This window comes from Ictidomys tridecemlineatus, chromosome 16 (genome assembly GCF_052094955.1).
Source record: "Ictidomys tridecemlineatus isolate mIctTri1 chromosome 16, mIctTri1.hap1, whole genome shotgun sequence".
Lineage (NCBI taxonomy): Eukaryota > Metazoa > Chordata > Mammalia > Rodentia > Sciuridae > Ictidomys > Ictidomys tridecemlineatus.
The window spans coordinates 24,968,879-25,113,057 of record NC_135492.1 but is presented as its reverse complement, the minus strand read 5'-3'; the positions used below and the strand labels follow the sequence as shown (position 1 = coordinate 25,113,057).

Below are 144,179 nucleotides of genomic sequence, written 5' to 3'. Positions count from 1 at the left end.
TAATGAATTTTCTTACTTTTCCCCTAAGACATGTACTCCATGATTCATTACCCCAAAATATGACAAAAAAACCACATGATGCATGGCATTATTAACTTAAGAAGCATCTTTTACTCTGAAGTTGGAATTGGGATCTTGGCCAACACCATCCTCTTTCTGTTCCATGTCATCAAGTTCCTGTGTGAAAAGAGGCTCAAGGACACAGACTGGATCATCAGTCTCTTGGCCCTAGCCCCATGCTGCTCACCATGGGGTTCATAGCTGCAGACACTTTTACATCTCAAATGGGGCTTTGGGGTGATGTCACATGTAAATCAGTTGCCTACTTGTACAGGTTGATGAGGGGCCTGTCCATTTTTTCCACCTGCCTGCTGAGTGTCCTGCAGGCCATTACCCACATGCCCAGAAGCTTCTGCTTGGCAAAGTTCAAGCCTAAGTCTCCACAGGACAGCATGAGGTCCCTTCTCTTCCTGTGGGTCTTATATATGTCCTTCAGTGCCCACTTCTCAATCTCTGCTGTTGAGAACTCCACTGTGACCTCACAGGGCCTTATATTCCTCACTGACTCCTGCACTATGTTACCCATGAGCTACTTCCTCAGCATTTGTTTACCGTCCTGGGTGCATTAAAGGAGGTCTTCCTTATAGGGCTCATGGCCCTCTCCAGTAGGTACATAGTGACCCTCTTGCATAGGCATAAGAGGCATTGTCAGCACCTTTATGTCACCAGCCTCCCCAAAAGCCTCCCCAGAATGGAGGGCCACCAGAACCATTTTGGTGCTCATCCAAATTTTTGTGCTCATGTACTGTTTGGGCTGCATTGACTCCTCCTCAAGAACCATGTGGAACAATGACCCTGTGTGCCATTCTGTCCAGATCATGGTGTCCAATGGCTATGCCACCATCAGTCCTTTGGTTTTTGTCTGCACAGTGAAACAATATGTAGCTTTTTTGAAATGTTTGTGGGAGAAGGACAGTCAACATTGAATCATTGCATGATTGGTTAGTTCTTGACCTGAGCCACCACCCCACCATGTATCGATGCATCATGGCATAGTGAGTTTGCTCTTTATGTTGGATGAATGCATAAAGTGGTTTTTTAAAAATAATTACATTGAAGCCTGAAAATGAGAAAAACAGGACAGATTATTGTCCATGTGGCTCCAACAAAGCTAGTAGCTTTATATTTCTGATTGATGTGTGAAAGGAACCCTAGGTATAAATATAATATTTCTTTTTCTGAATCAGTCCATATATTTGTAGGTATATGAGTGATTGCAGCAGTTTTAAAAAATCAAGAGTCTCAGAAATCTCCTTTATGCCTAATAGATTATAAACATCTCTTATTATAAACTGCTATCTCATCTATCATACTTTTATGAATATAACAAAATACTGAATATAGGGACAAAAACTATTATTTAAACACCATTGCTAGAGAGACTATTTTATAATAGTCAGTGATAGAGGGAGCCTGATATTCCAAAGCATGAATGTATGAAGATATGGTCTGGATATATCATGGAGTACTACTCAACATTAATAGGAAAATGATTCTGATGCATAGGAATTCAAAGATGATTCTTGAATTTATTATGTCAAGAGGGTACATGGCAATCCTCTTGCATAGGCATCAGAATCAAAACGGTATACATTTACACACAGCAGGTGGAATCTTCAGTAGTATAATATGCAAAGACCGAATATTGCATTAAATCCTAAACATAGCATAAAAAAACAGATGAATCTTGAAATCATTCAGTCAAGTTACCTTCACTCAAAAAAGAATCAACGTGGTGTAAATCTACCTGTAAAAGATGGAAATTTGGGTCCTATAATTTATAAAGACAGAATGTAATATGGCGTTTTCCAGCAGTTGAGGAAAATGTGCCCTGGGGAATTTTTATTTAATGAATCCAGATGTAAGGAGAATGACACACACAAATCATACAGGCAGGAATTCCTGTGCAGGTTATCTTTTCAGGATTGTTTTAAGTTTTAAAATGCAGATCCTCATTTATGTAAGTTAGTAGAATTCTTAGGATTGTTTGAATATCTGTTCACCTTTTGTCACTAACTCAGAGAGCTAAAAAAAATTACCAGAATAGTACAGTACACTGGAAATCTCTGTTTGGAGAAAATTGATGGAGCTCATGACTATTTGAATCTTTCTATATAGTTACATATTTTATATATTTTGATTACCATGTCAGAATCCGGCCTATTCACACAACTGCTATTATAAAATATTCGAAAGAACACATTTTTTGCATTGTTTTCTATTTATATTTTTGGAATTATTATGATAAACCAAATCATAAACTAAAATAGATCCAGGTACACTCCATTATAAGGATTTTATTAAAGAATAAGTATCCAGACTAATCTTGAAATATGAGTCTTCTTTGAGTACAGGTTTTCTTCCATCTTTCAGGAAAGCAGTGGCATTTCTCCAAACTCAAAGAGGTTTAGATATAAAATTGATACTCAAATTTTTTATTGCATTTCTGGGTCTCAAGCCCAGGACTCCATACATAATTCTCTACTACTGAACTACATCCAAAACCCGTGTTTGAGAAAAATTCGTAATAACTTACTGTCAGAATATTTTTCTGGAAAACACGTATTGAATTTCATGCAAGCCTCTCATATATGTAATAATTATGATTTAATTTGTGTTTCTACATACTGAATTAGAATATCATCTAAAAAGTAAAGTCTTAAAGCTAAATTAGTTCATGGTCATATAGATGTGAAAGATAACATGCTAAGAAATTCTAAGTCCTCCCAGGGACTTGGGAGGCTGAATCAAGAAGAGCACAATTTTGAGGCCAGCCTCATCAACTAAAGTTGCCCTAAGTAACTTAGAGAGACCCTGTCTCAAAATTTTAATGAAAGAGCTGTGGACATAGCTCAGTCACATAGTGCCCCTGGGCTCAATCCCAAGTACCAAAAAGAAAAAAAAATTGCTAAGGAATTCTGACATGTGAAAGATTTGAGAATATAAGGTAACTTTTAAGAATTCAGAATTCAAGTAGATATTTGCTTAAAAGCTTAAATGCAGATTTTTTAAAATTTTAACCTTTAATTGATGTAACATCTTGACTTATATTTGGAGTACACTATTATAAATCTATAGATGTTTAAATTGTTTTGTGATCATATTACAGTAATTAACCATAATTTATTTTTTCAAATTGTATCATTTCTAAGTATAAGGAGGCTCAGAATGCTTCCCCTCTACTGAGTTGTTTGTACATAAAAATGTCATAGTCCTTTCACATATACTTGTTTTAATTACTAATTCAAATGATGCTTTAAAGAATAATTTTGTATCTGTGTATTTATAGTGAACATACAAATATTTATTTATAACATTTTTACGTGAAAATGTACAATGATTATTGTGAAATTGCTTTCCCTTATGCCATATTTGGAAAGTGGAGTTTGCTTTCATCAAATTTAAATCATTTTAGAAGTTGAGGTACCCAAATACAGCTTTGTAAAACTCATAGAGCACTTGCTGTAGTAACCTGTAAATATATGCTTCAGTTGGAATTATATTCATGTGACTTCAAATAATACAGTCATGGAATAAAATTTTTGGATAAAGCAGGGATGAGAAGAAAACATGAATTCTCAACACTATTCAGAAATTAAGACCTCAGTTCATTGTTGCTTTAAAATGATTAGTAAGTCCTGAAAGAATGAACAAGGCTCATTGTTGGAGAAAATGCCTGTTTATTGAGGAACAACTCTGCATATTTATAGAGCCGGTGGTGGTTTGACTGTTATGACAGTTTAATGGTTGAAGGCTTTGACAGTTGGCAGGGGTGCTTTCTGATTAGTGGGTAAAAATCATGTAAGGATTATGTAAGCCAGCAGGGCTAGTCTGATTGGTGGGTAAGGATCATGTGAGCCAGCAGGGCTCACCATTGGACCACTCTTCTCTGGGGATGGGGAAGTTAGTCTTTGGAGCAAGGGCCACTCCCAACAAGTCCTATTTTTCTGAAGGTAGAATTCCACAATAGCAGCAAGAAAAATGAGTCACATTTCTCCAGAGCATAAACAAGAGTGAGAGGTCATTTCTAACTACAAAACCTAACTGTGTAGAATGGGCGAGGTCACATACATCTGGAGGTATCCAGCTGGTTCTAACAATTTTTGGAAGAGGATGAGTACCCAGGGGTGTGTAACCACTGAACCACATTCTAAGTCACCGTCACCTCTTTTTTTAAATTAAGAGACAGGATTATGCTAAGTTGCTTAGGGCCCTGCTGCATTACTGAGGCTGGCTTTAAAATCACGATCCTCCTGCCTCAGCCTTCCATGCTGCTGGGATTTCAGGCATGAACCACCATATCCATTTTCTCTCCAAAATTCCTATCACACACTAATGTATCCATACAACAAACCCATGAAATACATGCAACTTACTCACTGAACTATTACATATAAGTATTTTAAAGATGGGTATGTAGCAATGTCTGGGTTAATATCTCATTTTTATTAGAAAGCATTCTGGTGAATAGGAGCCTTGCATAAAACCAAGCTAAAAGAAATTATCAGACATGTCGCCTCCCAGCCATGGACTCTGCCACTCACATTTGTGTACTAAACAGGAGTCTAGAGACTCAGGAACAATATTAAATCTCCCTCCCATCACTGCAGAGTGATAAAGGGGGCTCCTTAATTATGGCTCTTAGCCCTGCAATGGTACATGGAAAACATGCAGTTTGAAAAGCAAAAACTATCACATATTATAAAATGGAGAAAGCAAAAATTCTCAAAAATACTGGACCTTCCACAGAGAATGACATAAATCATAGGAAAACTAACCTGTGCTGGGCATGGGGTTGCATGCTTGTGATTTCAGCATTTGGGAGGCTGAGGCTAGAGTACCATAACTGCAAAGCCAGCCTCAGCAACTTAGCGAGGTCCTAAAAATCTTAGCAAAACCTTCTGTCTAAATAAGATTTAAAAAGGGCTGAGGATGTGGTTCAGGGGTTAAGCACCCAGGGTTCAAACCCTGGTACCAAGAAAATAATACTTTGCTGGGTCATTTTCATGTAGTTAAAACTCACCAGGGCTCCCATCACCTTCTGTATCCTAAGGTAAAACTGGAAAAAAGAGATCCTGAAGGTCGGCTGGCCCAAAGCTGTCAGGACTGGGAAATGCAAACATATCTGCAGGAGAATCTGTGTCCCTGATGAACTCAATGAAGACACGAGTCAAGTCCAATTTGCTTAAAGGTGAAGAACATAACATGGTGCACATTTTTTCTCTGTCGATTCATTTCCATGAAAAGATGTCATAAAAAAAATAAGCATGAGCTTACAGACCTGAATGGGATGAGGCTCAACTTTTCTAAATACTTGTCCTAATAAAATGCCTCTCAAACCCTTTCATTATTAGGAAAATGGGAAGGAGAATTTATAAATGACTAATAAAAAGAGACCAGATGAATGGGCACATATGTTCCTCCAGCCCAGCTACTGGAACTCATATTCCCAGGTCTTTGGCAGCAAACCACCAGGATCACTTGTCCTTTGATGTGAAGGTGACCCAGGACCATTGCCCTCTCCTTTGGAATTTGCTGGCAGGCAGATTACGGGTGGCACTGTGCATTTTGAACATGTGAGATTAAATGTGGGGCAAGAAATATTTCATAAAAAGTACAACAGACACTTGGGGTGTGGGAAGTGACCCCTTTATCCATTGGTGTGTTGGTGGGCACCTGGGCTTAGGGACTCTTAGCTGGTTTCAAAGGTGATAAGAAAAACGCAGTCATGCAGAATCACTCTGGTGACAATTTTATTTCCTCTGGATGTGGGATATCTGGATCATTTGGTGGATCTATTTACGTTTATTGAAAAGCCTCCACACTGATCTGTATTATTATTGCACTAATTTACCTTCCCAAATAAATGAGCTTTTCCCCTCCACATCCTCACCAGCGTTTAATTTTGCCTTTTTGTAACTAAGTATTCAACTAGGGACCAGGGAACAGGTCACTGTCACAATGATTTGCCTTTTCCGGATGAATAATAACATTGAACATTTATAAACTACCTGCTGACTCTCCTGATCCTTCACCTCAGGTCCATTGATTGGAAGAATTGCTAAGAATCCAACTCCATGCAAAGTCAACAACCATACCCATCAGAATCCCACTGATTTTTTTTTCACAAAAGCAGAAAAAATCCATCCTAATAATCATAAAAATTTCTTTTTTTCTTAGTTATTTAACAAAAAGGAAAAAGAAGATTTATTGCTTTGCTACCAATGGAGACTGGGGTCTCCCATTCCAAAGGCTGTGATTCTGGTCATACATATTTCTAAATTATGCCAGAGGCATCATTTCTGGAAGTCAACATTTCTGGAAGATATCATTCTACAGAGTGTGGTAGTAGCTTCAAAATCGACAAATGGAATAGAGAATCCAGAGGCATACCCTGACAGAAATGGTCAAATGCTTTTTTTATAACGAATACCAGACCATTCCAATGAGAGAGGGCACTTCTTCCACCAAGCAGAGCTGAGAAACCTGAATATCCACACGCAGATAATAAAGTTAGGACATCACTTCTAAAATTCACAAAAAGCAACTCCCAGTTAACCAAGCACCTAAGTGACCACACTAACCCTATAAGGCCCTTGCAAAAACATAGGAGGGAACTTAATAATGTTGGATTTAACCAATATTTATACATTTATACATATTTATAGATGTAGGGACTCAGACAAATAAGTTGATAGAAGTCTCTTGGGGATCCCTTGTCCACATCAAGCAGAAATATGAAGTTCTTAGTTTATCTTGGAGCATCATTCACAGGTTTCAAAGTAAACATTTAAAAGAGCCCACTTGGGCTGGGGCTGGGGCTCAAGTTGGAGTGCACTCGCCCAGCATGCCATGCGTGAGGTACTGGGTTCGATTCTCAGCACCACATAAAAATAAAATCAAGTCCACTTAAAACTAAAAAATAAATATTTAAATAAATTTTAAAATAAAATTAAATAAAAAACCCCACTTCCTGTATTCCTTCAACACAGAGAGTACATGCACCAACCACTCCATGGTTCATTGTGACAAAGCTGGGCTGTGGCTCATGCAGGGGACTGATCCGTCATGAAAAAATTAAGTATTGACGATTCTTCTGCCACAAGCCTTTCCAAAAGCAACACTTTGTTTTTCAGTGCAAATGAAAACCAAAGGACTGACTGTGGCATAGCCGTTGGCCACAATCATCTGGATACAATGACAATCAGGGTCGTTTTTCCACATGGTTCTTAAGGAGGAGATGATGCTGACCAAAGAGTACATGAGACTGAAGAAACCCAGGAGCAGCAGGATGGTCCTGGTGGCCTTTGGTTCTGGGGAGGCTTTTGGAGACAGGCTGGTGCTGTGGAGGTGCTGGCACTGCCTCTTATGCCTGCACAGGAGGGTCACCATGTACCCACTGCAGAGGGCCATGAGCCCTATAAGGACAACGTCCCAAAATGCACCAAGGATGGTAAATAAATTTTTGAGAAAGTAGCTTTTGTGAATCATAGTGCAGGTGTCACTGAGAAACATTAGATTGTGTGACATCCCATTAGAGTCATTGACCACAGAGATGAAGATGTGGGCACTGAAGGACATGTAGAAGACCCACAGGAATAAAAAGGACCTCATACTTTCCTGTGCAGACTTAGGCTTGAACTTTGCCAAACAGGAGCATCTGGGGCTGAGGGTAGTAGCCTGCAGGACACTAAGCAGACAGGTGGCAGAAATAGACAGGCCCCTCATCAACCTGTACCAGTTGGTGACTGATTTACATCTCATGTCAACTCAAAGTCCCTGTTGTGGTGGCAAAGTGTCTGAAGCTAGAAACCCCATGGTGAGCAGCATCAGTACGTGGGTTAGGGCCAAGATACCAACGATTCAGTCCATGCTCTTGAGCCTCTTGTCACAGAGGAACTTGATGACACGGAACAGAAAGAGGAGGGTGTTGGCCATGATCCCAATTCCCACTTCAGAGTAAAAGGTGCTTCTTAGGTTAGCAACACCGTTCATCTCAGGGTGTTTTTCTATCTTTGGGGGCAAGGCTCATAGAGTACATACCTTAGGAGAAAAGGAATAAGTTCATTATCATATGTATTAAAATTCATCCATCTCAGTCAATACTGTTGCTACGAGGAAAATTTCTGGAGTCCCAATGTCCCTTTCTTTCTTCAACATGCAAATTTCCATAGCAGCCTCTGGAAGCCATTCCTCCTCTCTATTCTCTTCATTACCCAACCATGCCTGGATTCTATTTTGTGCAAATTACCAAACTTTACTATCGACATTAAAAAAATGATCATACATCCTAGAAATTGTTCCTTGGGATTACCTTGAGTTTTTCATAAGAATATCTTACTGCAAGGAAAATTTCTTGTTCTCTTTCTATCCATTCTCATCCAGGAACATGACACGTACAATAAACTGTACAATATTTGGTAAATTAAAGTCATATATGTTTCATTGGTAAGAATACCCTCCAAAGCAAAGAGAGTCAGTCTCTTGTATGACCCAGATTCATATTAGATTTCTGTTGCCTTCATTCTGGTTGGTTTAAAAACACAGGTGATTTTCTTAGCACATTCTCCCAGAAAATATGAAGAATTGCACACTCTGAAGTCAGATGGCTTGAAAGGATCAATAAGATCTGCCATTTAAGGGGTGAGTATCTGACCTTGAGAAGCCAAGGAGCCTGAGCTCCTGTCACCTGTAAATGGCATCCAGACTCATCATGTGAGTCCTGGAGATTGAGTGGCTGCAACAGAGTGAAGCACACATGCAAATTCGGGAGGGCTTCCTGCCACCAGTGGTCCCTGTGGAATGGCTCTGTTTTTCACAATTGACCATTATCCGTGTCACTTGGTAGACTTCACAGAGTTCTCCTAATATCGGATCCCATGTATCACCCACTCAGAGAGGCTAAAAAATTACCAGAATATTTGAGTCTGTTGGCAATCTCAGCCCAGAGACAGGTGATAGAATTTTAGGTCTATTTGAATCCCCCTATACAGCTGTGTAATTTTAATATTTTTCTTATCAAAAGTTGGCCTATGTCAGCCAAGTCCAGTTATTAAATATTAAGTAAGAACACACTTGGATATTTTTTTCTAGTTTAATATGTGAAATTTTTGTTGTACACATAACCATAATTCAAAGAGTTTCAGGTTCACTGCATTTTACATTACCAATTAAGAATAAGGATGCAACCTAACCTGGAAGTCTGGGTCCTCTCAGAGTCCAGATTTTCCTCCTTACTTTCAGGGAGCATGGGCATTTAACTGGGCTCAAGAGGTCCATGTATAAAATTGATACTGGATTTTTTTCTTGCAATGCTGAGGATCAAGCCGAGGACCCCACACATGGTAGTAAGTTATGTTCCACTGAGCCCCACCACACCCTGTATTCTAGAACATTTGTATTGACTTACTGGCAGAGAATTTTCCTGGACATGTATTTTCTTTCATCCAAGCTTCTTCCATATGTAATGACTAAGATTTAATGTGTGTTTTCTCATTTGGAACCACAATACCACCTGAAATGCAAAGCCTTAAGGTTAAAGCAGCTCATGAGCTTATACCTCTGAATTGCAGATACTAATGAATTCCCACCAGCTCATGAGGCTTGGAAAGAAGGGTCCTAAGTTCAAGGCCAGCCTCACCAACTGAGTGAGTACCTATGCAACTGAGCAAGAACCTGTCTCTCAATAAAATATAAAAAAGGGCTGAGAATGTAGATCAGAGTTTAAGCATCTCTAGACTCAATCACTGACATAATAATAATAATAATAATAATAATAATAATAATAATAATAGTTTCAAAGGAGCATACCTTGGTTTCTCATTGTCCTATAGTTAACCCTTCCCACATGGTCTTCTGCATGCTAAGGTAAAGAGGGACAAATGAGATCAGGGATGGGTACTGGTTCTGCTTTATTTGGGTTTGGGACTGAGGGGAAATTGGGCAGCAAACTCTAATTTGTGGCACACTTCTATCTTGGAAACTATGGAGAGCACTAGAGAGATACAGCTTGCACATCAGGGAGGGCATGGACATCACTCATCTGGTGACCTGCTGTGGACAGAGCACCTGAGAAATACCCAAGCTTCATGGATGTGGAGCAGAAAAACCCGGAGAAGACTTGTGTATGTGAATGAGAACTACTGAAAAACCTGCCTGAAAAAAATCCATTCTTTCTGTAAATTGGAAGGATTTGAGGACAGATCAGAGTTTCCAATGGCAAGAAGACACTAACCATATATGTCAAGTCTGTCTTGAGCAACATAAGAAAAAAAATTACTTTTCTAAAATCCACCAGAAACTCCAAAGGAGCATCATCATGACACTGAACCATCATTACTGAGAGACCCACATGTATCTGCAGGAGAAGGTCTTCATGATTAACCAATTTATGACATGAGTCAAGTCCAAGATGTTTAATGGAGAAGAAAAGGAGATTAGCTCACATTTTCTCTGTAAATACATTTGCATGAAAAGATGTACTTTAAATAAAATCGAATCCTGAGCATTCAGACCTGAATAGGATGAGCTCTAACGTTTCCAGAATACGAATGGCCATAAATATTCTTTCAACAAAAGTATTGCAAATTACAAAAGACCCTGTCTTTTGGAGCAGGAAAACGTGTTCACCATCAGGTTCACCTATCTTTTTCGTATTTCATGTGAATGTAACCTCAAGGTCACGGCCTCCCCCCTTGAAATTTGATGATGCACAGAACATATGCTTTGAATGGGGCACCATTAATTTTCAATTTAATTAAATGTAGGACCAGAAAGATTTTATGGAAATCTAAAAATAAATGCTTGTAGCCATGTGAGGCACTAATTTTCCCTCTCAAATGTAACAGAGGGCATAACTTCAGAAGGCTTTTTTCAGTGCATATTGTCTGATGGAGTATAGTGGTCAGAGCTTAATGTCTTTTCTCAAGCAACTAGAAACTGCACTAAGAGACCCAGTTTGCCCCATTCTCTTCTCATTCCAGAATCCCGTGCACTCACTCCCTATATCTGTGCAGAGAGAGACAACTACCTGCATGGATGGATGCAGGGCACTTGGTGCATCTGAGAAACAACCTGCCTAATTTTAAGGAAAGGGTGCTGTGAGCTCATCTCTCTGCAGCCTGTCATTTTAGTATCTTCAGTAAGGTGACGGGATCCCTTTGGGGAGCACAGGTCTATGGAGTCCCCAGGGGAACATTTCCCTTGTTCTGGATAATAGCCATTTAGGATGATGGGTGTTCAAATTTTCTCTTAAGTTCCCTTGCCAAAAAAAAAAAGAAAGATAATTTGTGCTGACACAACTGTTCTCCACTGTATCCAAAGTTAAAATAATCCCACAGCCATTCCACAGGTTGGAATGCCTGGATTCTGGGAAGAAAGACTGACTCCTGGTGTCCCTTGTGGCTCTGAAGATCCCCTAACTGCAGTTTCTGATGGGGCCCCTCTTTCCCAATCCATTCTCATGTGGATCACCTGGTTTCTTCCTGTCACTGCTCATGCAGGTACTTCGTAATTTCCATTCTGAAAATTTCAGCATTCAAGCTGTGCATCCCATGAAAGTGCACATGAAATAAAACAGAGAAAGAGAGGCAGATTTGGAGGCTGAGGTTGAGGTCCAATGGCAGGGAGGCCAAATGGACGTGACGCTCAGGCAGAGTCTGAGCCTGGCTCCTCCCTGCTGGGAACCTGAGTGATCAACCCTCATCCTCATTATTGGAAAAATTTAAGGCATGCTTTTTTTCCAGAAAGGAACAATAAAAATCTGTTTCCTTCATAAGCAATTTATACAGAATTACATAAGTATTTATGAGATATAGTATAAAATGGAAATTCATGACTTACAAGCCTTTGAAATGTAATGTTAGGTTATTCACTGGGTGATTTACATTCTTTGGATAAAGGAGCAATACATTTTCTTCTTAGAACTGCCTTTATAGTGTCACAGAGAGGTTGATATGTTGTGTCAATATTCTCATGTACCCCTAAGGATTTTTTAATTCATTTCTGATTTATTCTGATATCCATTGGTCATGTTGTAGTATGTTATTTAGTCTCTATGTGTGAGAGTAATTTCAGTTTTAATTTTATTGTTGATTTCTTTTTAAAAAAATATTTATTTATTTTTAGGTGTAGATGGACAAAACACAATGCCTTTATTTTTATGTGGTGTTGAGGATCAAACCCAGGTCCCACCCATGCTAGGCAATTGCTCTACCACTGAGCCACAATCCCAGTCCCTATTGTTGATTTCCTTTTTTGAAATTAGTTTTTAGTAGTAGCTGGACACAATACATTTATTTATTTAAATGTGTTGCTAAGATTTGAACCCAGGGCCTCACACGTGCTAGGCGAGCACTCTACAGCTAAGCCCAAACACCAGCCCTTTATTGTTGATTTCTAAATTTATTCCACTAGGATCTGATAGAAAGCAAGGTATTATTCGTATGGTTTGGTGTTCACTAGAAGTTGGTTTGTGGCCTAAGATATGGTCCCTTTTAGAGAAGTATCTGTGTGCTGCTGAGAAGAAAGTGCATTGCATCATTAATGCAGGAAATGTTCTGTATGTCTGTGAAGTCCAAGTGACTGATTGGATCATGTATTTCTATACGTTCTTTGTTGAGTTGATGTTTGGCGGATCTGTGCATCAGGAGAGCGGTGTGTGAAAGTGACCCCGTATTATTCTGTTGTGATGGATATCATTGTTGAAATGGAGAAGGGTTCGTTTGATGTATGCCGATGCTCCATTTTTTAGGGCATAAAAGTTCAATATTTATGTTTTGTTGTTGTCTAATTTTTCTCAGCCATCTGAAAGGTCCTTCTTTGTCCCTTCTGATGAACTTTGGCTTGAAGGACATTTTATCTGATTTGAGGATGGACCCCCCTGCTTACTTACCTATGAGACCCATGTGAGTGATATTTCTTCCCATCCTCTCACCTTTAGTTGTGGATGTCTTTGCCTTTGAGTTGAGTTTCTTGGAGGCAGCATATTGTTGGGTTTACTGCTTAATCCAATGTGCCAATCTGTGTCTTTGGATTGAAAGTTTAGCTCATTTACCTTTCATTATCTTTGAGATATGATTTGCATTTCCAGTCATTTTGGTTTATCACTGGTTTTTGAGTTAGTTTGTCCTTTGAATTTTCTCTTTATTTAGTATAGCTCTTCCCTTTACTGGTCTTAACTTATATTTTTCATTTCTTCTTCATGAAATATTTTATCAAGTATATTTTGTTCAACAAGCTTTCTTGTTGTGAATTCTTTCAACTTTGTTCATCATTAAAGGCTTTTATTTTCTCATCAATTCTGAAGTTTTATTTTTTGGGGTACAGTATTCTTGGCTGGTATTTATTTTCTTTCAGAGTTCAGAATGTATTATTCCAAGAAATCCTAGTTTTCAGATTCTTGGTTGAAAAAAAATCAGCTGAGATTCAGATTGATTTCCTTCTAAGTGTGTCACATTATACTCTCTGAAAGGCTTTTAAAATTCTATCCTTATTTTTATATTAGGCATTTTCATAATAACGCAACTTCGTGTGGGTCTGTTATAATTTTGCATATTTGGGGTTCTTTACATCTCTTGTATTTGATTTTCTTTTTTATTTATTTTGTTTATTAATTTTTATGTGGTGCTGAGGATAAATCCCAGTGCCTCACAGGTGCAATCCAAGCTCTCTACCACTGAGCCACAACCTCAGACTCTCTTTTATTTGATTCTTCATTTTATTCTTTCGGTTTGGGAAATTTTCTGACTTTATTTCACTGAACAACTGAGGATTGTTTTGGTTTGTATCTCTAGGGCTTCATCTATCCCAATCCATCTTGATTTGGGTCTTTTTATGTTATCCCATATTTCTTGGAAGTTCTGTTCATGTTTCTTAACATCTTTCCTCCTTAATTTTCTTTATGTTTTTAAAATATTTATTCTTAAGTTTTAGGTGGACACAATATCTTTATTTTACTTTATGTGGTGCTGAGGATTGAACCCAGTGCCTTGTGCATGCTAGGTGAGAGCTCTACCACTGAGCACTAGCCACAGCCCCTCTCCTTCAGTTTCAAGGTTGTATATATTTTTTTTCTTTTCTTGAAACTCTGTCTTCCAAGAGATCCATTCTGCTGCTGCTGCTTTCCCATGAATTTTCAAGTTGGCTCATTGATCCCTTTATCTTGAGGATTTTGGACTGATTCTTCTTCAGGATGTCTACCTCCTAATTAAAGTGAGCATTCACTTTTTTGTATTTTCTCTGATTTTATTTCTTACATCACATTTTATTTTGCAGACCAACTTTACCATGAACTTTTCTGAGTTCCATCTCTGACACTTTGTCCTCGTGGTATCCATGGAGTTAGTTTCTGAGGTATTCTGTGCTGTTGGGGATGGATTGTTCCCTTGCATGTTCATACTGTTTGTGGTCTCCTCACCTTTATGGATATATCAGAAGCCATAGGATTCCTACCTAATGAGCTCAAAGTATCTCTGTGCTCCAATACCTCACAGACTTGGAGAGGGGAGCCCCATGGTGGCACCAATGTATATGGACAATACACGGCAGAGGTCTAGGTACACAGTCCCTAGGTGATATCTACAGTGTCAGTTGTTTCAATGTCCAGGAAGCTGGTTGAGCCATCTCCATCAGTTAAAATAAAGTAAAATAATCATGAATTAGGTGTGGCCTAGATAAAGACTAGAAATTAGGAGAAATAGAAACAAGGGTGTATATGTATAGGACTTCTTGAGTCACTTAGTACACAAATAATATATAAAAAAGAAAAGCAAAATAAAAAATCAAAACAAAATAACAACAGCAAAAAAAGTGAGAAATCTTGGTGAAATGTTAATGAATTAAGGAGTCCTTTCCACCGTGGTAGATAAGATAATCAGTGAGCATGGGATTGTCCCTTCTTGGGTGATGGGCATGGGTGGGCTGGGGGCTGTGGCTGGGTGGTGACACAGCTAAATACATCCACTGGGCCTGGCTGGCCTGGGCTTGTGGATCGGAACTGGATGATGGGCCTTGATGGCCATTGATGAAGCAGGGAACTAAACAGGGCTGGGCAGGCCAGGTAGCCTGGGTGATGGGCTGGTGGCGAATCTCCAGGCCTAGTAGGAAGATCAGTGGTTTAGGTAGGGGACCTAGGTGGTAGGGGACTTGGATATGGGTGGCCAAGGGGCTTGGTTGTGTGCTGAACTAATGCTAGATCTGGTGTTTACCATAGACCTGGGGAACTTGTAGGTGATGGACCAGGTGGGACAGGTAAGTGGTAGTGGCCTGTTGAGTATCAGAAACCAGGCAGCTGCTGGACCTGGTTGGTTTTAGGGACCAAGGGAGCTTGAAGGGCTCTAGGGACTGGGCTGGTGCTGGGACCCAAAAGAGAATGGCCTGAGTGGGCCCTAAGAACTCAGATGGCACTAGACTGGCAGTCTCTGGGGCCCACTGGTTGTACTGCTTGCCTGGTTATTCTTTGTGAGTCACAGGACTCACAGGGTTGGGGAGAGTTGGGGTCTCTCAAGCATCTCCAACTTGTGTTCTTCTGGACAAAATGCTCTCAGTTTCTGATTTTCATGGTTTTTCAGGCTAGTTAAGCCTTTTCTGAGCTCACAAAGTTTCATGTGGACCTTGCTCTGGACTCACAGGACTGGGTTTCCAATTCCCATTGGTACCTTGGAACCAATGGGGATTGGAAACCCAGTTCCCATCTGTTTGTATAGTGAGTTTAATTTATGGCTCTTCCAGTCCTCAGAGTATGTATTATTGAGTTGTCTTGTTATTTTCTGCTCTGTCCTCCTATTAATCTTCACCAAGGAAGAGATAAGTTCTATCCCAAGAATTTTATTTCACATCTTTATTTTTTTTCTCTTATCTCCATAAATCAATTTAAAATAATTTTTCAGCATTTACTTCTCTGACCTGAGATAGTGAGAAAGAACCATATACACTGAAATGCTTTTCTATTCAGAAGGCGCTGTTGTTTCTTCACACTGTATAATTATGAAGAGTGTTCGAACTCACATTTCTAGCAAAAGTCTAATAATGTTTTATTTTTTTTACAGACGTATTTTGTCTCAGTTTTGATCTTCCAAAAGTAACCCAGTGGTGCTCTGGCTATGGGGGGAGGCGTCTCAAGCTGGATCAGAGACCAGGGGCTTTGATTGCTTAATTTTACAACCAACTGGTAAGAGTAGTGACTGCCCCTTCCTGGCTTCCAAAGGTCCCATGGTGTCTTCTCTCCAAAGAGAAAGGGGATGTTAGTAGAGAGGTGACAGTGAACTTGATCTGGGTAATGACAAGAATTAACATCTGCCCTTTCATGTACCCAATATCCACCACGAAGTAAGGTTGCAAATCATAGTATTTACAGGACAGTGTCCATGGTGCACCTGAGAAAGCAGCTATGTCCCCTTCCTCCCTCCAGCCGGTGTCTCTCCACAAACAGGCTCCAGAATCCCAAGGTGCTGTGGGTCTGCTTTCCTCACCGCTGACCAGGGTGCACCAACTTTGGGATTGTTCAATAGTCTCTGGCCCCTGGTCGATGGCATGTATCTCTGTGTTGTCCATGACTCGGACAGTGGCAGAATGTGAAATATTTAAGTGATGGCTCTTTGGTCAGGGCAGAAAAAGAGGTCTCTACTGGGTTACAGTTCCCTGGAAAGGACCTCACGCCCTTAGCTCAAAGGACCCTGGGGATAAGTTTTTAAGAGATAGATTTCCATTCTCATTTGTTCTCTACTTAGGTTTCTCCTGTAATCTGCCCACTTAGACTGGGACCTCCCTCACTGGGAACTGTCCCCGAACTTCTTTTGCACACTATTCTCTTTGGATTTGTGTCATCATATTCATAACCTCCAGTCTGAGAAGAGCTTTTTTCCACTAGGGTTTAAGTAATGACCTGGGGCTTGGCCCATCAGGGCAGCCAGGAGCTGCTGCATCCCCTCTCTCCCCAGAGCTGAGGAGGGGTTCTGGGATTATCCTGGTGATGGACAGGCCTTCTGTCTGCACCCTGATCTTGTGGTTGGACTAGTCATGACAGGTTTGAGTGGGGTGAGGCCCAGCTGGGAGGGGAAAGGCTCATAGAATTCCTTTTAACTTGCTTTTATGAAATGTTCACATTTGCAGGATGTTTTCTAACAAACCTGATATATTAGCACAAAAGTAGCAACATTGCATTCTTTATAAAATATCTACCTGTGAACCATGGAGGGCACTGTGGCTCTCACTGATACACACATGTGTGACCTGCACAGTGTGCACACAGCCAGCTACTTCTCTGCCTGCTGTGTCCTGATGCTGCAAGGAACCAATGCCTGTGACAGGGGACACATGGCAGCATCCAACTCTGCCACTTCCCATGATCAGAACTTTAGTAAAATTATAAGGTTTTCCAGCTGTAACCAGGAAATTTCTTCTATAGAAAAAAAAGAGTAATCTTTCAGTTGTTTTCAGGCAATGCTCCCCAGAAAACCCAATACTCTACCTGTGTTTGCAAGTCCATGGTTCCTTCTGGTTCCATCCCTCCCTCCCATGATGATGCAGGCAGGGTAGCCATCTCCCTGGCAGGGCTAAAACCAGAGATTCCTGTGCCCTCTGTCCACAGATAACTCAGACGGACTCCTCCTCCTGTTTTCCAGTCCTGTGCATTTTATTTTCTTAATTTTATTCAAAGAGAAACCTGCATTACATAACCCAACAGAAGACACTCAGAGTTATTTTATTTCCTATCATTTGTAAAGGGCAACTTTACATGGTATATATTGAATTTGTGCTGTTATAAAGGACTTTTGGGATCAAAGTCCCCATGTCTGTCTCATAACTTACTGTCAGGGTGCACAGAGGAATAGACAGAATCTACTCACAGCCACCCAAAAGACAGAGAAGCCTCACTAAACTGTGCCTATTAATAACAATCTGTGACTCTTGAAATGTGGAGACTCCTAGACCCTATATTAGCATTTTTCTTCTGTTTTTTTGAGCACATTAAGGGAGGAAATCTTTATTGCTGAAAGTGTGAATGGAGGAAAAAAGTTCTTACTCACTTAATCATATAGAAGAGGTTAATTTTTTCTAATGGGACTAATGAATTTCCATTTTATACAACTATACTTCTTCAAAGACTTCAAAGCAATTATTGAACTAGGCTTGAGACACTTAAATTGCTTGGGCTCCTTGTTATTTCTGTGCACTCTTTAGTAACTGATGTGATAACACTGTGATTTTCTAAATAGAGGTGAATATAATTTATTCTCTTACCCGCTTGTTTTTCTCATGACAAAATGTAGGGCCAGGTGGCTAATCTTGTTGTCAATGTGACTTATTTCACAGCTCTACAACAGAATTAAAACTGAAATAAAGAAACTTCCTTCAGTTTATAGGGAGATTTTCCACGAGGATGTCATCAGCCAATTCTCTACTCCAGTTTTTCTTCTCTCTTCTGGGGAGAAATATCATTGCTTACTTAAAGAAGACAGAAAAGCTGGCTCACTATGTCAACTCCTTTATCAGAGTGAGGTGAATTCCTGTCTCTTAATGAAGTCCCCTATAGTACTTAAATTTTACTGGTGTGGTGGTGCCAGCCTGTAATCCCAGGGATTTGGGGAGCTGATGCAGAAGGGTTGCAGGTTCAAGACCAACTTCATCAATTTAGTGAGGTCCTATGCATCTTAGAGACACTCTGTGTCAAAGTAAAAATAAAAAGCGTTGGGGGTGTGGTTCACGCTGGGTTTCACACGAAAATTTTTCCATGTGCCAAAGAATGGACAGAAAATAAATTTTGCAATATGATCCTGCTAATAACTGATGGTTCTGCTCACTTAGATGTGGTTTTTCTGGCATAATAAAATATCCTAAGTGGTTAAGCAAACCTGGTTCAATATCCAGTACCAAAAATTACATATTAATCAACAAATGCAAGAAGCCTGTTTTCAGAGGCAACATTTTAATATTTTGATATTTTGTATGTAACCGGTTGATGAACAACCCAGAATATAGGACACTGAAAGTACAGAGCTTTATGAGATGGTCCCCTTGACACCCTTACCTTGAGAGGTCTATGTGGGTGTTCCTGCAGTCTGTCGTACTGGAGTCCCCTTCAAATGCCACATACTCAGCTTTTGGTCAGGTGGCTGCACGTGCCCAGGCACATCCATTGTGGCCCTGGCCATGAAAGCACAGAGACCCATGAGAGATGCTGTGCCTGAGCACTGAGAGGTCTGGAGATGGGGTGTCGAGGGGACCCACATATTTTGAAGCAGGAAGTATTGGGGATTGGATGTTGAAGCTGGTAGTGGCGGTGAGGAGGAGTTGACCTTCCTTTCATTCTAAGGCATTAACCATCTGTTTCTTCTTCCCAGAAATAAAATGACCTAAAGCAGCACACTTTACATTTTTCTTGCTGTAAGAAATGCCTTTTGTTTCCAAATTGTCATTGGGATCACAGCCAACGTCCTCACATTTCTTCTCCAGTGCAGGACCAGGCCCACGGATGTGGCCATTGCTCACCTGGCCCTGATTCACGTGCTAATGTGCATAATCAGGGCGCACCTGGATCTAGGCATTGGGGGTTTCAGGACTTCTGGAACAACATCACATGTAAAGCCTTCATCTACCTGTACAGGCTGATGAGGAGCTTGTTGGTCAGCACCACTTGCCTGCTGAGTGTCCTGCAGGCCACCACCCTCAGCCCCAGAAGTTCCTTTCTGGCCAAGTCCAAGCACACGTCCCCACAGTGCAGTGTGTGGACCTTGCTCACTCTCTGGGTGTTCAACGTGTTCTTCAATGTCCACATCTTAGTCTCCATGGGAGGCCCCTACAATGACACAGCAGCTTACCAGTTTGTCTCTGAGTCCTGCAATGTTGCCCCCACAGGTTAGCACTTCAGGATCTTTTTCTCCCTGATGGGAATACTCTGGTACATCTTCCTCATGGGGCTCATGGCCCTCTCCAGTGGGTACATGGTGGCTCTCCTGTGCAGGCATAAGAGGCAGTGCCAGCACGTTCAGAGCACCATCCTGTCCCCAAGAGCCTCCCCAGAACTGAGGGCCATCAGGACCATCCTGTTGCTCATGGGACTCTTTGTGCTCAAGTACTTTGTGGACTGTGTGTTCTCCTCCTCTTCAGGACAGATGCACAAGGACAATCCCACTCGCCTGGGGGTCCAGATGCTGGTGGGTAATGGCTATGCTACCCTCAGTGCCTTGATACTCATCTGTGCTGATCAACAGACACTCGGGTTCTTCTAGTGCACATTAGAAAAGGAGAGGAAATATTTATGCCAGGCTGGGCGACCTGTCATTTAGTCGTCCCTCATCATTTATTTCTAAATGTCCACAAACGTTTTTATGTTAGAAAAAAAAAACACCCAGAATGACGTTGATGGAGGTTTAACCTAAACATTTGCTCTTTGTGAAGATGCTAAATCAACCTGGGCACAATTGTCATCCAAGCAACATGGGAGGCTAAGGTGGGAGGATCACAAATGCAAGGCCAGCCTCAGCACCTAATCCAGACGGTAAGCAAAGTAGCAAGACCATGTCTGAAAATAAAATATGGAAATGGCTGGGTTGTGGCTCAGTATTTAAGTGCCTCTGGGTTAAATTCCTAGTACCAAAAAGAAATGCTGGATCTCAAGTGGGCTGTTTAGGTATTGTGCCTGCCCAAGGCAGATACCTTGCATGGTGTAATTAACACTGCAGATTCGGTCATCAAAATCATACCTGTATTCTCCATGTGTTTTTTTCAAGTTCATTTTGTATTTTAATTTTGGTCTATATTATTGTATTTTCATCTGAATGATAAACCCACTGTGAGGGTAGAAATGAAAACAGTAGCCAATCTTAGCCTAACCCCTGCACAAGGATTCAAATTTATAAAGCATGCCACAATAATTTAAAAAAGAGTAACAGGTACTATTTGTGCACACACATTTTACATATATATTCACATTTAATTACCATAGTAATGTTGAGAGGGCAGAATCTCACTAATTTGATTTATGCCTTGCTAAAAGGCTGAGGCTGGCTTTGAATCCATGATCCTCCATCTTCAGCCTCCCATGCCGCTGGGATTACAGGTGTTTGCCACCACACTCACCAATGACCTTTAAATTAAGTGGCACACAAGAGTCACAGCAAGTGCTACATAGAACCCGGAGCTAAAATGCCAACCCCAGTCCCTTCCATCACTAAAGCACAGTGGGATGGCAGATTTTAACCTGTTGTGACATAGTCTTAGCTCAAGAAGTTTGGCTGCTGGATTGAACTCAAGGTCAATGTGAAAGCGGTTCAGCATTTGTCAACCTAAGGACAGCCCAAGACATCACCTTCCTCCACCTAGTATGTGAAGATTCTAGCTGCATTTCTGGGGGTAGTGTGGGGGCCTTCCATGGTCACTGGTCCCCAAGAATCAAGTAGACTGCCATTCCTCCTGACTCTCAAAATGTCCACTCTAACCAGAGGAAGAATGTCCGACATGAGGGCCTCCATCTTACAAGTTACCAACCCTGTCCCAGAAGATACTCAGATATTGTTTTCTGCTTCTCAGGAGAAAATCTTGCTCTGTTGCAGAGACTGGTCTTGAACCCCTGAGCTCCAGGGATCCTCTTCCCTCAGCCTCCTGAGTAGCAGGACCCACAGCTGGACCTGCTGGGCCCAGCTCAAACATTATAGCAGATTCAAAGTCGTACTTAGCCTATGGTATTGCCTGCCCCTCCAGCAATGTCTTCTGAACTCACGCCACGGGCTGTGACCCTGCACTCCTGGGGCACTGGTGCATTCTTTCCTGGGCTGGGGATCTAGCTCAGTTGGTAGGGTGCTTGCTTTGCATGCACAAGGCCCTGGGTTCAGTCCCCAGTAACATACACACACAGCTCTTTCTTATTTAGCATTTGGGATAGCCATTCTGGTTATTAGGGGCACTTTGTAAGGTCCTTCCATCTCAGTAGAAGCTGTTCTTTGTTACAGGTCTTGATTAAATCCACGATGACACACTGTATAGGATGGATCATGAACTCGAGAGGAGGTGTCTAAGCCCGAGTTCATAATGACCCTTTTAGTTTTCCTAAATCTATATCTATATTCTGACAGCTGAGGGACTTAACATTTTTGGAGCCAGTGATCAGAGCTGCATTCCTAAAGCAGTAGATCCAGCTATTCTAAAACCAGCCAGAAGGAGAACTCCAATGGGGGCAGCCTATTTAGGTTAATAAATCAGTGGGCCCTGGCCTTCTTATAAGTCCAGATGTTCCTTTCTTTTTACTCCATCAAAATAGTAGGTTTCACAGTTCAGTTATTGACAGTTTGGAGATTTAGGCAAGGAGTATGAAGTGGGACCCAGAAAGCACAATTTTTGGTGAACAGGGAGTTGTCCCACTTATAAGTTGGGTTGTGAAAACAAGTGTTTCTTTCTGGGAGATCACCCAGGGTGATCTTGGGAGTAGTTTTCCATGTACATCTTCCTGAGCCAGACATATTGGTGAACATCTATATTGACCATAATTTTTCTCTAATGTTAGGAACTCCTACTGCTGTACGGGAAAAGGGCAATGACCCTTCTTGCTTTGACCTGAGAGGGGTTGATGTACAGTGGGCAAGCAGTTTGGAATCCCCCTTTTAGAAACTGAGTGGGTCAAGAAGTCCATGTAAAAATCTGGTTCAGGAAGACCAGGATGTACATTCACCTGGTGTGGGCACCTCTATGAGAGAGACAAAAAGGCATGAGTAGTGAAAAAAGATTAATACAAAATAGCAATTGTAGCATCTGGAACCTGTCCATGGATATCATAAAAATGACAGAAATTAATAATTCTTTACCAGGAGGCGGAAGACCTGAGAAATTGTCCCCATACCAAGGCCTATCAAAGCCTAATGAGGCCCTTTTTTAGGGAACATAAATTTTTAACATTGTCAGAATTATCAGGAATGTAGACAAAACATTTAGTTACGTTAGTTAATGTTATCTGGTTTTTGTAAAAATACCTTTTGGCATGACCTCTGTGTTCAGTAAAGATCTCTTTGTTACTTGGGGCCAGATAATCATATTACTAAACGTTGATTACATATACCTGTGAAGGAGGTTAGAAAGATCTGTATGCCTTAAACTGACTAAAAATTCCTGGCAGTGTTTATTGATAGTTACCAGGTATTTTTGCCTAAAAATCGCTCTTCTGTTGTCTTTAGTCTTATTTTTTTTTTTGTGGGAGGTGGTGCTAACACTAGTGTATATCTTAAGTTCCAATAAATAACTGTTGTTGTTTTTTAAATGCCCAGGAATGGCTGTGCTTTTGTTTTTAAGTGGTTTTGCTAGGTGTTGAATACCAAGCTTGTTCAACTGACTTTGTTCCTGTCTATTGGTAAGAGTCAGCTGAGTTTGTTTGGAGGACACTTTTGGAGAACTTGTGAGCAGCATTTTAGCTTTGCTCATGTCATCTGCTTTAGGATGGGTCAAGGTCTTGCTGACCATGTGGCTTCCCTCGGAAGCATCAGGCATGTCTCTCTTTTTAATGACCCTCCTCTTCTGCAGCATGCACACTGATTGGCTTTCTGTACTCCAGGGGTCTCATTAATCTCACTTATTGAAAGGTTAGGTGGTCCAGAGTTGTAAAGCTCTTCCCCCTGTCCTGGGTTTAGGCTGACTCAGAGGGCAAGAGCCAAACATTGGTTTTCTTGGCCCTTTTATTTTAACCTAAATTTTTAAGCCTTGGCTTAAACATCCATCAAGTCAGTCTTATCAGTCTTAAACTAAGAATACTGGGCTTTAATGTTAATGTTTATAAATATACAGTTAATATTTTTGTTTTTTAATTTGTACCTAACACAATACCTTTATCTTATCCATTGACTTATGTGATGTTGAGGACAGAACCCAGTGCCTCCCACATGCAGGGCAACCATCCTACTGCTGAGCCATGACACCAGCCCCTTTTACAGTTAACTTAATCCATTTTAATTCTTATCTGTCTACAGATGATGGCTCAATATCTAAAATTAATTTACGTTTTGTGTTCATGAAATATTACCTTTCTAAAACCTTAACAGTCAACAGTTATTGTTAGTTGGGAAGCAGGTTGAACAAATGTGAGTTTTGCTTGTTTGTCTGAAGCTGAACACTGGACCCCCACCCAACTGGTGCAATTGAAATGCACATCTGTCTCCTGTTCTGTCTGCCTGAAGGCGGAAGATGAAACCTTAGCAACTACTGTGTGACACAGTCACTGCATGCCAACAAGGCAGCTTGCAGACCCAGAGAACCCATTAGATTTTGGCTATAAAATCTCTCTTGCCAGCTCTCTCTCTCTCTCTCTCTCTCTCTCTCTCTCTCTCTCTCTCTCTCTCTCTCTCCCTCCCTCCCCCTCTCTCCCCCTCCCTCTCTCCCTCTCTCTGTTAATCTGGCACTACCACAATAAAGGTCTCTTTGTTGCTTGGAGTGTCCTGGTCAGTTTCCTTTCAGTTATAATGAAAATACACAGTGAAATTAACAATAGTATAAATATAGTTAGCTTGTATATAATTTTAAAACTTAGCTGACTTATAGCTTATATTTTCTATTTGAGATCACAGTCATCTTTATTATTAAAAATCAATTTTTGAATATAAGTTTAAACCAACCAAAGTCTAGCCTACCTTGAAGTCATTGTGACGAGCTGTAGGTGGGAGGCAGAGACTTATGTCAGGTAAGGCAGGGCTCTTCACAGATCCTAGGCAAATGTTGTGGTTCTGAAGCTCATCTTCGTCTCTTTTTAAATATAATTTTACAAAGTTTACATATGTTGTTTCCTGACTCTGTATGAATGTCAGTTAGCACAAAATGACATACATCTGAGACATTAATTAAGGAAAGGCTGAGCGCTCTTTGCTTTTATGTGGAAAAGTGTCAAAAATGTTTTGTAATATTAACCTTTAATATCTTTTAATATCTATTAATATATATTAACCTTCAATAAATTGTATTTTCTTTTAAGATACCTTTAAATTTTATATCTTAGTGTAAAAGTAACATAAAATTTGGTTACAAAACATCAAATAATAGATTTTATTGGGGATTTATTTATATTATCTTTATAAGTTTAAATTACCATTACAGACAATTTTAGTTTGGATAACACCAGCTTGATAAAATGTTCTTTTAAACCTTTTACCTTAAAGACTTTTATACCTGAAAGATAAGAACACAATTAATCTGTAAAAAAGTAATGTACCACACTTTTATTGATGTTTTTATATTAACCAAGGTTAACTTTTAAACAAATCTAGACTCTGTAAAGTAGGACAATAGTTTAAAATAACAGTTGCTGTTTAACCACAAATGTAGAAACTTTAATTTTTCCAAGATTACTTGCTCTAGGGGATAAAACTTAACACACAATGTAACTTACATTTTTAGAAGTTTCTGTCATTTGAACATATAAATATATCAGAACATTAATATTTGACTTTAGGGAAAAACCTTGAATAGTTTTAACTATTTGTTTACATATATAACCAGCTTAGATACATATATACCTTTTAATATTTATCTCTTATTTTTAGATATTTATATTATTTAATTAGACCCTTTTGTTTACTTAGATGTATTATAATTATACTTTACCACATAAAGATTTTTTACCTGGAGACTTTTTTCCTAAATATATTTTTACATTTAGAACCCTTTAATCATTTTTAATCTATTGATTCTTCTTTTTATTTGTACCTTGAAATAACCCTTATAAATTTTTGAATTTAGATAAATTAATCCATTTTAATAAGATGAGATAGTTTTGTTATGTATAGTACTTTAATTGAAATGCAGTTGAAACCTCTTGACTCTTTGTAAGTAGAATTATACCAGTTGATCTTTTAATTTATTGTAGCATTGTTTTATGATAAAACAAAATAATTTAATTTTTTTTAATTTACCAACTTATGAAAACATCAACATTATTTAAGTATTTTTCTTATGGAATTTAAGTAGTTAAGAGTACTTATTATTACATATAACAGTTTGCATTTTAACTTTGTAAACCAATTAGATGTCTCTAAGAAACACATCCATGATTAATATGCATTTAGATTTTATTTATGTATCTTTTTAAAAAAACAATTATCTGACAAGTGCAATGAATAGTATTAGTAATCTTTTTTCCTGTTAAAGGAATATCCTAGAGACAATGGATGTCAGACACTTTGTAGACATTAACATTTTAACAGCTGTTTAACCACCTAGAAACAAAACTGTGCATTAGTAACCTTAAAGACATTTGTACTTTTATTTTTCCAATTTAAATTCAACCTTTTAAACCATATTAACCAAAGGTATTTGGATCCATTTTTTTAAATGTTAATTTATGAGCTCATATGTCAATTTTTTTTGTACCAAATATATTTATTGGTTCACCCACACAAAGCAAACAAAAGCCTTGTAGCTTATTTTGTAAAACTTATTAGATTGAGAGTTAACCCTTATAAGTTGGCCTTAGAATAAAGCAGAGTGTAATCAGAAAATCATGTCAAACAAGGCATATTAGATCAAAATCATGAATTTAATAAATATAGCATTTTAAAAGTTTTTCTAACCTTTTCTAATAGGGATTGAACCTAGGGCATTTAACCACTGAGCCACAGTCCCAGATCTTTTTATTTATTTATTTTTTATTTAGAGACAGGTTCTCACTGAGTTGATTAGGGCCTTGCTAACTTGTTGAGGCTGGCCTTTAACATGCGATCTTCCCAACGTAGCCTCCTGAACCACTGGGATTCTAGGTGTGTGCTGCTGTGCCTGGCCCCTTTAGGAGTTTTTACCTGGGTTTTCTTAGAGTTACAGGGATGACCTCTGTATTGAGACACTGTGCTCTTAGGTGATGTTCAAGTATCTTCTCTCATTGTCAGCTGGATCCTTTTCTCTGTTCTTGCTTTCCTTGCTGTGTAAAAGCTCTTGGTTTGATGAAGTTTCATTTGCCCGTTTATGCTTCTGTCCTGTATCATAGTGTAATAGCTAAGGGACCATTTTCTAAAGCAATGTCGTCAAATTTTTCTCTTGAGTTATCTTTTTATATTTCACTCACCAAGTTATTTTTTATTTTTTCATTTTAGATAGAAACATCATAACTTGACCTGCTAATTAGTACAGCATGATATTAGGATCCATGCCTCACTCTGTAGGGATCCAACTAGAATCAAGATGATATGCATCACTTTAGAAGGATGGGGAGGGAGAGGTGGGTACACGGGCCCTGACAATTTTCCTCTAGGAATTTTACAGATTCAAGTGTCACCATTCAATTTTTTTCCTCTTAGAGTTTATCTTTGGTATGGTATTGTGTGAGATAGGCTTTGATTTATGTCTTCTGCATGTGGATATCAAATGTCCTCAGCTCCATTTGTTAAAGAGACTGTTCTTTCTCTATTATGGATACACTGGTAAAAGCTGATCATGCCGCAAGCCCTTGGGGCTCACCCTGGCATTGGTCTGTACATTACCTACTGTTTTAGCACCAAAGTGTTTTAATTCCTATAGGTTTGTAATTTTTGGATTCTTCGGTTTGTTTTTTGCATTTGTTATAGTTAGTTACAGTTGACAGTAAAACGCATTGACACATTATATATAAGTGGAATATAATTTACCATCCTTCTTGCTATATAGGATGTGGAATGTGGGGTATGTGCATGTGGGGTAATAATGTCTGACTCCTTCCACTCTCCTTCCCCCTCTCAACCCCTCCCACCACTCCCCTCTTTGTAATCCAAAGAATCTCCATCCTCCCCAGTGCCTCCCTTGTGAATTATCATCTGCATATCAAGAGGAGTTTTTCTCATATATTTGTTGATGGGTTATGTTTCTTCCTTTGTGAAGTGTCTGCTTAGTTCATTTGCCCATTTATTGATTGGCTTTTTTTGGTGTTAAAAGATTTTTGAGTTGTTTATAGATTCTTAAAATCAATGCTCTGAGGGGCATGTAGTAAACAATTTCTCCCATTCTGTAGGCTCTCTCCATGTGACTGATTGCTTCATTTGCTGAGAGGAAGCTTTTTACTTTGAATTCACCTCATTTATTGATTCTTGACTTGTGTGTGTGTGTGTGTGTGTGTGTGTGTGTGTGTGTGTGTGTGTGCTTTAGGGGTCTCGTTAAGGAAATCAGCTCCACAGTGGAGGTTTGGGGCTAATTTCTTCTTCCATTAGGTTCAGGGTCTCTGCTTTACTGCTAAAGTCCTTGATTCACTTTGAGTTTTGTGTAGGGTAAGAGGGAGAGGTTCAATTTCACTTTGCTGCAGATGGATTCCTGGTTTCCCAGCACCATTTATTGAAGAGGCTCTTTGCTCCCATGTATTTCTGGTACCTTTGTCTAGTGTGAGAGAACTGTGTCTATGTGGGTTTCTCTGTGTCTTCTATCCTGTTTTGTTGGTCTGTCTGTCTGTCTTCATGCCACAACCATGCCATTTTTGTTACTGTAGCACTGTGGTGTGATTCAGGGATGGGTATTATGATGCCTACTTTGACCCCATTATTGGTGAGGATTGCTTTTGCTGTTCAGGGCCTCTTATTTTGCCAAATGAATTTCATGACATCTTGTTCTAGTTCTATGCAGAACAGCATTGGGGTTTCAATAGGAATTTCATTCAATCTGTACAGTGCTTTTGGCAGTAGGGCCATTGTCACAATAACCCAAGATTAATTCTGCCCACCCAAGAACGTGGGAGATGCCTTGATCTTCAATGGCCTTCCTCAGTTTCTCTTCTTACTGTTCTGTTGTTTGACTGTGGAGGTATCTCACCTCTTTGGTTGAATTAATTTGCAAATATTTTATTTTTCTTTCTGAGGCTATTGTGATTGGGGTAGTTTCCCCAACTTCTATTTCAGAGGATTCATCAGAGATCTGTGGGAACACATTTGATTTATGGGTCTTCAGTTTATATCATGCCATTTTATTGAATTCTCTTATGAGTTCTAGAAGATTTCCAGTGAAAATTTTTGATCTTCCAGATATAGAATCATATTATCAGAAAATAGTGATCGTTTGAGTTCTTCTTTTCCCATTTGTATCCCTTTAATTTCCTTCTCTCTAACTGCTCTGGCTAGCAGTTAGATGTGGAATTGAAATGGTGAAAAAGGGCATTCCTGTGGGGCTCTAGGTTTTAGAGGGAATGCTTTGAATTTTTCTCCATCTGAAATGATGCTGGCCATGGGTTTGGCATAGATGGCTCTAACAGAGTCGAGGTATGTACTTACCATCCCTAGTTTTCCTAATGTTTTGAGCATGGATTGTGTTAAATGCTTTTTCTGCATCTATCAAGATAATCATATGACTCTTATCTTCAAGTTCATTTGTATGATAAATTATGTTTATTGATTTCCATGTGTTAAACCAACCTTGCATCCCTGGGAGAAACCCCACTTGATCATGGTGCACTATCTTTTAAACATATTTTTGTATGCTATATGCCAGAATTTTTTTTAAAAAAATATTTTTCTTTGGTTGTACGTAGCCACAATGACTTTATTTTTATTCATTTTTTTCTGTGGTGCTGAGGATCAAACTCAGTGCCTCACACATGGCAGGGGACTGAGTGCTCTACCACTGAACCACAGCCCCATCCCCTATTTGCCAGAATTTTATTGAGAATTTTTTCATCTGTGTTCATCAGGAATACTGGTGGGAATTTTTTTTCCTTGTATCTTTTGTCTGGTTTTGGAATCAGGGTGATACTAGCTTCATAGAATGAGTTTGGAAGTGTTCCTCTTTTTCTATTTCATATAATAATTTGAGAAAATCAGTGTTAGTTCTGCTTTGAAGGTCTCATAGACCTTGGTTGACAGTCTCTCTAGTCCTGGGCTTTTCTAGGTTGTAGGCTTTTCATGGCATCTTGCATTTCATTACTTTAACCTGATGGGTTTAAACCATGTATGTCCTCCAGGTTCAGTTTGGGGAGGTCACATGTCTCTAGTAATTGGTCAATGTCTTCACAATTTTGCATATTATTGGAGTATAAACTTTCAAAACAGTTTCTCATTATTTTCTGTATTTCACTAGTGTCCACCATGATATTTCCTTTTGCATCATGAATTTTAGTAATTTTCTCCCCCCATTCTCTTTGTGGGTAATGGTTTCTCAACTTCATTTATTTTTTCAAAGAATCAAATTTTTATTTTGTCAATTTTATTTGTTTTCAAATTGATTGATTTTTTAAAATTCCACAATGATGTGTGGTGTCTGCCATATTTCCTTAGGCATAGTTGTCATCTACCTGTTGTTGAATTGTCTTTTAATATATTTTATTCATTTAAAAATAATTTATCAAGATGAAACTGATAAGAATAAAGCAACATATTTAATGATCAGTTTGTTAGGTCTGCCACATACATACACCCATGGAACCATGACCACAATAAGGACTGTGAAGACTAATTCTATCTCGAAGGTTCCTGAAGCCTCTTGATGATTCCTCCATTTCCACCCTTCTCTGTCCAGAAATGACCCTGGACTGGAGTTTATTTGCAAAGACTGATCAGTCTATCAGAGCCCTGGTCTGCATGATAGGTGTGACCCTGGGACAATCAGTTTGGTTTCCAGCCCTTGTTTGTTCTCTATAAAGTCAGGATTTATCCTATAGGACCCAAGACCACTGGGAAAATTAGGATCAAGGTTTAGGAAAAAGCTAAAGCCACATGTGACTCGGCAGAGTAGCTTCTCAGTTCCTGAAAGCCGGTATTTCTAACAACTCTGAGTTGGTGGTACAGAGTACGGTTGGGGTCTGCAGCGCCACAGTGCCTTCCTGTCACCAGAGATTTTACCTGCCGTCATTGAGCAGAATCCCAGCATTTTCAGGTTTTTTTGGGGGGTTTGTTTTTAAATGAAATTCATTTCTCCTAATAGTGTCCATTTGAAAATCAGATCTAGTGATATTTGAAATGGTGCAGTGTTATTACAAACTTTCCTGGTTCCCTAGCTTTTAATAACCACCAAAGGAAACCAGGTGTCCCTCAGGCAGACAGTCAATCTCCTGCCCTCCCAGGACCTGGTCACCAACTTCTGCTCTGTGACTCTAGGTTTTCCATATTCTGCATACTTCCTAAGAGTGGAGTATACATATATCTGTGATTTAAAAAAATATTGATTTTTTTAAATACATGACAATGGAATGCATTACAATTCTCATTACACATATATAGCACAATTTTTTAAATACAGAAAAAGTGTGTTGACACTAATTTGTGTCTTCATACGTGGACTTTGGATGATGATATCCATCACATTACCCCATCCTTGATAATCCCCTGTCCCATCCTCTCCCTCCCCTCTGACCTATCTAGAGTCCATCTATTCCTCCCATGCTCCCCCTCCCTACAACACTATGAGTCAGCCTCCTTATATGAGAGAAAAAGTTCATCATTTCATTTTTTTTTGCAATTGGCTAACTTCCCTTAGCATTATTTTCTATATACACAATGGAATTTTACTCAGCAATCTGTGATGTTTTTGTCTGATTTTTTAGCTGAATACTTTTGTAATTTATCCATATTGTTGCATGTATCATTTCTCTTTATGGCAGAGTGATATTCTATATCTATAAATTATAATATATATATATATATATATATATATATATATATATATATATATTGTGTGAATATGGATATATAGTGTGCCTGTTCATACACACATCTCTAGCCCCACTGCATTTGTTTATCCATTTTTTTTCTTTTTCTTGTAGATGCTGTGGATTGAACCCATGGCCTTGACCATGCTACACAATATCTATTCTTTTCTTGATGGACATTTAGGGTTATGGCACTGCCTGATTGATAGCCATATGGTAGTCTTCTTTTTTAAAATAGTATATATTCAGACAGAATAAGAAAAAAATGTGGCTCTAATAGAACTTCTTTAAAAGAAGTTTTCATAAAGCAAGAAAAAAGAAAATAAGATGAGACTGTAAAATTCCGTGGATGTACCTAAAGACACTGATGTAGATATCAAGTAAAACCATACATAAGGTCATTTGTAGTCACATAGATAACCTTACCAGACAGTAAATCTGATGTACTTGCTGAAATCATTTCAGAAAGAAGTTTCTGTGGATAGAGGGATTTGTAAGCGAGAGTGGAGGAGCTGCGTCTTGTCAGAATCAGAGCTTTGTTCCTTCACTGGGCTCCTTTGATGTTCAGGATTTTCGTGTCTGCCCTGAGCAGTACCAGGGGACTGAGCATGCCATAACCACTGGTCACCGTATTGTGGATGCTCCAGAGCATGGGAACATTTCTCCTCATCCCACTGATGAGCAGGGAGAGTGCAGAGTCTGCACAGTACAGGGTGGCGAAGCAGTCGAGCAGTTGCAGGTCACTGGGAGTGGCCCTGTGCTCAGGGGAGGTCTGGGGGGCAGCCTAAAGTTGTGGAGGGACAGGAAGCGCTGCTGATGTCTGTGCAGAAGGGTGGCCATATACCCACTGGACAGGCCATGAGGCCCACGAAGAAGATGTCTCTGAGCATTACCAGGAGGAGAAAAACACCCCTGTACCTCAGCAGGAAAGAGCAGTGGCTGTTGACAAAGAGAAGACCTGGCTGCCTGGCACAGGGGGTGGCCACCCTGCAGAGCAGCTGGTCGCTGATAATGGCCATGGTGAGGACCCACAGGAACAGACATGCCCCCAGGATGGGGTTTGCAGATTTGACTTTGAAGTCTGCCAGCAAGGAGCCACTGGCGCTGATGGTGAGGGCCTGGAGCACACTCAGGACACAGGTGGTGCCGAGGGACAGTTCCCTCATGACTTTGTGCAGGAATACCAGCATTTTGCATTTGACGTCACTCGGAATGTCCTGCACTACCCAGATGTCTGTAGATACCAAAAGGGCCACAATGACGAGTAGGACAATGTGTGCCAGAGCCAGGTGGGTGATGGGGAGGTCCCTGAGCCTGGGTTTTTGGCCCCTGAGAATGGCGGCCAGGCGGAGAGAGAGCAGACAGGTGTTGGCTGAGATCCCGGCCCCACCCTGCAGGTAAAAGGCCCTTCTTGTGACCCTGAGTCTGGAATCTCGGTCCAACTTTATGGGGATGTTGAAGCAAATGCCATGTTTCTGCAGAGAGAACCAGAAGTGTTTGACAGCAGCAGAATTTTGTCATTATATCACATTTTACAGTTACTAGAATCATCATTTACTCAAAAAACATTCTTTGGAAGTAGAATAGCCTCTTATTTCCACTATCATTGTAAATTCAAGGGATGGTGTGTGGCTCGGGGGCAGAATGATGGTCCAGCCTGCAAGAAAGCTGGTCCACCCTAACACAGACCAAGGAGAAAATTAATTAAAAATAATTAACTAACTTTAGCTTGTGCACCACTCCTTGAGATCAATGATTTTGTAGAAGCCCATAACGTCAGGGAGGCGGTGATGCCTTCCCCTCTATCTGGCGGACCTACTGCATTTTTCTTTAGATTATAAATTCCATCACCCCCTTTTAATTTCTTCCTTCCCAGTTTCTAAGATGTGGTCCTGTTTGTCCTGGGAACAGCATCTTTGAAACACTGCTACTACGGAGACATTGCCCAGGGAAAGTTGTAGACCCCCCCAGATTGGAGTTGGAAACATATCCTCTAGGAGGACAACTTCTTCTGCTCTCTCTTTATGGAGTGTACAATTGGGAAGAATTGTGTACTTATATGTACTGCCCCTTAATAGCATCCTCTAATCCAGTCACCGTCACTTACCCTCAGGGTCAGCCATGTAGCCCCATGTGAATAATTTCAACTCTGTTTGCATCCTGAGTCAAAGAGGGGGAAGGTTTTGTGCCCTGGCCCTTTTGGTGTGAGCCAAATTGGTGATAGTCCTGTGACAGGAGAAGCTAATATCCTTGTGTTGGCATTGGGCTGATTCCTACCCAAGGTGTGTGTGTGTGTTTTGAAAGTAGGATCAGGAGATGTGGAAACAGAAGTAGTGCTGTCACTCACCCCTTGTTGACATTAGCTGGAGATCCAGCCCAGGGTCATTTATAGAAATTAACAAAGGGGATATATTTTCAGGAAGAGAACTGGTGCCTGGACGCAGGGGTGCCTTACCTCTAAGCAACATCCGAAACCCCTAGCCCTTTTTATTTGTTTTTTAATATGGGGACAGTTTCTCACTGAGGATCTTAGGACCTCACTAAGTTGTTGAGGCTGGACTTAAACTTGGCATCCTCCTGTCTGAGACTCCCAAGTTCCTGGATCTGTGGTCACATGTATGCCTGGCACAAGGAGAGTTTAGCCAACAGTTTACTTGTTTGCTTGCCTCTCCTCGAATAAAAGAAGAGGTCTCATACACACTCTTTGTAAATTCAATAAAACTTTCAATTTCAAGGGAAATTATTTATTTCAAAACTAAGCTCCAGGCACTGGTAACAGGATCAATAAAATTCACCCATTACATTCTAGTTGGCCTTTTCCTCCAAGGAGGAATAGTGAGTTTCTGCAATGAGCAAGGTGAAGTCGAGCTGCATGTTTTCCATTTGAATTGTTCCTGTTTGGAAGATGCTGGAACATTCCTTAGCTCAAAAATCTCTAGATGCATATTCATTCAGACCCCAAAGGACACCTGAGTGCTGGGAGCAGACCCCTGAGCCATTGAGTGTCCTTCAGGGACTCTGCCCTTTTTTCCCAAGCTTCTGCCATCCTGCTTCCAATGCCTGAATCCAGATTTTGGAAACAAGATGGGAAAGATCTCTATTATTGTCTAATTGCCATTTATTGTCCTTTAAAATTACATGGATTCATGGAGGTTATTATCCATAATTTACCTTGATGAATGTGCAAATGTAAATTCTGTGATCATTCAGTGACTGGATAGAAACTGTTCTTGGACTATATTTTTATGAAGATCATTTTCATTTCCAAACATCATTAATCAAGATTAGCATGGCAAGAACACACACACACACACACACACACACACACACACAAAAAAAAGCTTTAGAAAATGAAATGTATCTCATGGAAGATAAAATAAGCTTCCTGTAGATTACTGTAAACTGCTCTTTTTTGCCACAGAAACTTCAGTGAAATTATAGTAAAGATTTGGTTTATTTCTAGAGGCACCAGTAAATCTTACAGAAGCAGAATATGTCTTACTCTTTTAAAAATCACACGTTTGTAAAAATTCTTGTCTATAATTCTCTGTGCTGTCTCAGGGATTTAGTAAAGAATAAAGCTAACAGATCCGCCGGGAGAGGGCAAGGACTCTAGCAATTTTCAGGAATTGTGGAACAATGTATTTATTCTAGTATTTTTAATGTATTTTTTTAGTTATAGATGGACACAAAACATTTATTTTTATTTTTATGTGGTGCTGAGGATGGAGCCCAGTGCCTCACATGTGCCAGGTGAGTGAGTGCCCTGCCCCTGGGCCCTGGCCCCTGCCCCTGAGCCCCAGCCCCATCTTATTGCGTTTTTAAATCTACTTTTATCCCTGGGATGGACATATATATATATATTTACATGAAAGAATTGCCTTTTCTAGAAAATTCTGGGGTTAAATTCTTTCTTCTCTCCATGGTTTGCATTAGTAAAGACTCTAAATCTAAACATAAGCTCAGTGAACCTCAGAGTTTCAGAAACACAATAGGTGTCAAGGAACAGTGTTTCCAACATGAGGAGGTCCTAAATGTCATCAGATGAATGTCCCTGGGCTCTGCGTTCTAATACCAATAGAGAGAGATCAGCTGTGAAAGCATTGTGTATTTTATTTGGTAATGAAATTCATTCTATTTGTCTATCTCTATGCATCCTTAGGCTTTCCATTTTTAATTTTGTAAAGTATTTTAATTGGTAGCAAACTCTTGAATCACATCTCTTTTTACTTTTTTGGGTATTGTTTTTTACTGATTATTTTTAGTTATTTATAACATTAGGATTAAGTTTGACAGAATCACCAAAGCATGAAATACAGTTTGTTCTAATTCAGTCCCCAGCATTCCCCTCTAACCTCCCTTCCCTTAACTCTATGTATCCCTCTGAAATTTATTTATGGAATTTGTAAATATGTATTTTTTAGTTGAAGGTGGATATGTCTCTTTATTTTTAAGTGGTGCTGAGGTTGGAACCCATCCCTCACCCATGCTAGGTGAGTGTTCTGCCCCTGAGCCCCAGCCCCAGCCCTCTTCCCTTTTTTCTTTGAGGACATTTTCAAAAGGCGTGAACATTGTCTAAATTTAAAATAACAACTATGTGATAGTGAAGAAGAAATAATTAATCATTCACATGTAGTGAACTTGGGTACATTTAAAACAATTAAATTTCGTCAACTTTTTGTAAGTTTCTATTATGACTAATATTAGAAAGGATTTTTAGTTTGCATGTCTGAGCTTTTGAGCCAAAATGATAGGTTTTGAAACACTTTACGTCCTAGAGATTATTGTAGAGTGAGATCTATTGATCTTCTGAATTATTAGTCCTTGTGCACACTTATACTAATTTACTCATGAACAATAATACTGGTAATATTATAAATCATACTAATGCTATGAAATAAAGCTGATGCCATAACATTTCAAGTAAATAGCAATTCTATAAGTACATGGGTTTCAGTTATAATGTGGCAAGAGTCGGACTCCAAAATGCCTTCCTGCAGCACCTCCCTGCCTCCCCTGCTTCTTGTGCATTCAGATATGGAGCTGAGCCTCCAGGAGGAGGTTATATGGGACCAAGGGCCTGAGCTCACCCCTCAGTGGACTGGTAACATTGGTGTTCTGCTGAAGCCTGACAGGACCTGTATTGCACTAGACAGGGATGGTGTCCCCAAAGGCAAGGCCAATTCCTTTCCTGTCCTCAGACAATGGTAAACAAGAAGGGTCTGGAGGGAAATTTCTTGAGTGAATCTGTCATCATCCAAAGTCAGAGGAGCCTGGGTTGCTTTCTCAGTTCCAATCATAATGAACCAACCTCAGGCCTCTCACATTGAGGCACAGGGTAAGTGTGTCTTGAGATAAAATATCAACCTATGTGATGTGACCTGTGGACGGCAATACAGGGAGGGAGTGTGTCTCAGGACTGCTGAATGACAGAATCTCTGAGCAGTGATGCCCACTCCCAATGCATATGCTTCCCAACCACCTTGGATCGAGACATTGGTCCTGAGAGAAAATTTTGGAGAGTAAATTGGCTCATTTCAAAAATAGCCCACTGACTTCTGTATTCCAATCCATCTGTCTTGGAACCTGTGGATCCTTCTTTCTTCCTTTTCTTGCCTGCCTGCCTGCCTCCCTCGCTCCCATCTCTCTCTCTCTCTCTCTCTCTCTCTCTCTCTCTCTCTCTCTCTCCCTCTCTCTCTCTCTCTCTCTCTCTCTCTCTCTATATATATATATATATATATATATATATATATATATATATATATATATATATATCACGTTTTCTTTATTCATCTGTTGAAGACCACTCAGGTTAGTTTAATAGCTTAGCTATTGTGACTTGAGCTTCTGTAAACATGAATGTGGCTGTGTCAATATAGTATGGTGACTTGAAGTCCTGTAGGTATATACCAAAGCATGGTATAAGTGGCTCAAATCATGCTTCCATTCTCCTTTTTCTAAAGAATCTCCATACTGCTTTCCATAGTGGCTGCACCAATTTGCACTCCCACCAGCAGCGTATGAATGAATATCTTTCTGCAATCCTCCTCAACCTTTATTGTTACTTGCATTCTTGGTAATAACCACACTGAATGGAGTCAGGTGGAATCCCAGTGTGGTTTAGTTTTTTTTTTTTGGTGGGGATGGGTACTCGGAATTGAACATGGAGGCACTTGACCACTGGGCCACATACCCAGCGCTATTTTGTATTTTATTTAGAGACAGAGTCTCACTGAGCTGCTTAATTACTCACTTTTGCTGAAGCTGGCTTTGAACTCACAATTCTCTTTCCTCAGGCTCTAGAACTGCTGGGATGATAGGTGTGAACCACTGAACCCAGCCTCAGTGTGGTCTTAATTTGCAGTTCTCTGATTGCTAGATGTTGAACCTTTTCTCATAAATTTGTTGACCATTCCTTTTATTTTGGGGGGAAGTGCATGTTCAGTTCCTTTGCCCATTTATTGACTTTTTTGGTGTATTTGAGTTCCTGGTATATCCTGGAAATTAATGATCAGGTGGCAAAGATTTTCTTTCATCTGTAGGCTCTTCATGTTCGTGATTGTTTATTTTCATTTGAAGAAGATTTTTAGTTTTATTTCATCCCATTTATAGATTCTGGACTGTATCCTTGAACTTTAGGAGTCTAGTTGAGGAAGATGGTTTCTAAGGTGACATGATTGAGAGCTAGGCCTACATTTCCTTCTAGCAGGAGCAGGGTGTCTGGTCTGTTGCCCGATTCTTGATCCACATTGAGTTTGGTTTTTGTGCAAGGTGAGAGTTAGGGTTTCAGTTTCATTTGCTACATATGACTTTCTATTTTTCCTAAAATAATTTCCTGAAGAGGCTATATTTTCTCCAATATATGTTTATGGCATCTCTGTCTAGTACAACTGTACTTAAATAAATTTGTTTCTGTGACTTCTCATCTGTTCCTTAGTCTGCATGTCTGCTTTTGTGCCAGTACTATGCTGTCTTGGTTACCATAGCTCTGTAGAATGATTTAAGGACCAAATCGTGATGCCTCTTCTGTCCTTGTTAATGATTGCTTTTTGATATTCTATGTTTCCAAAGAAGTTTCATGATAGCTTTTTATTTCTATTAAAAGTGGCAATTGTAAGGAAATTGTAAGGAATTGTAAGAAATCTGTACCGTGCTTTTGGTAGGTATGACCTTATTAATTCTGTCTATGGAAAAACTTGGTGTTTCTCTCTAGCTTCTGAGGTCTTCAATTTCTTTCCTTAGTATTCTCTAGTATTTATTGTAGAAATCTCACCTGTTTTGTCCGACTGATTCCCAAGTATTTTAGTTTTGAGATTATATATGTATATGTATATATATATATATATATATATATATGTGTGTGTGTGTGTGTGTGTGTGTGTGTGTGTGTGTATAATTTGGACATAATACCTTTATTTTTTATTTATATATATTTTTTGTTGCCTGAGGATCAAACCGAGCACCTTGTTCTTGCAAGGGAAGTGCTCTATCCCTGAGCCCCAGGCCCAGCCTTTTTGAGGTTGTTGTGAGTGGGATAGTTTTCTGTCTCCTTCAGCTGATACCTCATTGGTGTAAAGGAGCACAGTTGATTCATGGTGTTTATTTTATATCCCGCTACTTTGCTGAATTTATCAATGAGTTCTAGAAGTGTAGCTTTTGGGGTCTTATAATGATAGAATGTGTCAACAGAAAATAGGAATATTTTCAGTTGTTATTTGTATTTTTAATTTCTTTTTATCTGAATTCCCTGGCTAGGATTTTAAAAGAACCATGTTGACTTGAGGTGGTGAAAGAGGGCTTCCCTGTCTTGTTCCTATTGAAGAGAGACTGATTTCAGTTTTATCCTTTGAGAATGATGTTGGCTTGGGGTGTAGCATATATACCTTTTCCCATGTTGAGTTTTATTCCTACTATCCAGAATTTTCTAGTGATTACAGCAGGAATGGATGCTATGTCTTGTCAAATGCTTTTTCTGCACATATTAAAATAATGATGGGTTTTGTCTTTAAGTCTGTCCATGGGATGAATCATATTCACTCATTTCCAGATGCTGAACTAACCTGCCACCCCTGGGATGAATTCCAGTTGATCATGGTTTATTATCATTTTAAGGTTTTGTATGTAAAAGGCCAGTCTTTTTAACTTTATTTGTTTTAGTTAATTTTACAGGCACTTTGACACATTGTACACAGACAGAGCACTGCTGAGAGCCATTACCAAGTAGGAATGATGCATCATAATCCTTGCCAGCGTACCCCATGTTAAATCGACTTGCCTTGGAAATTTGCTGCGACCTTGCTTGTGTGTTTGAGAAAGGTGACCCTGCTCAATGACCACGGTGGATCTAAGATTAGGGTGTATCCTGCAGGAAGTATCCCTGTCCTTGGGTTTAGGGCATGACAATAGGAGTTTTAGAGAAGTTGGAGGTTGAAGATTATTCCTGCTTGGAGTAGAGCGTGCCTGCTGCCTGAGTTCCCGCTGAGTTCTCCTGGAGAGAAAGTATTTAGGACGTAAATTGTGCGGGAGATTTTGATTGCCCCTGTACCTGCGTGGAGGTGGTATGAGATCGGGAATAAGAAATTGCTGTTTGAACCTACAAAGCTGTGTGGTGGCTCGTGATTCCATGCCAAGCCGAGACACTGGCATTTGGCATTTGGTGGTCCGTACGCGGAACGTCTGAAACTTGGAGGTGAGTAAATTGCTCTTCCCTGAGGGTAGGTGAGAGAATGGGTGACCATTTCAAAAAACAATGTATTCTTGTTTTATTTCGTTTTTGTTTCAAGTTGCCTGTCCCTAGAAATTTCTCAGGCAAACTGGAAAAAATGGTTGGCTAAAGGTTTGAAGTTTGTTAGCCCCAAGAAAGAGAAAATTGATACAGCGAATTTTTATTCAGTTTTTGTTTCATTCAGTTGTGGTTTTGTTTTTTATTATCTTATTAGGTTGTGTTATCTTTATAGAAGATTAGAAATTAGTAAAAAAGAAACCGAAAAGGTGTTAAGTAAATTGTTAGAGATTCAGACCATGGAGAAAGACATTTTAGATCAAGCAAAAGAGAAGGTCTCTCGAGCTAGTCAGAGAGAGGAAGAAAATTTAAAGGAAAAGGGGTTATTAGGAAAAAGGCCACAATAAAAGGCTGTTACTAACTCCGTTTTATTACCAGAGGTCGTAATTCAACCAACAGCCCCGCCGATGGAGACAGCTGAGTGGCCCTCAAACCCCGTAGTTGATAAGTGGGATCCTGAGACAGGACCTCAAAGATTAGCATGCCCTGTATTTGAACAGGTAGGAGGGTAGCGAATTCACCATGCTTTAGAATTTAAAACAGTGAAGCAGTTAAAGGAGGCTGTAACAACCTATGGTCCTCAAGCCTTCTTCACGGTAAGCATGGTGGAGTCCATTACTAACTTGGACATGAGGCCAGCAGATTGGGCTAGCATGTGTAAATCTGTGCTAAATGGAGGACAATATTTGTTATGGAAGGTTGCCAATGAGGAATTTTGCATGGAGACAGCTAGGCGAAATGCAGCAGCTGGTTACCCTCAAAGAAATCTAGAGATTTTGTTAGGAAAGGGACCTTATGAGGGTCAGCAGCAACAAATTGAATATGATCCTGCTGTATATGCACAGATTTCTGCAGACGCAGTTAGGGCATGGAAGACTTTACAAGGACATGAAGATTTACAAGGTCAGCTATCTAAGGTAATACAGAGACCTAATGAACCTTACGCTGACTTTGTAGATAGGCTTATTCAAACGGCTTCCAAAATTTTTGGTGACACAGAACAAGCAATGCCATTAATAATCAACTGGCTTATGACCAAGCAAATCGTTGCTGCAGAGAGGTTATTAGACCATTGAGACAAGAAGATTTAAACACATATATTAAATTATGTAGAGATGTTAATGAACAAGAGCAAGTCTTGGCAGCTGCAGTACAACAGGCTTTAGATGCCAGGCCAGAAACATGCTATAATTGTGAACAAACAGGACATTTTAAAAGGAGTTGCCCCATAAGAGGAGGGTTTAACAAAACTAGAAATCAAAGAAATAGAATACCGGGTATTTTCCCACGATGCTGTAGAGGGAGACATTGGGCTAATGAATGCCGTTCTCAAACCACCATAGAAGGTACTCCCTTATCAAAAAACGGACAAGGATCAGGTATTTACCCATGATATCATGGAAAAAGGCATCAGGCTTCATTGCCAAAAAAAGGACTGGGGGGCCCAATGCTCCGGGGCCCACAACCACAAATATAAGGGGCAGTGGAGGAACCCAGCAACACCATCAGGGTGGTGCCCAGGACACATGGTCCATTAAATCCCTCATCAGACAAACCCGAGGGAGCGCAGGGTTGGACACTGCGCCTCTGCCAGAGCAGTATTAACTCAAGAGATGGGAGTTCAAATCATTCCTAAAGGAGTAAAAGGACCTCTTCCCCAAGGAACAGTAGGCTTATTATTGGGACGTAGTTCATCTACATTAAAAGGACTTATGATAAGTCCTGGGATAATTGATCCCAATTATGTAGGTGAAATAAAAATTATAGCTAGTTCTCCAGGAGGTATATCAGTAATTTCACCTGGAGATAGAATAGCACAGTTGTTAATAATACTCAGCCTACATAATAAGTTCTCTAGTCTTAATGTAGAAAGAGGTTCCAAGGGATTAGGCTCCACAGGTGTAGATTGAGCTATGTTGTCTTTGAATTTAGATTCTCGCCCAATGCTAAAACTAAATATTCAGGGTCATTAGTTTAATAGACTGTTGGACACAGGTGCTGAACTTAGCATCATATTTCTTCAAGAATGGCCAAAACATTGGCCATTACAACAAGCCACTCAAACGCTTCGAGGCCTAGGAGTGGCGACTAATCCCCATAGAAGTGCTATGGTATTAGATTGGAAGGATCCTGAAAAATGTGAAGGAACTATACAGCCATATGTTTTGGATCACCTTCCTATGAATTTATGGGGACGAGATGTCCTAGATCAACTAGGTTTGATATTAACAAATAACATCAATCCTAATGCGCCCACTACTAGGGCTAGACAAGGTATCAGGAAAGAAAAAAAGATTAGGAAAACAAGAACAAGGTATAACATCACCAATTCAAATAGATCAAGGAACAGACAGACATGGGTTGGATTTTCAGAAAGGGCCACCAAGACAATCAAAATTACTTGGAAATCAGAAAGACCAGTGTGGGTTCCTCAGTGGCCCCTGACTAAAGAAAAGATACAAGTAGCCCATGATCTGGTCAAACAACAATTAGTGGAAGGACATTTACAACCTTCCGTATCTCCCCATAATACTCCCATTTTTGTCATCAAAAAGAAATCGGGTAAATGGAGATTATTACAAGATTTAAGAGCAATTAATAATGAGATGGTTATTATGGGGCCATGCTCAATCAGAGATTCCTCAATTGTCTGCTTTACCAAAAACGTGGCATGTTTTAACTATAGACATTAAAGATTGCTTTTTTTCGATTCCAATTCATCCCGAGGATAGTACACTTTTTGCATTTACTATCCCTGCATTAAATCATGAAGGTTCTGATGAGAGATATAAATGGAAAGTACTCCCTCAAGGAATGGCTAACAGTCCAACTATGTGTCAAATCTATGTTAATAAAGCAATCCAGCCACTTAGAAATCAAAATCCTGAACTAAAAATATTTCACTATATGGATGATGTATTATTAGCACATAAAGATAAAAACATATTGCTGGAATGTTATGCCACACTTACAAACTTGTTAAAAATTATAATCTAGAGATAGGGATAGATAAAGTACAATTAAATTTTCCAATTAATTATTTAGGAGTTCTATTATCCTCAACCATGGTCCATCCACCTAAAATTCAAATACGAGTATATCAACTCAAATCACTTAACGACTTTAAAAAGTTGTTGGGAGATATAAATTGGATAAGGCCTTATCTAGGCATACTAACAGGAGAGTTGGGTCCTTTATTTGATATTCTAAAAAGGTCCATCAGATCTAAATTCACCCCAAATGTTAACTCCTAAAGCTAGAAAGGCATTAAAAATTATTGAAACATATATGGAAAATATGCATCTAGATAGAATTTATATAAGTTTGCCTTTATTATTTATTGTACTACCAACAAAAATTATTCCTACAGGAGTATTTTGGCAGGAAGGTCCATTATTGTGGATACATTTATCTTATTCTCCTAACACTATTCTTACTAGGTATCCTGAGGCTGTAGGACAATTAATACTCAAAGGAATAAGAGCAGCAAAGAAAGTGTTTGGAATTTCTCCCAATAAAATTATTACTCCATATACTATGGAGCAAATTGATGAGTTAGCTAATGAGTTAAATAAATGGGCAATAATCATGTGTAAATAAAATGTTTCATTTGATAATCATTTACCATCTAATCCTTTGTTGTCTTTTTGGTCTAAGCATCCTGTAGTTTTCCTAAAATGACAAGAAAAACACCTATCATGAATGTTCCAAATATATTAACTGATGGGTACTGCTGCAGTAGTTACCCCTGATAAAACTTTTACATTTTTAGTTCCCAAACAATCAGCTCAAAATGTAGAGCTTAATGCAGTTTTACAAGCTTTTGTGATGTTCAAAGATTATGTATTTAATTTATTTTCTGATAGTCAGTATATAGTCAATGCTATAATGTCCTTTGAAGATGCTGGTAGTATTTCTCCTTCCTCTACTGTTTTCTCTTTGTTTTCCACTATACAAAGTCTAATATGGGATAGAAAAGATCCATTCTTAATAGGACATATCAGGGCACATATAGGATTGCCTGAAGCCCTTAGTTTGGGCAATTATTTAGCAGATAAAACTACACATGATATACATATTTTTTTTCTACTGTAGAAGAAGCTACAAATTTTCATAAAAGGTTTCATGTTAATGCTAATACTTTACAAAAGCGTTTTAAAATAACTAAGGAACAAGCCAGGCATATAATAAAACAATGTCAAAATTGTGTGACCTTTTTACAACAAGTTAATCTTGGAGTCAATCCTAGAGGACTGATACCTAACCATATTTGGCAGATGGACATCACACACTTGCCAGAATTTGGAAAATTAAAATATTTACATGTTACAGTTGATACTTCTTCCGGATTTTTGATGGGCTCCCTTCATGCCGGAGAAAAATCTAAAGATGTTATAGCTAATTGCTTACAAAATTTTGCCACTGTGGGTATTCCTAAAAAGTTAAAAACTGATAATGGTCCTGGTTACACTTCTAACTCTTTTAAACAATTTTGCTCATCATTTGGTATTACTTATATAACAGGAATCCCATACAATCCACAGGGACAAGGCATAGTTGAAAGAGCTCTTCAAACTATTAAAACTTACTTATTAAAGAAAAAAGAGGGAAATGGAAAGGGGTATATATCCCCCAAAGATAAACTTAAAATAACCCTTTTTACTCTAAACTTTCTAAATTTGGATTCATCAGGACTTAGTGCTGCGGAAAGACATATGTATCCGAAAAATGTACATAAGCCTAAGGTACTTTGGAAAGATATTCTAACAGGACAATGGAAAGGTCCTGATACAGTTATTGTCTGGAGTCGGGGTTCCATTTGTGTGTTCCCACAGGGAGAACAGCAGCCGATTTGGATTCCAGAGAGGTTAACCAAAACAATTTCTACAGAAAAAGTAGATGATTTGACTGAAATCCATAACAGCTGATATCCAGAGCTCCAGCTTGGCTATTCTTACATCTACGACAGTGATTAACCACTGTGCCTTTTTTCAATATCTATTTTATTATTGCATTTTTCTCACATCATAAAGTTCTATTTTATTTTTTGAGCTCATACAAACCTAGGTAAATGTTTTTCTGATCAGTTTTATTTTTTGACTGTGTTTTATTTTTTGACTGTTGAGTTTTTAAACATTGCAATGGAGATTTCACCTAGGTATAGCTATAAGGCCTTTACTTACTATTGTCTTATGTGTTGTATGTTATGTGTGCACTGTTTTGTGTTGCATGTCAGTATGTGTGTATGTCCATATTTTTATATGAAGAGCGCTCATGAAAAAATGGATCCAAATTTTTTTTATTCACGTGATTTAAGTGGTTTAATCTAAATTAGGTAAACAACTGTTAATGATTGTTTTCAAAGGTGGTTAACAGATCTGTTTTCTTACTATTGTTTTTGAAGGTGATTAACAGATCTGTTTGTTTACTTTCACTTTTCCTTTTCATTATATTTAATAATTCTGTTCAGGATAATGTCTCTTTAACATCATTGCCAGAATTCCCATCTCCATCCCAGTGCCGGTGAAGACTAAGAGAACCAAACTACAGCTTCTATGATAGCTATCACAGTAAACTGTATAAACTGATGCATCAATGAATATAACTCAACAAGTAATACTCAATCAAGGACTTGATTTACTTTGGGAGAAAATGGACATATTGATAGACTCTTCCACTTTGATCTGCCTGCAGAACTTGCCTGGACTATATATCAGTTGCATGCATTGTGAACTATTGTCTGGTGCAGCGAATTGTGGTACTGCTGGTATATTTTTGCTGATGGTGTCACCAGTGATGCAATTTCCTTGCCAGTGCACCCCATGTTAATTGTGGTAGTGCTGGCATCTTTGCTGATGGTGTCACCAGTGATGCAATTTCCTTGCCAGTGCACCCCATGTTAATTGTGGTAGTGCTGGCATCTTTGCTGATGGTGTCACCAGTGATGCAATTTTTCCAAAGGAGCCGTCAATTAGATTGGTGTCGTGTCATTTCTGTATGTTCCTTCCTTCTACTAGTGATGGTCTAAAATTTGGGGGCCAACAAAGGTGAGGCAAGAACATCACCCCCCCACTGGCACCAAGGTTAAATTTGGGGACCAACAGAGGTGAGGCAAGAACCTCATCCTCCCACTGTTGCTTAGGCCTATCCACAAGCATGGCTGAATGCTGGACCGGTAGTCAGTGACGGGTTGATCTGATTGCAGTGGATTCAACCTAAGACAGGAAACTGACGTCTAAAGGTCAGTTCTCCCATGACGGGTAAGAACCATATGTTGAATTGGACAACCTAACAGGCACGGTCCTTAAGCCACATTGCTTGTTGTTTAATTAATCAGAAGGGGGGAGATGCTGAGAGTCATTACCAAGTAGGAATGACGCATTGTAATTTTTGCCAGCGTACCCCATGTTAAATGGACTTGCCTTGAAAATTTGCTGCGACCTTGCTTGTGTGTTTGAGAAAGGTGACCCTGCTCAATGACCAGGGTGGATCCAGGATTAGGGTGTATCCTGCAGGAAGTATCCCCATCCTTGGGTTTAGGGCATGACAATAGGAGTTTTAGGGAAGTTGGAGGTTGAAGATTATTCCTGCTGAGAGTAGGGCGTGCCTGCTGCCTGAGTTCCCGCTGAGTTCTCCTGGAGAGAAAGTATTTGGGACGTGAATTGTGCGGGGGATTTTTATTGCTCCTGTACCTGCGTGGAGGCGGTGTGAGATCAGGAATAAAGAATTGCTGTTGGAACCTACAAAGCTGTGTGGTGGCTCGTGATTCTGTGCCAAGCCGAGACATTGGCATTTGGCAGAGCACAACTTCTTTCTCTTACTGAACATGGTTCAGAGTCACACCAGTAGTGTGGTCATCCACGTATATAGGGTGACAATGTCCATCTCATTCCACTGTCCTTCCCATCCCAAGGCCCCTCCCTCGGTCCCTTCTGTGTAATCCACAGTCCCTCCGTTCTCTGCCCCCCCTTATGGATCAGCATCTGCTTATCAGAGAAGACATTTGGATGTGCCAGTATTATATTAAAACTTTTTTTGCATCTGCTGCCGTTTCATTTGCTCATGGATGCTGCCCTTTCTGGCCTCCTGGGGTCAGTTGCTGAGTGCCCAGCCACAGGCCTAGTCGAGTGTCAAGCCTCAAGCTGAGTCAATTGGAGGGACGAGCAGCAGTGGGCTGAGTCAGGAGCACCCTTGTACCTACCTCTTAAATTCCTGTCTGCTGTTGCTGGGCCCTGGAGCGCCTGGAAGCCACTGGACTGCGTGGTGGGAAAGAGGTGGGTTTGAATTTCCCTGGGCTTGCTGGGCTCAGTTGAGTCCTCCCTAGTCTGACATAAAGTCACATGATTCCCCATAGACCCCAGGATCTTACTCCCCAGGTGCCTTTAGGCAGGTAAGCATTAATCCCTGATGGCACCTGTCTCAGCTCCTGGTTGGTGGTTGGTAAGCTCAGGGCATGTTCCCTGAGCCCGTTTACTGAGTCCCACAGCCTCGGTATTGGCCAGGCTAGGCAGCCTTCAGTCTCGGTGTCTCCTGTGCTAAGCCTGTTTCTAGAAGTTCTCAGCTTTTTCTGGCCTGTGTGGTATTCCTAGTCCTCCTGCAAACAACTTTCTCTCTTTTTTTCCCCTCATTTTATGCACTCAAAGTTTCTATTTTTCTTGGGCTCTTTATCCACTATTGGGTATTAGTTCAATCCCTTTCTCATCCACCTTGGGGGGAGCAGGATTACCACTGCTGGAGTCCCAAGCAGGTGAGCTCCAAGAAACCCTGCTTCATTAAACCCACCACCTTGCATCTCCCTGTGTACATTGTTGAGACTGGGGCTTAACTTTATGGTGCTTCAGCACTGAGGCCGCTCCCCAGTGATTTTTATTTACTTTTTATTTTGAGCCAGGACCTCTCTAATGTGCTTACGGCCTCACTAAGTTGCTGAGGATGGCCTCAAACTCAGAATCCTCCTGCCTCAGCCTCTTGAGCTGCTGGCATTAAAGGTGCCATCATGAAGCTCCTCAGCTGGGCTATTCTTTTGAGGGGACCTAGGGACTGGTGTCCTTCCTAGGGACTTTTCTTCAGGTTTCTCTATAAAAAGAGTTAAAATTGTAAAAATTAATTTGACCCACTGGTATAAAAGGACCAGCAAAACCTCAAAGGCAAATTCACTAAAAACAAGGCTGGGTGTTGTGCATAATTAACTCAGGTACAAAGGCATCTGTGTGCCCTAGGTGAGGGCTCATTCTGCAGATGAAATGCTGAGTCCACAGAAGTTCCTGAGCATATTCTGTACATTGCACTTAATTTACTTTATGTTTTTTAAATGAGATACCTTGACAGAAAAATGCAGACATACTATAGAGTTCTCATATACCTATCCATCATAGGGTTATCCTTATTACTTACATCTTGCACTTCTGTGACATTTGTCACAATTACTGGGCCAATATACTAATATTGATATGGATAGATCATCATTAATTAACCTCTTTGTTATGTATTTCTATAAATAGTGACAAAAGCACAGCATTGAGTAGCCACTATGAGTAGCTTAGGGAGTAGGTCCACCATGCCAGGCGTCCCCCTCTACAGATGACCACTTTCCCCTTTTCCCGAAATCCCCAGCAACCTTAATGTTTCTATGGTCTACTCTTTTCCCACTTTATTGTAGTCATACAGTTGGAGCCAAAGCAACGTGACATTTTGGACCAGCTGTTTACCTTGTGGTGCGTTTATGGGACCTCGTGTTTATTAGCTCATCTCTTTTTATTGTTGTGCTTAATATGGCCCTTGTCCCCCCAGAACTGAGGTGGAAGCCCCCACCAAGGGGAAATGCTGTTAGAACGGGCCACCCTATCCTCCTCAGGTGCAGCTCACTAGAAGGCTATGGCCACCCAGGTTGGTGGGCAGCTCATGGCTGAGGAGCCCACCTTGACACCTGCCTGTCCCCCATGATGTCTGTCCTCAGTGACGAGAGATCCAGTAACTTCCAAGATGTGTCCCAAACAACCCAGATACTGTGAGCCACCTGGCAACGTTTATTGGCAAGACATTGCAGTTTGCTGCCCATTTGACATGAACAAACACCTGAGCTCTTATTTATGAGAGCTGCACACAACAGGACAGGAGGTAAGGGCTGGCCCCTCTGGTAATGGCCTTTCATTCTCCTGCCCTTGTTCGTTCTTTGTAGATACAAATGACAGTAGGACACAGGCTAATTCTGATTCTTGTGGTCCCATGCGTTGTGGAGTGTCACTGATTGTGTTCAAGATGGAAACAGGCAGCCTGCATCCCCTTCATTGTCCCCTCTTTCCTGTCCCCTTCCCTCTGTCCGTGTCCCTTCCCCCTCTCTCACCCAGGGGACCTCTGATTCCACACCCAGTAGCTACTTTAAAAGCTGCTGCTCTTGCTGGTGACTTACAGCCTCAACAAGCCAGGACATGTGTCTCCTTGTAGCACAAAGTGACTGATGCCCCCCCAAAGCCAAAGAGATCAGGGAGCTTAAGAAAGAGGGGGTCCACTCAGGACTCATGGGGCCTTTCAGGCAGACAGGGGACCCCTAAGGGGAGGGGCCATGCCTTTCTGCATTTCTCTGGGGCTTCCAAGGGTTGCTAGAAGCTTCCCTCAGGTCTCTTCCTGTGGCGGCCAGAACTCTGGTGGTCCTCTTAGTCATGTCCAGGGCTGGAGGGGAAATTCTCCATCATCTGCAGCAAGTGATGTCACCAATACAGGAAGCAGACAGGGGCCAGGGGTCAGTGTGGCATAACTTAAGTTAATGAAGTTTTTTCTATTAAATATAAACCACATCGTGGTGGGAGAGGGCAGTGAAGCAAAATCCAGAGAGTAACAGAGAGCAAGGGGCAGAGGTCCTATAATCCCACCAGGGTTTGCTCCCAGTGACCTGCTGGGCCCATCATCTCTTTCCTCTGACATTCGGGATGGAGTAGCAGACCCTCGCACTTGCTCGGCAAGTGCTTGACCCTGAGCCACGTCCTCAGCTCCCAGATCCTCCCCTTACTGGTCCCCCACCCCCCAGCAGCTTCATCCTCTATCACACAGACATTTGAGGCTGATGAAGTTTAAATTCAGAGCTTTGCTATGCTTTAGCCAAGAACACCAAAGAGGGAACCGAGCACCCCAACCCCGGGCCATCCCCACAGGATGCCCGAGGGGCTCTGCTGCCTGTTGGGGCATTACAGGAAATGAGCAGATTTGTCCCCGTGGGCTTGGGGTGCATTTGGTAGCTCCCAGGGGAACCTCTGTGGACGGGACTGTGGGAGAAGGGAGGTGCAGGCTGTTTCCAGATGTGCCATAACATGAAATGTCGTCATGTACAGAGCCACAGGGAAAACTGAAAGAAACTCTACAGGAATTTTTTTCCAACAGAAAGACAAGTTGTCACCAACACTCTCTTCAGCTTCCCTGTGAGTTCATGAACCTACTTGGCTGTAGCACAGAGTTGGCTTCCCGGCAGCAGAGCCCCTAGCACCTGCGGCCACAGGTGGTGTTACCCCATGGGACCAGGTGTCTGGGGGCTGATGTGTGGCTCATCTTTGCTGCTCGTGTTGATAATAAAGTGCTGGAATCCACCTAGGCTAGTCGTCTCCTCCATGGCAATGGGGCAGCCGCAGGTTTGATCACTTTTTAGCTTGGGGACCACTTGACAGTGGCTCATCCACAATGGCAGATAATTGTGAATATAATAAAGAGATTATGCAATCCGTAGCAATGGTTTCATGCCCCTGCATGTGACTTAATGACATCTCCAGTACTTTTTCATTCCCACTGGTTACCAGACTAGACACGAGTTTGCATTATATGATGGGTTGTGATGACTTTGATTGTCTTGCCTTAGTGCTGTACCAATTCTCCTCCATTTTTTTAAAAAAATATTTCATACATGACAATAGTGGAATGCATTACATTGATAATTATTCATTTACAGCACAATATTTCATAATTCTCTATATAAAGTATGTTCACACCAAATTATGCCATTATACATGAGCTCTTTTATTTTGTATTACAATTCTTACTACACCATTATACCACAATTTATCATATCTTTGTATATAAGGTATGTTGACACCAAATTCACATCTTCATACATGTATTTTGTATGATGATGAACATCACCTTTCACCATCCTTGTTATTCACCTTCTCCTTCCCTTTCCCTACCACCCCTCTTCCCTATCTAGAGGTAATCTTCCTCCCATGCTCTCCCTCCCTACCCCACTTTGAGTCACCCCCCCCTTTATATCACAAAAATCTTCAGCATTTTTTTTGTGGATTGCCTAACTTCACTTAGCATAATCTTTAATGCCATCCATTTCCCTGCCAATTCCCCGTATCTTATTCTTTTATTAGTGCTGAGTAATATTCCATTTTGTATAAATGCCAGTTTTTTAAAACATTCGTTCACTGAAGGACATCTAGGTTGTCTCTATAGTTTAGCTATTGTGAATTGTGCTTCTATAAACATTGATGTGGCTGTGTCCCTGTAGTATGCTGTTTTGGGGTTCTTTGGATATAGTCTGAGAAGAGGAATAGCTGGCTCAAATGTTGGTTCCATTGCCAGGTTTCTAAGGAATCTCCACACTGCTTTCCAAATTGGTTGCACTAATTTACAGTCTCACCAGAAGTGTATGAGTGTTCCTTTTTCCCCACATCCTTGCCAACACTTGTTGTTTGTATTGATAATGGCTGCCACAGGAGTGAGGTGGTGTCTTAGAGTAGTTTTGACTTGCATTTTTCTGATTGCTAGAGATGATGAGCATTATTTATATATTTGTTGATTGTATATTTTTTTCTGAGAAGTGTCTGTTCAGATCCTTTGACCATTTGTTGATTGGGTTATTTGTTTTTTTGGTGCTTGGCTTTTTGAGTCTTTATATACCCTAGAGATTAGAGCTCTATCTGAAGTGTGAGGGGTAAAAATTTGCTCCTAGAAGGTGGGCTCTCTGTTCACCTCACACATTGATTTCTTTGCTGATGAAAAAAACTTTTTAATTTGAATACATCACTTTTGTTCATTCTTGGTTTTAATTCTGTGCTATAGGCATCTTATTAAGAAAGTTGGGGCTAGCCTCACGTGATGAAGATTAGGGCCTACTTTTTCTTCTATTTGCTGCAGAGTCTCTGGTTTAATCCCTAGGTCCTTGATGCATTTTAAGTTAAATTTTTTGCAGGATGAGAGATAGGGATTCAATTTCATTTTGTTGCATATTGATTTCCAGTTCTCCCAGCACCATTTGTTGAAGATGCTATCCTTTCTCCAGTGTATGCTTTTGGCATCTTTGTTTAATATAAGGTAGTTGTAATTTTGTGGGAATTTGTGCTGTATTTTGTCTCTGTGTTCTCTATTCTCCACCTTTGGTTGACAGTCTGTTTTGGTGCCAGTATCATGCTATTGCTCCGTGGTATAGATTAAGGTCTGGTATAGCAATGCCATCTGTTTCACTCTTCCAGCTTAGGATTGCTTTAGCAATTCTGGGTCTCTTATTTTTACAGATGAATTTCATGATTGACTTTTCTATTTATATGAAGAATGCCATTGGGATTTTGATCAGAATTGCATTAAATATATGTAGTGCTTCTGGTAGTATGGTCATTTTTAATAATATTAGGTCTGCCTATCCATGAGCAAGGTAGACCTTTCCATCTTCTTTGATTTCTCTTTAGGGTTCTGTAGTTTTCATTGTGTAAATATTTTACCTCTTTTGTTAAGTTGATTCCCAAGTATCTTGTTTTTTTATGATATTGTGAATGGGATAGTTTACCTCATATCCTTTTCAGAGTTTTTGTCACTGATATACAGAAATGCCTTTGATTTATTGGTGTTGCTTTTATATCCTGATACTTTGCTGAATTCACTTACTAGTTCTAGAAGTTTTCTGGTGTAGTTTCTTGGGTCTCCTAGGTATAGAATCATATCATCAGCAAATAGTGCTAGCTTAAGTTCTTCTTTTCCTATAGTTGTTTCTTTAATTTCTTTCATCTCTTTAATTTCCCTTGCAAGTGTTTCAAGAATTATGTTGAATAGAAGTGTGAGAGAGGGCATGCCTGTCTTGTTCAGATTTTAGAGGAAATACTTTCAGTTTTTCTCCATTTAGAATGATGTTGGCCTTGGGCTTAGCATAAATAGCCTTTATGATGTTGATATGTTCTTGTTATCCCTAGATTTTCTAGTGTTTTGAACATGAAGGGGTGCTGTATTTTGTCAAATGCTTTTTCTGCATCTGTTGAGATGATCATTTTATTCTTATCTTTAAGTCTATTGATGTGATGAATTACACTTATTGATTTCTGAATGTTGGACCAATGTTGCATCCCTGGGATGAATCCCACTTAATCATGGTGTACAATGGTTTTGATACATTTTTGTATTTGGTTTGACAGAATTTTGTTGAGGATTTTTGCATCTATGTTCATTACAGATATTGGTCTGAAGTTTTCTTCTTTGAGGTATCTTTGTCTGATTTCGGATTCAGGGTGATATGGACTCATAGAATGAGTTTGGAAGTACTCCCTCTTTTTCTATTTCCTGAATTAAATTGAAAAGATTTGGTATTAGTTTTTCTTTATAGGTCTTGTAAGATTCGGCTGTATATTTCTCTGGTCCTGGGCTTTTCTTGATTAGTAATCTGATGGCTTCTTCTATTTTCTCACTTGGTATTGGTCTGTTTAAAATTGTGTATGTCTTCCTGACTCAATCTGGGCAGGCCATATGACTTTAGAAGATTATCAATGTCTTCACTGTCTTCTATTTTGTTAGAGTACAAGGTTTCAAGATAATTTCTAATTACCCTCTGTATTTCTCTAGTGTCTGCTGTGATATTGCCTTTTTCATTATGATGCTGGTAATTTGAGTTCTCTCCTTCTCTTTATTTGTATGGCTAAGGGTCTGTCAATTTTATTTATTTTTTCCAACAACCAACTTTTAGTTTTTGTCAATTTTTCAATTGTTTCTTTTGTTTGTTTCATTTTCATTAATTTCAGCTCTGATCTTAATAAGTTCTTGCCTTCTACTGCTTTTTCTACTGATTTGTTCTTTGTTTTCTAGGGTTTTGAGATGTAGTGTGAGGTAATTTATTTGTTGGGTTTTTATTAAGTAATGAACTCCATGCAATAAATATTCCTCTTAGTACTGCTCTCATAGTGTCCCTGGTATTTTGATATGTTGTGTCTGTGTTCTTACTTACCTCTAAGAATTTTTAAATCTTCTCCTTGATATCTTCTACAATCCATTGTTCATTCAATAGAATATAATTTAGTCTCCATTTTTTTGGAGTAACTTCTATTTTTATCATTGATTTCTATTTTCATTCCATTATGATCTGATAGAATGCAGGGTAGTATCTCTACTTCTTTTTATTTGCTAAGAGTTGCCCTATGGCATAGTATATAGTCTATTCTAGAGAAGGATCCATGTGCTCCTGAGAAGAATGTGCATTAACTTGTTGAAGGATGAAATATTCTATATATGTTAAATCTAAGATATTAATTGTCTTATTGAGTTATATAGTTTCTCTGTAAGCTTTTGTTTGGAAGATCTATCCAGGGGTAAAAGAGATGTTTAAAGTCACCTAGAAATATTGTATTGTGTTCTATTTGACTCTTGAAATTGTGAAGACTTTGTATGATGAACATAGATGCTCCATTGTTTAGGAGATGATATTTATAATTGTTATCTCTTGTTGGTGTATGGTTCCCTTGAGGAGTATGAAATATTATTGTTTGTCCCTTCTGATTAATTTTCACTTGAAGTCCACATTACTTGATAAGGATAGAAACCTCTTCTTGCTTCGACAGTCTGAGTGGTATGTTTTTTTAATATTTATTTTTTAGTTGTAGATGGACATAATACCTTTATTTATTTTTATGTGGTTCTGAGGGTCAAACACATGGCCTGACACGTGCTAGGTGAGTGCTCTACCCCTGAGCTCCAGCACGAGTGATTTTTTTGCTGTTTATTTTTTAGTTGGACACAATATCTTTATTTTATTATTTTTATGTGGTGCTGAGAATTGAACCCAGGGCCTTGCATATGCTCGGCTAGTGTACTCCCACTGAGCCACAACCTCAGCACCCAAGTGATTTTTTTTTCCCAACCTGTCACCTTCACTCTGTGAATGTCTTTTCCTATGACATGAATCTCTAGAAGGCAGCATATTGTTGGGTCTTTTTTTTTAATTCAATCTGCCAGTCTGTCTTTTGATTGCTGAGTTTTCAAAATTAACATTCAGGGTTATAATTGAGACATGATTGTTATTCCCAGTCATTTTTTTGTCTATTTTTTGCATTTATCTTTACTTTGTTTCTCTTTGATAGGTTTTTCCTTTAGTGTAATACCTCCCTCTTCTGACTTTTATTGTTGTTTTTAATTTTCTCCTCATGGAATATTTTGCCAAAGATGTTCTGTAGTGCAGACTTTCTAGTTGTAATTTTTTAATATATATATCTATCATGGAAGGTTTTTATTTTGTCTTAAAGATAGCATATCAAAATCAAAATATAATTTGTAATCAAAATTTAGTTTTGCTGGATGATTCTTGGATACAATCCATTTTTTTCAGAGCTTGGTATATCTTGTTGCAGAATCTTGTATGTTTCAAGGTCTCCATTGAGAAACCAAAGATCCTAATTGTTTTCCCCCTATTTGTAATCTGGTTCCTTTCTCTTGTAGCTTTTAAAATTCTCTCTTATTCTCTATGTTGGGCATTTTCATTATAATGTGCTTTGGTGTGGATCTATTGATCTATCTATCTATGATTTTGTACATTTGGCATCCTGTAGGCTTCTCTTATTTGATTTTCCAATTCATTCTTCATGATGGAAAATTTTTCTGATATTATTTCAGTGAATAGATTGTTTATTCCTTTGGTTTGAAACTCTATGCCTTCCTCTATCCCAATAATTTTTAAATTGGGACTTTTCATATTATCCCATAATTTATGAATCCTCTGCTCATGGTTTCTTATCATCTTCACTATGGTCAACTTTTTTTTCAAGGTTATATATTTTGCCTTCAATGTCTGAGGTCCTGTCTTCCAAAGTGATCTATTCAGTTGGAGATGCTTCCTATTGAGTTTTTTAATTGTTTTTATTTATTTTTCAGTTTTCAGTTGACACAACATCTTTATTTTTATGTTGTGCTGAGGATCGAACCGAGTGCTTTGCATATGCCAGGCAAGCATGTTACCACTTGAGCCACATTTCCACCCTCCTATTGAGTTTTTAATTTGGTTTACTGTTTCTTTCATTTCAAGGATTTGTGTTTGTTCTTTTCAGAATCTCTATCTCCTTATTAAAGGAATCTTTTGCTTTCTGTATTTGCTTATCTCTTTATCAAAATGATCTTTTCTGCCTGTATTTGCTCTCTTATATCATCCTTTAATTCACAGAAAATTATATACCTCCTCCACTCCTTCTGTCGTTTCTCCTGCTGTTCTGACCATGGGTTCTAATAATGTAGCATCTTTGTTTGGGGCACATTCTTGCTTGGTTTTTCATGTCGTTCATGCATCTTCCCTTCCAGCTCTGTGTTTTCAAGGTGTTATAGTTTTTACTCTGTAGGCTTATAGTGTTCCCAACGAGTTCCATTACCTTTCTTTTTTGTAAATTTATTTATTTTTTTAATACATGGCAACAGTGGAATGTATTACAATCTTTATTACACATATAGAGCACAATTTCTCATATCTCTGTATATAAATTATGTTCATGCTAGTTTATGCCATTAAACAAGTACTCTTTTTTGCATTACAATTCTTAATACACATATATACCACAATTTTTCATATCTCTATGAAAGGTATGTTGTCACCAAATTCAAATCTTCATACATGTGTTTTGTATAATGATGTCTAGCATATTCCACCATCCTTGCTAATCGCCTTCCCCCTCCCTTACCCTCCCCATCCCTCTTCCCTATCTAGAATTAATCTAATTCTCCCATGCTCTCCCTTTCTACCCCAATGTGAGTCACCCCCTTCTATAAGAGAAAATATTCGGCATTTGTTTTTTGGGATTGGCTAATGTAACTTAGCATTTTCTTTTCCAACGCCATTCATTTACCTGCAAATGCCATGATTTTATTCTTTTTTAGTGCTGAGTAATATTCTATTATATATAAATGCCAATTTTTTTATCCATCCACTGAAGGATATTAAGGTTGGCCCAGTTTAACTGTGAATTGTGCTGCTATAAACATTGATGTGGCTGTGTCACTGTAATATGCTGTTTTTAAGTCCTTTGGGTATAGTCAAAAAAAAAAAAAAAACAGGTGGGTCAAGTTGTGGTCCCATGCCCAGCTTTCCAGTGAATCTCCATACTGCTTTCCAAATTAGCTGCACAAATTTGCAGTCCCACCAGCAGTGTATGAGTGTTTCGTTTTCCCCACATTCTTGCCAACACTTATTGTGTGTCTTCATAATAGCTGCCATTCTGACTGGAGTGAGATGAATCTTAGAGTAGCTTTGATTTGCATTTCTATAATTGCTAGAATGATGGGCACTTTTTTTATATTTGTTGATTGATTGCATGTTATCTTCTGAGAAGTGTCTGTTCATGTCCTTGGCCCATTTGTTGATTGGGTTATTTGTGGGATTTCTTTGGTGCTTAGCTTGGTGAGTTCTTTATATACTCTCAAGATTAGTGTTTGATCTGATGTGTGAGGGGTAAAGATTCACTCCTAGGATGTAGGCTTTCTGTTCACCTCACAAATTATTATTGTTATTATTTTTTGCTGAGAAAAAACATTTTAGTTTGAATCCATCCCATTTGTTGATTCTTGTGTTATAGGTTTCTTATTAAGGAAGCTGGGGCCTAACCCCACATGATGAAGACTAGAGCCTACTTTTTATTTGGCTAGCTGCAGAGTCTCTGCTTTAATTCCTAGGTCCTTGATTCACTTTGAGTTTTGTGCATCTGAGTTTTATCTTATATTGTGTAATATAAGATAATTGTAGTTTTGTGGGTCAGTCTGTTTCCTCTATTCTATACATTAGTCTACCCTCCTCTTTTGGTTCCAGTACCATGCTGTTTTTTTCTTTTTTTCTTTTTCTTTCTTTCTTTCTTTTTTTTCTTCTTTTTTTTTTTTTTTTTACTATTGCTCTGTGGTATAGTTTAAGGTCTGGTATAGTAATGCCACTTGCTCTGCTCTTCCTGCTTAGAATTACTTTAGCTCTTCTGGGTCTCTTATTTTTCCAGATGAATTTCATGATTGCCTTTTCTATTTCTATGAGCAATGTCATTGGGGTTTTTATTGGAATTACACTAAACCTGTATAGTTATTTTGTTAGTATGGTAATTTTGATAATTTTAATTCTGATTATCCAGGTGCAAGGTACATATTTTTATCTTCTAAGGTCTTCTTTGATTTTTTGCTTTAGGTTTCTGTAGTTCTCATTGTATAGATCTTTCACCTCTTTTGTTGAGTTGATTCCCAAGTACTTTATTTTTTGTTTTTTGAGGATATTTCGAATGGGTAGTTTTCCTTATTTCCTTCTCAGAGGACTTGTCAGAGATATACAGAAATGCCTTTGATTTATGTGTGTTTATTTTATATCCTGCTACTTTGCTGAATTCATTTACTAGTTCTAGAAGTTTTCTGGTGTAGTTTTTTGGGTCTTCTAGGGATAGAATCCAATTGTCAGCAAATAGTCCTAGTTTAAGTTCTTCTTTTCCTATACTTTTCCTTTAATTTCTTTCATTTAATTGCTCTGGCCAGTGTTTCAAAAACTATATTGAATAGAAATGGTGAGAGAGGGTACCCATGTTTTGTTCAATTTTTAGAGGGAATGCCTTCACTATTTCTCGATTGAGAATGACGTTGGCCTGAGGCTTAGTGTAGTGTAGACAGCCTTTAGAATGTTGAGATATGTCCTGTTATCCCTTTTTTTCTAGTGTTTTGAATATGAAGGGGTGCTGTATTTTGTCAAATGCTTTTCTGCATCTATTGAGATTATCATATGGTTTTTTAAGTCTAATGGTGTGATGAATTACATTTATTGATTTATGTATTTGAACCAACCTTGCATCATGTGGATGAATCCCACTTGTTCATGGTGCACAATCTTTTTGATATGTTTTTGTATTCGATTTGCCAGAATTTTATTGAGGATTTTTGCATTTATATTCATTAGAGATATTGGTCTGAAGTTTTCTTTCTTTGATGTGTCTTTGCCTGGTTTTAGGATCAGGGTGATATTGGCCTCATAGAATGAATTTGGAAGTGCTCCCTCTTTTTCTATTGCCAGAAATAGGTTGAAGAGTATTGGTATTACTTCTTTAAAGGTCTAGTAAAACTTGGCTGCATATCTATCTGGTACTTGGCTTTTCTAGGTTGGGAATCTTCTGATGGCTTCTTCTATTTCCTCACTTGATATTGGTCTGTTTAAGTTTTGTTATATCTTCCTGACTCAATCTTGGCTGATCACATGACTTAAGGAATTTATTGATGCCTTCATTAACTTCTATTCTATTAAAGTATAAGCTATTAGAGTATACAGTTTCAAAATAATTTCTAATTATTCTTTGTATTTCTGTAGTGTCTGCTGAGATATTGCCTTTTTTATGACTTCTGGTAATTTGATTTCTCTCTGTCTCTTTGTTCGCATGGCTAAGGGTCTGTTAATTTTATTTTTTTTCAAAGAACCAAATTTTAGTTTTGTCAATTTTTTCAATTGTTTCTTTTGTTTCAATTTCATTGTTTTTAGCTGATTTTTGTTGTTGTTTTCTACTGTTTTTCTGCTGATTTTTTTTTCTTTTTATAGGGCTTCGAGATGTAATGTGAGATCATTTATTTGTTGGCTCTTTCTATTAAGTTCTTTCTATTAAGGAATGAACTCCATGCAATGGATTTTCCTCTTAGTGCTGCTGTCATAGTGTCCCAGAGATTTCAATATGTTCTGTCTGTATTTTCATTTATAAGAATTTTTTATCTCCTCCTTGATGTCTTCTGTAACCCATTGTTCATTCCGTAGCATTTTTTGTTCTTATTGAGTACCAATTTCATTCCATTATGATAAGATAAAATGCATGGTAGTATCTCTACTTCATTGTATTTGCGAAGAGTTGCCCTGTGGCATAATATATAGTCTATTTATCAGAAGGATCCATGTGCTGCTGAGAAGAAACTGTATCTCCTTGATGTTGGTTGGTATAGTCTATAGATGTCAATGAAGTCTAAGTTATTGATTTTGTTATTGAGTTCTATAGTTTCTTAATTCAACTTTTGTTTGGAAGATCTGTCCAGTGGTGAGAGGTGTGTGAAAGTCACCCAAGATCATGTGGTCAATTTGACTCTTTAACTTGAGAAGAGTTTGTTTGAACATATGTGCACAATTGTTTGGGCCATATATATTTGATTGTTATGTCTTTCTGGTGTATGGTTCCCTTGAGCAGTATGTAATGTTCTTCTTTATCTGTTTTGATTAACTTTGACTGTAGTCTACTTTATTTTATATTAGTATGGAGACCTGCTTGCTTTCAAGATTCATGTGAGTGGGATGTTTTTCCCAACCTTTCACATTTAGTCTGTCTTTTCCTATTAAATGAGTCTCCTGGAGGCAGCATATTGTTGGATTTTTTTTAATCCAGGCTACTATCCTATGTCTTTTAATTGGTGTGTTTAAGCCATTAACATTTAGGGTTGCTATTGAGACAGTTTGTATTTACAGCTATCTTTGTTTATTTTTGCTAGTTGAAGTGTTAATTATTGTTTAATTTTTAATTTGTATCTACATATAAAATCCAGTATTTTAACTGAACATGTGTAGTGATCAAATCAGTGCAATTTCTACCTTCTAAAATATCATTTGGATGTCTGAAACCTGCAAAATCTTGTTAGAATCTTTACAGTCTAATAATTACTTATACAACTCAAACTATGGGCTATAAAACCTAAGAGTTACTTTTCCCTCTTAACTGCTTTTCAGCACTCCTTGCCAACTGTCTCTTATAACCGATATAAAAGTTTTTCTCTTTTGTGGTTCTTTGTGATCAACTTTTTCAGCTTCAACCTATGAGTGCAAACATACAGGATTTGTAAAATATGAAAAATCACTAGACAAAGACAATCTCCCATGGTAAGTCCAGAAAAAAAAATGTAAATTTAAAAATTGTAAAATATAATCCCAGTGCCTTGTGAGACTGAGAGAAGAATGGTGAGTTCAAATCCAGCAACAGCAAGGCCCTGAGCAACTTGGTGAGATGCTGTCTCTAAATAAAATATAAAATAGGAGTGGGGATGTGGCTCCATGGTTGAGTGTCCCTGAGTTTAATCCTTGGTACTCCCCAAAATATTTTAGGGTTCACATTTAATCACTAGGCCTTAGGTCTTTTTTGGTGACATCTATATATAAATGGCATATGACAATTTTTATTTATTTTATGTAAGTCAAATATTATATAAATATTTTTATATTATAAGCTTAAATAGATCTATATTAGCATGTGAAAAATAACCTAAAATTGTTTTTGGAGAGGCTGAATGCCTGCAATCCCATTGGATCAGGAGTCAGAGGATTGCAATGCCAAAGCTCAGTAACTTAGCAAGATTTTCCTCCAATATACAAAGTGGCTGGTGAGATACTTTAATGACTAAGTGCCCTGGGTTAAATCTGTGGTATACAAAGAAAATAAACAGAGTTTTAAAATCGCCTTGTCTTATCAACAAAATGAAAAACTGTATTTAAAACAAAAAACTGCATTCTCTCACTTTTCTGAGACACACAGAATCTGCTTTAATTTGTTTTAAACATTTGAATCTTACACAATCCAAGTTTTTTAACACTCATTAAATGACATGTTTAATCAGGTGCATCTCAAGGCCATTGGTTGAATTTAAGGTCAGTGTGACAGAGAAATCTGTAGTCATACCTACAGCAATGTACAGGTACCATGAATTTGCAGTAATAGTCAAGAACTCATGGATGGATTTTTCATTGCCTTGAAACTGTTGGAAAATTGTTTTCTGATGGTAAATTTTTATAATTGTATCAGGAAAAATTTAGACCCTTTCCTGATAGTATGCTTCAAAGAAAAGGACACAATTTCATGCAATCATAAGGAGAACTAATCTTCATACAGGTAGTGCCAGGAGAAAGTATTCTGCACGATGACCAATCTCCAGTTTTGAACTACAATTATTTCACTAAATAAAATGCATCAAGTATATATGATTAAAATTGGTAATAATAAGAACTAATTTTCATACAGGAAAGTGCCATGAGAAAGCCCAGTCTAGTCATTCTGCTAGATCCAGTTTTGAACCACAATCATCACTAAATGATGTGCATCAAGTATGATTAAAATTGTGTAAATATATCATGGTAGTGTTATGAAGAGATATCTATAGTAATGTCCCTGCTGAGGTTCCATTGTTGTTAAGAAGCATCCTGGGGAATGAGAATGATTCATAGAGGACTGAAATCCTGAGCTATGTACCTTCCCAGCTGTGCACATTCTGCCTGGCACAAAATAGTCCAGGAGATCATTAGACATAATGCAAGCTCTCTGACATCAAGAAGGTAATCTGAGAAACACCCCTCAAACAAGGGTCTAGGAGTGATACTTCCAGCTTGGTCCACTGATGCCCTATTGTACTGGGCACTCATGTCCTTTATGCACTGAAGAAATCAAGCTGCCCCCTAGAGTGGGAATTCTGTGTGAAAGGATATATAAATCACAGGGAATCTAACACAGATTTATGAAACAGGTTACATTTGAAGAATTCACATATGGTAAGAGGAAGGAAAGGCAAAGTGAGGAGATTAGAAAAAACAAATCACACATGAAAAAGAAATTTTCAAAAAAAAAAATCAGAAGTTTTGTTTGTTAGAGCTGATAGTAAAGACTCCCTCTAGTATCTAGATCCAGGAAGGAGTCATGTTAGATATGGTGCTGTCACTAAAGTCAGGGGATGATGTGTGATACATGCATCATCATCTGTGTTGCAACCATCTAGTGAGGATTACTCAGGCAGTGGACACGAGCTGGTGGTCAGGAAAGAAGTAGAGATAATTACAAGAGAAGGACATCTCACTGCAAGTCAGGGTTATTTGGACCCTCTGGGTGGGCACATTCTAGGGTGAAAGTGAGAGGAAGAAACATCTCTTCTCCCATATGCAATCTGAGCACCATCCAGTTCATAACGGGAGAGGAAATAGGATCTGTCACCCCTAACAACACATGTGCAGCCTTACAGCTTGGGGTTGTCCTCATCACAGAGCTCAGCTTCACCACTACAGCCAACCCTCCCCATGTCCTCTTGTATTCACTAACAGACAAAAGGGAGATGAAGAATTGAGACTGGTTTTGCTTCAAGCAACTGGGCTTGGAACTGATGACAGCTTTGGCAGAAACTTCTTACTTGTGGCTCTTTGTGCTAAAAATCTATAAATAGCACTATGACTATGGAGAAATGACTGACATCTCAGAGAGGGAAAGACCATAACCCAACCCCTCTGCTGCAAAACACACTCTCCAGTAACACAACGAGAAAACCCTGGGCAATATTTGACTTAATAAATGGCAGCTCTTTGTGAGAAGTAGATATGAGAACCATGGGTTGCTTTTGCAAATTGTCTGGGTTTGAAAAATACAACTCAGGGTTAACACTTACAGCTATGATATTTATATTATTATTATTATTATTTTAAATTTCTCCTGAGAAAAGCCACTAGAAGAAAAATTGTTCTTTAAAGTCAAGAAAGAAAAAGCCCCAGAAACGCTTCTCTGTGGGAACAAGTGCATGAAGTACTGCATACAGGGCATAGATTAAGGGTGTCTGTATGGCAGGCCACTCCCCATGCTAGGCATGTGAGTAGCAAACTGCTTACCCCATCAGCACAGCTCTGGGCACTAGGCCATGTGTTGCAGTCCCACTCCTTGATTGTTCACTGCAAGGAAATTTAGCAGACATTACATTGCTGGCTGTCTATATTTTGCTTAGAAACTGCCTGAGTACATATACATGGTAACTGCACAATAAAATCAGGCATGCTTCCTGATTGGTCTCTGGAGGTCTTGATTAGAGACTCCACAGCCACACTCTCCTCTACTATGTTCTGTGGACCTCCTAAGGGATAAGAAAGCCCATGTACTTCTCTGCAAACCCCAAGCCCTCATTACTGAGAAACCCACACAATCCTGCAGAAGGGTCCATTTTTCCTGACTGATATTGTGATAGAAGAGTCACGTTCTGCTTTCAGTTTTCCTTCTTTATCTTATTCTTTGTGTCTTAGGGTCACATTTATCTGTGCATGCTAATGAAATGAAAAATTGAATTTTGGAAAAAAATCTGAAAGTGACCAGGGCAGGATGGATTTCAAGTGTCCAGAATGTTCCGCTAAGCAAAATTGAATTTACACATTTCCATTATTAGAAACTACAAAAGGGTTTCAGTGATTAAAACAGAATGGACTAATACATAAAAACATTATTCAAAAAAATTCTTGTAGATTATATTCACAAGCCTATAATTTGGCACCATGGATTGGAACTTATCAGCACATTTATTTGATTTTCTAAAATATTTAATGTACTTTCTTCTGATCACAGTCCCTTGTTTGACATTTACCAACTGAAAGTTCTTAACCATGTGAGATTCCATTCTATTAAATGAGGTTTTGAACATAGAACCTAATTTCCCTCTAAATATTAAAAAATGTAAAATTACTCAAACAATAATTGTTCTGTGAGTTCTGAAGATGACCAAAGCAAGATTATCAATCAAAATATTAAAACTTATTAATTCCCTGGTAATAAGTATACAAATTAGTAGAGTTTAAAATCTCTACATGACATACCATATGTAAGTTATGTCCCATAAAGTTATTAAATTGAAAAATGAAGAAGTAAAACTGATATTCTTTATAAGAAAAATTGACTCATTTTAACAGGATCTCAAAGAAGCAAACATCTTTAGAAGACAATATCCTTGTTACACCATACAAAACATGGTCCTCTGGGCTCCAACAGTCCTAATGAGCTCAGAGTACCATGTTCGGTATGGTGCAATGAGGATATTGTCTTCTAAAGATGTTTGCTTCTTTGAGAAGCAAAATAGCTACTGGGAAAGCTCACTAGTAGACTGAATTTTCTCTTCCAATGCCCTTTTAAGAATCCACATTAACTCTGCATCTGAAGACACAGAGGTACTTTGTCACCTTAATAAGCTGAGCAGAGCACAAGCACTTGTAAGTTTTGTGGAAAGGATGTGTTTAAGTTCTGTCTCTGCAGATTTGTAATTTTATTGTCTGTAGAAAAGAAAAAAATTTCTCACTGGAGAATACAGAACTGTTGCTTCCCCAGTGGGACATGTCATCTCTCTTAATTTTATTGTCTTTTCTGATAAATAACAGCAATCCAAGAGATCTGGGCTTCAAACACTTGAAGTTTCCTGGACACATCTCTAAAAGGATCATGATTGAGATCATTTTCTCATGTTGATAAGGAAACTTAAATTACTCTAATTCTGGTCCTAAAATCAAATTAGTCCAAACCTGTTCCACAACTTATAATGCCTCAACTTTTATGTGAGGGACTCCTGGCATCCCCATAATTTCCCTGAAGCCCTGAAGTGTGTAATGGGCCCCTCTTTCCAAGTTTGCACATGGAGCACACCTTCTTGGGGATAGTGATGGTTTGGTATGTCATACTTTCCAATGTGACATTCCTGTGGCTCAAGCTCTAAGTGAAATATTAAAATTAAGAAAAGTAGAGGAAGAGCTATAGGTCACATGTTGTAGAAATCACAGGCAGATGGAAGCTAGGCAGAGCCGAGGCAGAGTCTGAGCTAGAGTCCACTCAAAGAAACCTATATAGTCAACTCCACCTTCTCTGAGAAAAAAAAACATGTAAAAATCAGGCTCATTCTCCAGGGTACTGTATATAAATACACATAAAAGCATTAAAGCGCTATATTAAAAAAGGATCCCCATTAACTAGAGTCAAAAGAAAGGACAGTCATTTCAAGCAGACCCACTTATGTTCCAGTTGTAGAAATCAGAAGATAGTTCTTGAATATTGCCATTATCAAAATGTGAAGGGTAAGTACAAGCATGATAATGAAATAAACATTTGTTTTTTCTAGAGGTAATGGAAATTTGGACTAAATGGAAATATATAAAATGAAAACTAACATCCACAGATAGAAATTCCACATGGATCGAATGAGAGAGGTTGGAAAACTGATACATAAAGTCACAATAATTGCCAAAGCATGAGACCTTCAAATCCACATGAGAGGGAAACACAAAACAGGAAAAAAGTGCATGTCATTGAACAAGTATTTCATCAAACGCACAGTAAGGAAGGACACATCAAGGGCGGAGAAAAAGTATCCCCTCATGCAGCCCCCATCCTGGACCAGCCACATGAAAGTTTTGTGCCTTTGGTGAATGAGACTCCGCCTCACTCCCTGGCATAGCCCATTAATCACCAATGTGCCACCTGGAATACTGTCCCTCATATATACTCACTTCCTTGGAGGCTTCTGAATGAGCCATGGCAGAGGGTTGGCCAATACTCCCCACTTTGTGGAGCCAAGAAGAGCACTTTGGAGAGGTGGAGAATAACAGACTACACCTTTGTTGTAATGTGGACATGCTTTGTAATTAGGTGTTGTTGAGTCCAATCTCTTTGTAGCCATGATTTTTCATTAAGAGGAAAATAATTTCTTCGCTAATTGTGAGGATTAGGACAAAACATACTGAACAAATGAGTTCCAACCAGTTAAAGAAGGCTCTCTGGGGAGCTGAACATGGTGGTATTTGCCTGTAATCTCAGCAGCATTGAAAGCTGAGGAAGGAGGGTCATGAGTTCAGAGCCAGCCTCAGTGAAAAAAATCTACTAAGCAGATCAGTGAGATCCTGTCTCTACATAAAATAGGGATAGCGATGTGGCTCAGGGGTTGAATGCCTCTGAGTTCAATCTTCATCATTGTAACCCCAACCCCCCAAAAAAAGAATGTCTAGGGAGTGAGTCTCAGGCTTTGGATTTATAACAGCTTTCATGGAGGTTCTAAAGTGTAGAACTAGTATAGAATAAGTGTTATAGACCAAGCTCTGTGTTGGATGTGCATGCATTTGAATCCAGGCTTTTATATATATCTATATATATTATAGATTTGATGTTGATCTATTGATGAAATATTTCTTATGCAAGGCATGTATGTGCTTTATTTAAAGTCTGAAATAGTAGATTTATATTTTAAATAATCTGCAGCTACATATTGAATAATAATAGTTATCAGAAAATCATGTATGTGAAGCTAGATCATTTCATGACTCTTTAGTACATGTAGATCTATAAGGCATGATAGTAAGAGAAACAATAAAACCAAAACATTCATGAACTTGGGATGCCATTTAAAAATCTGAGGTGAATGTTGGTCCACAATCTGACTTCCATAACAAGACCCCTACAGCACAAAAATTAAAAATCAAGAATGAATAAAAGGGAGATATTCAAACTAAAAAGCTGCTTCTCAGCAAAAGAAACAATAATGTGAAGAAAAAACCTACAGATTTTATACAAATCTTTACCATACATAATTCAGAAAGAGCACTAATGTCTAGGGGATATAAAGAAATAAAAATTAACACAAACAACAATAACAAAAACCAATTAACAAATGGGCTAAGTAACTGAACACTTAACAGAAGAAATATAATCCATTAACAAATATATGAAAAAATATTCCACCTATCTAGATATTAGGAAAATGTAAATAAAAATTACTTTAAGATTTTACCTTACTTCAGTCAGAATGGCAATCATTAATAATACAGGCAACAATAAATGTTGGTTAGGTTGTGGGGGAAAAAACACTCACACATTGCTTATGAGATTGACTTCAAATTGGTGCAACCACCATGTATATCAGTATGGAGACACCTTGAAAAACCAGAATGAAAACATCATTTGACCCAGATATCCCTCTCTTTGGACTATACCCAAAGGACTTAAAAACAGCATACTACAGGGAAACAGCTGCACCAATGTTTATAGCAGCAAAATTCACAATAGGTAAACCATAGAAGCAACCTATGTTTCCTTCAACAGATGAATGGATAAATAAAATGTGATATATATATATATATATATATATATATATATATATATATATATATATATATAATTTCCCCCACCAAGGGAATATTACTTAGCTTTAAAGATGAATGAAACTATGTCATTTGGTGGTAAAAGGATAGAGTTGAAGAATATCACGCTAAGAGAAATGAGCCACCCACACACACACTCACTCACACACACACACACACACACACACACACACACATATACACAAACACAAAGGTTAAATGTTCTCTCTTAAGTGTATGCTAATTCACAATGGGGTTGGGGAAGAATAGGTATTTAGATTAAGTAGACAGGAGTGCAGGGAGGGTAGGGAATATGGAAATAGGAATGATAGTAGAATGAAACAGACATTGCATATAATACATAATATATAGAGATGCTAAAGCACTCAACAAGGGAGGGGGAGATAATAAAAATTCAGCGGATTAGACAAAGTTGGATTCAAGGGAAGAAAAGAGAAATAGGAATACAAATGACAGTAGAATGAATCAGACACAACTTTTCAATGTTTATATATAAATACACTATCAGGTAAGGTCCACACCATGTACACCTCAAGAATGGAATGCTAACTAAAATGAGTTTTACTCCATGTATGTCAAAGTTTGCTCTACTATCATGTATAACTAAAAAGAGTAAGAAATGTCAATTAAATAACAAGGGAATATGTCAATTTAAAAATGACAAGGGAAAATTTGTATATCGAGAAGGTTTGTGAGTTAAAAACTCTTCAATGAATGGTAATGTAATTAAGGTTAAATAAAAGTATAAAAGAGTACCTTGAACCCATACAAAAAAACAATGGTAAATAGAGTTGCTGAAGTCAGTCTGCACAACTAGCTATGATCACAAAATTTTTAGTTTACAACTCTTTTCTATTTGTTTTACAAAGCAGCACAAGATCAATACTTACAAGTTGAGCAGAGAGGAAACATTACATAGCAGTGTTACGAATACTATGAATAGTGCTGTGGGCACTCAAAGAAAGCATTCTCAATTTCCTCACCCATGCAATAAAAAATCATGCAGTTGAAAGATACACTAGTTACTGATTAGATAACACATACATGTGTTTGTGACATTCAGTATATGGGCAGCTGCTCAACTTCGCAGGTCAGATCCAATAGATAAGGAAGAGACTCTTTTCACACAAGACAGTGTTTCCTTGAGTAATACTATGAAAGTAAGAGAGAAAGCAAAAGTGAAAGACACAGGCAACTGTATTGCCAGACTAGGAAAACCCAACCACTGAACCTATGTACTGGGGAGTTCCAAAGAGCTTTTCAGGGTCCTGACTGGGAAGTGCTGGGCAGAGCATCCTCTCCACAGGTGAGATCGTAAGTCTCATTCTACCTTGAATTGAAAGTGAGGCCAAATAAATACAAGTTAGAACAAAGAAAACTTCATTCAAACATCTTGCATGACCTGGTGATCCCCTGAAGAACACAAAGTCCTCCCAAGAACAGGTCAGATCCTTGAGGAGAGAGTAAGAGCCTTGAGATGACTAAATAAATAGGGATTCCAATGAGTTAGCCACCCAGCCAGATGCAATTAGAAATCAGAATTTCTTATCTGTTTTATCAAGGACTTCAGACATCATTCAATCAAAAAAACGGAAGATCTTTAGTATTTTCCTTAGACCTCTAGGACTGAATCTTTCTTCCTGGCCTTATAAATAGTGTAAACTCTCATATGTAAAAAAGAAGCCAGTTTTCTGCATAAAATAATGTGGAGATAAGCATGAAACCTAGATATTTACCATTTGGAATAAAGAATGGTGTGAATATTATTCTCCTAGAACTTATCATTATATTTCAATATTTATTATCCCAAATAAAGTTAAATGAAATGTTGCTGGGTGGTGTTTTTTGACCCAAAAGGCTCACATATGAAGATAATATTGTGTTTTTACTTTTTGATCAGAACTTGTAGATGAGAGTCTAGAGGTTTATTTTAATCAAAATTGTGTTTCTCTCTCTGTGCTGTCATGGGCTCTTGGAGCTTTAAGATCTGAGGAGAGACAGGATCAGTTTAAAGTATCTTATAATTACTGGATTGCAGAGGGTTCTGGGAGACCATGACACTATCTATTGTATGATTCAATAAATATAACAAACATTATATTGTAAGTTATTAAGTAGAACCAAAAGTTCTACAAAATCAAAATATATAATGAAGTAAAAAATATGGGGGCATAAATGCTCCTATAGTATGTGTTTTTCTTTTTACAGTCATCATTTTACATGTTTCTAGTTACACTTTTCTACTGGGTATCCAAAACTAAATAAGTGGTCCCAAATTGTGATGTTTTTCCTACACTTGAGGTAAGTATAGTCACCTCAGTGATGAACGTCATAAAATTCATGAGGAACTGCATGATGTCTTCTGTCCAAGAGTCAGGATAGGCCTATGGACCATGTGGATTCCCCAGGAAACATTAAAATTATAGCCCCCTTCAGCAACCCTCTTTTATTGCCTGAATATGCACGTTGGCTCCTAGTCTCTTGGGTCTTTCTCCTCTTCCTCATTGGGAGCTTGTATAACTCTCCAGAGTTTTATATCCTTTAGGGTGTACTGCTACTCTATAAGGTAAAATGTTAAACTCATAATTCAAACTAGGGATATCTGGGCATTATTTTAGTATCCCTAGGTCCTTCCTATAACTGTCTTAGTTTTCCCAGAATTACAAACAAGATAGTATATAATTTACATAAATAATATTCTCCAAATAACACTTGATTAAACATATGAAATAATTAATGGAGACATTATAGCATTATTTGCCCAATAAAATGTTTTACTATTGCATTGATCCATTAGCAAAGTGAATAGTGGGAGTTGTGTGACCTAATATCATTAAATGCATAACAAGGTTAAAATTAAGAAATTCACACTTTATTTAGTAACAAATTGCATCTGTAATGAAATATAAGTAAAAATGCTCTGTAAAACGGGCATGGTGGACCATGCCGTGACCCTAAGGACATGAGAACCTTTGCAAGTTTAAAGTCAGGCTCCATAACTTAGTGAGGCCCTATACAACTTAGCAAAACCTAACTCTAAATAAAAAAGAAAAAAAAAAGTCTGAGGATGTGGTTTACTGATTAAGTGCCTGTAAGTTTAAGAGGCTCTTAAAAATTTAAATTTTAAATTTCCTATAAATCTTAAGAGACTTCTGAAATAATCAACTCTGAGTATTATTATTTCTCCAGTTGTGAAAAATGAGACTCTTAAGTAATTGTTGATTTATATTAAAATTATATCCTTTTAGGGATGCACAATTCTATACTTGTATTTCCTTATTTCTACAATATCAGCTAAAGATGTTAAGAAAATTTTCAGCAAATGTCAAAAGCAATTACCCATTTTCTACATTTTAATGATTTTTTTTCCACCTAGGTCCCAAATACTTCAAGGGATGGGCTATAAATAAGAAACTTACTATAATCTTTATATTTGTCAAGGTGTTTTTGTAAATATTTTGATGTTATCTAAGGTACACACTTTGGACAAATGCTACTCCATATTTGCTACAGATATGAGGTCAGAAATTCAAAAATGTCGGAAATTTGAATACAGTCTTGGACACATTTTTTTGGGTTTCTATATGCTATAAATCCTCCAGTGTTTTAAAAATATTTGATCAATGGCCAAAAGCTTCGCAAAAATTTTTCCGCATGTCCTCTCACTCGTATGAATTCTGAGGTGCTGAGTAGGGTGTGAACAACTATTGGAGACTCTGTCACCTATTTTACATTTATATGAATTTTGTGCTATCATATCTCTGGTGTGAAATAGTGTTGAACTACTGTGAAATAAGATTGATTTATCCTTAAAGACACTGATGCAATGTTTTCATTGTAAAACTTCTCTCCAGTATAAAATCTATAATATTTAGTAACATGTGATCTTCAATATTAAAAGCTTTTCCATTCTTCACATTTATAGGACTTCTCTATAGTATGAGTTCTCTGGTGTCGAGTAAGTGATGATAGTTGATTAAAAGCTTTGCCACATACTCTACATTTGTAGGGCTTCTCTCCAGTGTGAATTTGCTGGTGCTAATTAAGTGATTATATTTGACTGAAACTTTTGCCACACACTGTACATTTGTAGGGCTTCTCTCAAGTGTGGATTCTCAGGTGCTGAGTAAGTACTATTTTTTGATTAAATCTTTTGCCACATACTTTACAATTTTAGGGCTTCTTCCAGTGTGGATTCGCTGGTGCTGAGTAAGTGATGATATGTGATTAAAACTATTGCCACACTCTTTAAACTTGTAGGGCTTCTCTCCAGTATGAATCCTGTTGTGGTAATAGAGATGTGATTTTGTATTAAAACTTTTACCACACACTTCACATTTGTAGGGCTTCTCTCCAGTATGAATACTTTTGTGCCAATTACGCTGTGAGATGCTATTAAAAGTTTTGCCACATTCTTCACAGCTATATGGCTTCTCTCCAGTGTGAATTCGCTGGTGCTGAGTAAGTGATGATATATGACTAAAACTCTTGCCACACATTTTACATTTGTAGGGCTTCTCTCCAATATGAATCCTGTTGTGGCAATAGAGATTTGAGATGCTATTAAAAGCTTTGCCTCACTGTTTACACTTGTAGGGCTTCTCTCCAGTGTGCATTTGCTGGTGATGAGTAAGTGATGATTTTTGACTGAAGATTTTGCCACACAATTTACATTTGTAGGGCTTATCTCCAGGATGAATCCTGCTGTGGCGATCAAGGTGCGAGTTTGTATTAAAACTTTTGCCACACACTTTAAATTTATAGGGCTTTTTTCCAGTATAAATCCTGTTGTGGCAATCAAAATTTGAGTTTCTATTAAAACTCTTGCTACACACTTTACATTTGTTGGGCTTCTCTTCAGTATGAATCCTGTTATGGCAATCAAGATGTGAATTTCTATTAAAACTTTTGCCACATACTTTACATTTGAAGGGCTTCTCTCCAGTATGAATTCTCTGGTAATTTCTAAGGCTTGGGTTTTGACTGAAACCTTTGCAAAATTGTTTACATATGTAGGGCATCACTGCAGGGTGTGTTCACTGGTGACAAATAAGATTGGAGCTGTTAGTAGAAGTTTTGTCACATTCTTTACATTTGCATGACATATCTCCTGTATGAACACTGTGATATTGAGTAAAGTTCTTGAGTGTGCTGCATTCTTCACATTGGTAGGTCTTCTCTACAGAATAAAATTTTTGGTGTTGAGTAAGAGTTGAAAAAAATTTTTAAGGCTTTCCCACACTTTTTACATTTATAGGTCTTTCCTTCAGTATAAATCCTCTTTTTAACAGCTGCATGCATTTATTTATATAGGTACCGGGGATTAAACCCAGAGACTTTCCACCATTTAGCTATATCTTCAGGCCTTTTTAAGTTTTTATTTTGAGACAGGGGCTCACTAAGTTGCAGAGTTGTCTGCCCTTGAACTTGCAATTCCTTGCCCCAACCTCTGGAATACTTGAGATTACCAGCATGTGTCACAGTGCCTGGCCTCCTTTATTTTAATAGCAAATTTATAAAAACAGCACAGAAGATAGACAGTATTAAAAATCTGCACTAGCATGTGGGACAACTCAGAAAGGCATAGTGAGTGTTATCCATGGTATGATCAAAATTCTACAAACTACATTTAGTGGCATTCAGTAAGAAGTTAACTTAGTTTGTAAACAATCAAAATGCTGCCACAGTTCAAAAAAATAATAATAATAGCAGACCTTTATAATCATCATACAGCTGAATTGCCAAAATTTGTTCATGAAAACATTTTGATGTTCATTAATGCTTTGCATATTTAACATTTATATTAAAAAATCACACACGAATAAAAATGAAAAAGCTGCCAATACCTGATTCCTCTCCCCTAGTTTTCTACTTATAATCATCCACTGAGGCACCTTTTGAACCTTGGGGAAAGAGGAAATGTTTAACATCAGACCTAAAATTAGTGGTTTGGTTTGTTGTTTCTGAGATGCAGTGGATCAAACCCAGGGTCTCATGCATTGGAGGCTTTCACACATCTATCCATACATCCTGCCCCATAGTAGATTCTTACATAAGTTCTCAATATGTCAGAGTGATATTTGAAGGTCATTTGGCATAACTGCTGCACGTTTAGCATGGATAGCACAGACCTTATTTGTGTTTTCTAAAAAGCCAACCAGAGAGACTTCATTTGCCTCCCACCACACAGAATAGCTGCTATCTTGAAGAACAAATCTGTTTTTAATATCAGAGCAGTTTTTCACACCAGACGCTGGAAGAAATGTTAATAAATCTGAAATTTAGTGAACAAACTAGATGCAGAGAACCACAACACTGGTCCTGTAACTCTGAGTTTTCTTCGTCTCTACACTAGAGGGCGCTCATTTCAAGCGATTTTTGAAGCAAAATGCTTCATGGGGGTTTTACCACTTGTGGTTTGGGAGGTAGTGGGCTTTGTTGGAGAACTCGTTTTGAGACCTTCTTGCTCCCTTCTACTGGAGGTCAGTGCACTTGAAGTATGCAGGTGTTAGAGAGAAAGGGCAGATGTAAATACCTCGTTTCTTTTCTTTTTTTCTCACTCCCTTTCTTGCTCTCTTCAATCCTATCTCTCTCTCTCTCTCTCTCTCTCTCTCTCTCTCTCTCTCTCTCTCTCTCTCTCTCCACTCCCCCCCCCCATGCTGGCGATTGAATGCAGGGCCTGCATTTGCTAGGTAAGTGCTCAACCACTGAACCACATTCCTAGTCCCCATTTTCATGTATTCTGGAGAGACTAGATTCTTGGCCTGGCAATCACAGACTAAGAGAACCTTTATGTTTCCTTCAAAAAGGCAAACACTGCCCCCAACTCTCACTAAACCACAGATGAGTCAGTGCGCACCCAAGTCTGACATCACTGTCTGGTTGGAATAGTGTGGAGGAGGTATTCTTTACATAAAATACTTCTGGAGTGCCAGGACCTGAGGTCACAGACCCAGGTGTCCAGGGCAGATCCCCAACACCTATTTTGTTTTTAATAAAACCATCCTATGCTTCAAAATGGTATCTTCTTGTTGGTTTTATTTAGTTGCTGCTATTTAGAAGTGAGATTGGGTTGCATTTGCCTACTCAAATAATTTTCCCTCCTATTTTTCCCCTTTTCTTTGTACATTCTGTTTATTAATGTAAATGCCTTTTATTGGTGCTGGCAATGTTTTCCCCAGACCTCTCTTTGACTATCTTTTTGGTGTCTTTGCTCAGGAAGTTTAGATATTAGGTAGCCAAATTTCTCAAAAAATCTTTTTGTGACTTCTAGAGTTTACAATTTGCTTATGATTTCACACTCCAAAATTATAAAAATGATTTCCATTATTTTCTTCAAGTATTTTTAAAGATTATTAAAGATGTAATCTTTTTTCATTGTATAGTATTTCTGTGGTCCTTGAAATGTATTTGAAAAATATTTCTAACTTTAAGTTTTTTTTTTTCCTGAAATGGACATCTAAATATCCTCCTGTTCTAATATACAGGCTATCCTTTAGCTGCAATTTTTTTTCCTTTTTTCTTTCTGTATTAGGAATTTAACACAGGGGTAATTTACCAGTGAGCCACTTCCCCACATTTTTGGACTTTTAATTTTTTTTTATTTTTAGTATCTCACTATGTTGCTTTGAGCCTGGTTAAGTTTCCAAGGTGACCTTCAACTTGTGATCCTCCTGTCTCAACCTCCCAAGTCTGCCAAGTCATTTAACTGATAATTGAAAATAAATTAAATTTTTGCTGACTATTCATTCCCAAATGGTGTTCTGAAAAATTTTCAGGCCACCATTTTGTCTCATAGTTAAAGAATCAAAAATAAAAATAATGGCATCATTTCAATAAATACTTTACTACTGTAATTAAACAGCCATTGATGACTTATCAATAATGATAAACTCTAAGGTATAAGTTAAGAGACATATCCATGAAAAATTTCTTCTTTATTAATCAAACAGTTTACACATGCATAGAGGATAAAGGACAGCTGTGTTCCTTTTTTAATCTTTTATTCAGTGGATTGAACCCAGGTGCTCTTAACCCTTGAGATGCATGAAAAACATTCCTAGCCTTTTTTTTCTATTTAGAGACTGGGTCTTGCTAAGATGTTTAGGACCTTTCTAAATTGCTGAGCCTGGCTTTGAACTCTCAATCCTCTTGCCTCAGCCTCCTCAGCCATAAAAATACAGACATATGCCTCTTTCATGGCCTTTATTCTTTCTTACACCAGGAAAATGTAGAGATGCTTACATTGAATTAATTAATTAATCAAGTACTAAAGGGCCATTTAATGCAATAAAGGACAAATCAAAGGAGGCAGTATTGTGAAGGAGACAAATTATTGCTATTAGTAGATTTGCTTACCTAGAAAATATGGTTGGACCAGAACTACTTGAGTGATTCCATAAACTGTCTGAATTTATGGCAACTCTGTGTTTCTTTTCTCACACTTAAAAAAAACAGCCCAATATATATGGGATATTTCTTGGCCAGAAGTCAATAAAGGACTAGCCTACTAAAGTTTAACATTCTCTCTCTAAAAATGAGCCATCAAATTCAAAATTGGAAAGAATGACATCAATGAAAGTAACTAAGAGAATATACACTCCAGGTGCCAGGCCACAAAGCACACTGGTGGCCAGCAAGTATCATCATTTGTTATTATTCTGTCATTTGCTGGATGCCTTCTTTAATCTCAGTGGTGTTTTGGACGCTACATGCCTTATCTCATTTAATCTTTGTACCATGGAAGTATCTTTGTCCTCATTTTTCAAGGAAAATGTATGAATATATTTAATCTAAAGTCAGAGAGTTGCAGGTTCCAGGTTGAAAGGCACTTAGGTCTGCCTTAAAAATCCACATCTTCAGCATTATGGAGCCTCTTAACTCTCAGGTCGCAGGGAAATCATAGATAATGAGGGAATGTGGAGGGTGAACCAGGTAAGAATGAAGCTCCTGGGATGTATATGTGTCTCTGCCATGAGCATCCTGCTGCAAGAAAAAACACTCTTGACCTGAGCTAATGAGGCACCCTTTATGCAGGAGCCTCCAGTCTCTCTTTTTTTTAATGCTCCCTTATCCTGCAGATTGCAGTGATACTCATGCTGAATGCAAGGTGAGTCTGGGAGGATCGAGGAGGTGGCCCAAGGTACACAGAGAATATTTAGAGGTATGGGGATTTGCCCCCAAGGTGCCCAGGTTGTACCAGTGCCTAAAGTGTGTACTCAAGTTTGCAGCCTACTCTGGGGCTTGCTCTCCTCACTCATTCCCAAAGCCATAGGGTGAGAGACAGCCCAAATGGAAAGCCTCCTGGTTGGGAGTTCCTGAACCACACAATGTGTACTTGTCTTTGGCTTTTGGCACCAAGAAGGATTTCCAGATCCACCAGTGAGACCCAGCAAAGAGAGCCGTCAGCAATGCCCCACATGGCAGTGTGGGCTTTGCCTAGGAGGCTGTAGCCCAAGACCACAGCAAGCTATAACCAGAGAAGAGAACCAGAACATTTGGGGCAGGGTGGGGAAAGGAGAAAGAAAATTTAGAAAGTTCAGATTTAGAAAGATTTTTGGTTGTTTATATTTTGTTTTTAAGCTACCATCTTTTTAGTATGCATTCCCATCCTCTTGCCAGGTGGGAAAATATATAAAAGGAGAGAAGGGTCTGCTTGGTACAGGGGGAAGGAAGAGGGTGTGATAAACGTGATGACTCCATGATCTCTTCTTTTGTGGCTGGGTTGTGGCTCATTGGTAGAGCACTTGCCTAACACTTGTGAGGCCCAGGTTCAATCCTGAGTACCACACAAGAATAAATAAATAAAACTAAAAGTATTATCTCCATCTACAACTAAAAATATTTTTTGAAATTTTCTTTTGTAATAAATATCTCATGGGAGATTCTTTAATACTATGTAAATATCTGATCACCTTGTTTTTACCTACTAACCCTTTCATTCATGGCTGACTCCGGCTCACTATTCATGAACACTGTGTTTCCAAAGGTGGTTTTCTAGATGTAGAAGGGCTTAGGCAGTCAGGGCAAGATGGCGATGACGAGAGAGGAGGCATGGAGTGGGGCCAGAACAAAGAAGCAGGGAGAGGGTCTTCTGATGATGTCAACTTACTTTTTGATGAAAGTGCTCATGGAGGACTCGAGCGAGGGACTCCATCAGACAAACACTACTGCATTCATTCTCCTAAGTGGGAAATCCAATAGAAAAACAAAAACAGACTTGTGGTCAGAGGACACCAATCAATAATAGTGAGGAGCACATGAACAGAAGAGGAGATAAAGAAAGGAGGAAATTCCAGAGGTCATAAAAGCAACAAGCCAAAACTCCCCCATTGAGTTCCCAGCTCTGGGGCCCCTTCTTTTCAGAGAAGCCTATCTCTGAAACTCTTTTGCTTTTACAATAAACCTACTTCTTGCTTGCTATCTCTGTGTCCTGTTCTTCAATTCTTTGCCTAACAGAGACAATGAATCCAGCACTCCTCGTCAGTAACACATTCAACAATTCCTCATATATTTATTCATTTAGTTTTGTACTGCTTGGGATGAAACCCATGGCTTTGCACATGCCAGGCATGTCATCTACCATTGAGCTATACCCCTCAGATTTTTAGATTTTATTTTGAGACAGGGTCTCACTGTGTTGTCCAAGTTGGCCTCAAACTTGTGATCCTCCTGCCTCTACCTCCTGAGCTTCTGGGATTACAGGTGTGCACCACTGCATCTGGCCTCTGCTTCCCTTTCTTGGGGTTCTATTTGTGCTCATTGCTACTGGAGTGCCATTGATTCCAGGCCCTCTCAGCAGACCCAGCTAGGGAATACAGGTTACCAACTCTGAAATTATTTTATAGTTTTCTAGAATTGAGCAAATAATAAGCATGCTATATTTAGTAGGAGCTTGTTTTCTCAGTGTGGATGAAATGAACTACAAATCAAGAAAGGGAGAGGGTAAAAAGAACCTTGTTGTGTTCAATTAGATCAAAGATTCTCAAGGTGAATTCATGTTTTAGACAGATGGAGAAATAAATGTGATTTAGCAATTCCACTCAACAGTAGAAATTGCATGATTGTTAAAATATACCAATAGAAATGTTGATAAATGCTCTATCATAATAGTCCTAAATGGAACTACCCAAATTTCAATTGACATCAGGTGTGGTAATGAATATTATACCACTGTATGCAAACTTGTAGATGAAAAAATAATCAATGAGAGGAACTTTCACAAAAATGCTGTGATTTAATTTGTATGAAATTCAAAAATTGGCAAGATTAATCTAAGTTTTGAGAACTCAGTGTCAAGTTCTTTTGTGGGCTCGGGGAGAGTAGTGATTGTGAGAAAAACCAGGGAGTCCCTGATATTGTTTTGTCCTTTGACATGAATGCTGGTTACACAAGTGTGTTCAATTCTTTTATTTTGAGTATACAAGATTGAACTCAGGGACACGTTGCCACTGAGTCACACCCCAGTGTTATTTTGTATTTTATTTAGAGACAGGGTCTCTCTGAGTTGCTTAGGGCCTCAAAGTTGCTGAGGCTAGCTTTGAACTCCAATTCTCAGCCTCCCAAACTACTGGTATTACAAGTGAGAATTAAACTCTAAAACTTAAGGTTTGCCTTATTTGTAATGAACATTTACCCTGTGCATTGTTTGAAAACATATATTTTAACAGGTCAAATCACGACCTTCAAACAGATATAAAATGAACACTTACTAGGGATTTTCACTGAATCAATGAGGAAACTAGGCAGATGATATCTGACTAAAAAGAGAAGTCAAAAAGCACAGACTTATATCAAGCAAAGAAAAGTTAAAGCAGAAGCACAGATTGGGCTCAAATAAGCTTCTTCAACAGACAGAAAGGAAAGTTAGCTGAACCTGGCTGCCACAGCAGAATGTACCTGTGTAGAGATGAGGGTTATTTTTCCTTGCTATTGGCTACCTATATTTTGCAGAATTGTAAAATAGCTTCCATAAATTCAAAACCAGATAAGGTGGAAAGCTGTGGTATAGACAATGCTTCTATAGTCTACAATGTGGAAAGGAACATTGAAAAAAAACCTCATTTATTCACAAGCAATTCATCAGTAATCCTATCAAAGAGGCCTAATGTTTCTGGCACCTGTTTGTATAAGGTAGAGTCACAAAGTTTTTGTGATTTTCAATGAGCTTTCTTGATGAGCTCAGCTATCATTAGTTTTATTCCAGAACATTTGTTTGTTTGTTCGTACTGGACATTGAACCCAGGGACACTTAACCAACAAATCTACATCCTCAGCCCTTTTTTATAGTTTACTTAGAGACAGGGTCTCACTAAATTACTTACAGCCTCTCTATATTGCTGAGATTGGCTTTGAATTTGCTATCTTCCTGTCTTAGTCTCTGAAGTTGGTAAGATTACAGGCATGCAGCAACACACCAAGCCTTCTATTGCACCTTTAGGACTGATTTGAGGAAGGTGAAAATCAAAAACTGTTCAGTGTGAACACTTAATTTAGGGCCATGGGTGCTTGAGAGATAATACTTATTTTCCTCTTTGAAGGGGACATTTAAGAATAAACCTAGAAAGTGACAGAAACTGTAAAGTAGTTTAGCTCTCTCCTCAGTGAGAAATTTTATTTTATTGAATAACCAAGGACATAATAAAATCAATGTAAAAGTTAGAAAATTATTCTGGTGAAACAAACCCAGCATCTTTCAACATAGATAAGTCACATAGAAACCAGAAGCCCTTTGTATCATAGTTGAAGTTTTCTAAGATTTCTAAAGTATTTTGTAGTGTAAAAAAGTATATGATACATTTTTAAAGACTTTTTCTTTGTTATTTTTAGTTATAGATGAGCACAATACCTTTATTTTACTTATTTATGTGGTGATGAGGTTTGAACCCAATGCCCCTGTGTGTGAGACGACAGCTCTACCATTGACTCACAACCCAAGGCCTGTAAGATATATTTTGTTTACTTATTTGGTACTAGAGATTGAACCCAGGGACAATTTACCACTGAGATAAACCCAATTCTTTTTTTTTTTTTTTTTTTTTTTTTTTTTAGAAAAGGCCTCACTAAATTGCTGAGGGGGGCCTCCAACTTGTGAACTTCTTGCCTCAGCCTCTCCAGTAGCAAGGATGATAGGCATGTACAACCTGGTGTGGTTTTGCCTATGATGCATTTTATAAGCATTGCATGTTATATGTTATAAATATTATTATATACTGTGTTAATTTTGTATGATAAAATTCATAGTTTGATAAAAGCAATCTTTCATAATATTTTTTAACATTTGTCATCATATTAAACCTATTTCAGACTCAAGTTTAATAAAAAAATCAATAAAATTTATTTTATTTAATGTTTTTCCTGCACTAGTGATTGAACCCTAGGCCTTGCTCATGCTGGGTAAGTGCTCTCCTACTAAACCATATTTCTTGCCCTAAAACTCATTTTAAATTTTTCATTATGCTTTTTCATATTCTATAACAAAATGACTTTTTCTTTGGGACTAATTTCATTTTTTTTTAATTTCTTTTTTTTTTTTTGGTACTAGAATTGAACCCAGGTGTGCGTACTACATTCCCAGCAGTTTCTTTTTTTTGAGAGAGAGAGAGAGAGAGAGAGAGAGAGAGAGAGAGAGAGAGAGAGAGAGATAAAGAGAGAGAGAGAGAGTGTTTTAATATTTATTTTTTAGTTTTCAGTGGACATAACATCTTTGTTTGTATGTGGTGCTGAGGATCTAACCCTGGCCGAACACATGCCAGGTGAGCGTGCTACCACTTGAGCCACATCCCCAGCCCCCCAGCAGTTTTTAAAAAATATTTTATTTAGCGAACTGGGCCTCTTCTTGGTTGCTGAAGCTGGCTTTAAAATTATGATCCTCCTGCCTCAGCCTCTGAAGCTCAGGAATTAGAGGTGGGCTCCACCATGCCCAGTCCTAGGACTAATTTCAAGGGCTCATGAGGTTGAAACTAATTTTGGTGAAGTGTATCCGTACAATTCACTCAATGTTGCTATTTTGAAGTAAATCATAAGAAAAAATCATTCAAACAATTTCTGCTTCTGTTTCTGATACAGAAAACATAACTATTGATAATCTAAAAATTCTCCTTCATATCCTCAATATGTTTGAGAAGTATAAAGCATTTCAACAAACAAACCAATATAAATGTTTGCTGACCTTTATGAACCCTAAGATTAAATCCTCTGTTTTGAGACTTATAAATGGTGAAGGTCAAGTTTATTGTTGAAGGCTACGTTCTTCAAGGCAATTCTGCCCTCAATCCTGCAATTTCACAGGATGATTGAGCTTTGCCAAGTTCTTGGCCACATTCCTTTGATTGTCCCACCCCCTCCAATCCCCAAAGCCTCTTAACATCCACCATGGTCCTGCTTGAAGAAGCTCCATCTCTGGTTCACAACTCCTGCAGGTCAATGTCCATTTACTGATCTGCTTTATCTAGTCTGGGTGTGTTCTCACACTGGAAATGGAACCTGGTGGCCTGTTCAGAGGAGCTGCGTAAGGGCCATCACACCCACAGCAACCATGGTAGAAGAGTTTGTGCACCTGCTCAGGGAAGGAGCCTGGCCACACCCACCCAAAGCCCTCAGTGCCACTGCCCAGAACGTGGATGGATGCCCGGTGACCATGTGAACCCTGCCAAGTAATCTTGTGCTCCTGAGCAGGCCTCTCTTATTCCTCCTCTTGAATTAATAACTTAAGGTGACAAATTAGAAGTATAACTAGGGTCTTTTACAAAGCTCAGCTTCTGCTGTGCAGCTTCTTTGTGGCCTCAGAGGTTGCTCCTCTGGTCAGTTCTTGATCAGACTCATGTTGAGTCTTCTCCTCCTGGAAGCTATTTAACATCATTTCAATTGGAGCCCTTGCTTAAAGCTGAAATGGGGTAATTTCTCTATAGCAAATTAGACAGTGGAATCAATATACATCCATATTTCACTGTGAATATATTGATACCAGGTGGACTAAATTACTGGCTACCTCAGGAATTTACAACTGGTTGTCTCTGAATAGGTTACCAACATAGGCTTTGGAGCTACAGAGATTTAGGTTTGATTCCTGGTTCTACCACTCACTCTTCTGATTGCAAACAAGCTACTAATCCCTCAGGCCCACTGGGAATAATGGCTAGCAGAGTCTGTCTCCTAGGGTTAAAGTGAGGATTAGATGAGAGAATGCAAGCTATATCTTAGACAATGCCTGGCCCACAGTGAGCATTCTGTGGATTGTTTTTTTTTTTATTATTATTGTTAACATTAAAACTGTTCTGTGGGATTTCTGAAGATGCAAAAAACACCATGGGATGATGTAAAGAAACCTTCCTCTTCAAAAGAAAAAAAATCCCTCCTCTGGTCAAAATGTGTTTGCTAAAGGCAAGAAAAGATCCAGGATAAAAGTAGTGACACATTGAGCTTTGGAAATTTATAATGTATTTATTTTCAGTTTTCTAGGAAATACTCTAATACCCAGAAGATAAACCCATAATGTCTGGTTTTGCAGATGACAAAACTTTACAAATATTATATATAACCCCATCCTGTGTATATGTGCAAAATATTATTGCTGCATCTTTAACTGACGGCAAGAAGAACTCTAAATCTGCAGGGTGTGTGCAATATTTGAGTATTGCCATGGATACAGTATTAATGTCAACCACAAGTAATGTAAATGGGAAGTAGGGGGTTAAGGCCACTAACAGTGACAGAGATTATTCTTCATTAATACATCATTATTGGATGAGATTTACAAAATATTTATGAGGCAAGGAATGCTGCTGAATGTTACTTTGGATGCTTCATTCCAAACAGCTTACAGGCACTTTGGCAGAACAGCAAAACATGAGGTCCCAGGTCTGCGAGCCAATTGGCTGTGGGATGTTGTTGTTTATTTTCCTTAGTGTCTCCCAGGTTAAAACAAGGTGTTTGTGTGTGTGGTGATGGGAGTGTTTTGCAGTTCTTGCCAGCATTATGATTAGAAGTAAATGGCAAACATGATTTCATCTCATATCCAGTGTGATTGAATGCAACTCTAGCTAAGTTAATCAAAATAAAGTTACTTTTTGGAGGTACCATAATTGGTTAAACAAGGATTTTTTTTCTATTTGTCTTGTTCAAAAATTATGTAGATTTCATTTGTAGATTTTATCTCAACTTGACTTTTATATGGAACAGGGAACTTGAATTGTGTAACCTCAAGACATCCTGGATGTTGTCCCCTCTGGGCTGGCAGAGAACTTTCTTACCCTTGTCACTTCTCCTTTCAGGATGGTTTGATGACCTAAACATGAAAAACAAGAATTGTTTTCTTTTCCCCATAGATAGGCCTATGAAGTATGCAGACACTCTATTCCTGACTGTAATAATAAAAACCTTTGGTGTTTGACATGAAAAACCCAATAAAAAGATCAATGAGAAATAATACCCACTACGAGAGCTCACATATACAAGCACTTAATTTATGATATAGGTAACACTTCGAATTAAGGAGGAAAATAGGCAATCAGCTAAATTATTCTGAGGTAAGTAGTTAACTATTTGGGCCTCACTAGTTTGCTGAGGTGGACCTTGAACTTGTGATCCTTCTGCCTCAGCTCCCTAAGGTCAGGGATTATAGGCATGCACTCACCATGTCTGATATAGTTATCTTTTTGGGAAAAAATAAATGTAAATAAACTTAAATTTCACTCTCATCCCCAAACACAAATTTTCAGCACAGTTTTATATATATATATATTGCCTGCAGGAATGTTCTTATGAGATGGCTAGAGAGTAGAATGGGAATATGCCAAGATGTAGCAAAATCCTTCCTCCACTGTTATGCAGGATCATAATCGTGAGCAATTTAAATATTTTTTTAAATAGAAAGCATTGCATTTCCATACAATCAGGATAAGTATTTTTTGCTTTTTTTTTTTTTTTTTTTTGCTTGTAGAAACAAATGTGATATTGAGTGAAGGAAGATGAGGGTGGAAAAGCAGGAAGCGTCCTGATCATGAATGACCTGTGTAGCAGCCTGTTAAGATCCTACAGTCCAGGCAAGTTAGGGAAGGTTTTTTTTTTTTTTTGATCATTTTATACCAGTGAATTGAAAATGTTTGTTGTACATTGGATGCAAGTAAAGTTGAAAGCAGGGAAAAAGAAAGATTAACAAAGCTCTATATCATGTGAATAAAGGAAAGATTCATCATTTCCTCAAATATGGAGGAAATATTTCTGTGGGCCCATTTAGTGCATGGGTAATTCTTCATCCCAGAGATACAACAGTGAAGAAGAGAAATGTGGCCTGGGGCCTCTCAGGTTGGGTACAATGTAGGTCAGCTGACAAAAAAAAAAAACAGTGATAGGAATTAACTAGAGACAAGTGTCTATGTTGCATTGATCCAGTATTTAGGAATTGTGACCACAAATATCTTCAGGACATTGGATTAAGTAAAGAACAAAGGAGGCATGGATAATCAGTAAGGTGTAGAAACTATGTAGGGCAAAGGGAGAACCAGAGTATATTTTCCTGATTAAAAATTTTCAAATTTCACCCAAAATCTCAGGGACTTGGGAGACTGCCACAGGGTTGTTTGCTTTAGGCCAGTAAGAGCAGTTTAGTGAGACCCTGCCTCATAATAAAAATACAAGGACTGGGAATGTAGCTTAATGGCAAAGTGCCCTGGGTTCAAGCCAAAACACTAAATAAATAAATAATAAAAAATTCTTCAAATAATAACTAATGATGTTGAAAATTAAACTTTGTACATGATTTTAACCTAAAGAATACTGGTTTATACATATATCTTTGAAAAGAAATTATAGGTAGGACAAAGTAAAACTAATAAATGTTAAGTATTTTTCTTAGCATTATTATAGTTGAGTGAAGTATAAATATTGTGTGTGGGAGAATGAGGCAAGCTGCTAAAATTTTGGTGGGAAAAGTACAAACTCAGTGAAAAAGCAACTGATATCAAATCATTTCCACAAAACCCACTTCCTAGAAGCCAATTTGCTGAATCATCAGTTTGCCAAATTCACCCAAATGATGGGGGTGTGGTTTTGAGACTTCAACAGGACTGTTAAATACTTTTATTGAACATATTCACTTTTTGTCATGGTGAAAAGAAATTTTAATTTTTTAAAATATCAAACCTAAGGAAACTTTAATAATGAGACACATCCCCAGTCCTGTAAATTTTATTTTTAAATTGTGATTACAGGGTCTTGCTTAGTTGCTGAGGGTCTAAGTTCCAGACTGGGTTTTAACTTTGCAGTTCTCCCCCTTCAGCCTCCTGAGTAGTTGTGATTCCAGGTGTGCACCCCCATGCCATGCAGGGATTATGTATTTTTGAAAGTTCACCTGAATGTTGATGTTTCTGAGCCTGTGTTGGGCTGTTCACAGCTCCATCATCACATGGCTTCATCTGCAGGACCTGGTGTGTGCTGAGTTCTTACCATCATGGGCATCTGTAGCAAGGATAAAGGACTCAGATCGCATGCTCTGAAGCCAAACTTACTATGAAGAATTCAAACTAGGAAAACAAAAAAGACATTGGACAATATGTTTGATGACTTAGAAAAATTACCCATGAGATTGGGCCATTTGGAGCTGATTCCTTGGTGTAAAATATGGAGTGAGCTCTGAGGAGATCCTGACTAAAGGGGAGGAATTAATGAGAACAAGGCAGTGTGGTGGGGTGCAGTGGAGTGGGGTGTGGGGATGTGTGTCCAGGTGGTTTTTGGAAGCAGCTTGATGGAGGAGAGGACTAAAGGTCACTTCCTGCTGTGAATTCAGGCTACTGAGAAAAGAAGGAAACAAAGCTCATGGGAATGTTGAGTTATTGGGGAGAAAGTTAAAGCCAGAGAAATCAATCTAAGGTCAACCTTTTTATTTGACTGTTAGAAGAACTCACCAGAATAAAATTCTGGTATAATATTGAACAACATGTTTTCACACCAATGAACCAACAAATTAAAAAATATATAAAATAGCAATTTTATAGACAATAAAAAGGGAAAAAATATCTTTTATTTTTGACCTTTAAGAATACCTCATACAAATTATCTAATTATAGTCCAGGTCAGTACAGAGACACTATAGTCAATGGAATGCTGGGAATAAGATACTTCCTGTCCCTTTGCTTGTGAGGAGTGAACCAGGGGACACTAACGCTGAATAACATCCTAAATCTTTGATTTTCATTTTTATTCTGAGACAAGGTCTGACCATATTGGACAGGAGTCTTTGCAAGCTCTGCCTCAGCCACCTGAATTGCTGGGGTTACAGGTTTGGGCCACTGCAGCCACTGTTTTCATTTTTTCTTTCTTTGAGATTATAATGAACATGGTATACCACAATAAAATCAGAACTATCTGAAGGCTGGTTTGGATATCTGTGATCATTAAAAATACCTGACCCTATGGAAGTGTAAAAAATATAAAATGTAAATACAAAATGCAAATATTCCTTTTTAATGTAATTTGAGGGGAAAAGAGATAGGACCATTCTGTATTGCAAATTCACATTTTGGTTTTGGTTGAGTGGTGGCAGAGCACATTATATCTGGTGGTGGTGCTAAGTGGGTGGGTGGGCCTCTCTACAGAGAAGTGTCCACATTTAGATTAAAACAGCATGTGAAGGATGACCTTGTATGTGACTTTTAAAAATTTTTTAAACTTTTCTTTCTCTCTCTTTTTGTTTTGATTTTTTGGGTGCTGGGAACCTGACTCAGTGGTGCTTTACCACTGAGCTACATCCCTGCTCCTTTTCATTTTCTTTTTTGAGAAATGGTCTCACCATACTGCTGGGTCTTACAAAAATGCTGGGGCTGAGTCTCCAAATAGTAATCTTCCTGCCTCAGCCTCCTATGTCTCTGGGATTTCAGGCCTATACCACCATGCCTGGCTTATTTTTCCTTTCCTTGCTGTCTTGGCATCCTCATTGGTATCAATGTTGCCATCCATATTATTTTCACTGCCCTTTGGCATACCTACCCCAGCAGCCTCCTTGCATTTCCATCCCCTTCCTCACCATAGCCTTCTACCCTTCTTTATCTTTCTCACTGTCTGCTTGGCCTTCTGAAACCATCATCCTCCTTAGCATTCCCATTAGCAGGGGCTCTTTCAATCTGACTCATCCATTATGTTCTATTTCTCATAAAATCCTTGATGGGGACCTTAGAGGTGGTATACATGCCTCCTATCATATTGTGGATAAGTTGTGATCCAATGCAGAGGGCTCCAAAAGAAAGCATGAGATCAGGACTTTGGAGCTAGGTCTACCAGGGTACATGGGGCAAAGAAGGCATCAGCATAGGAGGCTGTGGATAGGGTAGGGTAGGATCCTGGAACAATTCAAATGGCTTTTGGAGCAGCTGGTGGCTCAATCCAATTTTGTTTTCCTCTACTCTCTCAGTTCCAATGTCCTCCAACACTTTTGACTCCCCAAGTATTTCCCCATGTACTCTGAAGTACACAAATGACTGCTTCAAATGACAGACAGCCTAGGACCCATCTGCTGCCAGCCCATGAAAGAATTTCCATGAATTTAACTGCCCATCAATGTGTTTCTTGTTCCTTTTTTTCATTTTTGATTACAGAAGCACTATATACCCTGGAATCACGTTAGAAAACTGGATTTCTTCTTCTTCTTTTTTTTTAACCAGGGATTAAACTCAGGGGCACTGGATCACTGAGTCCAATCCCCAGTCTTAGTTTGTATTTTAGAGACAGGGTCTCTCTGAGTTATTTAGTGCTTTGCAATTGCTAAGCCTTTGAACTCATGATTCTCCTGTCTCAACTGCCAGAGCCACTGGGATTACAGCCTTGTGTCACAGCATCCAGGCAGCTTTATTTTATTTTATTTTATTTTTAAATTTACTTTCTGCACTTCTGGCTGCCATGAAGTTGCCCAATTGAAACCTTATATTTATTTTTTGGTACTGGGGGTAGAATTCAGGCCACTCAAAACTCTGCCGCATCTCCAAAACTTTTTTATATTTTACTCAGAGACAGAATGTTGCTGAGTTGCTTAGAGCCTGACTGAGTTATGGAGGTTAGCTTTCAATTCATGATCCTCCTTCCTCAGCCTCCCAAGCCTCTGACATTACACTCCCATTCATCTTCTTTATGTTGTTGTATTCAGTCTCCTCAGAGTTTACCTAATCTCTCTGAGCTTCAGCACTCTATCAGTATAATCAGGTATATCCTCATAAAGCTGCTAGAAAATATTGCAGGAAAAATCTGTTTCAGCTGCAGAATTAGCCTTCATACATTTGTAGGTTCAATCCCCAGTAAAAACAACATAAAAAATTAAAAGAGCAAATTGTTAAATTGCTTCAATAGAAAGAGGGACATGAAAATTCTCTGATTCAGGAAAGAAAGAAACTATTGAGCATTGGTTGCATTTTTTTTCACATGAAGTTAAAAAAAAACATTCCTAGTATTATTACCTTCTTTCACACATTTGGGAAAGTCAAAGGTCCCAGATTTTTGAAGAAAATTCAAAGGCATGTAGTTTCTTTGTGAAACAGAGATTTCTGTTCTATCAGAGAACTGTATGAAGAACAAGATGAATTAAGAGGGCACTGTGGCACATATCTGTGATTCCAGCTACTCCAGAGGCTGAAGAAAAAAAACTGAAATTTGGATACTCCCATCAACAAATTACCAGGATGCTGACCTTCCCACCCCAAAAGGCAGGGGCTGGTGGATGTAGCTCAGTGGTAGAGTGCCTCTGGGTTCAATTCCTAGTACTGAGAAGGAAAAAAACATTTTTATGACAAACTATCTAAGGCTCATAGAACTTTCATCTGATGTCTTGTAATATGTTTATTCAATTTCAATCTGTGGTCTCTCCTGCTTCCAAGCTTAGAGTTTCCTGAGAGGAGGAGAGGAGAAGGGCAGTAAGAGACAGGAGGAGAGCAGAGAAAAAGAGAAAGAGAGCAGAGAAAGAAGAGGAAGAAAAGAGAGAGGAAGAGGGCAGAGAGGAGAGAAAAGAGGAAGAGGGAAGAAAGAGGGGAGGAGGGCAGAGAGAGAGAAGGAAAAGGCCAGAGAGGATGTGAACTTGCAAGCTTGGGCTTAAGAAGGGTTGCATAGGTGACGTGGTGGGTGCTGATTGGCTGCGTGACGCAGGAACAGGAAGCAGACACAGTTTTCTCTGAGGATTGGTCAAGAAACCTTTGAATTTGGCCTCTTGGGCTTGGCATATTTTGGAGAGCAGCAGGAGGGTAAAAGATTCCGTGTTCTAATGAGAAGAGAGGAAACCTGAACTTCAGTGGGGAGTTTCCCTCCCACCCAATGTTTCTCCCTTTTTGTTCTTGTGTTGAGAGCAGGGTAAAAAAATTGTCTTGCTCCTTACTGCTGGAGAGGAACAACAAGTGTGAAAGAAGGGAGGGATGGCCAGGGCGGGGGGGGGGGCAAGAGAAGCATGGCTGTAAAGGCCAGGGCACTGAAGATGGGGATTTCCTTGGGGCTAAAGTCGATGAACTTTCCTGAAAGCCATGGGTCATGGCTAGTCTCCGTCCAATCCTTGGTTTTGCAAAAGGGGGCAACCAGCCAGCTGTTCTGTCGGAGAGCCTCCAGAAGATCCACGAACCAGGTGCGCCACATGATGAGCCTAGGAATACCAAAGATACCTGAAGGCAAGGGGCAGAGGGAAGAGGAGAAGCCATATTAGCTTCTGGCCAGAGGTCCAGTGAAAGGGACTGGCTGAGACAAACCAGTGTTCAGGAGGAGGCACACAAGAGTGAGTGGGCCTAGAAACCGTGGGTGACAGGCTAGTGACATTCTCAGTCATGTTTCTGTTGTGTAGCTCTAAATCCACGATGGCATAGCTCCGTCTGCCATTGGTGACATCTTCACGTAAGGGACAGGTGTCCTCCAAGGGTGCAGGTAGCTGGAAATCCCTGGCGTGAGGCTGGTTAGAGATCTAATTAAATATCTGGCTATTTGGTCCTGCAGGAATCTCTGATCCATGGTAGAAGGGCCCCAAACAGGAAAATCTTCATTAGAGGGAAATCTGGGGTGTCTGAGGAGGCAGAAGGAGTGGATGTGAGGGATATGGGTTTCAGGAGGGTGGCAGAGAAAAAGGGAACTTGACTGAGGCATGTTGCTGTGAGGGTTTCTCAGGTGGAGAATGGTCGTACTCGGGAAGGGGGAAGGAACCCTCAGGTGTGAGATAGGGAGCTTTAAAGGACTCTCAGGTGTGGTGGAGCATATGGATTTGTGAGAGGAGGACTGTGTAAGGTTAGTCTGGGCTCCCTATGTTGGAGGCGGAGCTGATTTCAGCCTAGAAATGTGAATCCATGAAGTCCGTTTGCCTGGGGATTCCTGTAGGCAGGTATTAGTGGGAGTGCACAATATAACCCTCAGGGGGTCCTTTTATTTGGGGGTCAGTGTAGGTGTGTTACCAGAAGGAGAATAATATACCCAGTCACCTGGGGATAAAAGGAAAGAGATGTGTGACCTGAAGAGATCAGGTAATAAAGTTTCCCGGAGTTTTCAAATCTGTGTTCTGAAGAAACTAAGGAGAGGATGACTGAGATGTTCTGGAAGACTGCAGGGTGAAGGGTTCACCCCAGGTAGTAGGGTGGGCATGCATCACCAGAAAAGGGGATGTTTGAGTTGGTCTTTTGGGGAGCGCCTGAAGGTGAAACAGGGTGACTGGAGAAGTTTGACCCCGTGGAGATGTAGTTCAAGGGAGAGCTTTGTGTGGGTCTCCTTCAGGGTGAGGTTAATGAATTCTACCTTGCCTGAAGAGGTTGAATGATACAGGGTGTGTAGATTCCAGGGAATGTGGAGAGCCCCAGCAATGCATTGTGTGATTTGAGGAGCTGGAAGATCTCAAGTTTGAGACCAACTTTGTTGGACACTGTCTCAAAATAAAAATAAGAAAAGGTTGGAATGAAGCTATTGTAAAGCCAGTGGAAGAGCTACTGGGTTTATCTGTTACCCTTCTTTAAAATACTGAAAACCCAAGCCACTGGAGGGAAAGAGAAGTGGGAAAAGAAAAAATGGGGGCTACTACTGCCATTTTTCTTCTTTGATATGCCTCACACCTGTGTGTCTCTCTGTGTGTGTGTGTGTGTGTGTGTCTGTCTCTGTTTGTGTCCATACTTTGTTCTTGTAGCTTTAAATTGGTTTTTTTCATTCTATTTGATAGTGACATGTTTTGACTCTCATTTGCTTTCATGTCAATTATTCTTACAGAAGAAAAATAATGACACAGTATTTTATTTTCATCTTATTAATAACTCTACTCTCATAAAATCTCTATTCTTTACAGTTCTATCCCCCATTTTATGCTCTCATTTTTCTTGCTTTCTGATTTGTGTTGTTGTTGTTGTTGTTGTGCGGGGGATTGAACCCACAGGTGCTCTGTCACTAAGCTACATGCCCAGCCTTATAGATTTTTTTTTTATTTTGAGTGTGATCATTGGAAGAGTGCTTGCCTAGCAAGCCTGAGGCCCTGGCTTCAATTCTCAGTACCACCAAACAAACAAAGCCCCCATACAAACACTTGGGGAGTCCTTGGCACTAGTGTTTTAAAACTTCCATCTTGTTGGAGAGGGGTTAGGAAAAGGTCATGTAAACATCCTGCAAAAATGTAGGTATCCTTCATTTGATTGTTATGTTGAACAGTAAGCTCCCTTTGAACTTCATATTATAGAACAAAAACTGAAGGTGGTCATAAAACATCAATACTTGTATCATCTGAATGCTCACTCCCTAATTTATTTAATCTTATTCCTTCCCTACTCTACTGCTGACCACTTAAAGTGTTGGGTGTGAGATTAATGTGAGATGATTTATTTGTACTTTCTCAGTTACTATTCTGGCTGAGCATTTTGCATTACTCTCTTTCTTTATATTTTTGAATTTTTGTTAGACCAAAATCCTTTCCCACCCTTCACATAAGAATATCATGGTATCCTCATATTTTTAAAGATAGACCCTTAATTCATTTTTTTTATTATTATTGTGAATAAGGTGTGAGGCAGAGCTTCACCTTTAAAAAAATCTTAGTCAATGAATAATCTTTTCTTTCTCTGGATGCCTCTAGTATTCCTAAATTTTGATCTTTATATTTCCATGTTTTTCAGCAACTTCAGTTGAAGATAGTTAAGAAGAAGAAGGAGAAATAAATCAAGAAAGAGGAAAAAGAAAACCTCGGCACATATTTACAAAATATGATTTGGAGATTCTTAATCTATCTTTTGAACAAAATCCATATCCATGTTTTGGGATCCGGGAGAAGCTGGCCAATCAAATGCATTGTCAAATAGGTGAAATTAATGTAAGTCAAAAGTCCAAAAATTACATGAACATAATTTTTGTAGATGACATAGAAAATATAATTTTTGAAAAAGTCTTATGTCATTTCTTCACATAAAACAGCATGATACTCTGTCATGTATCACTTTAGTGTATTTGTGAATGTATCATAGGACTTTTATGGAAAAATCGACTCTTGTGAGGCAAGTTTGGGAGTAGGCACCAAGTAAGGTGCTCTTGTAATTTTCCTGTGTGGTTTAGATCAGGGTGCTAGCAGTAAAATTCTAGGTACCTAGAAAGATTGAATATTTTGAAGGTGGAACTGATAGTTTTCAGAGATGTTGGGTATTCAGTGAGAGGATTTAAGGATGGTTGTACAATTTTTGCCTGATTGGTTTATACCAGAGACATGAGGAGTTTTTATTCAGATATGTGAAATTTGGTATGTCAGTCAAACCTCCAAGAGGTGATGGCCTAGGGTGCAGGAAAATGGGCTTGGTTTGATTATGCCCCACACATGGCACTGCACACATTAGTAGGTACTTTTAGGCATTTGTTACATAAACCAATATTTTGTTTTGAAAACTTCTGATACACTTGGTTTTGTAAAATAGCTATATATTAACAAAATAATTGTTAAAGCTGCACAAAATTTTACCATCTCAGGATTGCTCTAGTATACATTGAAGAGGGTTTTTCATATATCTCTATATTGTCATTATCTATGGGCCAGGAAATATGTTGGCTGTTTGACACAAGGAGGACAATTTTGGAGGAAATAAGAAAGGGAATATAAGAAGAGCTTTGGAAGATGCTGGAATAGCAAATAGTATGTAAGCAATGAAGTTACTGTGTTAAAAAAATTCCATAAATGGAAGCATTTCAAAGGTCCTGCAACTCAGTGATGTTAGACAAATAAGTAGAAAATCTGAACAAGGTAATGACTGGAAAAAATATATTAATTGAAATGAGATACACGTGCTTAGAGGAAGCCCATGTGATCAGAAGCCAGCTTGATCAGGGAGAAGATCATAGGTGGTCTGGATGTGAGAACAGGAGCACCTGCCTTTTGTTTTAATTTTGTACCCTACTTGATAACCCCTCTGTCACCACTGACAAATTATGGAATCTTGCACCTTATGTTTCTGTTATAATAATGTTAGAAAAAGAAAATGGCAACATGTTTTCAGAGGTCCCAGGTGCTATATATAGTGACAATTTTAAGGTCTTAAATATATATGGAAGACTACTCTTAACCTAAAGCTTTTCTCAACTTGGAGATGGGTTCCAAGAGTGATGACATATAAAAAGGCTTACAGAAACTCTTGCCTATGCCCCTGTACAACCCTATCTCATTGGGTTGCATAGTCCAAAAAGCATTTTCTCATCTCCATACACCCACCTCTAAACTCTGAGGACTATGGCTGGCATTGCAGGTATTCTCCATTGATGCAGGAGAAAAACATGAAGACTAGAGTTGTTCAGTGCAGTTGTTCAAATCACATATACAATGTACTGCCCAGTTGTAACAAATTTTTGCTTGTTCTATATTTATATTTTAAAAACAACAAACTTAAGAATATTCATACAATACACTGAGTCATGACTGTACCTAAATGGGGCAGCTTGAGAAAAATTTAGGAGTAGTGAGCGTGTGTGTAGGGCAGCTCAGGATCTGTTTATTCTAAATACAGAGGTTGCAGAAAGGTTGCTGGAAACTTTGAAAAGCCTGGAATCTCATGGATAGAAGGGCTACTACAGACTGTGGGGACAGTTTGGAATTTGGAATTGGGCATCATTTACAACCTCCATTATATGGAGAACCCAGGAAGGATTTTCTTTTTTTGTGTCTACTCCAGGTCAAAAAGCAAGTCAGTGGTAATGCTGAAACTAAGGTTACCTATAAAATACTTGAGTAAAAATAATTTGTCTTTCTTTTTAGAATTGGTATAGTAGCAAAAAGATCCAGAGGATAATTGCTGCCAGGAAACAACAGGAGTGCTCTGTCCAAAGTTATCAGGTTTTCCACTACCAGGATGCCCAGTGGCAATCTAACAACAGCATCACTGCAAAGCCCTCTTGCTCCCAGCAGGATCCACCAGGAATACCTGGCTTCTCTGCTATTAAGACCCAGAGAGGTCCTAGTGAAGAGGACGGCTCATGTGACTAGATATTCCAAAGCATTAGAAAGTGCTCTGGAGAAGGTTGGACCTATGCAGACCCTCTACAGTAATAGACACAAAGAGAGCCCTTCTCAAATTTAAACAAAAATGTGTTTGGTAGACACTTCTTGCACAGCCCTGCCTTGTATATTTTCTTCCACTTGGAGGTAAGATCCTCTAAGGTGCCAGTGTATGGAGGGTTCTGCAGGCTGATGCTTTCCTCCATGGACCAGTACAGTATATTCAGGACACATAATAGCTTTCCAGGATTGCCTGGACTCTCAAAAAGTTGTCAGCATCATTGATATCAAAATGGCTTTATTTCTGTGTCAAATCTAACAACAACAAAGACCAAAAATTATACAAGCTAGGACATTATGAAGGAAGTCATCTCACCCAGGATTGCTTGAGAAAAGTTCACAACATTCTGCCAGAATGCAGCCTTCAAGGAACAGACTTCTGCAAAGAGGCCTGTCCATCAAGTATCTATTTAGCTTTGAACTCACATAATCCTTGTGATTAACCATTGTTTCCTAGAATTGTTGTTTTGAAATTTCTTTTGTACTTCTTTTTAATTTTGCCTTTAAAAATCTTCCCCAGCCCTAAGCTCTCCCACTGTGCTCATAGTGAATACACTCAAGCATATGAGGCAGGTATATGCCTGTCTACTACTTTTGTAGCAGGCATATGCCTATTAGAGTTTCATTCCATTACCAATTCATATTCTTGGAAGCCTCTTTCTCTGTTATTTAAATAGACACCTCCATCCACCTAAAAGGACACAGAAATACCTGAGTATTCCCCCACCAAAGCTGTGGCTTCCATTGAAGCTGAAGCTCCAACTACTGAAATCCCAAAAACCCCTGGAGCCTCCTGCACTGGGATAAGAGTCCTTGTTGAGATTTCATTGTATTTTGATTGTCTCCTGGGCATGTCGGTCAATGATATCTGAGTGTGCCCAGGTGAGCATTCAGATATGTCAATAAGAGTTTTTGAGACAATCTTCAAAGTGGGGGGTACATGGGTACCTCCCACTTGGAACCATTTTCATAATTTTGGTCTTTAGGACTCAGAACACTTTGAAGTATTCAGAGTTTCCTGTTTCTTCCACAGCTCCTGCAGAAACAGCTCTGCAGGCTGCATCTCTCAAACCACTAGGGGGCACCATTCACACAGTGCCAGTGGAAGAGAGTAACAATAACTTTGAATTTCTACTTGACTCCTGGGGTGTTTTGTGTAGAAGGAGATCAAGGCTTGAGCTCTCTTTGGTAGCACTTCCCATTTTACTCTAACAATATTTAATTACAAAATGGTGTATACTGGTTATGAGTATTTAGTAACACTAGGACTTTTAGAGAAACCTTGCTCTTGTGTTTATTGTACTTTGCCCACCTCCTCACAGCCATTGTGAATAATATGATATGCTATGTTTGTCATGTGTCTCATATTTATTAGAGTGTGCAAGTACAAAATACTATATTTATTAATTTACATAATAAAGCATTTTTTTGTCGAAATTCCAAGGTGTGTAACATAAAAACCTTCATTTTGAAAATACCTTCCTTTTTATAATGAGATTGAGAAAAGATGGGGAAACAGCAAGTCTCCAACAGGGGAAATCTGTTATTTACACAATCCCTTTAGGTAGTCACTTGGAATGTTTATTGAAATTGCAGATGTCTATCAAGTCTGCTACTAGATGTTTCCATAAGGAAATGATGGTCCTTTCATGGAGAACACAGAACCCCCAGATAAGAACTTTTTTATAAAGTAATCCAGCTAGCTGTGTTAGTTCTCCACCACTATAGTTTATACCTGTGACAAGGCTTATGTGACTTTTTGTGTTTTAAGTTGTCTGGGGATTAATTCCAGGGCTTTTTGACACTGAGCTACTTTCCCCAGTGTTTTTATTCTTTGAGACCTATTCTCACTAAGTTGCATAGGCTTGCCTTGAACTTGTGGTATTCCTGCCTCTGCCTCATGAGTTGCTGGGATTATGGGTGTTGTTGACCAAGCAAGGCTTGGTTCATGGTTTGGGAAGTTTCAGTTCTTGGTCAGTTTGACCTGAAGGGAGACAGTGATTCAGGGTAGAGTACAACTTATTACCACCAGGAAGACATAGGAAAAATATGGGAGGGGCCAGGGCCCCATAATCCCCTTGAAAGTCTGCCTCCAATGACCTAAAATTCTCCCCAAAAACCCCACTTCTTAAATGTCCCAATATACCCAAATAGCATCAGTAAACTTTACCACTTGTAGTTTTAAGAAATGTTTAAAATCTAAGGTTGGCAGAGCAAAGTTAAGAATAACAGACTAATGCTGTTATTTTGAGAATGTTCTAGGATGTAATGTCCAGTGAAATATCAAGTTTCAAAATTAGCTTTATAATATAATTCTAAAAATAAAAGAAGAGCTGAAACAGTAATGATTATTCTTGAATTAACATATAGGCATTCACTCAGTAAAAACAAATGGACTGGATTTATATGCCCTAAATTTTTTAAAAATATTTTATTTAGTTATACTTGAATGTAGTATTTTTTATTTTATTTATATGTGGTGCTGAAGATAGAAGCTAATGCCTCATGTGTGGTACATGGGTTCTCTATCTCTGAGCCACAACCCCAGCTCCTGCCCTAAACTTTTGAAAGTTGCATTTGGATTTGGGAAAAATAATTTTTTTCACAAATATTATGAGAAAAGTCAACTGGGTTTGTTTTTAACTAACTAGCCAACTAATTCATTTATTTATTTTTAAATGTTTTTTTTTTGGTTGTCAATGGACCTTTATTTTAGTGATTTATATGCAGAACTAAGAATAAAACACATGGCTCTTTCTATGCTAGGCAAGCACTCTCCCATGGAACCTCAATCCCAATTATTAACTGAATTTATTTAGGCTTTCCCTTTCTGTAGATTTTGAATTTTCAAATACTGTTTTCATTGATTGCAAGATTATAACCCAGTCATATAGTAATCTGCAAAGATTTTTCTTAAATAAAAATCTTTTTCTTTGAGAAAGCCTAGTAGTTCATCATACTTGTATCCTATTTATGTGTTTCTACATTAAGGTATCTAATACTTCAATTAAAATTTTTGCACCTATTTTAAGGAATTTCCTGACACTCGGGTTTTTGCCAGCACTATCTTTAAGGATTTGGGTCATAAGATAGCTTTAGTATGATTTAGGTATATCATCTCTCTTGCTCGTCTCTAAAATCTTGTGCAAATTTACTTGTAAAACTTTATGAAATGTTTGGATTTTTCAGGGACTGAGTATGACCTTTCCTTTACATGAAGACTTTTTATGACTGATTTTGTATTTTTCAATGATTCTTAGTGGTTATCCTTGAGTCATTTTTGGGAAATTGAATTTTTTCCAAGAATATATTTATGAAAGTTATCAAATGTACTGTCATAGAGTTGTTCCAAATAGTCTGGTAACTTTCAAGACTAGAGCAAATGTAGTGGTGTGTTATTTTCATGTTATAAGTTTGTAAAGTGTATGTTCTATTGCACAGGTTTTTTTTTTTTTGCAGGCCAGCGTCTGGGACAGTCTCTGGGGTCTGCTGGGGTGGGGGTCCATGTGTTGGGGGTGGTGATAAGCTAAGTCCTGGTTTCCATCAGCAGATCTCTGTGGGTCCTGGTGGTGTTTCATCAAAAGTCATCTGCAAGCTCACAGGAGGCCCACTCTGGACTCAGCCTTTGGTGTCCAAGTTGGAAAAAGTTGCTGGTTGAGAGGCCATGGTGGAAAGTTGGGTTACAGGGCCTCTGTAAAGTCATATGCCTACAATGGGGATTAGCTTGTTGACTCCATGAGGGGTTCCCTGCCACTTCTTGAACATGAAAACTGAGATGCTGAAGTGCCCAGGACCAGGTCACATTTCTTGCCTGTCAAGTCCTGTTTTTTTTTTTTTTTTTTTTGGATGCCAGGTACTGTCTGGTCACCTCCTCTAAAGCAGGGCGGAAGCCTTAATTGGAAGAAGCTGGCACTTTTCTGCTTCTGGAGGAGAAATCAGGCTTCAGCCCAGCGAGGGACAATGAAGTGTCTCTTGATGGCTCTCAGGTGGCATTCCCCCACTGCCAAACAAAGACCAAGCAGGGTTTGGGGCTGGAGCTGAGGACTGAATCCCTAGCAGGACAGTTGACACTTTACACAGTACAGAAGTCAGGAGTTTGTGTCTGGTTACAAACTAAAGATGCTTACACTGCCTGGTGTCTGTTAGGTGCTTCATCCAGCTCTACCAGGGGACCAAGGTTCACAGGGATAAGGAAGCCATAAGACCAGGCAGACCTGATACATCAGGATCCTGACAAGGGCACTCTGCTATTTCCTGGTCACCACAGACCTCTCTTTAAAGATCTTTGTGTGCTCCAGGTGGCAGGGGCCATTCTAAGATCTCCCCCGTGTAAGAGGAACCCAGGTGGGTGTATGTAGAATTTTCAGGTGAATAAAGTCTTTGAAGTATGTCATTGTTTGGGTCCTATAAGGTGTGTTTAAAACAAATTCCCGTAAAAAATTTCACAGGTATTCCCATCAACTTGAAGTTGTTCCATGTACGTTTTGGTTTATTTTATTTTATTTATTTATTTTTGGTAACGGGGTTCTTTGTAAATTTTTTTAAAAATTGTTCATTTATTTTTTCCAATTAGGTACATATGCCAGCAGAATGCATTTTGATTTACTGTACAGAAATGAAACACATTTTTTTCATTTCCTGGTCATACTCTATGTAGCTTTGTACCATATGTGCAGTAATACTTGTACCCAGGGTAATGATGTGCTTCTCATTTCATCATCTTTCCTGCCCCCAAATCCCTTTCCCACCCCTCCCTCCCTTTTGCCTAATCAAAGTTCTTCAATTCTTCTCATCTTTCCACCATTACGGATCAGCTTCCACTTATTGGGGGAACATTTTAGTTTGAATTCATTCCATTTATTGATGCTTCAGTTTTTATTTCTTGCACTATAGAAGTCTTATTAATGAAGTTGTGGCCTAATCTGACATGATGGAGATTTGGGAACAAGGTCTCAGGCTTAATTCATAGGTCATTGATTTACTTTGAGTTTATTATTGTGGATGGTGAGAGATAGAGATTTGATTTTATTTTGTTACATGAGGATTTCCACTTTCCCAGCTCATTTGTTGAAGAGGCTATCTTTTCTCCAATGTACGTTTTTGGCACCTTTGTGTAATTCTAGATAACTGCAGTTAACTGGGTTAGTCTCTGCTTCCTGTATTCTGTACCAAGGTCTACAGGTCTGTTTTGGTGCCAATAACATGCTTCTTTTGTTACTATTTCTCTGTAGTATTGTTTAAAGTCTTGAATAGTAAAGCTACCTGCTTCACTCTTCTTGCTAAGAATTGCTTTGAAATCCTGGGTATCTTTTTTTCCAGATAAATTTCACAATGACTTTTTCTATTTCTATGAAAAACATCATTGGGATTTTGATTGGATTGCATTGAATCTGTAAAGTGCTTTGTGTAGTATGTTCATTTGACAATATTAGATTTGCCTATCCAAGAACAAGACATATCTATCTATCTTCTAAGGTCTTCTTTAAATTTTTATTCTGATACATTTATTTATTTTAGTTTGCTGTAGTTTGTATTGTAGGTCTTTAACTTCTTTCATTAAGTTTATTCCAAAGTATTTTATTGTTTTTGGAGGGTATTGTAAATGGGGTGGTTTTCCTAGTTACTCTATCTGAGAATTTGTCACTCATGTAGAGAAATGCCTTTGATATAGGTGTTCATTTTATATCCAGCTACTTTACTAAATTCATTTGTTAGGTCTAGAAGTTTTCTGGTGGAATGTTTTAGGCCTTTTAGGTATAGAGTCATATTTTCTGCAAATAGTGATAATTTGAGTTCTTCTTTTCTCGGCCATATCCCTTTAATTTCTTTTGTCTGTCTGATTGCTGAGTCGAGAGTTTGAAAAACTATGTTAAATTGAAGTGGTGAAACAGGGCATCCCTGTCTTGTTCCAGTTTTTAGAGGAAATACTTGCAATTTTTCAGCATTTAGAATGATGTTGGCCTGGAGCTTAGCATAGATAGCCTTTACAAGTTTGAGGTATGTTGCTGATATTTCTATTTTTCTAATGTTTTGAACATGAAAGAGTGCTGCATTTTGTCAAATGCCTTCTCTAGATCTATTGAGATGATCATATGATTTTTCTCTCTGAGTCTATTGATGTGATGAATTACATTTATTGTTTTCCATATGTTGAATCAACCTTGCATCCTTGGGATGAACCCTACTTGATCATGTACTATATTTTGGATTTGCCAAAATTTTATTGAGAATTTTTGCATCTGTATTTATTAGAGATATTCATCTGAAGTTTTCTTTCTTTGATGTGTCTTTGTCTGGTTTTGAAATCAGAGTGATATTAACTTTATAGAACGTGTTCAGAATTGTTCCCTGCTTCTATTTCATGAAATAGTTTGAAAATTATTAGTGTTAGTCCTTCTTTAAAGGTCCTACAGAACTCAGCTTTGTATCAATTTGATCCTGGTCTTTTCTTGGTTGGTAGGCTTTTGATGGCATCCTCTATTTAATATTAAGGCCCCTTTGATGATATTAATTTTTCCTGTCTTAGAACCTGAGAGATCTTTCAATTATCTAATGACTAAGCCACATTTCCAGAAAACTATTATTTGTTGTTGTTTGATTTTCTTTGAGACGGATTCTTGCAATATTTCTGGGAGCCTTGTTAATTTGATGAAGCAGACTTTGAACTTGCAGTTCTCCAGAGTTGCTGGTATTACATTCGTGCACCATTGTGCCCAGCTTCATACAAAATTTAAATCTTCCTTAAGTTCATGGTAGGTAGGTTACCACACAGTGGTTGAAATAGAGTCATTTGAAAATCCAGCTCTACATTTAAAAGGCATATCATAACAAGATGTCTCATGAGAGAGTCTGTCCATTTACTAATCTATTATGAAGATGTGAAAAAGTCAAACTGGGTTTTATAAATCTTGACAGATTCATAGAATGAAAGAACAGAGTCTACATACAAATGTGGTTTGAGCAAAAGTTAATTCATTTCTTCAGACACATGCAAGATCAATCTATCTGTCATCCATTTTTTTATCTATTCATCTGTCAAAGACCACATGCATGGTAGATAGGGCGCCCAAAAGGACCACACCTGACATTCTTGGAATGTTGTTATATTCATAATACATGGACTCACACTACATCTGCTCTCAATAAAAAGTACTTGACAGAAAAATGATTTGGAGAATGTGTGACTTCTGTACAAATTGCAAATGGCAACCTGAGTATGAGAAAGCAAAATGGCCTGGGTGTTATGCAGTGTGCCATTATGCCCATGATGGTGACTGAGCACAATGGAAATGTGGTTAACTTCCTGAGCTGGATTGTAAAATCTGCTGTTAAAGCTTCATTAAAAGTCATGGGTTGCTCTCAAAGACTTGTTTTCAGAAAAGACACAGGTACTGCACAATGTCTTTGAGTTGGCTTTAGTGAAGCCTCCCTGATGAGCAGGGGCTGCCACTTCTCACTTGGTGTGTGTGCAGGAGCACTCTAGTTTATTATTGTTGACTTGTGGATTGTGAGTTCCTGGCTTCCTTTTCTTCATAAAGTAAAATTCCAAGTGACATTGCCCTGTCCCTAAATGGATGCCTGAATAAGTTGAAAGAACATCTTTGATGAGATTAGTTCAAAATGAGTTTATTTAAGAAACTAAGAAAAATGACTTGTAAATCAGGTAGCCTTCAGAATCAGAACAGATTTGAAGAACTGTGAGCAATAACATAATTATGCATCATTGATAGAACACAGAAGTGATGTATAGAGACAATCTAGTTGTTTACAGCTGAAGTGATTCAAATGTTTCCACATGAACCAAAACTCAATGTTAGCTTCCCATTGCTGTGAAAAATACCGGAGTTAAGCAACTTCAAAGGAGTTCCAGAGGTTTCAGTCCATGATCCCTGGGTCTCAACCCTTTGGCCCTGTGGTAAAGCTGAACACCATGGTGGGAAGCATGTGGTTGAACAAAACTTCTCACATCATGGTAGCCAGGAAGCAAAAAGAGAACAGAGATGAAAGGTGTGGATCCCAACATTTCCTTCAAGTACATGATCCCAAAGACCTAATGCCTTCCAATGTGTTTCTACCTGAAGTTGCCCCCTAAAGTTTCTACCACCTTCCAGTAGTACGACAGCCTGGCAACCCAACCTGGAGCACATGGCCTTTAGAACCATTTGAGATGCATAGCACTCAGCTACTGGGATGGAATTCCATGTTGATTTGGTATGTTTATACTATTTTGGAACCTAGGCTTCCCACAAGTTTTATTTTACAACCCTAAATCAGTTTCTGCACATGAGGTAAACACTGGAACAAATGCCTTTCCATGATTCTTGAAGTGGTGTGGACTTTAGGTTCTACCTCTCCATTTTAGATCCTGAAAAGAGAAGAAGCCTCTTGAAATATTTCAATAAGGAAATGGGTTTTTCTCTAAGTTTCACAGGAAGTATATTTTGATTGACAAAAGGGTCCTCATATGCAATTATAATAAATGTATTTCTGGAAATTCAATAAACATTTTCAAGACTCAATTGTATTATATGGTTTTAAAATACAACAGAAATTTTGTAGATCAGTCATTTTTGTCTATTTAGTGCCATGGTAATAAATAACTCTAAACATTACATTAGATTCATAAATAAAATAAAATTGTCATTTGTAAATTAAAAAAGAAAAAAATATGCCTAATAGTTTATAAATCTTTCTCATTATTAAATTTCAATCTACTTATATTTAATTGGTTAATGAAAGTCACAAGACTAAATTGAATTCAGAGCTCTACAGTCAACTATCTTTTTAAAGAGAGAGAGAGAGAGAGAGAGAGAGAGAGAGAGAGAGAGAGAGAGAGAGAGAGAGAAAGTGAGAAATAGAGAATTTTTTAATATTTACTTTTTAGTTTTTGGTGAACATAACATCTTTGTTTGTATTTGGTGCTGAGGATCGAACCTGGCCCGCACACATGCCAGGCAAGCACGCTACTGCTAGAGCCACATCCCCAGCCCTAAATTCAACTATTCTTAAAAGACATATCCTGGCCAGGCTGGTCCAATGAAGATATGCAAAGAACATTTTGCTCTCATAAGAGAGATCATGTTTCAACTATTCAATCAGGATTATTAGTTTTCATTCTTGTGCCTGTTAGCTTTCTCTCAGTATACCAAATACCCCAGATAATCAAATTGTAAAGAAGAAGGGTTCTTTTGGCTCAGTTTTGGAGATTTCACTCTAGTGTCAATTTGGCACACTGCTTTTGGGCCTGGAGGAAGGCTGCACTTCATGGTGAGAGCATGTGTTTAAAAAAATCTGCTCACCTTATTTCTGGGTTGTGGATCAGTGGTAGTACTTGCCTAGCATGTGTGCAAGAGGCACTGGTTGGATTCTCAGTACTGCATATAAATAAATGAATAAAATAAAACAAAAAATAACTTGATATTGAGAGCACACCCCCAATGACCCAACAAATTTCCTCTAGGCCTTACTTCTCAACATTTATCATTTCCCAAGAGCACCATGCTGGGGACAAATCCTTAAACATCTCAGCCTTTTGGGGACTCTCAAGTCCCAACTATGGCAGTCCCTTAAATACATGAAAGAATCTTCTGGTTCTTTGTCTGGAAGAGTAGAAAAGAATTTTTAAATAGTTTGGGCTCAAATTTCTATAACACTTTTATGCTTATGAAAGATTCACATACATTTTTCTTCCTATTAGATATTGAAAAACAAAATAATTAATAAAACACACTAGCATTATGTAGAAAAAACAGGATCTAGGTCACTAAAAATAATTATAATTTATGACACCAAAAGAAATGTAATACAAAGATTTCCTGAACAGAAGTTTTGAGCATTCTTTTGCTTCAGATGTGTTTTCCCCTGATTAGGTCAATTTCATCTTCCTGAATGAGGCACCCAGTCTAGGTCCTCATGTCCCCCTCACATTTTATGGTGTCATTTGTAGGGGTATTAGAGGTCATGAGTCTCTTGGTATTTTGTCATCTGGTTAAAATTCTATGAGTCCAGAGAGAGTATCATTTCTTTATTCAAAAATGTGGTTTCTTTTAGTTCAATTTTTTCTCTCCTGGAACTAACACACATGGTCCATACACAGACATATGTGACACACTCAATAAAAGCTAATGTAGCTAATTGTTTGTAGCTCCTAGATTACATTAATCATCCCCCAATATATTGTCTAATATTATCTTTCATCTAAAATATCTTAAACTTATGAGTTGTATACAAATTACATATTGTTTACCTTGTAGCAGCATAGGCATTGAAATTATTTCTCAATAGAATTTTCAGAATAATCATTGTTTTAAACCCAAGGATTGACAGGCATGTCAACCTGGCACCCCTACAAATCTTCTGAAGCCATATTTCAAATGAGCACAAGTTATTCAAATAAGAACAGTAGCAAAGTGATACTTCTACCTAAAGTTGTATAACTATCCTGTGTCAAACCCAAAAACTTTTTCCTCAAAGTGGGAACAAAATATATATAAATGACAGTTCAACCAGGGAAACAGAATCAGTAGTGTGTGTTTGTGTATGTGTTTGTGTGTGTGTGTGTGTGTGTGTGTGTGTGTGTGTGTGTATTTACTGTAGCTTAAACCCAGGCCTTATACATGCTAAGCACATACTTACCAGTGGACTACATCCTTAGCCCTACTTTTTCATGTTTCATGTGGTCATATATGTCTTCTTTTGCTTTTTTGCCTATGCTTTTAATGCCAATCCAAGAGGCCATTTCATGTCATTAAGCTATCATTTTTTTAGAATTTTTACAGCTTTAGGGCTTTATTTAAGTCTATCTTGTATTTCATGTTGTTTTATACATATGGTGTGAAATAAGAATCTCACTTCATTCTTTGCATACGAACATCAATTTTATTTATACTATATGTCCTTTTCCTACTGTGGAGTTGGACACCCTTGTTGAAGACCATCTTTTCATATACACATGGGTTTCTTCCTGGCTCACTGTTGTGTTTCAGTGGTCTGTCTATTGCTCTTCAAGTCAGTACCATCGTTTTTACTGTAGAATATTGAAGTGTTGAATTTAGAATTTGTGAGCTCTTTTAATTCTTCCATCTTTGGATTGCTTGGGCAATTCCGAATCTCTTGAGAGTGCATATAAAGTTTAAGTTGTTTTTTCCTATATATACAAATATACCATTGAGATTTTAATAAGAACTGCATTGAATCTGTACAGAAGTGTGTGTTATATTAAAATATTATCAATATGAAGTCTTTCAGCTCTTGAACTTAAGATATTTTGCTGCCCCTGACAAGCGTGGCCAGCTAAACTAAGAACACTCGTGTGAATTTGCAGGGACACAAAATAAAACACAGACACAATTTACCTTTACACAAGCTTCAGGACAGCTTTCTTGGCTCTTTTCCTGAGACTCTCAAAAGGGACAGCTTGAGAAAGCCACAAGAGGGTGACAAGAGAGAGGGAACATATACAGAAGTGAGCTTTTATTGGGGGGTTCTTGTTCTTAGAAACTTCTATTCAAAAGAGGCCAGAAAAGGAATGACTACAAGAGAACAGGTGAGTGTACCTCCCACCTAGGGGCACACCCCTAAAAAAGGACCTCCTTACTCTCTGAGCAGGGGAAAAGACTGAGACACAAGTCATGGCACCACTGTGCCAGACTACAGTGATCTTTCACATCCTTGCGGTGCATCAGAACTGGAAGGTGTGGTCACTCAATGTGACACCTGACAACACCTTTTACTTATTTGTTTTTCATTCCAGTTCTTTCCATAATGTTCTGAAGTTTTGAAAAATTGAGTCTTTTGCCTCTCTGGTAATTTTTTTTCCTTATTTTATTTATTTGTAATATTTATTTATTAGTATTCGCTGTCCACAATACCTTTGATATATTTATTTATTTTTGTGTGGTACTGAGGGTCAAACCTGGGCCTTGCATGTGTTAGTCAAGTGATCTACCTCTGAGCCACAACACCACCCACTATGTCATTCTTCTTTTCCTTATGTAATAAGATTTATTTCTTCAATTCTTTTTTGGAGTGTTCATTTGTAGCACATAGGAACATACGTTATTTTTATTCTATAATTTGCTGAATTTTGAAGTCATCTCTGAAAGTTTTGAGAGGAACATTTAGGCTGTTTTTTTCTGTCATCCATGAACAGACAACTTTACCTCTTCTTTCTAATTTGGAGGTCTGTTATTTTTTTTTTCTGGCCTACTTGCTCACAGAGTTTCTAATACTCTGTTGAATAGAAGAAGCAAGACTGTGCATCCTTCCTTCCTTCTTTATCTTAGAGGAGAGGCTTCCAGTCTTTTACTAATAAGTTTAGTGTCAGCTGTGGGCTTTTCTTATATAATTTTTATGATGCTAAGACTGATGTCTTCTAGTCTTGGTTTATTAATTGTTTCTATCATGAATGAGTGTTGAACTTTGTGAAGTGCTTTCCTCCCCTGCATCAGCTGAAATGATCATGTGGTTTCTGTTTTTTCTTCCATAAATGCACGAGATTGCATTGCTTTTCCACATGTTGAATTATCTTGTATTTCAGGAATAAATTCCATTTGATCATGGTGTAGGATAGTTTATTTGTTTTTCATTTGTGTGTGTGTGTGTGTGTGTGTGTGTATGTGTGTGTGTTATTGATGATCCAACCAAGAACCTTATGAGCATTAGATAAATATTCTCTCCCCTAGTTATATTTTAATTCTATCATTTTTAAATGCATTATTTTTTAATTTTTTTAAATTTCTTCTTCTTTTTCTTTTCTTCTTCTTCTTCTTCTTCTTCTTCTTCTTCTTCTTCTTCTTCTTCTTCTTCTTCTTCTTCTTCTTCTTCTTTTTCTTCTTCTTTAAATGATTCTGAATATTAAACTTAGGGTATTGTACTTGGTAGGCAAGCTCTCTGTTTCTCACCTACATTTCTAACCCATACTTCATATTTTGACACCGGGGGTCACTAAGTTATCTATGATGGTCAAGAACTTGTGACCCTTCTGCCTCAGCTTCCAGAGTTGCAGGTATTACAGGCATTCACTTTCCATGGCTTACCTAGTAATCTTCTTGGAGAAAATAATTTTAAACTTTGCTCCCATCCCTCAACAGAAATTCTCAAAGCTGGAACACCCCCGTAGGTACTCAGTGTGATGGCTACAGAGTAGAATGGGCATAGGCCAAGATGAAGTATGCGCCGTGTTCCACACTTTTTCAAGACCATAATGGAGAAAGGGCAATATGGTCAAATTTTTAAAAATATACATCAAGCATCATGCATCCATAGAATCACAAGCAGTTGCTTTTACTTATTTATTTTTTAACTTTTTATTTTGGTATGCATAAATGTTTGTGCAAGGGAGTGGAGGAAGGTGAGGCTGGAAAACAGGAAGGGTCCTGATCCTGAAGAACACTGGATATCAATCTGTTGTGATCTTTCAGCCAAGGCAAGTTAGTGAAGGTTTTTTTATTTGTTTGTTTACCACTATGGAATTGAAAATGTCTGGTATATATTGAATAAAGATGAAGTTGGAAGCAGGGAAAATGAATGATTGAGAAAGCTCTCTATGATGGGAATGGAGTTAAGATTTCATCATGTTATGGGTTAAACTATATGTGCCTTGAGCAGACAAACTCCATTTTACAGTGGGACTCCATTTCATATAAAAAAAATAGCTCTCACAAAATAAAACCCACCTCTCCCATCCTTCTTAGAAGACACTGTTAAGCAATGCATATCAGCTGAAACAATTTTTCTTTTTTTCTTATACAATGGAAGATGTTCTTCTTTTAGTCCCCTATTTTTTGGTGGGGGGGCATGTACTACTCCCTTAGCTAGTTCATTTTGACCAAGTTCTTATGTTGGTAATGGTTTCAGTTACTGGTTGCTTGTAGGTTTTAGTTATTAAAATGTACCCTACCTTCTGCAAAGGGTCAAAGATTGCTTGTTGCCTTTGCACCCCTACCATGGTGAATGCTGAGAGCCACAGCTGAGTCTGTATGGCTCCTGGGCATTTTGCCAACAGTATTGATTGACAGGCGAGGCATTATCCGCCCCTGCCGCTACTTTTGCGTTCTCGCGCTATTTTTGGACTTCCTGCACTATTTTGAGTTCTCACAGGGATTCCCCTGGGGTTCCCGTTGGTTGGCGAAGTGCAGGAGGCGGGATTTCCCGGGGAGCTATTTCCGGCTGGGGGTTCCTGCAGGAGCCTCGTGGCTTGTCGGAAGGATTCCCCAGGAGCCTGTGTGAGGTTTTTCCTGCAGTTAAAAAATAAAGTTTGTTCCTGCTTCAGTGGCTCGTGATTTGTGCCCAGCCAGACTGCGGCATTTGGCGGCCCGCACGGGAAACGTCTGAGGCTTCTTCGGGGTAAGTGAAATTGCTTGCCCCTAAGAGAAGGCAAAAAAATGGGTGACCATTTTAAAAAACAATATGTTCTTGCTTTGATTTGTTTTGTTTTTGTTTCAAGCTGCCTATCCCTAGAATTTTCTCAGGCAGACTGGGAAAAATGGTTGGCTCAAGGTTTGAAGTTGTTTGCCCCTGAGGAAGAGATAGAAATAGACCACAAATGTACATGTCAAGAAAATAGGAAAATTGATACAATGATTTTTTGTTCCATTTTTGTTTCATTCTGTTTCGGTTTTGTTTTGTGTTATCTTATTGGGTTGCATATGTTTGTAACAGATTAGAAATTAGTAAAAAACAAACCGAAAAAGTGTTAAATAAATTGTTAGAGGTTCAAACCATGGAGAAAGACAATATAGATCAAGCAAAAGAGAAGGTCTCTCAAGCTAGTCAGACAGAGGAAGAAAATTTAAAGGAAGAAATCTTAGAGGAGAAACAGCTATTAGGGAAAAAGTTACAACAGGAGGCTGCTACTAACACCGTTCTACCACCAGAGGGTGTAATTCAACCAACAGCTCCACCTATGGAGATAGCTGAGTGGCCCTCAACCCCCTCAACCCCTGTAGTTGATAGATGGGATTCTGAGACAGGACCTCAAAGATTTGCATGCCCTGTACTTGAGCACGCAGGAGGGCAGCGAATTCACCATGCATTAGAGTTCAAAACAGTGAAGCAGTTAAAGGAGGTTGTAACAACCTATGGTCCTCAAGCACCCTTCACTGTAAGCATGGTCGAATCCATTACCAACTTGGACATGACTCCAGCAGATTGGGATAGCGTGTGTAAATCTGTGCTAAATGGAGGACAATATTTGTTATGGAAGGTTGCCAATGAGGAATTTTGCAGGGAGACAGCTAGGCGAAATGTAGCAGCCGGTTACCCTCAAAGAAATCTAGATATGTTGTTAGGAAAAGGACCTTATGAGGGTCAACGGCAACAAATTGAATATGATCCTGGCGTATACGCACGAATTGCTGTAGATGCGATTAGGGAATGGAAAACTTTACAGGGGCATGAAGATTTACAAGGTCAATTATCTAAGGTAATACTAGGAACTAATGAACCTTACGTTGAATTTGTAGATAGGCTTATTCAAGCAGCTTCCAGAATTTTTGGGGATACAGAACAAGCAATGCCATTTATAAAACAACTGGCTTATGACCAAGCAAATCGTTGCTGCAGAGAGGTCCTTAGACCATGGAGACATGAAGATTTAAACACATATATTAAATTATGCAGAGACATTAATGAACAAGGACAAGTCTTGGCAGCAGTACAACAGGCTTTAGATGCCATGCCAAAAACATGCTACAATTGTGAACAAACAGGACATTTTAAAAGGAGTTGCCCCATAGGAGGAAGGTTTAACAAAGTTAGGTATCAAAGGAATAGAACACCGGATATTTGCCCACGATACCGTAGAGGGAGACATTGGGCTAATGAATGCCGTTCTCAAACCACCATAGAGGGTACTCCATTATCAAAAAACAGACAAGGACCAGGTGGTTACCCACGATATCTTGGAGAAAGGCATCAGGATCCATTGCCAAAAAACGGACAGGGGGGCCCAATGATCCGGGGCCCACGACCACAAATGTACGGGGCACTGGAGGAACCCAGAAACACCATGGAGGAACCCAGCAACACCATCAGGGTAGTGCCCAGGACACACTATCCATCAGATCTCTCATCAGACGAACAAGAGGGAGCACAGGGTTGGACATCTGCGCCTCCGCCAGAGCAGTACTAACTCCAGAGATGGGAGTTCAAATTATTCCCACAGGGGTAAAAGGACCTCTTCCCCAAGAAACAGTAGGCTTATTGTTAGGAAGCAGTTCTTCTACGCTAAAAGGACTTATGATAAGTCCCAGGGTAATTGATCCCGATTATGAAGGTGAAATAAAAATTATAGCTAGTTCTCCAAAGGGTATATCAGTAATTTCACCAGGAGATAGAATAGCACAGTTATTAATAATATCCAGCCTACATGATAAATTTTCCAGTAGTACTATGGAAAGAGGTTCCAGGGGTTTAGGCTCCACAGGTGTAGATTGGGCTATGCTTTCTTTGAATTTAGATTCTCGCCCAATGCTAAAACTAAATATTCAAGGACATGAATTTAATGGGCTACTGGATACAGGTGCAGACCTTAGCATCATATCTCGTCAAGAATGGCCAAAACATTGGCCATTACAACAAGCCACTCAAACACTTCGAGGCCTAGGAGTGGCAACTAATCCCCATAGAAGTGCAATGGTCTTAGATTGGAAGGATCCTGAAGGATGTGAAGGAACTATACAGCCATATGTATTGGATAATCTTCCTATAAATTTATGGGGACGAGATGTCCTAGATCAATTAGGTTTGACATTAACAAATAACATCAATTCAAATATGCCCACTATTAGGGCTAGACAAGGTTTCAGGGAAGAAAAAAGTTTAGGAGAACAAGGTATAGCAGCACCGATTCAAATAGATCAAGGAATAAATAGACATGGACTGGTTTTTCAGAAGGAGTCACTGAGGCAATAAAAATTACTTGGAAATCAGAAAGACTAGTATGGGTTCCTCAGTGGCCCCTGACTAAAGAAAAGATACAAGCAGCCCATGACCTGGTCAAACAACAATTAGCGGAGGGACATATACAACCTTCTGTATCTCCCTATAATACTCCCATTTTTGTCATTAAAAAGAAATCTGGTAAATGGAGATTATTACAAGATTTAAGAGCCATTAATAATGAGATGGTTATTATGGGACCTGCTCAATCAGGGATTCCCCAATTGTCTGCTTTACCAAAAACCTGGTATGTTTTAGCTATAGATATTAAAGATTGTTTCTTTTCAATTCCAATTCATCCTGAGGATAGTCCATATTTTGCATTTACTATCTCTGCACTGAATCATGAAGGTCCTGATCAGAGATATGAATGGAAAATGCTCCCTCAAGGGATGGCTAACAGCCCAAATATGTGTCAAATTTATGTTAATAAAGCAATCCAGCCACTTAGAAATCAAAATCCTGAACTACAAATATTTCACTATATGGATGATGTATTGTTAGCACACAAAGATAAAAACACATTGCTGGACTGTTATGCCACACTTAAAAATTTATTAAAAAATTATACTCTAGAGATAGCAATAGATAAAGTACAATTAAATTTTTCAATTAATTATTTAGGAGTTCTATTATCCTCAACCATGGCTTGTCCACCTAAAATTCAAATACGAGTAGATCAACTCAGATCACTTAACGACTTTCAAAAGTTATTAGGAGACATAAATTGGATAAGGCCTTATCTAGGCATACCAACAGGAGAGTTGGGACCTTTATTTGATATCCTGAAAGGTCCATCAGATCCAAATTCACCCCGCATATTAACTCCTGAAGCAAGTAAGGCATTAAAAATTATTGAAACATATATGGAAAATATGCTTTTAGATAGAATTGATATAAGTTTGCCTTTATTATTTATTGTAATACCAACAAAAAATATTCCTACAGGAGTATTTTGGCAAGAAGCTCCATTATTGTGGGTACATTTATCTTATTCTCCTAACACTATTCTTACTAGGTATCCTGAGGCTGTAGGGACAATTAATACTCAAAGGAATAAAAGCAGCAAAGGGAGTGTTTGGAATTTCTCCCAATAAAATTATTACTCCATATACTATGGATCAAATTGATGAGTTAGCTAATGAGTTAAATACTTGGGCAATAATCATGTGTAAATCTAATGTTTCATTTGATAATCACTTACCATCTAATCCTTTGTTGTCTTTTTGGTCTAAGCATTCTGTAGTTTTTCCAAAAATGACAAGAAAAAACCCTATCATGAATGCTCCAAATATATTCACTGATGGGTCAAATAATGGTACAGCAGCAGTAGTTTCCCCTGATCAAACTTTTACATTTTTAGTACCCAAACAATCAGCTCAAAAGGTAGAGCTTAATGCAGTTTTACAAGTTTTTGTGATGTTTAAAGATTCTGTATTTAATTTATTTTCTGATAGTCAGTATATAGTTAATTCTATAGTATCCCTTGAAGATGCTGGTAGGATTTCCCCTTCCTCTACTGTTTTCTCTTTGTTTTCCACTATACAATGTCTAATCTGGGACAGAAAAGATCCATTCTTTATAGGACATATCAGGGCACATACAGGATTGCCTGGAGCCCTTAGTATGGGCAATGATTTAGCAGATATAACTACACATGACATACATATTTTCTCTACACTAGAAGAAGCTACACATTTTCATAAAAGGTTCCATGTTAATGCTAACACTTTACAAAAGCATTTTAAAATAACTAAGGAACAAGCTAGACAAATAATAAAACAATGTCAAAATTGTGTGACCTTTTTACCCCAAGTTAATCTTGGAGTCAATCCTAGAGGACTGATACCTAACCATATTTGGCAGATGGACGTCACACACTTGCCAGAATTTGGAAAATTAAAATATTTGCATGTTACAGTTGATACCTCTTCCGAATTTTTGATGGGCTCCCTTCATGCCGGAGAAAAAACTAAAGATGTTATAGCTCATTGCTTACAAAATTTTGCCACTGTGGGCGTTCCAAAACAGTTAAAAACAGATAATGGTCCTGGTTATACTTCTACCTCTTTTAAACAATTTTGCTCATCATTTGGCATTACTCATATAACAGGAATCCCATACAATCCTCAGGGACAAGGCATAGTTGAAAGAGCTCATCAAACTATTAAAATGTACTTATTAAAGCAAAAAGAGGGAATTGGAAAGGGGTATATATCCCCCAAAGATAAACTGAAAATAACCCTTTTTACTCTAAACTTTTTAAATTTGGATTCATCAGGGCTTAGTGCTGCGGAAAGGCATATGTGTCCAAAAAATGTACATAAGCCTAAGGTACTTTGGAAGGATATTCTAACAGGACAATGGAAAGGTCCTGACCCAGTGATTGTCTGGAGTCGGGGTTCTGTTTGTGTGTTTCTACAGGGAGAACAACAGCTGATTTGGATTCCAGAGAAACTAACCAAAGTGAATTCTATGGACCAACACAAAAACGAAAACAAAAAAAGGTGATTTGACTCAAATCCATAACAGCTGATATCCAGAGCTCCAGTTTGGCTATTCTTACATCTACAACAGTGATTAACCAGGATGCTTTTTTCAATATTTATTTTATTATTGCCTTTTCCCACATCATAAAGTTCTATTTTATTTTTGAGCTCATACAGACCTAGGTTAATGTTTTTCTGATCAGTTTTATTTTTTGACTGTAGAGTTTTTAAACATTGCAATAGAGATTTCACCTAGGTAAAGCTACAAGGCCTTTACTATTGTCTTATGTGTTGTATATTATGTGTGCACACTTCTGTTTTGTGTTGTATGTCTGTATGTGTGTATGTCCATATATTTTATATGAGGAGCGCTCATGAATAAATGGATCCGAATTTTTTTTTATTCACGTGATTTTAATGGTTTAATTTAGATTGGGTAAACAGCTGTTGAAAATTGTTTTAATATGTGAACAAATAAGGAGGTTAACAGATCTGTTTGTTTGCTTTCACCTTTCCTTCTCACTATATTTAATAATTCTGTTCAGGATAATGTAAATTGTTCAAAAAATTGTTTTCTTAGTGCCTGTTGGAATGTTACATAATTTTTTTCCTAGCATCATTGCCAGAATTCCTATCTTCATCCCAGTGCCGGTGAAGACAAAGATAAAACCAAACTACAGCTTCTTCAGTAGTTATCACAACAAACTGTATAAACTGATGCATCAGTAAATAATAACTCAACAAGTAATGCTCAATCAAGGAGTCAATTTACTTTGGGAGGAAATGGACATATTGACAGATTCCTCTACTTTGAACTGCTTGCAGAACTTGCCTGGACTATATGTATCACTTGTATGCATTGTGAACTATCTGTTGGTGCAGCAAATTGTGGTAGTGCTGGAGTATTTTTGCTGATGGTGTCACAGGTGGTACAATTTTTCAAAGGAGCCCTTAATTGGCTTGGTGTCATGGCATTTTTCATCCTCCTCCCTTCTACTAGTGATGGTCTAAAGTTTGGGGGCCAACAGAGGTGAGGCAAAGAACCTCACCCCCCCACTGGCACCAAGGCCAAATTTGGGGGCCAACAGAGGTGAGGCAAAGAACTTCACCCCCCCACTGGTGCAAAGGCCTATCCACAAGTATGGCTATATGCTGGACCGGTAGTCAGTGACGGGTATGATCCAATTACAGTGGTACCAACCTAAGACAGGAGGCTGACGCCTAGAGGTCAGTTCATCCGATGACGGGTAAGGACCATATGTTGAATTGGACTACCTAACAGGCACGGTCCCTAAGCCACATTACTTGTTGTTTAATTAAACAGAAGGGGGGAGATGCTGAGAGCCACAGCTGAGTCTGTATGGCTCCTGGGCATTTTGCCAACAGTATTGATTGACAGGCGAGGCATTATCCGCCTCTGCCGCTACTTTTGCGTTCTCGTGCTATTTTTGGACTTCCTGCGCTATTTTGAGTTCTCACGGGGATTCCCCTGGGGTTCCCGTTGGTTGGCGAAGTGCAGGAGGCGGGATTTCCCGGGGAGCTATTTCCGGCTGGGGGTTCCTGCAGGAGCCTCGTGGCTTGTCGGGAGGATTCCCCAGGAGCCTGTGTGAGGTTTTTCCTGCATTTAAAAATAAAGTTTGTTCCTGCTTCAGTGGCTCGTGATTTGTGCCCAGCCAGACTGCGGCAGGTGAATAAAGTTTTGTGTCCTGATTCAAGACTTACCCAGTCATTTATTTCCAATGTTCCCCAACATGTGGAGAGTCCACCCAGATTTCAGGAGTCAGGAATGTGGCTCTGGGGCATGAGGCATTTTTGGACCTTGCTTCACAGAGAAGATTGCCATTCCTCTGAAGTTGTGGGAGCTCTCTGGGTTGCGTGGTCTGGACATCTTGTGTTCATGGATTCAAGCCCACCTGGGCTTGTATCTGGTGCACCTCGGACTTGCCCTAGCACTTTTTTACAGGGTGTTTAACACATTGAGCCAGTAAATAGACCTTGGGGATGGTCTGATTCCAGGGTATTTCAGGAGAGAGTGCCTTGTCCATGTCTGTCTCTTTCTTGTTCATGTCTGTCTCTGTTGCTGACAATGTCCTCTGACTGTTCACCCCAGCAATTCCTTTCTTTTTATTTTGGCAGATTGGACTCACCAGGGACTGAATACACCACCATCCTCTGACTTGAGTCATGCTCAGCACCCTGTGAAATTGTTGACTTTCTCCTTCCTTTTGTTTCTATTTATTGTTTTAATTGTTAGCTTTGTCATGGGAAACCCAAATCCTAACCTGGCCTGATGACCACCCACTGAGTGGTGTGGGAAATGGTTAAAAAGCCCTAGGCTCCTCACTAAGGCTTGCACTGAAATATACATGGCTGCAAAAAGGCTCAGTAGAGAACTCATGTGAAAATATTGATTTAAAAACATCTATTTAACTTCTTCCAAGCTGAGACTTAGAAAAAGTTAAAATGATTTTAGGAGTCTCTACCTCTCTCTTTATTGCACTCTCATATTGCTCTACTGAAATTTGCCACCATAAATATGTCCCAACTATTGGAGTTGGTCAAAGAGGTTTTTAAGAACTATGGCAGCACAGCTGATAAAGCTACAAAATGCCAGGCTAAAATATTGGTACTGCTATCCAAGAGACCAGGATAGCTGGCTTATAACCAGATTAAAAAAAAAAAACTCAGATACATCTCAGCCCCCATCAATCTATAATAATTGCCAAGATATGGGACCAATGTGTCAAACTTGCAGTGGATACACAAGCAGAATACTCTGTCCTGAACTCTCTAATAAGTCCTACAAACTCCAGGAAAAATGCCACCACACAAGTCACAACTAAACCCAATTTTTAAAAAAATTTCCTCCTCAAAAGTTGAAATTTTAGACTGATGGAAGCACGCTCACTTGTTGCTTCTTTGGGAAATCCCTTCAGGGAGGGTGTTGACACAGCCTTTGTCTATATTCCCTTACAATTAAGATAATCAAAATTCTTCTTTTTCTGAGTTCCCACAAGCCCTCACTTCTTTTACTAAATGGTTTTCACATTTGAGGGCTACATTAGACCAGACACCTGGAAGGCTTTTATAATTGTACATTTTTTAGCTTATATTTTTATCTGTTTTTCTGATCAATCCTATTTTATCCAACTATGGAGGTTTCGTTTTTACACATTGTTTTGTTCAGAGACCAATTTACAAGGGTTAGCCCTCAATGTAAAATGTTTTTTAAAATTTAAAAAGCGTTTGTTTATTGTTTTGTTTTATGTATGTAGGTACACCATGTGTTTGCATGTCTGTATGTGTTTGGTAAATAATACAGGTTTAAAATTGCTGTCTGTCCTCACTGAAAAAAAATTGTACTAACTTAAAAGTCCCGACAGGTATATTTAAATTTCTAAAAGGCGACTCAATAGTGTTTGCCCCAGCCATGTTGTTTCAATTCCCCTTTTCTTTCAGCAGTAGGCATACCTAAAATTAGAGGGGAGAAATGAAAAAAAAAAACAATTAAAGACAGTCAGTGTAGTTGCCTGTCGAAAATATTGGTAGCACTATCTAAGAGATCAGAAAAACCGGTTTAGTATCAGATTCAGTCAGATCACAGAAATGGAAGCCAGCTTGGATCCAGAAATTGGGAGACCATCTGTGGTAGATTAAAATTTTAATTCCTCCAGGGCTCTAAATCCATCCTTACCAGAATAAACTGCTTCTACTTAAAACTGTTTCTAAGTCTCTCCAAGAGATTCAACTTAAAGCTCATTAATTTCTTTGAAGATAACCAGTCCTGAGAGACTGCTGACTTCCAGCACCTATTCCAGCCCACAGACTATTCATCACACCTGAGTCAAAAGAGAAAATATGTGTCCTAAAAAAGAATGAAAGCCCGCATGGCCTCAGCCACCATAAAAGGTAAGACTGAAGAAAAAGTTCATTACATTTTTTTCTTTCTAGGACTACATTAGAAGGCCCAAGCTGGTAGAAAAACCACATTTTACCAGAAATGTATTTATGTATTTACGTGGCCATTGTTAGATGCAGGGCAGGTTCATCTAAGTTGTCTTCAGGTCAGGCTGAACAAATGTTAGCTACAGGATAACCCATTCGCTCAAACCCCATTTTGTGGGGTCCTTTATCACCTGTTTGCATCAAGTCTGAACACTCAACCCCACTCAAGGCTGAATAGTGGAACCCCACCTGTCTGGTGCAATGGAAACCCACATCTAGCCTCTGCCCCTTCTGTCTGAAGGAAGCAAATGACACTATTGTATACCGCCAAGGCAGCTTGAAGCCTCAGAGACTCCATTAGATTTGGGCTATAAATATTCCCTCCTGCTGGGCTCTTTTTTCTTGTTTTTCTCTCTCTGTCTCCCTCTCTTGCTCTTGCTCTCCTTCTTCTCTCTGTCCCCCCCCACCGCCCCTCTCTCTCCTTTCTCCTCTTTTGCACTGTTACAATAAAGATCTCTTGGTTATTCCAATTGTTGTGGTCAATTAGGTGTAAAGGTACCCTACCTGCTGCACCATGTCAGAGGTTACAGAGGGGACTTGCTTGCAGCACTTCTCACGTGCCATGACAAATAAAGTTTTATGTCCTGCTTCAAGCCTGACCAGTTATTTAATTAAAATGTGCCACAATAATGATTGCCCCACTGGAAGAAATATTTCTGAGCGCCTGTTTAGTGCCAGGGGGAATACTTTGTCCCAGAGGTATGATGAGGTCAATGCAGTCTGGGGCTCTCAGGTTGGTACAGTGTAGTTCACCTCTCAGGAAAATCAATCATAGGGATTTAATAGGGACAAATGTCTATTTTGCATAGATCCTGTGAGATTCTGCATTCAGGGATTGTGACCAGGAATGTCCTCAGGTCATTGACTCACTAATGAACAAAGAGGAAGGGATAATCAGTGCAGAGACTTTGTGGGGCAAAGGGGAAACCAGAGAATAATTTTTTGACTAAAATCTTCAAATTTTACCTAGCATTTCAGAGACATGGGAGGCTATAACAGGGTTGCTAGGTCTAGGCTTGTCACAGCAGTTTAGGGGGACCCTGCCTCAGGACAAAACAATGAAAAGGATTGGGAATGTAGCTTAGTGGCAAAGCAAACTTTGGTTCAAGTACAAGTACTAAATAAAGAAAGGACTTTAAAAAAACTTCAGGTTATGATGATTAAGTATGTTGATAATTCAAGTTTGTACTCAGTTTTGTCCTAAAGAATACTGGTTTCTATTTATCCTTGAAGAGATTAGAGGTGGAAAAGAGAATCTACTAAAAAAATATTAGCTATTTTTCTTAGGAATTATTATAGTTAAGTAAACTAAATGGTGTGGTGTTCAAGAATGAGGCAAGCAGGTGAAATTTAAAAAGACAAAATAAAAATTCAGTGAATGGTCAAGTGATATCAAATCATCTCCACAAAATTCAATGTTCTACAAGCCAACTGTTGAGTCATCAGTTTTCCAAATGCACCAGTTCATGGAGTATGGTTTTGAGACTCCACAGGCATGTTAAATAGCCTTATTGAACACGTTTATTTTCTATCATGAAACAAAGAAGTGTTATTGTGTTGTTTTTGTTGTTGTTGTTGTTTTTAATATTGAACCTAGGGGCACTTTGCCACTGAGCCTTCTCCCCAGTCCTTTTATTCTATTGTAAAATTTTCAGACATGATCCAATTTAGTTACTGAGGTTCTCACTAAGATTTACACTGGCCTTGAACTTTAAATCCTGCTGCTTCAGTCACCTGAGTATGTGGAATACCAGGTATGCAGCCCCATACCATGCAGGAATTATGTACTCTTAAAAGTTTACCTCAGTGGTTGGAATTTTGGCTTGATCGCAGAGTGCTTGCTTCATGGTTGTGAGGCACTGGATTTAATCCTCAGTACCACATAAAAAAATAAATAAATTAACATATTTATCTACAACTAATTAAAAAACAAAAAACAAAAACAGCAACAACATCAACAACAACAGAAAAACAGAGTTCACCAGAATGTTGTTGTTTCTGAGCCTGCACTTTGCTGTTCAAAACTCTATTATTGCATGGCTCCATCTGGAGGACCTGGTGTGTGCTGGGTTTTTACCTTCACAGGCATTTGTACAAGGATGAAGGACTTAGGTCACATGCTCTGAAGCCAAGCTTCACATACAGAGTGTGAACTAGGAAAACAAGCAAAAATGATTGGCTAAAACTTTTGATGACTTAGAAAAATTAGCCATGAGATTGGGCCATTTGGAGCTGATTCTTTGGTGTAAATCATGGAGTGAGCTCTGAGGAAAGCCTGACTGGAGTTGAGAAGAGAATGAGAACAAGGCAGTGAGGGTGTCTGTCCAGGTAAATTGGATGGAGAAGGGGAGAAAAGGAGGTCACTACCTGGCTTGAATTAAGGGTACTCAGAAAGGATTGAAACAAAGGTGATGGAAACTTTTAGTTATTGGGGTTAAAAAAAAAGAAAAAATACAGATAAATCCATCCAAGCCCAACATTTTATTTGACTGTTAGAGAAACTCTAAAAAAATAAGCCTGGCTTATTTTTTCTCTCTTTGCTTATCATTGGTATCAACATTTCCATCCATATGTGGCAGGAGAGAACATGTCAGCTGTTGGTGGTAGTGACCATCAAAATTTTGGTGTAATATTGGACAACATGATTTCATACTAAAACAACAACAAATTTAAAAAACAGCAAATTTGTAAATAATAAAGGAAAAGGAAAAAAAGGGATGTTTAATCTGTGACCTTTAAGATGATCTCATACAAACCATAAACTTATAGTCCAGGTAAGTACATAGAGACAAAAATTTCTGGAATGAGAATAAGATACCCACTTCTACTTTGCTTCTAGGAGTGAACCAGTGGCCACTAATACTAACATTTATAGCAAGACTTTATTGATTGATTGATTGATTGATTGGCCAGGGCCTTTCTCCATCGCCAGGCAGATTTTTATCTTCTGCCTCACTCACCTGAGGTACTGGGGTTACAGATTGTGCCATTGCAGCCATATTTCTATTTTGATTTAAAATATATACTTTTTTTTCTTTTTTTGAGTTTATATTAAACATGGTCAAAGTACAATAAAGGCTCTGAAGTCTGGTTTGTCTATTAAAAGTGCCTAACACCTATGAAAGTGTAGAAAAAATTAAAATGAAAATAAATCCTGCAATTTTTTTTTCTAAAGTACTTTGAAAAAATAAAAAGGAAAGACCAGGTTATGGGACATTTATTTATTTATTTATTTAACACTCTTTCTTTCTCTTTTTGGTGCTGATGACAGAACCAAGTAGTACTGTAACACTGAACTTCATCTCTGCTTTTTTCCATTTTCTGATTTTGAGACAAGGTCTCACTATACTGCTGGGTCTTGCTCAGATGCTGAAACTGAGGCTTGAATTTTTGATCTTCCTGCTCTAGCCTTCCATGTTGCTGGGATTACAGGCCTGCAACAGGAAGACTGACTTATTTTTTTTTCTCCTTGTTGTCTTGGCATCCTCATTGGTATCAACATTTCCATCCATATCATTTTAAGCTGTCCATTTTATAACCACCACCCCATCCACCTCCTTGACATCTTTATCCCTGCCTCATAATCAGCTTCCTGCCTCTCTTCATCTCCCTCATTGTTGGCCTGACATCCTGAAACTGTAATCCTCTTTAGCCTTTTAATTAGTCAGGCCTCTTCCCATCTGACTCCTTCACAATTTCCCATTTCTTATGAAGTCCTTGTTGGGGACCTCAGAGCTGGTCTACAAGGCCGCCTATTACATGGTAGATAAGTTGTGATCCCATGCAGAGTGTTCCAAAAGAAAGCATGAGCCCTGGAATTTGGAGCTAGACCTGCCAGAACCCATGGGGGCAAAAAAGGCCATCAGCAGAGGGGGCTGTGGCTAGGGGGAGTGGGATCCCAGAACAATGAAGATGGCTTTGAGGACAACTGGTGGCTCAACCCAATTTTGGTTGCTCTACTGTCTCAGTCTCCCATCTCCTCCAACCCTTCTGGTTCCTAAAATATTCCCCCATGTGCCCCAAAGCAAATGCAGTGCCTCAAATGGCATTTTGTCCTAAGCAGACAGCCTTGGGCCCACCTGCTGTCATAGCCTGTGAAAGGCCCTCCATAAATTTAACTGATCATCAATCTGTTTGTTGGGCCTCTTCTTGATTTTTGGTTACAGAGAAACTATCTATGGTGAAGTTAAGTTAGAAAACTGGATTCCTTCAGCTTTTTTGGTTTTAAAATTTTAATGTCTGTACTATTGCTCTTAAATTACCGAGATGAAAACTTAAAATAAAACAATAAAAAATGGCTATGGGTGTAGTTCAGTGTAGAGTTCCTGCATGTTCATGTTGCCTTACTGAAAACAAGAATAAAAGTTTTTTTTTTTAACAATGATCTAAGTTTTATAATATATTAATCTATGTCTTATAATATTATTATTCAATTCCAGTGTATAGTCTCTCCTAATTCTAAGTTCAATACTATTTAAGCAATACTATATCCAGTGATGTGTCTCGTCCTTGAGTCAAGACTATCAGAACACATAGTGTGTGTGGGGTGTGAGAGTATGGTGAGAGGAGGTTTGAGGTCAGTGGCTCTGAAAAGCCTAAACAACTCCATTCCTGGTATTCTCAAGTCCAAATGGGCATAAAGTAGTACAGACATTTCCTGGGTGTTGTAGAGATTAAATAAGTTTAGTTTCAGTGGGTGCTCAATGAAGGGAAGCCAATATTGGAAGAGGTAGGTTAAATGTCATCAGAGGAGTATAGGCTGTACTGTGGGCTACGGCGGGGCTGGGTCTGCATCCCCAGGGAGCCTGTCTGGGCCTGGGGCAAGGGGCGTGGTATGGGTATTGGCATCATCACTCAGGGGTGGAACCATCTGTGGGCGTGTGTAGTGTGGGGTATATTAGAGGATACTGCTGCAGAGTTCCTCAGTTTACCATGGAGAAAGCGTGAGGAGTAGAAGTGCAACATGGCTTCCAAAGGTGAGGATTTTCAGTGGAGGGTTGGGTTGTGATATTTCGTGGCAGGGTGTGGACTGCATGCTAGAGGTTTCTTATAAAATTTAGAGGTATTTGGAAATGTTTCCAAGCCAAACCATATATCTGGTAGTCCCACTTAAAACACACACACACAAACACACAAATTAAGTGGCATGCCTAGAAGATGTGCAGCATGGGTGAGTGGATCTAGTTAGATTACCAGGTACTGCTCTGGGTTGAGGTCCAGGGATAAGTTCTCTGGGTTCAAATTCTCTTTCTCCTTTCCTCTGGGATGAAGAGTTAGCCAGGCATGGTGTGTGTGTGCCTATCATCCCAACTGTGTGGGTAGCTGAGGCGGGAGGATCCTGACTTCATGGCCAGTCTAGGAGTTTTTAGATATTAATAGGAACAGAGGTGGTAAAGGGCCCAGAGTGAAGAGAAAAATAAAATCAAATCAACAGGATAGGCTTGGGTTTGGCTCTGTAGCAGAGTGCTTGTAGAGCAGGCAGGAGCCCATATGCAGGAAGCCTTGGTTCTTTCTGGCTTCTTCCAGCACAGAACAAACAAATCAAAAGCAAACAAAGACATGGGCATAGCTTAAAGGTAGGGTACTTGCCTAGCATGTCCCAGGTCCTGAGTTAGATCTCCAGACCCAAGGATGGGGGAGGGGCGAGAATATATACTAGAAGAATTTAATGAGTGATCCTGGGGAGTGTTTATCAAGTTCAGTTTTTTTTAATATTCTGTGGAATTTAGAAATAAATTGGATAGGAGCTGGGGATGGGGCTCAGGTGTTAGCGCTCACACGTGGCATGCCTTCAGCCTGGGTTCCATTCTCAGTACCACATACAAAGAAAGATATTGTGCTTAATAAAAACTAAAAAATAAATATTAAAAAATTCTCTCTCACTCCTCTCTCTCTCTCTGCCTCTCTCTCTTAAAAAAAAAAAAGAAATTGGATAACGGAAGAGATCTTGGCACAATCTTTTGTGTGCATAGTGGACGTTCAAAAGTCTTTGTTGTAGTTCTGATTTCTTTTTGTAGATGAGCCCTTGCTGAAAGGTGAAGGCTTTGGGTTCAGGTGTAGTTGTCTTGCAACTTACATAATCCTCCTCCAAGTGTACATAGTGGACTCAGGAGTCCACTGGGCATATGGTTTCAGAGTCAAAAATGTTCAGGAAACTCCCCCTCACCCCAAAACAACAACAGTGTTGAATTACTGCAGTCTGTATGGGATGTGAATTTCTCCACAAAGCCATCATAGATCTCAGGTAAGTAGGCACCAGAGGCCCTGCTTCTTCCCATGGGGCTACTGCAGTTCACAGGATGATATCTTTGGTTGCTGTTTTTACTACTGAGCTTTGACTTCCAAAAACCTCATGTCTTTCAAACATTTGAAGGATGAACATTTGCTTTTCAGAAAATCTGAAACTTTTGTTTATGAGTTTTTAGGTGAGGAATGGGATGAACCAGACCAGAAGCTTTTTTGAAAAATTGGCTGCGCTCACCTGGACTCCCCAAGTGTGAATAGATCATTTTGTTATTGTTGTTTTTAAATTTTAAATTCCCATTTAGTTGTTGTTTCAGAAGGTTGGGTAATTTGCATTCTCATGTCCAGTACCTCATGCTGCACAACTTTGATGGTTCTCTAGAATAAGTGGTTGAGAAGTGGTACTGCTTATGAAAAGCTGAAGAAACTTTCTGTCTCCTAGGTCCCATTATTAAGAGCATTGCTTCCTTTACTCTTCTCAGCAGCCTCTTCTAGACAGGGAGAAGCCTCAAATGTATTCTCCTTGGCTCACCATGATGACTAAATACTATGTTCAAATTTTTTTCTTTATAAAATCGTTTTTTGCTCTATAAGACAGAACTGAAAATGCCTGTATTTTAAGAGTAATTGAAATTCTCATATTAAAATCATCAAAAAAAACCGTTTCCAATCAGGCATTGCTTAATTGTGAGGATTGTTTCTGAGAAACATATGAGGAGATTTTTCTTGTGTAGACATCATAGAGTGCACTTAAAAAACTCTAATATAACTCCTATGTCAATAGTAACTCAATGATATGCCATGAGGCATCAGCATCATATATCCAGTCCATCCTTGGCCACAACATTGTTATTTGGTGCATGGCTAAGAGAAAATTGCTCTGGGCTCAATCTGACTCGAATGTAGTCAGTGTTGAAGCCCCTGAAGTTCCTGTGTGAAAAATGCATGTGCCCTGCAACTTTATTTGTAGGTTGGGCCTTTAGAGCCAAAGAGGCTCCACTTTGAGAGTGAATTAAGTCTGTTTTCAGGCACAGGTTATTTATTTTATAAGTGACTTTCTTGCCAAGTAACCTATGTTTGTGTAATGTGTACAGATTCAGATTTTCTCTTTTGTATCTATTTCCTTGAGTTATTTTTTTTAAATTTTAATGAAACAGGTAAAATTTACCCTCACCACCATTTTTAAATGTACACTTCAGTGGCCTCACCTACATGTCATTGTCCTGTAACCATTAGCAGCAACTCTCCACAGAGCTCTTTTTACCTTATAGAACTGATACTTTGTGACAATTAAAGAACAATTTCCCCAGAGCCCCCTCTTCAGTCCCTGAGGACTAAATTATACTTTTGTCCCCATGACTTTGACTACTCTAGGTACCTCATACAAATGATATTGCTGGATAATATAGTAATTTTTAATGATTTTTGAGCAATGACCATATTTTTTCCATTGTAGCTACACCGTTTTGTCTTCCCACCCACAGGGCATCAGGGGTTCCACTTCCTCTGCTCCTCCTCTGCAGTTGTTTCGTTTTGCTTATTTGGTTTGTGGATAGTAGCATTAGTGATGGGAGTGAGGTTAGATTTTCCTGTGAATTTAAATTTGCCTTCTTAATGATTTGTAATGTTGACCATCTTTCATAGGGTTAATGACAATTTGTTTATGTTTGTTGGATAAATGTCTATTACAATCCTTTGCCCATCTCAGAGATATGGTTCTTTATTTCTTGATATCAACACTCCATCGGGTGTGGTTCTCAAAGGGATTCACCTGTTCCACCGATTTTCCTTTCATTTTTTTGTGTCCTTTCATGCACAGTGTTTATTTAGTTATAGTCTAATATTTTATTTTGTTTGTGCTTTTGATGATATATCTATGAAATCATGGCCAAATTCAATATCATAAAACCTTCTCCCAAGTTTTTTTGCAGCAAGTTTTATGCATTTTTCTAGCTTTATTTATAATTCTTTGAATTTTGAGTTAATATTTCCCTATTGGGTAAAAGGTCCAACTCTATCCTTTCCATGTGGATATCCAGTTTTCTCAGGACCAGTTGTTAAATTTAATTTCTTTTAAATCAGAAAGGAATGTCTCATTTTTGTGTTCTATGGAAGAATGATAAATACTTGTCTCAACCCAATGCTTCCTTTCTACTTTATATAATCTTATTCATCCCCTACTCTTCCACCAACAATTTAAAGTATTGGTTATCAGATTGATATGAGGTGGTTTATCTGTATTTTCACAATTATTGCTATGACCTAATACCTTTTATTTGTCTCTTTTTATATATTTTGAATTTTGGCTAGACTTAAATTCTTCTCTACCATGCATATTATAATCGCATGTTTTCCTCATATTTTTAAGGATCAGCAGTTAATCTATTTTGGTGTTATTAATATGAAGAAATTGTGAGGCAGAGCTCTGTATTGTTAAAATCTTGGTAAACAAAAATTATTTTTTTCCTCTGGATTCTACTGGCAATCCTCAATCTTTTTCTTTCTGTTTCTGCACTTTTAGCATCTTCAGTTGGAGATAGTCCTATGGAAGTAGAAGAAACAAAACAGAAAAAAGGGTTACGAAAACCACGGCAAAATTTACAAAACATGACTTGAAGATTCTTAATCGATCATTTGAACAGAATTCCTACCCAGATTTTGGGACCCGGGAAGAGCTGGCCAAGCAAATGCATTGCCCCATCAGCTCAATCAACGTAAGTCAAAATTTGGAAAACTTGCATGAACATATCTTTTTTTTTTTTTTTACTCTATAGGGCTCTTGTGGAAATTTTTTTAAATTTTAATTTTATTTTGTTTATTGTTTGTTTTTCAAAACATTACATAGTTCTTGATATATCATATTTCACCAACATTGAACATATTTTTTATATAATTCAGTAAATACAACGATTGTTTGAAAATGTCTCATGTCATTTATTCACATAGGATATTGTTGATCTTTTTCACAGTTTCATTTCAGTGTGGGTGTGAATTTATTTTGATACTTTTATGAAAATATCAACAACTGTGAGGCAACTTTGGGAGTAGGCATCCATTAACATGCTCAATAATTATTCAGAATAGGAACTGTGCAAGTTTTTGATCATGGTGCTGGCTATGGAATAATGGAAAACTGGAAAGATTGGATTTTTTATAGTTGGGACAAAGAGTTTGCAGAGATGTTGAGCATTCAATGATAATATTTAAGGATGGCACTTCAATTTGTCCTGAATTGTTTTTTGTCAGAGACATTCGAGGATTTTATTTGCAAACTGCTAACTATGGTATGCCAATCTAACTCCCAAGAGGTGATCACCCATGATGCAGGAGAAAGACTTGGTTAAATTATGTCCAACATGTGGCACCTCATAGTATTGGTAGGCACTCTGTAGCCATTCAGGACATGAGCCAATATTTTGTTTTGTGTATTTCTGATATGATGATTTTTGTGAATTATTGTTTATGCTGCACAAAGTTTTACTCTATTGGGATTGACCTAATGTATAGTGAATTGGGTTTGCATATACCTATCTTCTATCAATATCCAATGCTTATTGAAAATGTTTGTTGCCTGAGACTAGGAGAACGTTTTCTTAGAGGAAAATAGGAAAGGGAATGTAATAACAGTGTTGCAAAATGATATAATAGCAAATTCTCTGTCAGCTAAGAAGTTATTGTATTTAAAATGTTCCATGAACTGGAAACATTTCAAACATCCTGCAAATCAATGATGCTATAAAAATAAGTGGAAAATCATTACCAGATAATGTCAGGGAGAGGAACTGGTTTGAAAAGCAGTGCAACCATTTAGAATAAGCCCATATGATGCAGAAGCAAGCATGGTCAGGGAGAGGATCCTAGGAAATCTGGAAATGAGAAAGGGAGAATCTACCTTTTGGTCTCATCATTTTGAACCCACCTGCTAACTCTTGACAAATAATGGATGCTCACATCTTATTTCCTTTGTGTTTAATTATGTTGGAAGGGAAAATAAGAGCATGTATTTAGAAGTACCAGTTTTGTTATGTAGAATTATAATTTTAAACCTCCTAAGTGGGGATCAAAGATTTTCCAAGATGTAAACCTAAATTCGTCCTGATTGGGAGATGTGTTTCAGGAGTGATCAAATATCAAAAGGCTTCCATACACTCTTGACTGTGAGCCTCTGCAACCTTAGCTAATTAAGTTACCTAGTCCAAAAAGCATTTTGTCATTGTTAAACATATACCTCAAAGCTTTTTGGACTCTTGCCAGCATTGCAATTATCCTGAATTGATGCAGGGAAAAAATATAAATTAGAGTTTTTCTATGTGATTCTTAGGATCACATGTATAATACACTGTCCAGTTTTCACAAACTTTTGTTTGTTCTGTTTATGGCTTTTAAATGCAATAAATTTATGAATAACCTTACAGGACATGGAGTCATAAATGGGTGTTGATGGGGCAGCTTGAGAAAAATCAAGAGGCTGTGAGAAAGTGCAGGGCACCTGGATCTCTCCTAGATTGCAGAGAGGTAGTTGGGAGACTTTGAAAAGCTATGTTCACATGCACTGAAGAATTTTGGTAGATTTTGGAAAGAGTTGGAAGTTTGAAATTGTGCACTGTTCATAACCTCCACAATAACCTCAATGATTCAGACCAGGATTTATTGCCTTTTTATGTCTACCCCAGGCCAATGAGCAGATCAGTGATAATGCTGAAATTAAGCTTTACAATTAAATTTTTTATTGAAAATAAGTTCTTTCTTTTTAGATTTGGTTTAAAAATAAAAGATCCAGACTATGACTAAAAGAGAAACAGAGAGCAGTTGTCACCAGGAGATGACATGTGTACCCTGTCCAAGGGCATCATCCTGTTTTAGGGCACCAAGTGGCCCAGATGCGATATGACAACAGCTCCCCTGCACAGCTTTCTTGCCTCCAGCAGGCTCCACAAAGAAATGCTGCCTCCTTTGCTGTGGAAACATGGGGGCTCCCTAGTGAAGAGAATGGCTCCTGTGACTCTTTTGTGTTAGATGGACAGCAAGTTGCTAGAGAGCAGCCCAGTTCCCCAAAGCAGCAAGTCTGGGGTGAAGGCTATGAACTCTTTGATGGCTTGCCTTTGCCCTGTGTCAGTATTGTGCAGGGATACATGCAACAGCAGCAGGACATGGACCTCTTTGATCTGTGGGGACCACAGCAGCAGAGTGACTGGGGATATTATAATCTACAGCTGCAACAGCCCCAGAGTTATCAAGAGAAGCTGCCTGTTCAGGACCCACTTCTAATGACTAAAAAGCATGATGTCTTGGGGCAGCAGTTGCCCTCCGTTCCACAAGAAAAGGATGCGGATTCTCAAAAGAATGGAGAGGAATCAAGGTCTCAGATTGAGTGCACATCTACTCCACAAATGGAGTTGAGTGTTCTTCCAGAGCCTTTTGCATTAGATGGACAGCAGGTCTGGGGTGAAGGGTATGAACTATTTGATGACTTTCCTTTGCCCTGTGTCAGTAGTGTGCAGGAAAACATGCAGCAGCAGCAGGACATGGACCTCTTTGATCTGTGGGGACAACAGCAGCAGAGTGACTAGGGATATTATAATCCACAGCTGCTACAGCCTCAGAGTTACCAAGAGAAACTGCCAGTTCAGGACCCAATTCTAATGACCCCAACTGAGCAGAGGTATGAAACATTTGATGACTTGGCTGAAATTTTAACTGAAGTCCTTGGCATTGAGTTTTAGGAACCTATAGTCAGAAGTCATCCTGAAGTCATGCTCTCGGGGTCAGAGCTAAGAGTCTCTTGAATGTGCACATAAAGATGCTCAGTGTAGGAAATTTTCTTGAAAAAAACAACAAAAACAAACAAAAAAACCCCCAAAATCACAAAAGCCCTTGAAAATTAAAAAAAAAATAAAAACAAAAAAATAATAAAAAACAACTCCCCTGATCCTTCTTACATTTTCCTTTATCCCAGCTAACAGCCTTTGCTCACAGCTTCCTGAACTCTCAGAGTCTTCTGGAGGGGTAGCAGTATCCACCAGTCATAGATCTCTGACTGTGCCTCTCCTAGTGCTCTGCAGAAAGCTGGACTCAGGCAGCCACTGCTACAGCAAAAGGCACAAAGACAGCACTTGCCAGATTCAAACCAATGTGTGCTTAGGTAGATCCATCTTGCACAGCCTGTCTCACAAATTATCTCCACCTTGGAGATAAGGTCCTCTACAGTGCTTTTGTATGGCAGAGTCTGAAGGCTTCTGCTCTCCTCCCTGAAGCAGAGCAGCATCTTCAGGATATTATAGTCTGCCAGGACAGCCTGGACTCTCTGAAATTTGACAGTGTCATTGGTATCACAATGGATTTTCATGTGTGTCCACTGTCACCAACAAACCAACAAAAAGCAAGCCAGGACATTAGGAATAAAGACATCTCAGCCAGGATTGCTTGACAAGAATTTACAAGAGTCTGCTGGAATTCAGCCTTTTAGAACAGACTTCTGCAGCAATGTGTGTCCAGAAACTGTCTGTTTACCTTTGAACTTACATCTCTCTTGTTCTTTACTACAGTTGCCAAGACTTATTATTTGGAAATATGTGTTGTAGTTCTTTTTACCTTTGCCTTTAAAAATCTCCCCCAGCCCTCAACTCTCCCACTGTGCTCACAGTGAATGTGCCTGCGGTGTACTGTGGCTGACATATGGGGTTGCTGTGTCATTTGATTTCCAATTCACATTTTTGGCAGAATCCATCTCGGGCCATAATTGAGTTGGATTCCTCCATCCTCCTACATGGGTTACCTTTTGTGTTACATGGACAGCAAGTTGCTAGAGAGCAGCCCAGGTCCCCACTGAAAGCAGAACTTGTATTGAAGCCACAGGTTCAGCTACTGCAACATCAAGAACTCCTGGAGGCTTTTGCACTGAGATGAGAGACCCTGTTTGTGAATCCAGAGTGTTCTGACAGTCACATGGGCATGCAGGTCAATGATATCTGAGGGTGCCCAGGGGAGACTTTGAATATTGTTGATCTGAGTTTTTGAGACAAACTTTGAAGACAGCGGTATCACGGAACTTTTCATTTGGAACCAGTTTTGCAATTTGGGTCTCTAGGACATAGAACACCTTGAAGTCTTCCACCAGAGAGTTTCCTGTTTCTCCAACAGCTCCTGTGGACCCATCTCTGGAGGCTACATCGCTCAGACCACTAGGGGGCACCATTCACACATGCCGCTAGAGATGCTCTTCCTGAATATCCTTTTGACTCCTGGGGTGTTTTGTGAAGAAGCAGGCCAAGGATAGAGAATTTTTTTGTCACTCCTTTTCATTTTGCTATTATTATGTTTGATTACGAAAGAGGCTATACTCATTCTTGTCATTTAAGCAACACCAGGAGTAGTGAGGAAATCTTGCATTTGTGGTTGTCTTTTGCCCACCCTCTTGGAATCATTGTGAAGAGTTTCAGATGCTATGTTTGTCGTGTATCTCACATTTATTTAAGTGTGAAATTCTGAAATGATATTAAATGACAAAATAAAACGTGTTTTCCTTGCATTTAAAAGGCGTGTAGCATACAAACCTTTATTTTGTAAATATTTTCTTTCATGTAATGATACTGAGAATAGGTAGATAAACAGCACCTCCAACAGGGGGAATGTCTTATTTGGACAGTCACTTGGAATGTTGATTGAAGTGGCACATGCCCAGCAATTCTGCTTCTAGATGTTTCCACAGGAAAATGCTATCTTTTCTTACAGAATACTAAATCCCCAGATAAAAATGTTCACATAAAGTTATCAAGTTAAGCACATAAAATTATCATGTTAGCTGTGTTAAATTTCTCCCTACAACAGCTAATAGCTGTGATAATGCTTATTCTAAGTTTTTTTTTTTTTTGATGGCCTAAGGTTTGAATCCAGGGGTCTTCTCCACGTAGCATGTTTGCTGACCCTCTTTATTTTGGGAGACACAGAGTTGCTTAGGTGGTTTTGAATTTGTGACCCTCCTTCCTAAGCCTCCAGTGTTGTTGGAATAATAGGTGTTGTCCACCTTACCAGAATTAGTTTATGTTTTTGGAGGTTTCAGTCCCTAGTCATTTGCCATGAATTTCTCATACTCGGTTGGACATTCCACAGTACTTTAGCTCAGTGGGAAATTATCAAAGAACATTTAAATCCACAAAAATTCTTATAGCTCAAAGTTAGGGATTGGTTGCCTAATATTGTGAATTTAAGATTCAAAACATACACACTTTAATTTCTTGTTATGTTAGAGCACAAAGTAATAAAGTATAAAATGCAAAACATCAAACTCCTCCCTGTCACAAATTTCTTCTGCCAAATAATTCCAGTTCTCTTCCCATAACGTGGTGGATTCTCCTATTTCTTCTCTACATATTGCCTGTGTTTCCAGTATATATGGAGAAAGAATACAGAAACAGGGTATCAACTAAAAATAGTTTGCTTTCACATTCATGTCTACCTGTGTCCTAGCATCAATTCTTGGGAGTTCATCAAATATTTAAAAAAAAGTTTATGAAAGTGAGTACACAAAAATCTACTTTATTCCATGTAGGAGCTACAAAACATCCTGTGGATGGACCTACCATTATTTATACAGACTATTTTTTTTTTGCCCCCATTATAAAACATGTTTCATGAACATACATCTTTTTAACAGTTGCATGTATTTATTTATTTAGATACTAGGGATTAAACCCAGAGACATTCCACCATTGAGCTATATCCCCAGGCCTTTTTAAGTTTTTATTTTTAGACAGGGGCTCACTAAGTTGCAGAGCTGTCTGCCCCTGAATTTAAGATTCAAAATACTTGAACTTGCAATCCCTTGCCCCAACCTCTGGAATACTTGAGATTACCAGCTTGTGTCACAGTGCCTGGCTTTCTATATTTTAATAGCAAATTTATAAAAACAGCACAGAAGATGGACAGTATTAAAAACCTGCACTAGCATGTGGGACAACTTAGAAAGGCATAGTGAGTGAAATCCACTGTAGGATCACAATTCTACAAACTACATTTAGTTGCTGTCAGTAAGAAGTTAACTTAGTTTGTAAACAATCAAAATGCTGCCACAGTCCAAAAAAAGAATATAATAGCAGACCTTTATAATCATCATACAGCTGAATTGCCAGAATTTGTTCATTGAAACATTTTGATCTGCATTAATGCTTTGCATATTTAACATTTACATAAAAATTCACACACAATTAAAAATGGAAAAGCGTCCAATACCTGATTCCTCTCCCCTAGTTTTCTACTTATAATCATCTAATGAGGCACCTTTTGACACCTTGGGGACAGAGGGGATGTTTAACATCAGACCTAAAATTAGTGGTGTGGTTTGTTGTTTCTGAGATGCTGTGAATCAAACCCAGGGCCTCATGCATGGGAGGCTTTCACACAGCTACCCATACATCCCGCCCCATAGTAGGTTTTTACGTAAGTTCTCAATGTGTCAGAGTGCTATTTGGAGGTCATTTGGCATAACTATCGCACTTTTGGCATGGATAGTACAGATCTTATTAGTGTCTTCTAAAAAGCCAACCAGAGAGTCTTCATTTGCTTCCCACAAAGAGGAATAGCTGCCCTCTAGAATCACAAATCTCTTTTTAAATCGGAGCAGTTTCTCACACCAGACACTGAAAAAGGAGTTAATGAATCTGAAATTTAGTGGACAAACTAGATGTCAGAGCACCACAACACTTGGCCTGTAACTCTGAGTTTTCTTTGTCTCTACACTAGAGGGCGCTCATTTAAAGCGATTTTTGTAGCCAAGTGCTTTTGGGGGTTTTACCACGTGTGGTTTGGGAGGTAGTGGGCTTTGTTGGAGGACTTGATTTGAGACCTTCTTGCTCTCTTTTACTGGAGGTCAGTGCACTTGAAGTATGCAGGCGTTAGAGAGAAAGGGCAGATGTAAATACCTCGTTTCTTTTTTTTTTTCTCACTCCCTTTTTCTCTCTCTTCCTTTCTCTCTCTCTCTCTCTCTCTCTCTCTCTCTCTCTCTCTCTCTCTCTCTCTCTCTCTCTCTCTCTCTCCCCCCGCCTCCTCCATGCTGGCGATTGAATGCAGGGCCTGCATGTGCTAGGTAAGTGCTCAACCACTGAACCACATTCCTAGTCCCCATTTTCATGTATTCTGGAAAAACTAGATTCTTGGCCTGGCAATCACAGAATGAGAGAACCTTTATGTTTCCTTCAAAAAGGCAAACACTACCCCCAACTCTCAACCACAGATGAGTCAGTGCGCACCCAACTCTGACATCACTGTCTGGTTGGAATAGTGTGTAGGAAGTGTTCTTTAAATAAAATACTTCTGGAGTGGCAGGACCTGAGGTCACAGACCCAGGTGTCCAGGCCTGTTTCCCAACACCCAATTTTTTTTTTTAATAAAACCATCCTATGCTTCAAAATGGTATCTTCTTGTTGGGTTTTATTTAGTTGCTTCTATTTAGAAGTGACATTGTATTGCATTTGTCTATTTAAATAATTTTCCCTTCTATTTCCCCCGTTTTCTTTGTATATTCTGATTATTAATGTAAATGTTTTTTATTGGTGCTGGCAATGTTTACTCCAGTCCTCCTTTTAACTATCTTTTTGGTGTCTTTGCTCAGGAAGTTTAGATATTAGGTAGCCAAATTTCTCAAAATTTTTTGTGACTTCTAGAGTTTACAATTTGCTTATGATTCCACACTCCAAAATTATAAAAATGATTTCCATTCTTTTCTTCAAGTAGTTTTAAAGGTTTTTAAAGATGTAATCTCTTTTCTATTTATAATATTTCTGTTTTTGAAATATATTTAAAAAATATTTCTAACTTAAAGTTTTTTTCCTGAATTGGACATCTAAATATCCTTCTGCTCTAATTTATAGACTGTCCTTAGCTGCTAATTTTCTTTCCTCCTTTCTTTTTGTATTAGGGATTTAACACAGGGGTAATATACCAATGAGCCACATCCCCACATCCCTGGTCATTTATTTTTTTATTTTTAGTTTCTCACTATGTTGCTTTGAGGCTGGTTAAGTTTCCAGGCTGACCTTGAACTTGTGATCCTCCTGTCTCAGCCTCTCAAGTCAGCCAAGTCATTTAACTGATAATTGAAAATAAATTAAATTGTTGCTGACTATTCATTCCCAAATGGTATTCTGAAAAATTTTCAGGCCACCATTCCTTTCTGATAGTTAAAGAATCAAAAATCAAAATAATGGTATCATTTCAATAAATACTTAACTATTGAAATTAAACAGTTATTGATGACTTATCAATAATGATAAACTCTAGGGTATAAGTTAAGGGACATATCCATGGAAAATTACTTCTTTGTTAATCAAACAGTTGACACATGCATAGAGGATAAAGGACAGCTGTGTTTCTTTATGTTTTTTTCAGAGGATTGAACTCAGGTTCTCTTAACCCCTGAGCTGCATGAACAACATCTCTAGCCTTTTTTTTCAATATTTAGAGACTGGGTCTTTCTAAGATTTTTAGGACCTCTATAAATTATTGAGCCTGGCTTTGAACTCTCAATCCTCTTGCTTCAGCCTCCCTAGCCATGGGAATACAGACATATGCCTCCTTTCATGGCCTTTGTTTTTTTTACACCAGGAAAATGTAGAGATGCTGACATTGAATTAATTAGTTAATCAAGTACTCAAGGGCAGTTCAATGCAATAAAAGACAAATCAAAATAGGCAGTATTCTGAAGGAGACAAATTATTGCTATTAATAGAAGATTTGCTTACCTAGAAAATTTGGTAGGACCAGAACTACTTGAATAATTCCATAAACTGCCTGAATTTGTGGCAACTGTGTGTTTCACACTTAAAGATACCAGCCCAATGTATATGGAATATTTCTGGACAAGAAGACAGTAAGGGCCAGTTTCCTAAAGTTGAAGATTCTCTCTCTAAAAATGAGCCATAAAATACAAAATTGGGAAGAATGACATCAGTGAAAAAAAATGAGAGAATATACCCACCAGGTGCCAGGCCACAAAGCACTCTGGTGGCCAGCAAGTACCATCATTTATTATTATTCTGTCATTTGCTGAATGCCTTTTCTAATCTCAGTGGTGTTTTGGACTCTACATGCTTTATCTCATTTAATCTTTGTACCAGGAAAGTATCTTCATCCTCATTAAATATATTCATCCTTTTTCAAGGAAAATTTATGAATATATTTAATCTAAAGTCAGAGAGTTGCATCTTCCAGGTTGGAAGACACTTAAGTCTGCCTGCAAAACCCACATCTTAAGCATTATAGAGCCTCTTAACTCTCAGGTCGCAGGAAAATCATAGATAATGAGGGAATGTGGTGGTTGAGAATAAAGCTTCTGGGATGTATGTGGGTCTCTGTCATAAGCATCCTGCTGCCAGAAAAAAAACTCTTGGCCTGAGCTAATGAGGCACCCTTGATGCAGGAGCCTCCAGTCTCTCTTTTCTTTAATGCTCCCTTACCCTGCAGGTTGCAGTGATACCCACACTAAATGCAAGGTGAGTCTGGGAGGATTGAGGATTTGGACCAAGGTACACAGAAACTATTTGGAGGAGTGGGCATTTGCCCCCAAGGTGCCCAGGTTGTATCAGTGCCCATAGTGTGTACTCAGGTTTGCAGCCTACTATGGGGCTTGCTCTCCTCGTTTATGCCCAAAGCAAGGGTCTAAGGAAAACAGAAAGCTGGGAGGCAGCCCTCTCTCTTAGCAGAGTCATGGGGTGAGAGTCAGCCCAAATGGAAAGCCTCCTGGTTGGGATTGCCTGGATCACACTATGCTTATTTGTCTTTGGCTTTTGGCACCAAGAAGGATTTCCAGTACCACCAGCAAGACCTAGCCAAGAGGCGCTGGGGATGTGGCTCAAGCGGTAGCGCGCTTGCCTGGTATGCGTGCGGCCTGGGTTCGATCCTCAGCACCACATACAAACAAAGATGTTGTGTCCGCCAATAACTAAAATGAATAAATAAATATTAACAAATTCTCTCTCTCTCTCTTAAAAAAAAAAAGACCTAGCCAAGAGAGCCCTCTGTGATGCCCCAAAAGGCAGTGTGGGCTTTGCCTAGGAGGCTGCTAGCCCAAGACCACAGCAAGCTATAGCCAGAGAAGAGAACCAGGACATCTGGGGCAGGGTGGGGAAAGGAAGGAGAGAACTTGTAAAGTTGAGATTTAGGAAGATTTTTGGTTGTTTATATTTTGTTTGTAAGCTACCATCTTTTTAGTATGCATTCCCATCCTCTTGCCAGGTGGGAAAAGATATAAGAGGAGAGGAGGGTGTGCTTGGTACAGGGAGAAGTGAAATGCAGAGTGCTGGTTAGATTTAGTGTCAATAATTATTGTAACAGTACCAACAGGTCAAATGCCACAATTCATCCATTCTGACTTTGTGTTAAGTCAAAATGCCACTCCTCTCTTGTGAAGTGGCATAGAGTGTTTCTCAGACCATCTCATCAAGGGCTGGTATGTAGCTCAGTGGTATGGCCAGCTCCCCTAGGCTCAGCACCCAATAATGGGGGGAAGAAAGAGGGTGTGATAAAAGGGATGGTTCCATGATCTCTTTAATGTAAAAATTTCCTTTTTGGGCTGGGGTGTGGCTCATTTGTAGAGCACTTGCCTAGTGCTTGTGAGGCACCAGGTTTGATCCTGAGCACCACATAAAAATAAAGAAATAAAACTAAAAGTATTATGTACACCTATAGCTAAAAATATTTTATAAATTTATCTTTTGTAATAAATATATCATGGGAGATATTTTAATACTATGTACATATCTGATCACAGTGTTTTTACCAACTAACCCTTTCATTCATGCTGACTCCCTGCTCACTATTCATGAACACTGTGTTTCCAAAGGAGGTTTTCTAGATGTAGAAGGCCGTAAACAGTAAGGGCAAGATGGTGAGTTGGGAGGCCGGGAGTGGGGCCAGAACAAAGGAGCAGGGAGAGGGTCTTCTGATGATGTCAACTTTCTCCTTGCTGAAAGTGCTCATGGAGGACTCCAGTGAGGGACCCCATCAGACAAACACTTCTGATTTTATGCTCCTAAGTGGGGGATTCAATAGAAAAACTAAAACAGACACGTGGAGAGAGTGCTTTACCCTGAGCTACATCCCTGCTCCTTTTCATTTTCTGACTATGAGACATGGTCTCAACGTACTGCTAAGTCTTACTAAAATGCTGAGGCTAAGGCTCAAAATTGTGATCCTCCTGCCTCGGCCTCCCATGTATCTGAAATTATAGGCCTGTACCACCATGCCTGGCTTATTTTTTCTTTTTTTGCTTCTTTGGCATTCTCATTGGTATCAATGTTGCCATATAATTTTTGCTACCCTTTTTCATAGCTACTCCAGCAGCCTCCTTGCTTTTTCATCTCTTTCCTCATCATCACCTTCTACCCTTGTTTATCTCCATATTTGTCTGCTTCGTCTTCTGAAACCATCATCCTCTTTAACACTCCCATTAGCAGGGGATCTTCCAATCTGACTCCCCACAATTTTTTTCTCATGAAGTCCCTTGTGGGGACCTCAGAGCTGGTATACATGGTCACCTATCACATGGTGGATAAGTTGTGATCCCATGCAGAGGGTTCCAAAAGGAAGCAGGATATTGGACTTTGGAGGTAGACTTACCAGTGTCCCTGGGTCGAAGAAGACATAAGAAGAGGGGGCTGTGGCTAGGGGAAGGTAGGATCCTGAAACAATGTAAATGGCTCTTGGAGCAGCTGCTGGCTCAATCCAATTTTGGTTTCCTCTACTCTCTCAGTTCCAATGATTTTCCAATACTTCTGGCTCCCAAAATAATCCCCCATGTACTCCAAAGCACACAAATGATTGCCTCCAATGACAGGTTGTCCTAAGCAGACAGCATAGGACCCATCTGCTGCCACCCTCCATGAATTTAACTGCCCATCAATGTGATCCTTGTGCTTTTTAAAAAATTTTTGATTACAAAGACAGTATATATATCCTGGAATCAAGTTAGAAAACTGGATTCCTTCAGCTTTTTTTTCCCTTTAGACCAGAAAATGAACTCAGGGGCACTCAACCACTGAGGCCCACTCCCAGGCCTAATTTGTGTTTTATTTAGAGACAGAGTCTCACTGAGCTGCTTGCTATTGCTAAGGCAGGCTTTGAACTTGTGATTCTCCTGTCTCAACACCCTAAGCTACTGGGATTACAGAGTTTGCCCCAATGTCCAACTAGCTTTTTTTTTTTAAATATAAGTTTTGCACTGCTGGCTTCCATTTAGTTGCCCTGTTGAAACTTTGTATGTATTTTTGAGTACTGCGGGTTAAACTCAGGCCACTTAACAACACTACCACATCCCCAGCCATTTTGTATATTTTATTTTGTTGTGGGGCAGGTCACTCAAAAAACACACCAAATCCATTTTGTCAAATTGAAGAGACTTTATTTAGCCAATATAAATGACTATATTTATATTGGCTAAAAAATAAACATACTTATTTATATATTCATATCTTCTCCCTACAAGAGCCAAACTGTCTCTGCAAGGAATAGCCCAAAGCCTGAGTGTTTTAAGACATTTAAAGGCAAAAACTACATCTGGGTTCTGTAAGCTAGCAAGTTCAGAAGCTAAATTGGGCAGTTAGTGAGACAATTCAATGGGTACATTGGTATTTTCTTCAGGACTTTCCAGGTTGGCATAGCAGCAAGCAAAAAGAAGGGAAGTGAGTCAAAATGACCCTAGTTGAGTACAAGTTAGAGAAAGATTACTTATGTTTAGGCAATTAATTTTTGACAAGGTATATTGCCCCCCCACAAGAAAAGGTAAAGTAAAGAGAACAATTTCAAATTGTATAAGAATTGCTATTTTGTGTTGCCAAGTATATTATGCTAGGTAATTATTATTGGGTACAGATGTGAGGCTTTCCCACTGGAGAAGCATTTCTTACATGATATGAAGTCTCAGAGTAAAACAGAGCCTGTTTGGTCATTGTCCATATAGACTGCCTTATAACAATTTAGAGACAGTCTTCTTGAGTTTTGTATGGCCTCACTGAGTTACTAAGTTTAGCTTTCAACTCATGATGCTCCTGCCTCAGCCTCCAAATCCTCTGGGATAATATGTATCCATCCACACACTGCAAACGTTATTTTCATCTGCTTTATGTTGTAGTCAGTCTCCTCAAGGTTTGAATTCAGGTAAATTAGTTAATCTCTCTGTTTCAGGACTCATCTGTATAATTATGTATATCCCCATAGGGCTGCTAGGAGATAAAGCAGAAAAAAATCTGTTTCAGCTTCATAGTCAGCCTTCATACATTTGTAGGTTCAGTCCCAGTATAAAAAAAAGGAAAAAGAAAAGAAAATTGTTAAATTGCTACAATAGAAAGAGGTACATGTAGATTCTCTGATTCAGGAAGAAGATACACTATTAAGCATTGGTTGATTTTCTACACAAGAAGTTCAAAAAAGACTTTCAAGAATTATTACCTCTCCCACACATTTGGGAAAGTACAAGTTCCCAGAACTGTGAAGAAAATGCAAAGACATGCAGTTTCTTTGTGAAATGGAGATTTTTGTTCTATCAGAAGACTGTATGAAGAACAAGATAAATTAAGCAGGCACTGTGGTGCATACCTGTAATTTCAGCTACTCCAGAGGCTGAAGCAGGAGACTTGCAAGTTGGATGCCCCCATCAGCAAATCAGCAGGACCCTGAGTCTCCACCCCATCCCAAAAGGAAGGTGTGGGAGATGTAGCAAAATGGTAGAGTGCCTCTGGGTTCAATCTCTAGTACTGAGAAGGATTTTTTTTTATTGACAAACTATTGATAAACTCAGCCTGATTCCATCTTAAAAATTGGGAGCCATCTCACCACAAAGACATAAAAAGCTAATTTTGCCTTTACTGTAAATGACTGCAAATTCTGATCTTGCTTGAAATGCCTGTCCATGTCTTGAACTCACTCATGCCTGGCTTTTCCTCACCAGATAGCAGCTGTCTCTGAAACTTTATTGACACCTTATAAATCTTGGCCCTCCCTGGCCATATAAAGACCCTCTCGGAGGCTCTAATGACCTTCATAAATTCTGATGTTCAGGCCAGCAAAAATATAAACTAGTATTTGTGTTATGCTAATAAGAATTTTGTCATCTGTAACTCTCCCTTTGGGTAACTTTCTGGGCTATAAAGCTGGGCTGCAAGAAAATGGCAGTGCTTTATTGTTTCTGTGGTTTATGTTGGGAGAGGCAGCCCAGCCCGGTCAGTTGAAATAATAAGCTTGCTTTAATTTGATCTTAATTGAAGTATGTGGTCTTTTCTTTGCGTCCTCATCTAACACTATCTAAGGCTCTTAAAACTTTAATCTGATGTATTATAATATCTTTATGCAATTCCAATTTGTGGTCTCTCCTGCTTCCAAGCTCAGTTCCCCTTAATCTATACTATAAAAAGTGATGTGGCTCATTTTTGAGTCAAGACTGCTCTGCCTCATAGTGTGGGTTGTGATAATGTGATGAAAAGGAGCGCAAGGTTTGAGGTGCAAGGTCAGAGGCTCACTATGACTTAAACATGTCTGTTCCCATTGTCCTCAAGTTCAATTGGGAAATAAATAGTTTCAGGGAGTTCTAAACAAAAGATAGGATTTGAAAAGTAGACAGAGGTGTTTAGGGTTTTTTGTGTGTGAATGTCTAGTGCGTTCGGGTCCCTGGGTAAGGGTCGCAAAATCACCAGGACACAGGGGATGCAGAGCCAAGGCAGCAATTGCAACTGCATGCTGAGGTTTATTTGCATGTTCCTTTTATATTCTTCTTCTAACAAAGCAAGCAATTCTTCAGTAACATTTCATCTACATTGCCCAAATATCATGTCTCAGCGGGCACACAGAGCTAAATTTAGATTTTTCCTGTTCATTTGATAAGTACCCTCCCAAAGTTCTTTGTAGAAATTATCTAATCCCCAAATGTACTGTTCCCAGGTCCAGTATGCAGGAAGCTTCTTCCTCTAGGCCAAACCATGCAGAGCTTGTGAATTGCGATAAAGGGAAGAGAACTTTTCCTCCTCCTAGCTGAGGCTTGCCTTAGCTGACCTAAATCACAGCCACAGCTCATGCAAAGTGTCAGGCTGAGGGAGCTAAACTCTGCACACTTAAACCCCAACAATTCCTTCTTTTTTTTTGTTTTTCTAAAACAGCTTTCCACAAAGTTAATATAGAGTTTTGAGATGATCTTATGCACATATAATATATAATTACAAACAGGATAATAACTAAGCAAAGCACTATTCCCACTCCTCCAGCCGTATGGGTAAGACTTTGAGCAATTTCTTTGGGATCTAATCCCTCTAACTGTTTTAAAAACAATTCAGCTATTTGTGCAGCATCATCATGTTGAAACCCTTTTCCAAAAATTTCAAATATATCTTTTTGTAAAGAATGAATCATTAATCGAGCTGTTTCATTACCATTGAGATAATTTTGTATTGTACTTCATTCATGTAAGCTTTGATAATATTGTATATTAGTTACACAAAAAG

At 38.7% G+C, this 144,179-nt stretch overlaps 1 protein-coding gene across 1 annotated transcript; it reads right to left on the bottom strand.

Annotated features, from left to right (window-relative positions):
• Positions 1–32,159: 32,159 nt before the first annotated feature.
• Positions 32,160–122,447, bottom strand: LOC106145564 (putative vomeronasal receptor-like protein 4). Its single transcript, XM_078033670.1, has 3 exons — positions 122,418–122,447; positions 32,509–33,090; positions 32,160–32,399 (listed from the first exon to the last, which is right to left on the bottom strand). Exons 1-3 carry the CDS (start codon positions 122,445–122,447, stop codon positions 32,160–32,162), a joined length of 852 nt encoding a protein of 283 aa, XP_077889796.1.
• Between the last annotated feature and the right edge of the window lie 21,732 nt (positions 122,448–144,179).

Bases quoted from the DNA above. Each gene is read 5' to 3' on its own strand.
- LOC106145564 (XM_078033670.1), bottom strand. From the start codon at position 122,447: ATGGCACAATCTGTAACCCCAGTACCTCAG. The intron at 33,091-122,417 runs GTGAGTGAGGCA...TTCTCTCTGCAG, and splicing joins CTGTAACCCCAGTACCTCAG to AAACATGGCATTTGCTTCAA. The intron at 32,400-32,508 runs GTAATGCTCAGA...CCACAACTTTAG, and splicing joins GGGGTGTTTTTCTCCTCCTG to GCTGCCCCCCAGACCTCCCC.